Here is a 144,179-nt window from a genome sequence, read left to right on the forward strand (position 1 = left end):
AAATTTCTTCATTTGCTGCTGGGCTCGCAGCAGATGATATTTCAATTGTCGAATAGCTTCATCTCTATCAACCAAGTCAGCGGCTACAGCTTCCACACGTGTTTCGCCCTGTGTAAAACGCACTAAAGCAGGTGGTGTTCTCCCATACACAATTTCAAAAGGGGTCTTTCCTGTTGCTCCATGAAAAGTAGTATTATACCATAATTCTGCCCAAGGTACCCAATATGACCAGTTCTTGGGCTGTTCCGACACAAAACATCGTAAATAAGCTTCTAAACATCGATTTACCACTTCCGTTTGACCATCAGTCTCAGGATGATAAGAAGAACTCATTTTTAAAGTTGTTCCCTGTAATCGAAATAGTTCCTGCCAAAAAAGACTCATAAACACAGGGTCTCGATCACTAACAATCGATTGCGGAAGGCCGTGAAGTCGTACAATCTCCTTAGCAAATAATTCAGCAATCTTCCTGGCAGTATAAGGATGTTTCAATAAAATAAAGTGGCCATATTTAGACAATCGATCCACCACTACAAATATAGCTTGAAACCCCTTAGATTTTGGTAAGCCCGTAATGAAGTCTAGGGAAATATCTTCCCAAATCCTATCTGGAATAGGCAGGGGCTGTAGTAATCCAGCTGGAGACGTTGCTTCATATTTCTGTCGTTGGCATACATCACATGCTTTAACAAACTCTTGAATTATCTTCTTCATTCCCGTCCAGTACAGATTTGCTGCGATACGTTTGTAGGTTCTTAAAAAACCCGAGTGACCCCCTACTGGTGAAGAATGAAACTCATTTAAGATAGTAGGAATTAAATCTGACTTAGCTGACAATACCAAGCGTCCTTTGTAAAATAATACTCCTCTTTGCAAACTGAAATCTGCAACAGATGCATCTTCCTGTTGTAGCTTCTGCACCACTTGCTGTAAAAAAGGATCTACTTCCACTTCCTCTTGGATATGCTGTTCTTGCAACCATAATGGAAAAGACTGAATCTCCCTCAATTCACCCGCTTCGAACATTCTTGATAGTGAGTCAGCAGCTTTATTCTCTGGGCCCGGTTTGTAAATCACCTCAAACTGATATCCTAACAACTTTGCCAGCCAATTTTGTTGAGCTTCGGTGGTGATTTTTTGATGTAAGAGGTGTCTTAAACTCTTCTGATCTGAATACACCTTGAAACTCCTTCCAATCAAGTATGGTCTCCAATGTTGGACCGCCAACACTAATGCCATTAATTCTTTTTCATAGGCTGACTTGTTAACATTAGTCGGTGCCAAAGCTTTACTAAAATAAGCTATCGGTTGTCGGTCTTGCATCAATACTGCTCCTATCCCTGCCCCTGAAGCGTCACACTCAATTTCAAACGGTTTAGAAAAGTTAGGTAAAGCCAATAGGGGAGCTTGAGTCATTACCTTTTTTAATTCCTCAAAGGCCAATAATGCATTTGGACCCCAATGGAAACCATCCTTCTTCGTCAATTCCGTAAGGGGCCGAGCAATCTTGCCATAACCCGCAATAAATTTTCGATAATACCCCGTTAATCCCAAAAAACCCCTCACACCTTTGACATTATGAGGTATGGGCCAATTTATCACACTTTTAATTTTTTCTGGGTCTACTGCAACTCCTTGCTCAGAAATTAGATGACCCAAGTATTCTACTTGCCGACTCCCAAAAACACACTTTTTTCTATTGACCATGAAAGATTGTTCACACAGCAGCTCAAAGACTCTCATTAAGTGCTTCAAATGTTCATCCCATCCTTTACTGTAAACTAGTATATCATCAAAGAATACTAGTACAAATTTCCTCAAATAGGGCTTAAAAATCTGATTCATAGTAGACTGGAAAGTCGCAGGGGCATTTGTCAAACCAAAGGGCATCACTAAGAATTCATAGTGACCTTCATGTGTCCTGAAAGCTGTTTTATGGACATCTTCCTCTGCCATCCGTATTTGATGATACCCAGATTTCAAGTCTAGTTTAGAAAAATAAGTAGCACCATATAACTCATCCAATAACTCCTCTACCACTGGAATTGGGTATTTGTCGGGAATTGTGACTTTATTCAGCTCCCTATAATCCACGCACATGCGCCATGAACCGTCTTTCTTCTTAACAAGAATTACCGGGCTGGAAAAAGCGCTAGAACTGGGTCTGATAACTCCTTGTGTCAACATCTCTCCAACCTGTTTTTCAATCTCCTCTTTATGGTGATGTGGATACCGATATGGTCGCACACTCACGGCTTTTGCTTCTGGCTGCAATGTAATAACATGCACCACATTTCTATAAGGAGGCAGCCCCTGTGGCTCTTGGAATACAGTCGCATAACCCATTAAAATCTGTTGAATATCTTCAACTTGTGTCTTTGATAAGCTTTGCTTCGAAATGGACTTTTCTCCCAAACTATTCTCCTTCACCACACTCTGGAAAGATGTCATCAACGCTATATGCTGTCCGTGTTTTCTCAGTTTCTGACCTTGTAACTCCATATATTTGTCCTGCCAAAAAAAACTTAGCGTCATCTCTTCCCAATCAAAAGTAACCTTTCCAAACCTTCGCAACCAGGAAACTCCCAAAATCATGTCCACGTTCCCCAATTCCAACACATATGGCTCTACCGTAGTAGAGAATTCTCCTAATTGGATGTCCAACTTCTCACATTTCCCCGCTGTAGACACCCTATGTCCATCTCCCAAACGTACACCAATCTGTTTTCTTTTGTCCACTTTCAACTCCAGAGCAGCCACTACAAGGGGAGAAATGAAATTATGACTGGCCCCACTATCAATCAGCACTCCCAAGGTTAATCCATTGAGAAGACCCTCTATGCGCAAAGTTGTAGGGTTATTCCGACCACCCCATGGTACTTCAACTTCTGCGAACAGCCCCATAGACCCACACTCCAAGTTATGGTCATCTTCCTCCTCTTGCGTCTCACTCGTGATCACCTCCCCCGCTTCATTTACTGTTTCGTCATCCGCTAACACCACCATTCGCAGTTGCCGCTCTGTGCATCGATGCAAGGGGTGATACTTTTCACCGCATCGAAAACAAAGCCCTTGAGCTTTCCTGTTCATCAATTCCGCATACGGCAAATGTTTCGTACCGCGATTTCGGTCGGCGGTCGGAAAACGATCACCTGAAACGCGACTGCCTTGCGTCGTCGAACGTGACTCATGAAGGCTGGAGCCCGCTGCCGATAATGGTTTATTTGATATGCTCTGGGTTGGGCCTAACCCAACGCCTAATTTCCCTAAATGTGGGCCTTGACCCGACCCGGATCCAGACTTCTCTCCCTGACCCGTACCCCAATCACGATTGCTTTTCCACCCTCGTAATCCTCCTCCACGCTGAAATCCCTCTCCCTGCACTTCTGCTTCCACGTCTCGAGCTAGGCGCATGGCTTGGAGACGATTCATCGGGTTGAAGGTGCGAACCCTCCGCCGAATCTCCGGTCGCAACCCTCCAATAAAGTAACCCAGATATTGCTCCTCTGGTAAACGAGAAACTTGAGAGGAGATATATTCGAACTCCGCTAGATACTCATCTACGCTGCCCGTCTGCGACAAATCTTTCAACTCTTCGAAAGGATTACCGCTAGTACGACCACCATAACGACCGATCAACTCTCTTTTTAACTTTGCCCACGACAACCCCACTTCTGCTTCTTGTAGAAGATTAAACCAATGAATGGTTGCCCCTTCCATGCTTAGTTTTGCCAATCGGACCTTCACCTCTTCTGTAGAGCCGTGCACTTCAAAATATGTCTCTGCCCTGGTAATCCATCCCACAGGGTCAGTACCATCAAATGATGGCAATTCCACCTTCTTTGCTGCCATCCTGTACTCTGCCCCTGAATCCATATCTGAAAACGGAGATTCTCGACGCTCTCCCGCTTGCTCGTTACGCAGCTTAGTCAACTCTTCCAACATTAGTTGGCGAAATTCCCCCAACGTCTCACGTACAGACACTTCCATCGCTAACAATCTTTCCTCCAATGCGTCGACTCGGTCAGACATTTTGGGTGGCATGGACAACAATGCTAGCTCTTCTCGGGAATCCGGCAGGTCGGACCAATGATAGAAACCCAACAATAAACTGAATATCACAGGTATATTATTCAAGTATTATGCAGAATAAAAGTTATGGAGCTGAAAGCTCTACAATCACCAGTAAAACCCAGAGTGCTCTCACTCCTAACCAGAGGATGACTCTCCTCCTCCTAACCAACTCACCACCTGCCCTCCGTCCCCCTTCACACTCTCTATTCTCTCTCCTATAACAGAATTCCCCTCCCCTGGATTCCTGACACGTCATTCCCCTTTTCTAACTAACTTCCCTTTCTTTTCCTAACCCCATTTTCTTTCTTCTCACGTAAACCTTCCATATTTTGGGCCTTGCTCCCTCTATAATTGTTTCATGTTGATTAACAGGCCCATCCTTATTAGGAGTCCTATCAGGTTCAAGGTCACATACCGTGCATAAGTTACAAATAAGTCACGTGCCAAAGGTCGGGCCTGTATAGTGCCAAAGAACTCCAATGGCTGCCTCTGCATCATGCATAGAAGAATCAGGCATTGGAAATAAACTCATGTTACTTCATACTCATCATACAATAGACTACAAAATATTAAGAATTCATGAACCAAAACCTTTTGCCATATATGTAAAAGTACAAGATAAACAAGATCTGTATCCCCACATTCAGTCCCCTTCATCAAGGCTATATCTTCTTCACCAATGCTTAACAGGAGAGGAACCTGAACATAATAATTAATGAGTACAATAATAAAATAGCCTTGGATAAAACATGGTAGACAGGAGATACAAGCCAACAAAATGGGTTGAAAGATGCCTGGGAGGTGAGGTGTGAAGATTAATAAGCCAATAATTTCAACATGTATCTATAAATACAAGAGAATCAGAATAGCACCTGTTTTGATGATCGAGGCTCGTGTTCTACAAGTAAGGCAGCTAACTTTCGTCTGCCACTTTTGTCTGCATGAGCCGCAACAGCTGCATAGGATATGCCTTTGCACAGTTTTAACTGAGTAAAGAAAACAGAAATTTCAAGAATTAGTGCAAAAAAATAAATAGAATGATCAAACAGTGTTTGAAGTTGGGGGAGGATAACCTTATCGAGCAGAATCTCCAAAAGAGCTGCATCAGGAATTGCCAATGAAGCAGTTATCTTTGAGCATGCCCAGTGCATTATCACCACCTCCTACACAAAAGCAGTTGCCAAAATATCAAACTCACATGTATACTTAAAGAAGACTGCTAATGTGCTGATGATATTAATGGCAAGAGGGAGAGAGGAAGAGAATAAAGCAATCTATTTAGTTGCTGCAGTTGTTAGATCCACATATTATTTTCACACAAGTTCAGTTGTACTCCTATACTAAACACATGCTTGTAAAGTAGAGTAGTGACTATCATACCACTGAGAATGTTCCACCCAGCGCCCACCCATAACATGTGATTGAAAATGACAACATGGTTATTTTATATGCTTTGGACAAATATAAATATGGTTAACTTTTTCTCACAAAGGTTTAGGGGCAAAAAAAAGTGATTATATATAACTTTCAGATTTGTGCTTGTAGCAGCACTAACAGTTCCATGCCTCACAAGTGGTTAACTGCATCATGAGGTTATTTAAACTTTGAAATGTCCAATGGTAGTTAATTTTATGTGACAAGTGGTTAAGAGTGAATGTGATTGAGTACAATTATCAATACTTGTGGCAGTAATGCTAAAAAATATGCCTCACGAATGATTAATACTGTCATGGAGTTATTGAAATGTCTAATGGTAATTAATTTAGGTTAGTTCAGTGTTCAGGTTCATTAGTTAGTTCCAGGTTCAGTTATAGGGAAATCAGGGTCTGTGTCTTCATATGCACCCCTCCACCCAAGGTAGTGGACCTCATCCTCTATCCAATTGTGTATAATGTAGAAAGGAGGTTCCACATAGGTAGCATAGAGAACAATTTGGAGAGTGTAGTCGAAGAGGTTGTTATGAAAGAGAGGTGGCACTGACGGACTGGACATTTGGCAGCACAAAAGGGATAGTGAATATGAAGAGAATGGAGGGATGTAAGGAGCTATTGGATGGATCATAAGGAAAATCAGAATGGCTGCACAGCCAACAAACAAAATGCCAAACTCTACAGTCATTCATACAATACACACAAACTTACTTGATTCATTCCAAGATATTCTGATATTTTCAGTGCAAGCAGATGTTGGTGAGCATTAATCAGGCGACCAATCAGAACAGATGGTGTAAGCAACTGATGGCAATAAGCTAATTCAGTACAGTGTCAATACAGGCAATTTCAGCACTGAGATAGACATGTAAGCCTTAAAAACCTTGTATTGCTGAATACTAAGAGGAATCCCAATCTCAGGGCTGCGTACTGCATTCAAGACCCGCAGAATTTTACACATCTCTTGGATACGATCACGTTGAAAATTGCTGCCAAAGTCAACTGGTAAAGTCAACTGGATATCATTACCGAGAGCAAATATCAGAAAATGTGTGTCCCTCTTTAGTCTTGAGACATTCACTATCGACAACAAAACATTTTTCAATAAATATCACCAGTATATCCAGATCAAACTCACCTACAAAAGGCCTGCCCATAACTGGCTGCCCTTAAGAGAGTTCGCTGGCGTGAAATGTCAAATTCATGACCTGCGGCATCAACACAAGCTTCAACTGCCTCAGGAAGAGAGGATCTTATCAATCTCAAATTTTCATCAGCCTGGGGAATGACAATAAAATCAGAATCTCATTTATAAGAATGAAAAGTTTGATGATTGCATAATTAAAATCCAAATGAGCCTCACACATCAAATAAGATCCAAATATGGTAAGGTCTTTTTTATTGATTTTAATACCAAAAACAAGTCATAAATCATCCACAAAAATTCTTATTTATTTGATCCACCAGTTTCCTTTTTGTTGTATTAAATTATAAAAAACAAATAAATGAAGCAGATTCAGTGAGCCAAGTTTACCCACCATTTCCATTACGGGAAAAAGTAGGCATTCTTCTCTTCCTTCAAAATGAAGTAAAGTAAGTGCATATTTTGTTATCAATAAAAAGCAATGCTCGACATTTTCAACTCTAATGATTTAAAATATACTGGGTTAGTATAGAAAGCTGTAAAAGCCTAAAATATTAACAATAAGACATATTTGAGCATTCAATTTAGTTGTTTACTAAAAACACTAAAATAAAATCAAAATCAGTTAGCTATGTTACAGACTTTCCACAAATAGAACAGCATCAGAGTGCTCAACAGAGAAGAAACTAGTGAATCTATATATTTAAATAAAAGGCTACACCAAAACAGTTAACACAGATAGATTCTTGGTAAGAATTAGCCTACCAATCTATGGATCAAAGCAAATCTAGTAGCTCCTAACTACAACAGACAAGCAGAGCAATCCTATTAAAAGAAGAAAAACCAGTCAGATTCATTTCTAAAGATTCAAAATTAACTTCCTTTTCAAATTCTTCATAACAATTTTCAAACAAAAACCAAAAAAATTTAAACTAATTCTCATTAGCTGGCACTTAGCAGTGACTAAATATCTGAATTTAATAAATGGCAGTGATTGAATTCAGTTATTTAAGACACTATCAAATATGGCAATGGGTCAATCCTTGAAGATATAGGATACACTGAAGTTAAGATGCACGTTCAAAAAATTCAAATGAAGAGTGTATATTTGTGTGTGAATTGTATATTACATACTTTCAGAAAACATGTACCCAAACCATATCAGATATTTTAATATTTATTTTTTGAAATAAAAGGATAATGGATACAGATAGGAAACATATCTTTCATGTATCAGTATAGGAGGCAAAAACTTGTATATCGGTGCATCAGAGATTGACAATTTAACATATATTCTACGTAGAATAAAAAGCTATAGAAATCTAGAATGATGATCAGTCTAGAAAAACTAAAATAATTGCAGAAATAACCTCTCTACCTTGGCACTTCGCCTATCAAAATGATCCAGGGCATCATATAATAAAGCAGCAGGGGATGTACTTCCAATTGTGAATATTGAAACAGTGGAATCAGGCACCCGCTGTAGAAATTCCATACTAGTGTTGGACAATATCCTCACTCCATCACACTCGGGTATAAGAATTATTGGTTCATCATAAAGGTACTGAACTGGCTCTCCATCAGGACCCATCATTAAAAGCATATCATCCCAGTACAACAGCACAGCATCCATTCCACACCAAGCAATCTGTTCTGGAGGAAGGGCTGACTGCATGCACACAAGCAATTAGTGTTAAGGGTGCCATGGAAACTACCAATCCAAACGTAATGAGAATGACAGGATAAAATGGTTTATACATACACAAAACACACATAGCAAATGGAGTAGAAAATTCATGACAGAGAAATTATATACACATGGCTAAGTATTAGATACATCCCTTTTTGTTTTAAACAGGACATGCCAGTGGCAATAAAATATAATTTACAAAATAACATCGGTTTGCAATAAAATTTACAAAATAACGAATTAAAGTGATGACACAACACAAAATTCAAACTTCCACTACACACATACAAACAACAAATTCTTAAGCATTATGACTTTCTATATTCTACAAATTTGAACATACACAAATACAACAATTTTAATACATAAAAGCTCAACAATCTGCATATATACAAACACAAGAATTTGCATATATACAAACACAAGAATTTGCACATAGAGACACAAGTAGAATCTACAAATAGTGTGTCAATGTCTATATGTATATGCAGTCACCACTCACCAATGCAGTTTCATCACGATTGTCTAAGGAACGTACCATGTCCAAGATTTAAAATTATGGACACCACTCACCAATGCAGTTTCATCACGATTGTTGGCATAACGAGAAAGTTACAGACAACTGTGCTATGAAGTCATGGAGACAGAGACTAAAATATCCTTGACATTATGGCCAAACTCATGGTCATGGATTCTTTTCTAAAACCATCATCATGTTCCACAAACTACATGAACGCCTCCCAAACACATCAAACGTAGCATGCATGAACAAACACACTTGTTCTGACACTTCTTTCTTTTTGTTAAGCATTCTTAAACAGTACAAAAGTCATGAGCAAGAATATGGGTTACTAGCATTTCTCTAACACTCATTTCAACTTCAACACCACAAACAATCCTAGTCTCATACCAACCCATAACAACACACGCAATTATCCTAACAACAGACACGACGATTTCAATTTCAATTTATCCAAAGCATGAATCCAAAACCCACCTCGCACTCCCTCTCAATGATAACGCCAGTCAAGTCCGAAGTAGTCACCAAAAGCCTCCCGTCATGCGTAAATGACGCGAGCCACTTGCCGTCGCGTGAAACCACCATCTTCTGCAGCGGTCCACGCAGAACTCCCTCCCCGAGCCTCTGCACGCCATCCTCCTCCACAGCAAGTACCACAGCATCATCCACACCTAGCAAAACTTCAACATTCCCCGAAACCGTATACTGCGGCTCGATCACCGCCATACAATGAGGCATCTCATCGATCAGGGGATCCGCGAGCTTCACCGCCCTTGGGTTCTTGAAATCCGCGATGCAGAAAAGTTGGTTCGCCTCGGTGATGCAAACCAAGCCGTTCCCCCAAAACGCGCAATCCGCAACGTTGTCCTCGAAGCACTCTTTTCCTAGAGAGAGGTTAGGTTCGATCAAGTTCGCGTGGACGTCATAGCGGTAGACAGTGCCGTCCTGGACGACGCAGAGGAGCGTCTGGTCGTCGGTCCAGGACATTCCAATGAGGCGGCCGCCGGAGTGGCGCCAGACGGCGTCGGCGAGAGGGCGGCCGGAGGAAGAGAAGAGGCGAAGCTTGCGGAGGGCGGACTCGGCGTGTAGCTGGACGATCTTGGAGTCGTCGCGGATGACGGCGACCGGGCCGCCGAAGGGCGCAACGGCGACCTTGGTGCGGGCGAGGTCGACGTGCTTCCACGGCATAGGGTAGAGCTCGGGCTTGCGGTAGTAGCGGTTGTAGAGGAGCTGCCACTCCGCAGCGACGGAGACATTGGCCATTGAAGGAGTGGGAGAAAGAGGGCAATGCAATTGATAGGGTTAGAGTTTGGGATTGAATCAGAGATTGAACATCGATCGATCGCACTGTAGCAGCGGTTCAGGGGAATTGGGAAGAGGAAAGTCTATACTTTCTTCCTAATTTCTTAGTTAAGTGTTAAAAGTGTGTAATGAGACATTTCTTGAAAGGCACTGGCCAAAGCAACTGAAATAGAGAAAAAATAATCATTTAAATAAATAAAAGTACAAAAATATGTTACTCAAATCAGTATAATTAAAAGGGAGTACATTTTTTTCTTCATTTATTTTCTTAAAAGAAAAAAAAAGAAAAAGAATATAACTTTTTTACTTATTTAAAAATAAATGTAATGAAAAATTAAGGTTTAATACATCATTTGGTTTCTATTTTTGAAGATTTGGTTCAAAGTTATTCTACCTTTTAAAAAAGTTCATTAAAGCTCATATTTCATTAAAAAATGTTGAATACGGTCATTTTCGCTCACGCCGTTAAAAACAGAACGGAGCAAATGTCACCGTGGCCAAATTTGAGTGACATGTGCAGTTTGATGAATATGTGACAATGTGAAGTGAATTTAAAATGTTCAATGTGGTCCCCTTTTGAATTTAAAATTGTTTACTTTTGGTCCCAAATGGATATCAACACATGTAACATCTTTGCCATAATATACTAACACAAGTGTTTGTCATGACTACATAATTAAAGTGCACCTAAAAAGTACATAATAAAACTTGATCACATGACAACCAAAGTACATAAGTAAAATACTTCATCAAAATACAACTGCAGCAACATAGTACATAGTTCAGGAGTTTTGTATAAGTTCAAAATACATCCAAAGTGTTTATAATTGACATCTAAACTTTTCTTCTGATATCTAACTTCTTTCTTATGCTTGGTGGAGTTTAATGTGGAATGGACTCCTGAGTAGGTTGTGGTGGTTGTGGAGATTGGGGACATGTTTGCTGTGAGGCTAAGGGACATGTTGGTTGTGTGATGTTTGGACGTAAGGGTCAGTTCTTTCTGTTGTCTCCCAATTGACGGCAAATGGTACATTTCTTTCTATGGCCACCAACATGCATTTGGGTGACATCCTTTGTTAACTCCCACGCCTCCAACTTTCTTTTTTTCTTTGGCCTCCCAGGCAACTTTCGCATAATTGGTGGCAGGACATAGCTTGTTCTTTCCCATAGCAACTGCCCATTGATAGGATAAATCATAGAGGCATATGTCTTCATATGTGGATCTTGTGAGCCAAGATGGTATAAAATTTTGTGGGTCTTCATTTGAGTAGTTCATTGCTGCAATTGCATGACAACACGGGATGCCACTTATCATCCACTTTCTGCAGCTATAGTGTTGACTCTCAAGGTTCACTATGAACTTGTTTGCCATTACTACAGTGTGTCTAACCTCAAACAACTTTCGTCCATACTAGCTGACAAAAACAAAGCACATTCCAATAAATTAACAATGGACATCAACATAAATCAGATTGGATATAAATATAAATAACAATTTTACCTTGGGATCCAATATCTAGACAAATTTGATTCCTTCATAAGCCTGTTCTTTATCTTTGGGCAGATATTGAAATCCATATATATGTCCTTGCTTTTGTTGGTGGCCCAACGTTTCATTAGATAAAGTCGTATCTCCTCCAGCATTGTGATAATTGGTTTTCCTCTGGCAAGCACAATAACACTGTTGAAAGCTTCACAAATATTGTTGTCAAGGGAATCACATACAGCGGTGTTATGAATTGAGACCTTGACCAATACCTATTATGAACATAAATGTGGAAAATGAGCAACCATACAAAATTGTTTCAAATGTGCATGTTATTGACAAATTGTACCTAGGGGGAATGACTATCAAGTATTTATATGCTTCTACGTTGACCTTTTTTATATGTAGCATTTCTCTCTCCCATGCCTAGGGGTACGTGCTAGTGACAGCCCTCTACATCAGACTCCTCAAAATCTGATCAGGAAACCTCTTTCTAAAATTTGCGTAGAGGTGCCTCATGCAGAATCTTTGGTCTGCCTCAGGCAAAAGTTCCTAGACAACTGGCATCAACCCTTGTCCACATGAATAAATACATGAAGGTTTAATACATCATTTATAGTGAGTTAAATGTATATAATAATGTAAGGAATAAATGTATCTTCTTTTGGTCAGACATCCACATGCACCCAGCACACACTTCATTTCCTCCAAGGTCTTCTATCAATAATTGTAAAAATCAACCACATGTCTCTTTGTTCTCTACTTCAATTACCGCATATGCAAGGTGCAACATTTGGTGATTTGGGTCCCTTCCAATTACAATGAGCAGCTCTCCCTTATATTGCCCTTTCAAAAAACATCCATCTAAACAGATAATTGGCCTACAACTGACAAAGTCGTCCTTACAACCTTTCAAGAAAACATAAAATCTTTTAAAAACTGCTTCACCATCATCACTGTAAACCCTCATTTGGTCCTCATATTTGTTGGTCAATCTCAAGTGGGTCCTCATTTTTTTCGGTTTCAATTAGGTCCATAAACTTGTAAAATTGAGCCAATTAAGCCCTATCCGTTAAGTTTTCACTAACACCGTTTACAGTTGCTGACGTGGTGCACACTGATGTAAAAATATTTTATTATATGGAATCTTTTTAAAAATTAAGAGGTTTTGACGTGGAAAAATTTATTCCTAATTGAACCAAGGAATTTGTTCTCCAGAACCTCACCTCCCTCACTATCTCCGGCGTCCAAATCAAAGCCTCCAGCCCCTTCGTCATCCTTCACAGGGAGCAGGTTTAATTAGATCTTTACTGTAAGAAAAATCAATTTGTATCAATTGAGGTTGTTTGCTTGATGGTCCTTCGACCCTACGAGTGGTGTAGAGAGACTTCTGCTCGGGCCTTTCACTTTGTTCTTCTCTTTTTGGGAACAATGGCTTAAGTGGGTCTTCCTTCTCACAACTTGATGCCTGATAACGGTTGAAAATACCATTATTTGTGATATAATTTTGATACTAATTGCACCCTTTTCCGCTTAGAAACTTCCTTGGAATCATGTTTTTTGTTAAGTTTTGTGAATAAGAGAGTTGAGGTTGAATTCAATGATTTTATGACTAATTCTCCTTGTTTTGATAGAAAATGAGATAATATGGAAAGCGGGGATGAAGTGCCATGGAGATGAAGCTCAGAAAGGCTTGGAAAAGAACCATAAGGGAGGAGTGCTCGAAGCTTGGCGCCCTTTTTGGAGGCTGGAGCGCAAGAAACCACCGCTCACCACCTAGACGCCCCTTTTGGGGCGCTTGAGCGTAGGAAGCTCAAAGCTTGGGCGTCATCTGGAAGGCTTGAGCGTGGAAGACCATCACTTACCGCCGGGGCGCCCTAAGTGGGGCGCTTGAGCGCCAGTGACACAGGCTTGGGCTCTATTTCTGTTATGTCTTCGCTCTATTTAAAGAACCCAAGCGTCCTATGTTTTGTATCTCTAGCTGGAGCAGTACACCAACACATTATTCCACTCTCTAAAGGTGGATTTGGATGCGGGAGCTTCCATCATCTACTTTTAGGGTTTTGCTATCTCATGCTTTTCCATTATTCATCTATTTTCATCATGTCTATGGTGAACTAAACTCTATTTGTTGTCGGGGAATGATGTAACCTTGTGAACTCTCATGTATTTGAATTGATTCTTAATAACAAATGTTTTTTCATTAATTGTTAGAGTAGTTCATCTATGCTTATTACATGCTTTGTTTAACTTATTCATCGCATGATGTATGAATTGCATAAGTGCCGGGAGGTTCCTTACAATTCAGGTTCTTGTTGAATTCTTCCAAGAGTAATATTTCTCAGGGATGAGGGTATGAGTCTTGGTCATCTTAAAGCTCTTGATCTTCACATTTAATTGCTAAGAATGCTAGGAATTGCATGAACTGGTGATTAACAGGCTTCTTCATAGAGGGATCGAGTTTAAGTGATTTAGTGAGTGACGTTAACATTAATACATAAAGAAGAATTCTTACATACATGAGAGGGAACTTGGTGAAATCTAACCCCAACAGCATACTCATCTCATATTAAACAACATTCGTTCATCATTGTGATACTCTGCTATTGATCAAATTGCAATCATATTTAATTTTCTGTCTTTGCATCTAATACGAATGATCTCGTTTTCTTTAAGTCTTAATTAATTGAGTTATCACACGACTGTCTAGTACCGAGAGTCCTCTGGGATACGATACTTGGTCTTACCATTTTATATTACTTGTGCAATTCGGTACACTTACCGATTCATCCAACAAGTTTTTGGCGCCGTTGTCGGGGACTCATGGTTTAACTATTCTATTTGTGTGATTCTTGATTAACTTTGACTTTATTTTTGTTTTTAATTTTTGTTTAGTGTCGTTTATTTTTGTTTTTGTGCTAATAAAGTTTTCTAGGGTTTTATGTCTAGTTTATGCAGGATAGAATCAGGACTAGGAGCAACAAAAGTTCTGAACCTCTCCTTGAAGGACTTGATACTAATAAAAGGTCGAGAAGAAGTAGATTATCTAGAGAACATTCTCTAGAGAGAATTTCACAGGCCTTACAATCTGATCAGGGAAGCATGGACAATAATGGTGGTAAACGTACTTTGGCAGATTATGCAACAGTTGTTGGCCCTCACCATTTTAACAGCATTGCAAGGCCGAGAGTCAATGCCGCAAGTATGGAGATGAAGCCTGCATTGATCCATCTAGTAAAGAGCAACCAATTCAATGGACTGTCAAATGAAAGCCATATGAGCACTGACAACCTTTAATGAGATCTGTAATACTGTGAAGCTAAATGGAGTTCTAGATGATGCTATTAAACTGAGCTTGTTTCCTTTCTCATTGGCAGGCAATGCTAAACTGTGGTTGAACTTTTTTTCTGAAAATAGCTTGACTGAGTGGGAAGATGTGGTTGCAAAATTCTTAAACAAATACTTCCCATAGTCAAAGATCAACAAAGGGAATGGGAAATCTCTTCTTTCAGGCAAGGCATGGAGGAGACCTTGGGGCAAGCATGGGATAGATACAAGAGCTTGTTGAGAAAGACACCTACTCATGGTTTTCATGAAGCAACGGTAGTCATTATTTTCCTTCGAGGTCTTGGTTCGCAAACCAAATTGATGTTGGATGCCTCAGCTAGAGGCAATATCAAATGCAAGACTCTAGAGGAAGCACAGTGAAAGAGAAACTCCATCACAATCTAAGGGAGTTCTACAGTTACAGTCTTATGATGCCTTGCCTGCTCAAAATAAGATTATAACTCAACAACTAGAAGTCTTGACAAAGAAGCTTTCTCAGCCACCAAGGGACACTACAAAAATCTGTAATTTTTTCAGAGGTTTTTTTTAGCATTTCTGGGGTTTTAACCTCCGAAAAACACGTTTCCTGCGATTGCAGAAAACCACCGTCACAAAATTGCCGGCGATTTTCGGCAAAACCGCCCCTATTTCCAGGGGTTTCTGGAACCACCGGAACTAACCGGGATTTTATAAAAACCACCGGAAATAGCTGGAGTTTTATGTAAACCGCCAGAAATAGCCGGAGTTTCATAAAATTTCCCTTATTTGCAGGGGTTTCCTCCAAAACCGCCGGAAATGTATACCACTCGCTGACACTCAATCTTGCTTTTACATACCAACTTTTGTAAAACCTGATTTGATATTTTGTGAAATGCTTAACAACCTAAAAACTAATTGTGTTTAGTACTATTTTTAACAGTGTAGACTGTGCTCAATAGAGTTACTGTGATCATTTATCTTTGTTTCTTTACCGATATTTCATTTTTTCTAGTTATTATAGTAAACCATTTTTTATTTAATCTTTTTAGATAAATATTTTATTACTTTTTCTATACTTTTCGTTGTAGTTATAATTGTAATTTTCTTCTTTTAGAAAGAAATATTTGAATAGTTATTCATTTTATCTTACTATATACATATATACAATTCATAAAGCATTATTGTACATTATGAACTTAATTATACATTTAATATCGTATAAATTTCTCGTAAACAGGTGTATCACTAATAAAACAACATAAGCTAGTTTGAGGATTTCCCTGTTCTTTTGTCATAAGAAATACAAGAATCTTCAATGTTTTGCTACTAATATTATATATTTCTCCTTCTCTCAGTAACGTTAAATTAAAAAAATGCTAATGTATTAAGACCAATGTCAACATTACTATTTACACAAAACATAACCATGAATAAAGAAAATTATCTCTATTTCCATCACCTTATTGGAGAAACCTTGAGAGACAAAAGGTTATCCAGATCTGTCTCATAGTTATTACTTACAGGTGGCCCAAATACATTCCAAAAGCGAAGAGTTTCATCTTCTCAAGCTGACACAACTGTTAAACCATCTGGACTCTGCAAAACATATTAATAATCTAATTTTACTTTCAAGAAGTAACTACCAAATCAAAGATTAAATTCTTATTGTTGCATATTTAGTTAATTGCATGTCATTTTTTGTCTTTATTCGTGCAATTCCTGATTCTGTTCTTCCTTCTCAATCTTTGTTACCTATGAAAATCTTATAAGCTTGAAAAATTCACACGGCAAAAAGAAGCATTGATGTTGAATTTGGATTCTTTGCTAGATTTTTCTGTGTTGTTTCTCTACAATGTCTTCAAAATGCACTGATGAACTATGAATTTGATATTTTAAAATATATTAAAAATAATTTTAACATACCAACATCAATATATTTTTCATGCTTAGCAGAGGACTACACTAAAGAAACCCAACAGATAGTCTTGACTCATTGACGCAAGAGTTTTATATTATGACTTGCAGCATACCTGACATATATCAAGTACTCTAGAAGTGTGACGTTCCAAGGCACCCACTTTAGTCATAGATGGATATCTCCACAAACAAAGTTGATTGTGATGTGCACTTGTGCTGAATCCATGACCACTTAATACCTCCTTATGATGTCTATTCCATTCTAATCCACAAACCTGCATGAAAGTTTGATGCCCAAGTCCAGATAAGAAAATGGTGATTTATTCTTTTTGGCTAATGGCAATGCTTAATACTAAACAACTAATGCAACATGATAACAAGACACTTACCGTGTTTATATGTTTATTCATTGGTCTCTCAACTACACTCAAGTGGTTTTCAAGTTCTAACCACATTCCTCTGCTTTCTATAAATATGTCCTTTCTGATAGGATATGTAATATATTAGACAGTTTGTACCAACACTTGCACACGAACCTTCCTAGGTATGTCATTTTCAACTCTACTGTTTCAACAAAAAAAATTCATTGGTCTCTCAACTACACTCAAGTGGTTTTCAAGTTCCAACACTGTTTTCATTACGATGGTGGGCCAAATGTTCCTCATTTACAACAAGAATTGTGGACACCACATTGTGATGCACTCTCACATTGATGATAATACCAAATACATCTTTTTCCTCTCATATATCTTGTCTTGGAGTGATAGATGGAAGATTTCTGTAATGTCAATCTCCTCTCTCTTGAACATGAACATTACTAGCCATCAGAAAGCGTTGGGGAGGAATTTCTAACTAAATCTTTTTACCAAACAGATTAAATTTACAAATGTTTATACTCAAAGTTCTTTATGTACAGAATAATTTTTTACTTGAAAACTATGAGGCAAGGATACAGCAAGATTCTTCACAATATAAGAAATCAAGGATTTGAAATCACAGATACAATAAGCCTTTGAGTTGACACACCAATCAAGAAAATTAGCACACGTTCAATTTAAAGAAGCGCTTACTGGGAGACAACCAGTGTTTTACAAACTTTTATTTTGTTTAATGTTCTTTAGTTTGGATTTTGAATTTTTTTTCTGTTTGTTTTATGTTTTTTTGATTCCAGTGTGCTTAGTCTATAATAACTGAATGTTTGAGGGGTGAAGAGAGATTAATTGTTTGATTTGAGTGTTGTTGTGAGGGCTAGGGAAAAGAAACTGAAAAATTCTAAGTTGAATCTGAGACCGAAGACCAGTGATACCCAAAACAAGCAAAAAAAAAACCTAAGGTGGAAAGTGCCGCTCGACGCTTGAGCGCCCCCTGAGGGCCGCCCGGGCAGCGCGACTACAGAATGGGTTTTAAGTTTGGGGCTCAAGCGGGATTTCAACCCACTTCTTCTTTTCACACCCTAGGGTTTCGCCCAAGCCTTCTCTCTCAGATTTCCTCCACTCTAGCCTCCCTTAACACTTCACCTAAGTACTCTAATCACTTTCCCCCTCATACCTCCACCAAAAACCTTATTTCTCACCATTTTTGCACAACTCAATAATTCAAGTTTGGGGTTTTGGTGTGTGTGGTTGTTTGAAGTGTAGATTTCTACCGTTTGTTTGAGCTTTGTCCACCAATTTTTCTGTCTCCAACCAAGTAAGTCATGCTTTCTATTATTTTAAGCTTTTAAAAGTTTTATTTTTGAAGGAGGTTAATGGAAAAGTTTGATTTTTGATGATTGGTACTGTCTATGCATGATTTACCACTGTTTGGACAGATTAAATTGTGCTAATTGTAGTTTGGACTGAGTTGAAACTGATTTGGGAAGTGAAAAATATAGCAAGAACACGCTTGGCTGCACCGCACCGCTCACGCGCCCCCAGAGGGGTGCCTGAGCGGTGAGCGGCAGCGGCTGTTTTTCCTGGTCTATTCTATTCTGGCTGTTTGGTTCTGTGCAGGTAGTGCTGAGGGATCTCTGTTTGGCCCTCAACCTGAATAAGAAGAGTTATTGATTTTTTCTGACTAATGCGTGATGATTTCTGTGTTTGTTTTGTGAATCTGTATGGTGTAGGAATGACCTCCTTTTCAAGCAAAAGGATTAAAACCCTTGGTACCAAAGACAAGGGAACTAATAGAAAGAAGAAGGAGCAATTCTACTCAAACAAGTTCAGAACTCCTGCTCATGAGAGATATTTCCCAGCTGTGGAAGGAAGGAGATTGCTGATGGAAAGGAAGGTGGCTAACATACCTTCTTTGGCTCCTCAATTTGAAAGGGAGCTGAACAATAGAGACTGGGGCCACCTGACAACCTACCCCTCTCCCGCCAATGTAGACATCGTCAAAGAATTCTACACAAACGCAAAAGCATTGGGGGGAGGATGAGACGTACTTTAGCTACGTAAGGGGTAAGAGGGTTGCCTTTGATGCTAACACCATTGACACTTTTCTTGGTGTAGACTGGGAGGGAGTGCAGTGCCAGTTTGCCACGTCCATGCTGGAAGGAGTTGACTATGAGGACGTGGAGCGGACTTTATGTGTTCCTGGAGGGCACTTTCAGAGGAACAGATCTAGGGCACCCATTCACATCACTAGACCCTATCTGATGCCTTTGGCAAAATATTGGATGGCATTTTCTCATGCCAACATTCAGTCATGCTCCCATGTTTCGGACATTACTGTCCAGAGGTCCATCTTCCTCTACTGTGTTCTCAGGGGCCTAAACATTAATATTGGGCATGTTATAGCTGATGAGATCCAGAGCTGTGCCCGTGGTGCAACCAGCAAGGCACCCCTTGGACACCTATCCTTGATCACCCATCTTTGTGAGGCTGTAGGTATTGATGTCTAGGCCACCACTAGAGCGTCCAAGAAAGGAGTTGGACGCAACTTACTTGCAATGAATGAGCCAGACCACCCAGCATCACCACCACAACAGCCCAGGGTACACAGGAGAGCACCATCACCGGCCTAGGAGCCAGTTCATGATGCCGCTCCTTTTCAGATGCGGGACATGTACTATTCTTTCCTTGAATCCAGACTAGTTGCCTTATATAGGGGTGAGCAGGAGCTGCTTAGGACACTGACGTCCGCCTTCCATGAGAGACAGTTCATATCTCAGGATAACTTTGCAGCCCGAGTGGCATGACCCGCTGACCCAACATATGAGGGTGGTAGAGCTGAAGCAGTTGAAGCTTCAACAATGGATGATGATGCTGAGGATGAGGATGATGATGCTGAGGCTGAGGAGGAGGACTCTGATGATGAGTGATGAGTGTACTAGGGCATCTACTAATGGATGCCACTTTTGTTCTAGACAAGAGTCTTGTTATTTTTATGTTTTTATTGCTTTAATTGTTAGACTTTATTTTGTTTCTGTTGTTCTCTTTTTAATTATTTGTTTTGTTGATTGTACTTTGCTTGAATGAACTACATTGCTTTGGTTCAACTATGCTGTGTTTTGTGATAAGTACTGTTTTGTGATGCTTTAGTGTGTTGATTGATGTTGAGATGATGTATGATATGCTGATATACAGGTGATGGCTCATAGTGTATGAAACAGGTGCTTGAGGTAAAACTTGACTGAGATACTGAGCATGGTGTTTTTCTGAATTTTGGGACTTGAGAGTTTACCTGTGTGAGTTTTTGGGCTTCAGAGTTTTTGGGAATAATTGTTATTGCTTTGGAAACATGAATGATTTTTCTGAATTTTCTGTGATTGAACTACTTGCTTGCAGGTTCCATATGATCAAGGCCATCTTTTGTTATCCCTCATTCTTTTAGCCTTCAAATCATTTTTGTCCATTGAAAAGAAAACAATTTGCTTTAACCTTTGAACCTTGAGCCCTATGCATGTTTGAAAACCCTTTGTGAAAATCTTTACCTTGAGTTAAGTTGAGAACATTTGTGAAGTATTGATAAATGTTCAAGTTTGGGGTTGCTGAAAAGATCGAAAAAGGAAAAGAAGAAGCATTGAGCTAAGCAGTGAATACATGAAAAGCAAAAGAAAAAGAAAGAAAAAGATGAAAAGAAAAGAAAAGAAAAGCTCAATGCAAGGGAAAACTAGGAAAAAGAAAGAGAGTTTGTGACAGGCGAGGCCAAAAGGGGTAGGCTTTTTGCCTCGGTTGTGAACCAAGGCAAAAAAGGTGTAGACTTTTGCCTCGGTTCTTACTGAACTGAGGCAATATGTCAGACTTTACTGCCTCGGTTGGGACCTAAACCGAAGTAGTAGAGTGTTTTTTATTTTATTTTTCTTACGTTCGGTTTCGCCAGCTTTTCTGCCTCTCGCGAGACCGATCAGTTGTGACTTGCGTCCACCGTCTAGGTTGCTTCGAATGTGGAAACCACCACAGCCAGACCAAACCGCAAAAGAAAATACATGAGCAAGACCATGAGATCAAAAACCCAACTCGAAACGAAAACCCTAAATCCTTAAATCAAAAAATTAGATAATAAGAACAGAAATTTCCAAAACCAGAGAACAATTAAAACCCTAATTTCAAATCTCAAGATGCGCCTAAGTTGTCGAAGTCACCTCCTGCATAAACGAACCAACACCGAGAAGCGAAATAGACTTTTCCCTCCATGCAAAACACGAACCAGAGTTGGAGAAGAGGGAAAGGAGGTTCGCGCCTCCCTCACTGCGAGGCGAAACAAAACGAGAAGAAAAGAAAAAGATGAAAATGGGTGCTTCCCCCTTCTTGTGAAGCCGCGACAGAGGAGTGAAGAAGAGAACAAAACATTGCGGGAAGAGAACCCCAAGGGCGAGAGAGAGCAGCGGCGCAAAACCTAAACGAGGGCATTCTGTCTAAAAGTGTCTCTCTTTGCGAAATTTAAACCTAAACGCATGTTACTACCTCAGCCCGTGGGCAAACCGAAGCATAAAACGCGTACGACATCGGCTAAGAGGGAACCGAGGCAATAGAGGTTACCAAAACGGATTTTGAAACGTTCGATTTCAGAGGACGTGTGCTTGTGGTAGGACAAAATGAATTAGAACGTTCGGTTTAGAGGATGTCTAGTTTTGACAGAAGATACTGCCTCGGCTGTGAGCAGCAACCGAGGCAGTATACCCATTCGGCATCGGTTCTCAATAAACCGAAGCATATAATATCGTCAGAACTACAAAAATGTCACTACGTTATTATACGTTTCGATTTCTGCAAAACCAGAGCGTATATAACGCGTTACAAAGCTCGTTTTTTACCAATGAGATTTTCACAATTTTTAATTAATTTTGTCTCTGCCTAATCTTACATATGAAGTCAACAAAGAAGACATGTAACCCTCCTTTTCAAATCATTAAATATTATATTAACATGGTACAAGCTATACCAATAACAAATCAGTAGCATTCAATCTCCCTGTAAGCCTTTAATCACCCTGATAGACAATAAATACACATTAATCATGAAGTTAAACAATGTCAATGTAATTCCACTCATCTCCCTCTTTCATGACCAAACAAATTGTTGGTGAGAAATTTAAGTGTGGAGTCGGAATTTGACATTGGTTGAAGATAAAAAAGGTAGAGAAACACAAACTTATCACTTTAAAATAATAAATGCAGTTGTACCTCCCCATAACTACACATGCTTCTCTCTCTTTGTCTCTATGCCTCTCTATTTTATTTCTTCTTCTCTGATAATTATTTTCTGGTCAGTCTTACCATCAGTTTGATATGCGATCTTTGAACAGATTGATGTTACAGCAAACAAGTGACAAAAAGACTACACCAACTCCTGCTTTAAAATGGGACAGAGGATATGAGACAACATAATCCTGTTGATTATAGTTAGATTCTTCTGGTTTTTACCTAATGTATTTTGTGGTGATCAACTTCTCAAACTTATGTACTTAGCTCTTATTTTATTTCAACTTGGACCAAACTATAAATAGAATTTGAAAAGGTGGTAAAATGTATAGACGGCACTTTGTGATATAAAGTCTGCATTTTCATTTGCTTAAAATATTAAGTCATTACTTTAGGTCATTGTACCATTTTATTTTCTATAATATAGGGATCATTTTAAAGAAATACAGTATCAATAAAACATAAGTTTAATCTCTTAAAAAAATTGACACCTATTTCAATACAAAATCTTAAAACATTAATTCTATAGGTTTTTTTCTCAAGTGTTGTGAGATTAAAGTCAGGGATTTTCAGTATATACATACATACTAAATACTTGATTTAGAGTGAGATATGTGACGTTGTATAGAATTAGATAATGCAAATGCATAATGCATCAGAGCAGTAGTACTAGCTATATTGCTATAAAGTAGATAGACTTAGGATAAGTTATTAATATAAGAATTTATAGTTATTATATAAGTCCTACTAAAAGGAAAGCGTGATGGATGTAGCTTTCCTGCTAGGGAAGAGTTGCCATTCGTAGATGAATAGCAGAAGAAAAGTGAAAATAGTGAGAAGTGTTATTGAAGGATATGAAAAGAACAGAACATGGTTGGAGCTTTCCTGTTACAGTGTTTGTTCCCTTCAAAGTGGGTAATTCTTGCGAACAGAAACGAAAGAAACATTATGAAAACAGATAGCTGTGGCGCCTTGTCTGACGCATAGACTAGGACAAATAATAGGTCGACATAGTACTGTTGCATGTGCACAAAACATATATCATTCGTATTCTGTTTATCTAATTATCCTAACGGAGAAACCCTTCCTACTTGACATGATGATCTAAATGAGTTACGTTTTAAATCCATGTGATGAAAAGATATAGGTTTAATGTCTCAATAGGTCTCTATTTTTGTTCAGAATTTGAAATAGGTCCCTTCATTTTTTGGCGTCTCAATTGGGTTTTTATTTTTGTTAATTTGATGCAAATAAATCCTTTCCGTCAATTTCATCAAACGGCGTTAATGAATGTGTGACGTGGCCTGAGGACAGTATTGACACGTGTAAGGCCACGTCACACATTCATTAACGCCGTTTGATGAAATTGACAGAAATGATTTATTTGCATCAAATTAACAAAAATAAGGATACAATTGAGACGCCAAAAAATAAAGGGACCTATTTCAAATTCTGAACAAAAATAGGAACCTATTGAGACATTAAACCAAAGATATATATTACGTTCGGAATTCGGGTTTTTGATGTAGTTGCCAAATTAAGCAAACCAATGGCATGTCATAAAAATCCATTCCAAAATATGGATTGCTCTACATGTATGTTCCTATTTTACTGACCCTAAGTTTCATTTGCTTTGCTGCTGCTTCTTCTTGTTTTCTTAGCCATGATAATCCAAACCCGTTAGCACATGGACATTGGGATTTGTTGGGCTGATAAAATTAATGTCTTAGAAAGTTTATAAAATAAACTAGGTAGAGAATGAATGTAGGTGACTGTATAAAAAAAAATTAAGTATGTGATATTTCTTATCTTAGTTAAAAGACACTTTAAATCTATATTTCACTTTTCTTATACTCTTATAGGAAAATATTATAAGGTTTGGATTAAATTCTTATTTTGAAGGATTTTTATTTCGGAGAGTATCGGTTCTGAGATTTCCATATTATGTATTGTGTTCTTTGTTTTTATTTTATTTATATGTTAGAATGATGATTCTTGAAAGTAAAGATACTAATACTGTTTTTTCCAATAGTACTAAAAGTGTATAATTTAATAAATTTCTTTCTATACAAATAAAAACTGACTTTTGAATTGTATAATTTTACAAAAGATTAATATTGGGGTAAGCACACAGCTTATCCCACCCTTTGTTCTAAATCAACCAAACCGATTTCAGAAGATCCAAATATTAGTAGAGAAAGTTAAACTTATAATTTCTCTCGCATTTTCTTCTAATTTTACCATTAAGCCATCTTATAACTTGTTGAGTCTTTTGTAATCAAACTATCAAATACTATATATAATCAGAACAAAAGAAACATAAAAAGATATTGCTCCTTTTCTAATTTATACCATCCAATTTTTTTTTGTAAAGCACAAATTAAAAGTTAACCCGAATTTAATTTGGGGCCTTCTGGGCTCTGGCTAAGCTAAATTAGGGTAGTTGCTTCTTACGCACAAGTTTCTTCCTGCACTTTTATAGGAGAAAACTTTTGGAAATAAAAAATAACTTTAGACAAAAGCTTTTTGAATTGTGTGATTTAGAAGTAAAAAATTACTTTTAATTGTATTATTTGATTTTTTTTTCTTTAAAAGGATGATTGTTAAGTTACATAATTGGATGACTTTTAGATTTCGAAATCTAGAAATAAAAAATAACTTTCAAAATTTGAGGTACTTTTTTTTTCTCGAAAAGTAGCTTTTCGCATCATATAATTTGGAAGTTATTTTCCTTCTGAATTATACAATCAGAAATCATTTAACTTATGAATTACATAATCTAAAAGTTATTTGACTTTTAAATTGTAGAATTTGAAAATCATTTGTCTTTTGGTTTATATAATCTGAAAGTTTTTTAAGAAAAAAAAAATGATTTCCAAATTACATAATCTAAAAGTTAATTTTTTAACTTTTGGATTATCCAATCGAAAGTTCAAAATTAACTTCCAGAAATCCAGAAAGTGCAAAATGGGATTTTATTTTATGTGGGGTGCAGGAAGAAACTGTTAAATTAGACTTTGAAAGACATTTTAATTGAGAAGAAACTTGGGCTTTGGAGGATATGTCGTGATGCTTTAAAAAGTCAAAAAAGGAACCTGACCGAGTGAATAAATAAATAATGAAAATAGCAACAGCAAACAATAGCGGCAATTTTCCTTATATTATTCATGAAACAATGTTTTCTGTATGACGCCCTATCACTAGCTTTTCTTTTTTTCTCTTCACGTCAATTATCTTATCATATATTTTTTACGTGTTTCTCTTCACATCAGAAGGTAGTATAAGTACTTTTTAATCAGAAGCAGATGGCATGAAGATACAAAATTCGGTACAAGACTGAAAAGAAGAGTCAATAGGAATCTCCACAACACAGTAATGTTACTGTCATTTATACTTTACTTTGAAAGAGCTTTGTTCTTCTTTCCCGCATGCTGAAGTTCGGATTATATTTACCCAAACTTATATAATTACCCAAACCTCCATTAATAATAATAATTAATAACACCATATGTTGAAAGTATATTAAAAATAATATCTCAAGCTCCTTTTATTATTATTAATTCCCCTCACAAATACATCCCAAAGAATGAAGTAAGAAAAATGGAGCACTTTTTTGACTTGCGGATATGGTAAGTTCTATTGTGCGATCAATTATACTTTTGGAATAATGAATAAGAGTATCAAACACTGGAATACTAATTAAATGTATAATGCAGAAAGACATTAAAGACAATAATTACAAAGAATGAATAATGTTTAACAAACCTAATTTAATTTGATAAAACTGTTATTTATTAGTTAATATATACAAATTTACTACCACTTGAACGTAAGAGTGGTTTACCTTGTATCAACTAAAATTCCGAAAACAAGTATAGGACACTGCTGGGGTTAGGGTTTTGTAAACAGAGAGACATGATATACTTATAAAACTTAATCTAGTTTGGGTGGAAAATGGGAAGTAACAGATTTTTCAAGAATCTGACTTGTATATTATGTATATGTAATATATGAAATGAAACATCCTAAATACCTCGTTTATAAATATATAATATAGTTTTGCTGGTAAAAAAAAAAGTATGCGAACCTAACCTGAAAAAGATTTCATAACTTAGTCCTAATACTAATATTAACAATAACAATCATGAGGATGTAAAATGAGAGAGGCTAGAAATTAAAAACAATTACATTATTACCTGCTCATATTTTTAAATGATTGACTATGATGAATTTCATGAGGAACCTTAGCTGCGATGTAGCAGTATAAGACGCCCATCAGTTAAAAGAATTGAAGGTAAAATGTCGATAAACTACAGTGAATATCATTGACCTTCGTCCAAGAGATGATCAGAAGGAATTTGACCAAAAATGTCAGGACATGAGTTCCAATTTCCTTGTTCTCGAGCCTCCCAATACCCTCCCAAGTAGCGGTAGGAACCGCTCTCTTTATCCTTACCAAACCACCGTGGTTCCCAACCGCTCTCTTGCATTTTCCGAGCCTGAATCCCATTCAAACAAATATCAAATATCGAACATAACAAGTTGTCTCGGAAAATAAGGATAAAGCATAAGGGCTTCACTCCTGTTAAAGTTTTGGCAACATCATAATTTATTTTATACATGTGCTACATAACAATCACAGTTTCAACCGTCAGTTTTCATAATGATTGGTTATCTTCAAACTGTACTCGCTTACTTGGAAATTAAAATATATAACTGGAAATCCACTACATTTATTTTAACAGTCTCCTCTCCCACAAATTCAAGGGTTGAAAATTTTATAACCTTGTCTAAAACATAATGTGTAGTCAGTTTGGACAAACTTATCTATGAACTTTTAGGACAAAAATAAAATTAACTTTTTTTACAAGTTAAAATTAATTTATAAACAAGTTAAAATAAAAGTTTGAAGAAAATAATGAAAATGTTGTACGAGGTATAGATTATGCAAAAATAAATTTTAACTTAGATGAGGTGGTTAATTTCACTTTTTTCTGCATATTTCTTTCGTCTGAAAGCCATTTTGAAAAAAAAAAAAAAAATCATCGAAACATACGAAAGAGCTCATCCTTTACACATCTCGTTTAGTTATCGTGAAAACAGAGTGTTGATACCATAGCACTGAGAGAGGTTGCACGGTCAAAACAGGGAAAAGATCAACTTGCACAAAATGATACTAGGCCAGATAAGTGACCGCACATTCAGAGCAACTCGGTAAAAAATATTTCTATTAAAAAGTAAAACACTTAGTGCTACTTTATGAGCAATTGCTATCATTATTAAGTATGATTCTTGTCTTTCCACAAGTAATTGTATTTGATGACTAGTCGGATTTAAGGCATTCTAACAAGCAATTGAAGCACTAAGGGCATCTTTGGAAGAAATTCTTTGTAAGAGATTTATGGGAAAAAAATTGATATTAATTTTCCTATAAATAAAAATAATTTATGGATAAGCTAATTTGTAAAGTTATCTGTACTTTTCTAAATTCTTATTTTTAACGATGTATGAACTAATTTTAACTTAAGAAACCTTGTTTTTTTTCTTGTAAGTTCTTAATGCAGAAACTTGTTTAATCCCACCTTAAATAATCTACCCTCACCCTTGGTAGCATTTGACAGTTGACCAACCAACATCCGATTAAACCCGACAAAAATGTTCGGCTCTATTTTTACTTTATTTTCACCCTTATCACAACTAAGATCTACTTAACACATATATTAAGATTTGCTTGCAAAGGTTAAAAATTATAACTTTTAAAGAAGTTAATATGATATAAGTCCACTCATGTTTTAATCCCGTTTCAATTTAGTTACAAATCAAAACATATAGCAACACTCCTTTATCATGTTCCCACTCTAAAACATATCTATTCAATGTACTCCCTCTGAAACCAACAAAGGAAACACCACAGAGTAGAATGACATAATTACCTGACGTTGACGCTGTTCAAGTCGCAATTTTTCTGAATTTGCCATCTCATACTCTCCATTTTCCAAATGCCTTTGATCAGGTCTTAACCTGGAATCCGTTGGTGGCAGCTTATCCTATGTATGCACAAATAAGTGATAATAGATGAGTACAAGTACTCATAATATGCAAAACAATGATATGGATATTTCAGTCCTTAAATGTTAAATTTCAATTGTTTCATACTTTATAGCTCTTCCATGATACAGAAATGATCACAACATCTCCTTACTGAACGCAACACTCATAATGGAGTTAAAGAGGTGGAAATACAGACTAGTTTTCCACTATAAAGAAAAAGAATAGGAAGATAAACTGGCTATACAAGAGAAAGTGTGAATTAAGAAAGGGACCTTTAATCCAGGGGTAAGTTCATTTAATGTGATGGCAAACCGAGTGAAGTTGTATCTAGTGGGGAACTTGGGCGGCTTGCTCCGCTTCCATAGTAAATGGGCATCTGACATTGATTCATAACCTTTTCCCTTCCCACTATAGTCTCCATTTATATAATACATGCTGTCATCCCATTTTCCGAGCAAAGTAGACAATATTTTCCCATTTCTGTCCTGAACAATACCATGAACCTGAGAGAAGTTCACATGTCAAGTACTATATTACAACAAAGTTAATGCCAGTCATAACGTAAACACAATCAAGATGGACTCCGTGAAACAGATATTGAGCACCTGGTGAGGGTTTCGATCAATTATAGACTGTTCCTTGAATTTCAGTTTACATGAGTAGTCTTGATTTCCCTGTATCCTCATTGTACCATAATGATCACAATACAGCTTTCCCAATATGAGATTGTATATTGATGTAGTAACCTGAACGAAAGGTTCCATATCAGTTTAGAACCAAATCTACACACAGCATTTTCTGAGGCCATTGGACACATTGTAGTGGAAGTAGTTAAAAATACCTTACTCCAATGGAATACTTCACCATCATCAAATTCCAAAGTCAAAAAGCCAACAGGATCAAGCTGAATTGACCGACCCCAAAATTTGCTCTTTAAGTTGCTATCTCCACAAAATTTCCAACCTGTACCCTCACAGTGACATGCAACTATCATCGGGTGATGACTGACCTGAGAGAAAGAAGAAATATAATCTTTCAAAATGGAAACAGATATATAAAAATTTTATAATCATATCCTTTGTTTCAAATTGTACTGCCTTTCATCAAGTTATACATAACTTAAGCACCCAATCACATCAATTTTCATTCATCAAATTAAGAAATGGAGTAGTTTTAAGATTATACTTGAGTTTTTCCGTCAAACCGTGCTTTGGAAACTTTTTTCCTTTTAATCCAGAAGCAAGAAGTTCTAAGGACTTCAAATACGCATGATTAATGAATACTGATATGTAGGATTTAAACAAACAATAAGTTCAGAACAAAACAATCACATTTCAAACACACACCCCTTGTAATTCTCACAGGTGGCCTTTCAGTGATAGGTTTATAGGTAAGTCAAGCACTTGCTAACCTTTAATTCCCAACATTTTTATACCAAAATGCTAATTTGATGCTTTTCACCTTCTCTATGCAGCATTAAATGATAAAATACATACATATATATATATATATATATATATATATATATATATATATATATGATAAAATTATTAGAAAGTAAGTTTAAGCCTAACTCAACCCTACAAAATCGGCTTGTAAAGTGAGGTTTGCACCTCACTTATATATTATATTTTGGCCTTATCTCTAGTCGATGTGGGACTTCCAACACACTCCCTACACGCTAAGGTATAGACATCTCGTGCATGATAGTAGAAATTGAGTGGTCCGATAACGGCCCGATAGCGGGTGGAATAGAAGAATAGAATGCCCACATAGAACTCGCTAGGATAGGCTCTAACCATGGCTCTGATACCATATTAGAAAGTGGGTTTAAGCCTAACTCAACCCCACAAAACCGGCTTGTAAGGTGAGGTTTGCACCTCACTTATATATTATATTTTGGCCTTATCTCTAGTCGATGTGGGACTTCCAACAAAAATAATCAAGAAAAAGATCATCTATGCAATAATATCAATGTCAAGCATTAGCTTGGACCTTCTCTGAGAAAAATCGAAAGCCTTTATCCGGGAAGTCAGCCTCATATGTTTCCCCTAGTAATGGGTTAAATGGTTTACAGATTCTTCCTTCAGTCGAAGCATAGGCAGATACAGCAAAAGCAGCAACATTGAGAATTCTCATGAGGCTATTACCCTGCATAACATCATCAACGAGTTAAAATACTTAGAACATTGCATCGAGAAATGAACATTGAAGAACTAACAGCAAAGTAAAATACAGGGCAACATGACTTGGGATGCCATATTTAGACTTACCCTTCTTCCCCATTCATATGCTCGGTCTAGAAGATATGAGTATTCCATTTCTTCACAGCACTTTTGCAAAGAAGAGAGAGGCTCATTAAAATAAACAGGAAGGCAAACTTTTGTTAGATCCTTCCCAATATTGTCCTTAATCATTGACCAAAGACTGACACCTTTCTCCTTTTCAACAGGATCAGGTAATTTCTTTCGCCGCTTAACGTAAGGATAGTTGAATCCAACAGATCTAATGGAAGGATCTACATCCTCCTCTGATTCAACAGCATAGAGTCCTTCATCGTCTGAAGAGAAAGACGAGACCCTAATATCAGAAGCATTACTTTTAAAAGAATTCGAAGATGACAGAAAATCCCGAGTGTCAAAAAAGGCAGTGTCTTCATCATCTGTTTCTTCTTCAGCTGCATCATTTCTCTCATTATCATCCTCAGACTCAGTTCCACTTTCTTCTGGATGAAAAAGTTTAAATGCAAAAGAAAATGGAAATAATTCATAAGAAAACCTCTATTTTCAAGTGCTTCTATTTTCCAGAAAATGCACAACCAAACACCACACAGTGAAAAGATCCTAATCAAATGAAAGGGTCAACATTAAGTACTTACCACTAGATTTTTCCTGCCCTAATCTAGAGGAAACCTCTTGATCATTCAACTGTCTTTGGCTTTCGTCAACCACAGTATTCTCCAGATCAACCTTTTCTGTCTACAATAATGAAGTACAAAGAAATTCTTTTACTTCACGAGGAGAACAAAATGCTAACCTTAATCAATATATCAACAAGTAAGCAGAAGCAATTAAAAGTAAAGATCAAACGAGAACTCTCCACAGTGCGAAGAAAAATATTTTGTTTAAGCTATTGAAATATGATAATTCAATGGATGGACTCTAGTATTAGAGATCACAAACCTTGCCAAGAAATATTGAAACAATTTCTGTTTTAAAGTTAACCATGTCCCCTGACTCTCTCCTAATGAAAATAAAAATAGCAATTTGGAATTAAAAAGGGGGGATGAGTACAATCTCAGGAAGGCACATTTGTAAAAGTATCAATGCAGAAAACAAGGCCATCTATTAATATTTACCTTTGGAAATTTTTGCTATACATTAAGGTAAACAGGCTTACTGGATAAACAAAAATATAAGAACAGTAAAACTTAGGTATAGCATTTTATGATTACTCAATCTGCTGCGCCCTCGCATGCAGGGCTATTAACTGGTTAAAAACTTGTACAGCATGATATATAAATACAACCCAGAAATATATCTCGTTAGTGTCTCATTTCCACCTATACAATTTTTTTTGTAATAAAGAACATTCAGCTGTGCATGTATGATATAAGTTCAATCGTCCAAGGATTTATTTCTAACAGAACTCTGCTAGTAATATGATCAAAATTCATCCCAAGTCAAAGAATAAAAGAGCCTCAAGACCCACTAACCACAACCTCTTTCCTTTTTGGATTTAAGATTTATAGCTTAGACACTATACAAGCATACCAAACCCCTACTTCAGTCATCTAACTGGTTAAAGAAAGACTCAATACGAGATATGGAACTAATAGTCCATTACAAACCAATTCAATACGAAAAAGGAAAGAATTTGACAGAAGAACACTGAATATTATTAATTGCTGTAGCACCTATGACAAATGAACTCATGAACAAACTATTAGACTTGGCAGTAGATTTTGTACAACAGTAGAAGAAAAAGCATGGGAAAACTAGAGAAATTACACATCATATTTGACAGGATGATAATACACAATTCTCTATTTTCTTTTAAATGAGAAGGAGAAAGACATGGCCCCTCCTTTCTTTGTCCCTAATCTTAAGAGTACTAAGAATGACCAGCTTTCTGTGCAGTAGTTGAAATCCACCAAGAATAACCAGTTTGATTGGCTTCAAGTTTTCTACTTTTCATTAAAGGTACCTCTAATTGCCGCAAAGTGTCGATTAGAGCCACCTGTTTTTGTTTAAGCAGCAGAAGCTGGTTTTGGAGCGCAGCATACTCATTTCTCATTATCTGTTCACTGTCTCGAATGGTTTCCTCGCTCACTCCATCCTCCATAAGCCGAAGCCTGAGTTTCTCTGTCGAAACAGCCACATTGTCCACTGGAGCAATCAACTCACTGTTTGATATACGGGGAAACATATCTTTCACTGCCTGCAAGGCATCCATCCATGCCACCCGATCATCATGAGTCTCGGCCCTCAAATGGAGTCTCTTAGTCCCAGTGAAAACAGAGAATCGCTTGTCATCGGACCTGCTCTCACGAATAGTCGATACCTACACACAAACACAGAGATGAACATAAATAGAATTCGCCACTCACAACCCCAAAAAAACCAAAAAGAAAACCGCCAAGCCACCCACCACATTGAAGTTTCAATAAATTAACTGACATCCCATCCTATAAATTAATAATCTGTTTTCAAACCGGCCAAGGGTTTACAATCTCTATGACAGCATAGCAGCCACATATGTCCTCAATCCAAACCACAATTCAAAAATTTCTTCTGATACAAAACCACATGTATCCTCCAGAGGGAGCACTCCGAATATGATCACATTATAAACTACAAATCTGTGAGGAGTGCACTTTAAAACTTTGTTAATAACTAACTCCATTCGATCATCACTTAAAAATTCATCACATAAATAGGATATTCAGTAATTACAACTTCTGAATTTCCAATTTCGTAACTGGTACTCTCCCAGCGTGGTTTTCCCAAACCGAAACGAAATTAAAAGAGGAAAAAAACAAATGGAAGAGAATGAAAAATAGGAAACAAATGATGAAACGGACCTTGAGATGGATTTCGCCTACGGGCTTTCGGCGACGATCGACGTGATTCGAATTGCGGTTGCGAGAGATCAGTCTTCCGGATTCTTCGCCAATGACCTTCGATCCCTTCTCGGTTTCGGAGTTCACGATGATCTTGTCGGGTCCATGAATCTTGTAGTAGGAGAGGACACCGTCTTGAAGCACGAACCAGCGCGTTCTCCATCCTTTGCCATAGTTCACCCACTTGTGTAGAATCCCGGAGATTCCGTTCCCGACGAGGTCTTTGATCCTGACGTCCACCGCAGCCGGAAACGGCAAGGGGTGCCCGCGGCCGCCTTCGCCGTCGTTGGTGAGGGAGTGGAGGGCTTGTCCAGTTCGGTGAGCGGGGTCGGATCTGGGTGCGGCAGGGATAGGGGGCATGTCGAGGGTGACCGGAGAGGAGTGGTCGGAGACGACGGAGACACAGCAGAAAGGATGCATTAAGTGGGAATGAGGGTGGTGACGATTGAAGAAAGGGTCATGGTATGCGTGTGCTGTTTGTTTGTGATGATTGAGAATTGGGAGAAGGCAAAAATTGAAGAGTCAAGAGGAAGAGGGAGAAGGAGTGCAAGTTCCCTGGAAGGATCCGGAGATTAAAAAACGGTTACGTTCGAAGTGCTTTAACTAAAATAATTATATTTATTCTTTTTTTATTCATTTCCCTACATATATTTAATCCATAAACAATATCTGAAGGACACCATTAATGACTTTTATATTCTTGTTCAAATTCAAATACAAATTAATATATATATATTGACTTTTATATATATTATGAAAAGTTATTTATTTTTTTGTTACCATGACAAAAATACTAATTAAGCGCGAGAATTGGATTGAAATTGGAATTGGAGTTCTACTTTTATATATATATATATATATATATATATATATATATATATATATATATATATATATATATATATATATATATATTTGTTTAGTTTAATTATTTTAAAAATATTTATTTTAAATTTAAAGTGGCTAAATATGTAAATATATGCACATTATTGTAAACTTTTGCAAAGAATAAGAGGAAAGGAAAGTATAAAAACTTTCATGTTTTTGTAAATCCTTTTAGTTATTGTTTATAACTAATATTTTTAACCAATAAGATGTTTATCCTTGGCAAGTTTATTTGAAATATTTTATGTATAATAAAATCACATTTTAACTATACCATATAATTGTATGTTATAGGTAAATTAAAATTCAGAGAGTTATTGTGAAAGTATTTGTAACTTTTTTATTTTGAGTAACAAATAAAAATAATTAAAAATTTTACTTAATATTTTTCATTTTAAATAAAATTGGAAATTAGACTTACGTGAAAATATGATATATATATATATATATATATATATATATATATATATATATATATATATATATATATATATATATATATATATTTCTTAATAAGAAAATTATCTTTTTAAAGTTATACGTTTCTTTTTATCTTTTTTTTATAAGATATTTTTTTCTTTAAAATTATATTAAATCACAAGTAAAATTTAAAAATGAGATCCATTGCACATGAGTCAGTGTAACTCATTACAAAATTAAGTTGAGTTTGATTAGGAAACAAATTTGTTTTTTAAAATGTGGGTAAAGTTAAACTCGGTTCACTTAATTCAAGTTAAATGAGTTTGAATTGAGTTAAGCACGGATTGATTTACAATCTAACACCACTAACTCTATTAATTTTTTTTACCATTTTTTCATATTTTTTAAATTATAATCATTTACTACTTCTAATTGCGTAGATGATAATTTGAGCTTTTTAAATAAAATGATATTCAATAATATTTGAATAGTTTAAATGTTTAATTAAACACTTTAATTTTCAACTATTATTTTTATAATAATGTTTGGTAAAATAGATGAATACTCAGATTATCTTATAAAATAATGAGTCAAGTATAATAAATATATAAAATAATTTAGAAGAATAAAACATCTTTAAGTGAGTAAATCCATTTATCTATCAACTTGTGGTAGACTGAGTCGAGCTTATTCATTTTTAATTTAACTTGTAATGAGTTAATCCGTGAAATGAGTTATTCACTTTTACACTTTATAACAGTTACCTAAGTTTTAAATTAAATATTTGTCATTTTCATGGAATAAAATAAAATCTAGCTTTTAAATATATTTACCTTTTCAATGTTATTAAGAAATCACATCTACTTTTTCATAGTTTTACTAAAGAATATTTATTTATCTTATACTATATATTATTATTTAAAATTTATACTCATTAAAGTTTCTTTAACATTTATATTTTAAAACTTTATTTTTTATTTTTTATAATATTTTATTTAAAAGTATAAAATTATAAAATCAATAAATTGTAAAATTATAAGATATCACAATTAACACAAAAGTTAGTTGACCATGCCTTAATGCCTTTGGAACTATAGTGTCTACACTGCACTTAACTATGAAATTTCCTTCAAATAATAGGGGCACAATTTGTACCATGCATGCTGATCAAAAGATCGTACCACAACGTTATGTTGGTCTTAAAATGACACCATATGTCAATTTAAGGTGGCCACGACAGACCTAGATCCTAGAACCAACATGATTGACTGATTACAACCACAAAAGGAGACTAAAGAGTTGAAGCTAGGTAAACTCAATAGTCAAAACACAAAGTTAGGAATGGGTTGGATCAAGGGTAGGAGCTAGCTATGATGAAAGTGTTGAAGGGAAATCGAGACCTGTTTGCATGGACAACGACTCATATGTTGGAAATTCATCCAAGAGTAATGTCCCACAAGCTAGAAATTTTCAAAGAAGATTGACTATTTTCTAAGAAAAAAACGCCGACTTGGAGAGGAAAGACGACAAGTCGCGGTGGCGAAAGTCCAAAAGCTAGAAAAAGCCAGTTTTGTGAAAAAGGTAAAGTATACCATGTAGTTGATAAATGTGGTTATGTTTAAGACCATGCTCTGATACCAAAAATGTAAGACCTTATTTTAGTAGATAAATGCTATCAAATAAGTTATTATATATTTATACTTAAGCTAATAATCCATAACATATCAATTTTAAATCATGGACATTCCATATATAATAGTTTTCAAAATAAGGCATTTCAAAAGAAAGAAAGGACAAAAGTATTACAAAACATAAACTTTCATATCTATACTATAAATAAGACACCCTCTAGAGGATTAGTATATATTAACAACAAAAATAGAGTTGAAGTCAATGAAGTTTTGATGATGAAGCTAACTTTGTGTTTGAAAATTAGAAGATTTTTTTATTCAATTTGTTGATCAATTTAAAGCTTTTGTAATAAGTCATTTTGTAGTTGTATATTAAACTTAACATAGAAAGATGAACAACAGGTTAGAGAGACCATCAAAGAAAAAACATTATTTCATAAACGCACTAGAAATAATCGATTATCATTTGGGATAATCGATTATCCTAATAAAACTTATAATAGGAAAAAAGGCCTATTGATAATTGATTGTCACTTAGGATAATCGATTATAAAAGGAAAAAAGAAATTTTGAAAAAGGCTTGCTAATAATCGATTATCACTTATGATAATCAATTATTAGTGGCGGTTGCAAAATGGACTCTTCAGTTCCTGACCTAATTTTCAAAATATGACTCTATAAATATTTAACTTAAACCTAGTTTCAAAGAACTTTTCACTTTGAGGTTTAAGAGTTGTGTGCTAAAGAAAATCTCATGTGAAAAAGGAGCTTTGAAAAACCTAGTGTGGGTATAGCAAGAACTTTCACTAACTAAGTCTAAGTGATTGAGTGTTAATGTTGTTTCTAGGAAAGTTGTTAATCATTTGTGTGTCAAAGAAGGTGCTTTTTAACCCAAAATTTGTTCTTTGTGATTATAAGTTGTTGGTTATGTATATACAATTTCATGTTTTAAACTTGGTTAGACAACTTAACTGTATGAATTGATTTGCTTGATAATTGTTTGGTCTGGTGATATGAAAGTATTTGCAGGTGAATTGAATAGAGAGGAAAATGATAAAACAAAAAGAAAATTATAAAAGAATCTAACTTATTATGATGAATTTTGCATTAGCTATCATAACAACTTTAAACATACAATGATTGACCAAGTTATAATTGTCATAGTAGGTCCATTTACTATGACAGGTCTCAAATACTTGTCATAATAAGTTGAACTTACTATAATAGGTTTTCAAATATGTGTCATAGAAAGTTCACTTATTATGTCAGCACTATCCACTTGTATCATAGTAAGTTGGACTTACTATGATGCTTACTCGAAAACTTGTCATAGTAAGTCAAATTTATTATGACATGTTTTTACAGCGTTAGAGAAAAAACACATTTTCTATGACTTTCGCAACTATAATACCATAATACTACTTGTTCGTTTTACTTGTCATAAAATATCCCGTATACATTAGTGAATTTAGCATTAGACATATATAAGATGCATTTGCATTGTAAAATAACATGTCTAGTTCATTGATGCATTTTATCAAACACTAGTTCATAATTATGTTTTCATGGAGGAGTTAGTCAATTTCTATTTTCACAATTCTACACCAGAGTTCTTCACCATTTTAGCGAGTGTTTGAGTTTAGATTAGAATTATTAGCTATACATATATTTCATATGTTCATATACCATTTATTGTAAACACTAAAAGGAGTTTAGGCAAAGAAAGGAGGTAGGGGTGGGGAAAGGAAGCCATTGAATTAGTCTTTTTAAAAATTTTGTTCACTTCAAAATCAATGAATTTTTTTTTTCTAAAACCAGATTAACCACTAGATTTAAACATGTATCATTCTTGGATCATGGATTTTAACTTACTTAAATGAAAAATCAACAAATTAAAAATTTGGTAGTAAATCATAATATTTTTCATACAAAATTATATGTGATATTTAATTGATTATTAAAGATTAGCCCTTAATTTAATCATCACATAGATTTGTTGATTGATTATACAATTATACCAAAGAAGTTATATCCAATTAGGTAAGACAACTTTAGCTTGACTTTTTCACCATTTCAATGCATTACAATAACCTTTACAAAGATTTCTTTCAAAAAGAAACCACACCTAATACATTTTTTTATTGAATAACACAAGAAACAAATATAGCACAACAAAAACTTTTCTTATATACTTATACTCGTACCAAGAACACCAAACAACATAACTTACTCTTTAAAGAGATGAATAATGAGATTAGAATATTAAAGAGATGGTAAAGAAGGTTTAAAGAGAAAGTTTAAAAAAAATGAGATTTTTATATTTTAAAAAAATTAATTTTAGATAATTTTGTAATACTTATGCTACAAAGAGGATGTAACCCTAATTTTTAGCCTTTTTTTTAAGATTTAATTAATGATATTATATCTATGTCTATTATTTCTATTATTCTAGTTCGTTCCAATTTTTTCTAACTTAATTGAATTTTTATATTTTTAAATAGACTTAATTTGATCTCATTTACTATTTGAGTTGGGTTAACATCAAAGCGAAATATGGGACATAGTTGGTATTTTATTCTCCCTCCTCTTCTTCAAACACATTATCGCCACCGTCCCTCTATCTCCTTTCTCCGTCCCACTTGCCTTTTGGCGCCTCTTCTCTGCTTCGTTTTCCCCATTTTCTTACAATCATTCCCAACCACATCGTTTCCAAACATTCAATCCTTCTCCAGCTTCCAGAGCTTTCTGTGTTTTCGAATGGCCACCGCATCGGTGCAACCTCCGGTGAAGTCCCACTCTCTGCACAACTCCACCCTCTCCTTCTTGAAATAGGGAGCCAGTGGCAAGAACCACACCAGCACAGTGCACCACCACCGCTACTGCCACCACCATCGCCTGAGATACAGGAGCGCATGCAAGCAACTTACACATCATATCTCGTGGATTTGAAAAGCCATTTGGATGGAGCCAAGGTGAAGGAATGGATCTCGCAGATGTACTATTACTTGTGGCATACATAATGGAAAGGGTTTTAGGCACGTTTCCAATCACGTTGGGGGTGTTGGGGTTGGATTTGGAGTGAGGTTTTCTGATGGCGACAAGACTAATGGAGGTTGGCCGACGACAAGTGGAATGTGGGGGATGATGACAACTGGGACGAAGGAAGGAGATGGATGGATGAAGGTTGTCGTGCATTTTAAAAAAAAACTATTTAATTTTATTTAAAAAATATCAACTCAATTAAGTAAAAAATATAAAAATAAAAATAATTATAAACGTAAATATAATAACAAAATTACTAATTAAGTTTTTTTAATGTCTTTAAAAACATTTCCTTCCATTCCAAGATAAAAATCAGAGTAATGAATGGTAGCAAATAATGGACAAAGTCAAGAAAATTTTTATGTTATAGAAAAAGATTGTTTCCATTTGAAAATTAACAAAATAAAAACAATGAGAATAGAGTTAATGGATTTCAAATAAAAATCAAACTATTGTTACGATTATTGAACTAAAAGCATTAATTAATATAAAAATAAAAGGAAGCATAGAGTTGATACGAACTTAAAAAAAGAGGCTGAAGAGTAAAAAAAAAATCCCCAGTAGATTCTACCACAACCAATATAATATTTACTTTTACATTATTTAAATTTTAATAAAAAGAGAAATTTATTTTATTCTTTTAAAATTTATCAATGTATTAAATTTTACATTGATTTTCCACGATCAATATTATGTCAAATCATTTTTTTTCGTCATAATGTCTGTTTTCTTTCTATTTAAATGATCTGTTTTCCTTGCCCGCTGATGTACATGTTACAGGTGTAATTATTCTTTTCAAAATTTTAAACAAATCAAATGTAAATAATTGATTCAATATAATATAATAAATATTGACATATTTAATTCTTGATATAATAAAAAATTATAATTTCAAGATAATAATTTAATTAGATTAATTTTATTTTAATTTCAATAATTATTAATATATTAAATACAAGTTTAATATTTTAGTAATTGTTATTATGTTTCTTAAAAAAATTAACATCAATATATAATTATTAAAAATTCAGACTTTATAAAAAAAGAAACAAACAATGAAAGACTCTTTTCAAATTTAATTGTATATAAATGTAAATTTTATATTTAATAAATACATATAATAATGATTAAATATTAAATATGTATTTATTTTCATTATTAATAAAATATAAATAAAATTAACTGAATTAAAATTTGTATTAATATAATAATTTTGTTTATTATAAAAATTAATGAAAACACATCTGTATCCACTTTCTTTTATGATAATAAAAAGTAAATTATTATTATTGTTGTTATAATTATGAAATTAAAAATAAATAATTTTAATAATTTTATTGCAGAAAGTATTTATTTATTTTTAAGTATTTTTATAATTAAAAAATATTTAAGTTTAAAAAATTGTGAAATTGAAAAAACTAGTTAACTTTAAAGAAATGATTACTTAAAAAAGTAAAATTTATCAGATGATTATTTTAATTTAAAAAAATATATTTGAATGATAAAATTGAAAAAAAAAATGTGAATATAAAAAAATATCTCTTTATATATAGGTACAGATAACAAAAGATGTGAATATTTATTATATTAAATTAACATCTTTTTAGACTAAACACATTTATGAAATCAGAATGGTTGTAGCATCTTCTCATAAAAAGGGAGAAGAAAAAGTGGATCTCTCCTTTCCAATTCAAGTGAGTATGATGAAATGCTTATTTAACCTTAAATGTAACCTTCCTCCAACTTTGGTAATAATGTCCAAATGGAAAAGGATAATACGGAAGCGATTCAAAAGAAAGGTCAATATGTACACACACTTCTAAAATATGTTATCAATTATTAAAGCATTTAGTCACATTTGAATTACACACGCTTCTAAAATATAAATTATAAATTAATAGTAAGAGTTACTCCGTGAAGTTTTAATAAAATAAAAATTAAAAGTACTAACGGTGGTTCCATAATAAATTTATTTTGTGGAATAGTGTAGATAAATTTGTGAGAGAGAAATGATAAGGTAGTAACATGAGTTATATTAAACCTACAATATGTGAACACACCAATATACTAGTATATCTCTTATACATATACTAATATACTAGTAAGAGCTTATAGTATCTGAATAGTTCAAAAACAACTTTTATAGTGATGTAAATTTTATGGTTTTATTGCGATGTTATATTAGCTTTTGCTTTTATTTTATTAGTAAATTCATATTTTTTTAATTTTCTATTTAAAGTATAATTAATAATACAATAACAATATAAAATAAATCTATATCATTATATAAAGGAAAGAGATTCTCTTGACTTATTTTATCATGAATATTTTATTCTAGGTATATAGTTGAAAGTAATCTTGTTTCTTTAATTCTAGAACTTAGCTATGAGAAAAATTATTTTTGAGATAAGGAAAGCTAATAAAATTTATATTACTTATAATCAAATTTATGATGATGATGATAAAATGGTGATAAATAGATATAATATTCAACTCTATTTGTGGAGTAGTTATTTATTTTTGTGATTAAACTAATGTTAATCTAGAACTACATAATTTGGTTAAATAGATTTGTGATGTATAAGTGTGGTCAATTAGATTATTTGAGTGCGTTTTTTATTAAATTAGACATGTTTTGATAAAAAAAGAGTATAATGTCTTAGATAAAATCAATAAGCTAACATGATACACATATATCAGTTCCATTTAATGAGACGTCATAGTTGTTGGAAATGAGTGAAAATTTTGCATTCCAGAGAGCTCTTAAGGACTAAGCCACTGGGCATGCCAAACAAATTTGGCTCCAACAAACTAAGCAATTAGGAGAGAGGAAAAAGTCGTTGAGTGAAAGCAAATAAGTGCTAGGTGATAATGATTTCTTTAATATCCAAATAGTAATGTAATATGGGTTGTTTGGCGAACATGATTCTTGTTAGGAAAATGTTTACGGAATTTACTCCTAATACTCACTCATTAGGCGAGTCATTACCTTGCTTTGCAGAAACTTATCGAATTAAATCCAAAGAGTTCAATTTTGGAATGACATGTGTATTTCTCAGTGTAGAAAGACACTTGGCCACTACTCTCCACCAAAGGAGAGCCAATCACGCCCTTTCCTTGCTTCCTAATGTGGTCTAAGTGGACGTTGACCAAAGTCAACCACAAGAGGCGCCACCTTTGGGTCAACTTGGGAGTTGACTTATGTTGACCCATGTTGACAAAAATCTTACACAACTTGGCCTATGCTAGAAGGCCAAAAAAGAAAAACTTATACAACTTGGCCTATGATACAAGACCTAAATTATTCCTACTCTACTATATGTGTTTCATGATGGCTCAAGAGAATAAAAGTTTAGCTTCTCCTCGCATAGATGATTCTAACTCTTCTTGAAATTGCTTGGCCATGCTTCTTGTGATTGGATCCTTGGTTAGGGTTTTTTTATCACACCAACTACTATAAAATAAATGTATAACTCTACCCATGGGACTACATAAGTGCTTATTTAGTGGACTAGGTTACCAGAGTTTAAAGACACTTGGGAACCAATCAACACCATAATGAAACAATTTCCTTTTTTTCACCTTAAGGACAAGGTGAGTCTTTTTAGAGTGAGCATATTTGTAACACCCATTCTTAAGATATCATTGGTAAGTTATAAAATCTCCAATAACTTAAAAACACAACCGTTGATACCATTACTAAACAATGAAAAAAAAACTTTATGTAATAATTATAAACGAAGTTAAAATCATTTGTAAACAAAACTTTAACCTCGTACCAAAATTTAATTAAGATAATATTCGATAATTACAATTTTTAAAAAATAAACTATTGTTCTAAATACATTTTCAAAATTCCCCAAAAGATTTCCCAACTTGCATCCTCACTCTAGGCATCTCCAACTTCATCTGTAACAACATCTACTCTTGTATAACAAGAGTTATATGATCATTGCATAAATACAAACAAACAAGAGTGAGCTAATTAGAAAAATAATACAAGATTATATACAATAACTATACTCATCCATATTGCTCGAATCAACCAATTCCATCTCAAAAACAATAAAACCACATCCATGAAATTCACTAAGTTGTATTACCACTAAGTAATATCTAAATAACAAGTTTTTTACTCCTTGTAACCTACCATCACTCTGTTTGCTCATCAAAGCCTACCTGCTTCCATAAGTATTAAGGGTAACACTCTGCTTAAAACCAAACCCTTACGATCATAATCATTTTTCCTGCTTCCATAAGCTTTACGAATAAACTTCGCTTAAGTCCAAAGCCTTACGGTCAAGACCTGTTTACCTTGCTTCCATAAACCTTATGAGTAACAACTCTACTTAAGGCCACAACCTTATGGGTAAAACAACCTCCCTTTTGCTCGGCTGACCAAAGCCTCTCAAGCGAAAAGGAACCATACTCGGTTTTACAGTTACGAGAATAAAAGACATAACACACAACTCCATCTTCCAGCACTGATTGAATTGACGATTCATATCACATCAAACAATCTGGCCCTGCACTTACACAAATCGGTAACCACACAAACAACTCTGCCAAACAAACACATAACTTGACCACTATCACAAACAACTCGACCAAACACATACACAACTCGACCAAGGTAAAAAACCTCATGGTCGACCTCCAAAACACATAGGTTGAGTTCTAAAACCTCTAACCGAGGTCCAAAACAACTCAATCCAAACATCACAGATCAAACATAAGTAGTTCCCCAGACCAACCCAGCCTGGCACCGAAAAGCACAACTCAACACAAAACATACCCAACAAATTTAACCCGGCTAACTAACCCAACAATAGCATGACATCATGCCCAAACAACATAGTTCTCGTTTGCAACCCCAACATCTGTCCACTTTGGGTCAAGCCCTCACGAATTTGCTTTTGGTACCACTCCAAAAGGCCTCTTAAAGTCCTTCTACCTTCCCTCATCTCGACTGAGCCCGGTCACCAGACCTGAACCGTGGGCTCTGATACCATTTTTTAGGAGATTCAATACACACACATACACATAGATCTCTACACTAGTAAAGTATTGTCCACTTTGAGTCAAGCCCTCACGAATTTGTTTTTGGTACCACTCCAAAAGGCCTCTTACCAATGGAGGTATCTTATGTGTATATAAACCCTTGTCCATCTCCTATTTTATTCGATGTGGGACTTTGTTTATATCCAACAGTGACTCTTATGGAAACAACACATTAAATTTTAGACACATGTTTTAAACTTGAAACAACACGATTTAAATGAAACACAACTCGGTTTTAACTATACACCTGCTCTGCATCATATCTAACATCTCACGTCAGACAACATAACTCACATACTACTAATAATATTTTATAGGATCAAGAAGTATATTCCAGAATTTCCATAACAATCATACGTCATGTAGTAATTCATATACCTATAGAAAACTTTTCAAATATCTCCCCATTACACCTTTACTCCTCCTCCTTAAAGCTTTAGCTTTGAATCATTTTATATATCCTATCCTTCTATCTTGACCACATTACATGCTTAAATTAAAGTCCCAATTGATCTTAAGTTGTGATTGATGATTAGTGAATGCTAAAGGCTTTTGAAGCCTAAGTCGAGATTGGATTCATGATGTAATATGCCGAGATTGATACACTAACCTTATATACATTATCTTTATTTTTTATTTATTTATGTTGATTTTTTGGTGAAGTTAGTATGAACAACACACGAGTAAAAAATAAATAAATGACAAGATGGTGGATAAGAAAAATAAATAAATGACAAGACGGTGGGTAAGAAAAAGAAGAATAACATATACATGCATGATTATTTTATTGACTTTTATAATAATTATTCATAAAAATTTATTTATTGACAGAATCTTTTGTATTATCAATACAGATTATTCAACTCCATTGTTTATTCTTTTGAAAGAACTCTACTGTTTGTTAGTGAGTATAAATTTAAAAAGGTTGGAGTGATGTAATGATCTAACTTTTCATAGTTTGAGTGATCTAACTTTTCATAGTGCAATGTTTCCATACCTTCTAAAATATGATCAATATTAATTTGAATATACGGTAATTTATAATTTAATTATAATTTAAAATTTAAAGTTGGTATTTCAATGTCATTAATAAATTAATAAATAAATACACTTTGTATTGTTTAGTCTTATTATATATATAAAGAAAACTCAAAAATCTATAGATCTATCCTAACATAAAAAGAAATAATCTTATTTATTATATTATCATTGAAAAATCTCTTACTCATTAAATGACGTCCAAGTCTTTCTAATCAAAATTGAGTTTTAAAAAAGGTATATTCCAATTTTTGATACCTTACTTAAAGTGAAGTTTCTCCTTTAAGTAAGAAGAAGTTGATTTAAACATTTCAACAGATATATAATAGAAAAAGAATTGCAGAACGTTAGTGTGATTCATGTATGAAAAATGAGACATGTGCATGATGTTTAAGTTCTGAACAAAAGTGTGAAAAGGAAAAAAAGAAATGAAAATAACATATGATGCATGCAATACAATACAAGGTGTTTGAAGCATTGGCGTCTTCTTCTAGGTGTGTCCCACAAAGCTTTCAGCTCACGTGATTACACAAAGGATCTTTGACCAATCTTTTTCCCATTAATCATGTGTTATGATTCACACACTTCCATTCTTACTACTGTACACATCTTCTTTCTCTTTTCCTTCCTAACTTCAATCCTTTGTCTTCATCCCACTGCCATCAAAACCATTTTATTTTTCTTTCTCCCACTATCCAAAGGAAAAGAATTTTTTAACAACTATTTTTACAATTTATTTACGTAATAACTTCTTATTTGATATATAAACTAATAAAATAATAACACGTAATTTATTATAAAAAAAATTATTAAAAAAAATTATTAATGTATCATAATTCTTATCTAAATTCTTCGTCATATCTACTATTCACTTTATTATTGTATACTTTTCATTTGAATGTCCTATTTCAGTAATTTATTCCCTGTGAAATATGATTTGGATATTGTTTATCATTTAAATTTAATTTAATTTAATTTTACTAAATTATAAAATGATATATTTGTATTTATAAATTGAGTTTATATCTATTTATATTTAATTAATATAAGAGTTAAAACGTTTTCAAAATAATTTAAAACCTTTTTATAATGTTGTTTGTGAAGAATTTTATCTCATCACATTATGCATGAGATAATAATAATAAATAAATAAAAAGTGTATAAAGATAGAAAGAGAAATTATATACAATAGTATGCTAAAATTATTATAAAATAAAAACAATCATTTAATATCCTATTCTAATAATATAATAACATGCATTAATATTTTAAGTTAAAGAAATATATTAAATATAATTTATTTAATTATTTAGTGATTATATTTTAGGTGTCAAAATATTAGGTTCATGACAGCAACCTAATCAAATAGTAGTTTGTGAGGTGTAATTCTTCCATGCACGTACCTAACATATCACATACACTATAAATACATATACAAATCTTATTCTAAATTCGAAATATAAGTTAAAATTATTTAATACTTCTTCTTATTTTATTTCATTTCTATTTCAGTGTGTTCAAATAATTAATGTTAACATGGATGTTACAAGGCACAAGCACGCTTGACGTAACAGTTGAGTATCTGATCGTGACATGTAACAGCCAGTACTAAAATATCAAAATTTAATTGTTTACAAGAATAATAATAATATATACTATTTATTAAAATAAATTTTTATTAGGAATTTTTTTAAGTAATGTATTATTTGCATCAGTTTTCAACAAAAATATTAACTTTATTTAAGAGTAAATTAAAAATAAAATAATTCATTTTTATTATGATTGAAAAAATATGTTACTAAAAATAACTGAATGGCTGAAGACATGGAAAAAATTAATGAGTAATTGCCATAATTTACATCAAATAATGCAGCTCTGTCTATTTTGTGTGGTGGGAGTGCTCCAAACTGAAGGGAGAAATGAGTTTAGATGATTTCTTTTCTTAATTTGAAGGAATTCTACATAGGTAAGAAGTTTATAACAATTATTTGATTTTTTTTTGTGGGGCAATGTCTTTTTATATGTGTGTTTATTGGCTTATTTTAAAACTAAAAACTTCCAACTATAAATCTTAATTTTACACCTCTTTTAGAAAATAGAAAGAAGGATTAATTATTTATATTATTAAAACCAATAGTGCAAAACTTCTCTTAAAAATTAGTTTAAAATGTTTAAGTCTCTTATAAACTAAAGAATTATTAATCGTCCCATCAAATAAAGAGCTCGCTCGTTATGTACTATCAAAATCAAAATATCAAAAACCATTCATTAAAAAGAAAAACTCATTTTCAGAGTTTTCTCACGTGATTATTTTCAATAATGTAAAAATTTTCGTAGTTTTGGGAAAACAAAAATTGTCTAAAATATATCTTCATTATTTATTAGTTTGAAATATTATCAAAAAAATTAATTAAATTTTAAATGTTTTATAAATTTAAATAAAATTTTAAACGAGTTTTTATTAAAAAAATGTTTTAATAATGTTGGAAGTGTTTTTTATTTGTCATTAGCTAGATGCTATGATCATTACTATTTAATCTTTTAACTTATTAATCAACTTTCTTTTTTTACAGTTGAGAATTTGACCAGAAAGAAATGGTAAAAAAATATACTTATTAATGTTTTTATCGAAGTGATCGAATATCCAAAATTTTAAGGTAATTTGGTTATTTTTCTTCTTTTTTCTTGTTTATACGATATTATCTTTATTTTGTTCAGTAATTTGAGTTTTTCGTTTAACAAAAATAGTCTGAATAATGTCTACAAAATGTATTTTGATGCTTAAGTCAAAAAGGGTCTAAGTGCTCAGATATTAAATGCAGTAATTAATATAACTTATTACCTTACTTGGACCTCCCATTTATACAAATTGTAATGGGGTTTTACTTACCACCGACCTAATTACGGTCAAATCACCCTTTAATTAAAATTACCATGTTTATTTTCACTCATCTCTATAAGCATGCTTAACCATGATACTTGTGTACCTTATCGGTCATTTTATTGACCAATCATCCTTCATAAGGATTCGTCAAGGAGGCATCATAGGCTTTCTCCACTATCCTAAGTGTTCAAATAAATCGAGTCAGGCTTCCTATGCTGTAGTTGACCGACTGACTTATGTTACCCTGGTCGGATACCTAATATACATAGGTCCCCAAGCCCGAGTGGTAGGGACTGACTACGATGGGGTTAATGCTGCTTTGAAGTGATTATGTATTATCACTCGAGGTTGATGTCTGATTAGCTAAATTTGAAAAAAAAAATGACTATTAGAGCTCAAGGAGTTGTGATGCCTCTTACAATGTGTTGTCGATTCTAACATCGAAAGTGAAGCATCTTATCTCCTCAATCGTTGGATATGTATCAATCTAATGGTCTAGAATACGCAACTAATGTTCGTTTCCTATAAATAGGCTTGACTTTGGCCTATCATTCTCACCTTTCTTCTCACGAAGTTCTATACACACCAATCATCTTCCATTTTTAAGGTAATAATGCTTGCAATAAGCCTTTATTCTTCAGAGGAGTCTTCTGGTCAGGACGGTTAGGGGTACGACGATGATGTGTTGTAGTCGTCAATGCTCAAGTCGTCTTCAAGGAACTAAGGGTCAACCGAGTGAAGTGTGTTGTCGGTCAACACCAACACCATAGATGTATTGAATGGAGTATATTGATGAAAGCATGCCCCTTGATCTATTTTTTAGATCGCATATCACCTTTTCTGGATGACCTTTTAATCGCACCCTTGTCACTAGCGTATTATTCAAATTTCATCCATTTTCTGAAATCCCTCATTTCTTTCACTCGTATGAAATTAGTCGATTTATGTCTTAACTCGTTAAGGTTCTTGACAGGCTACATGCATAGGCTATCGATAAATAGTCAAGGTTGTAACGCCGTAATCATGTGGAGCATGGCTACATCAAGATTGAGCTTCTTGATCTACAAGGCTACCTTCCCAAAGCAGTCCACGAAGGTGTAGAGAGACATGTGCTTCTCTTGTCTAACATTGATTAGGGCGATCGAGGTCAATGATTGGCTTGCAGTAAATTAAGCTTCAAATTTTGATAGGACTATGAGAAGAAAACGATAGAGTTCGGTAAGAGTAACAAAATCAATCGTCATATACAACATCATTTGGTTCATCAACATCCTTATGTACTTATTAGGGTCGGTGGATCCATCATATTTCTTAAATATAGCTATCTCCCAATTGTTGGGCAGAAGGGTCTCTACAATTCTCATGGTGAACGGGAGCATCCCAATTATGTCTATTGTCGCAAAAAATGGGTTATGATCTTTTCTTGATCTAAAGCTACTCTCTTGAACCATGAGGTCTGATTCGTCACATGGTTGTTTAGTTGGTCCTGGTAGGTTCAGGGTGGAAGGCACATGACCCTTTGTGCCTCATCCTTGTTGAATGACTACGTTTTTAGCATGTAAGGTTCTCAACTCTTTCTTATATCTCTTATGCATCTCATCCATATGCTTATGTAAGTTCTTCATCATCTCCATAGGTTCTTCATATCTTCCTAGAAGCCTTCTCCAAAATGTCACTCGTATCTTCCTTGTGGTTACCATGTGAGTTTAAAATTTCTTGCTCAAGTCCATTGTGGGATCCAAAATGTTTTTGCTAGACCAATCGAGTATCCACAACTCCAAGGTAATTTGGTTCTGTGCTTCCTTTTGTCTTTCTTGTACACTATTATCTTTAGTCTGTTAAGTAATTTGAGTTTTTCGTTTGTTCAAAACAGCTCGGATGGTACCTAAAAAAGGTGTTATGATACTTAAGTCAAAAAGGATCTGAGCACTCAGGTATTAAATGCAATAATCAATGTAACACACTACGTTACTTGGACATTATTTATACAAATTGTAATGGACTTTTACTTACCATCGGCCTAATTACAACCTAATCACCCCTTAATTACAATTATTAAACTTATTTGCACTAATCTCTGCATGCATGCTTCACCATGGTAGTTGTGCACCTAATCAATCATTTTATCGATCGATTGACCTTCGTAGGGATTTTTCAGGGAGGTACCATGTAATTTCTTCATTGTCTTAAGTGTTTAGATAGATCGGGTCGAATTCCCAAAGCTATAGTTAACCCAACTGACTCGTGTCACCATAGTCAGGTATCTACTATATAATTAATAGATTGTTGGACACACAAAGATGGAAGTAATAATTATATTATCATGATAAAATCAAATGAATATATCTTGATAGAAAAACACATCATCATGAACTTAAAGGTCTTTACTCCCAATATTTACTTTACCAACAAAGAAATAAGATAAAAACATTCAACACAAGAATATAACGTAAAACTCTAAAATAGGGGAAAACCATGACCGTTGTCTAATAACAACCAAAGAGTAATACTATTTAAAATTTTTTATAGCATATAAACCACTCTCTCATGCCCTTTGACCCTAACTATTCTCACATTCTCCAAAGTAAGAATTTAACCCAAATCTCTGAACATTTTGCTACAAGAGTATGAAAAGTCAATACAAGTTTAAAGTGTCTTTGACTTGGGACATTTGAAATCATAAACTTAGACCCTATTATATAGTCATTATCACCCACTTTATTGCTTATTTTAGAGACTTTCCAAAATGTATTATCCTAGTGTAGGGATGTTTTTTTATGTTGGTTGAAAAACGCGTTCTATGTTGGTTCCAAAACCAACATAGATACATGTAATATAGAAAATCTACATTTTATGTCAATTATAAACTTAACATAGAAAATCCACTTGGGAAGAGAAAAACCAACACCACACTCATGTAGGGGCCTTCATCTTCCTCATTCAACTTTTCTTTCTTTTATCCTTCACGTGGGCAAAAGAAGAACCAATCCATCTTATTTGGCGTTCACCAAACCCTCACTAGAACCACCTATGGTCAAACTTGCTCACCATCGACGGATTGTAGGTCACCTTCATTGGAGCTTGCACCTACACGACTCTATTCAACCTTCCCGCACACCCCGTGAGTGTTCCTTGTACTCATCTTCCACCATCAAACCTTACACTCACCTTCCTTCATCAAACCCTCTTTATAAACACTTGCATTTTGATTAGATTTAATTTTTGCTTGTCCTATGATTAAGCATTTTTCAAATAAAAAAATGCAATGTAAGATATTAGGGTTCAAGGATCACCTTCTCAATGTTTCCCTAACACCCTAAAATAGAGAAGAAACAAAGCACGACAACATGAATGCGTAAATGGTCATAAGAACGATGCACAAAGCATAACATTATGCCATAATGGTGAAAGTAGAACCAAGACATGACAATGACAACAACATCAGGGCACAACAACGATGAAAGTTAGATTGTGTGAAAGCCAGACGAGTGGAGAGAACTTTGAAGTGTAGTGAGTGTTGCACAAAGGAGGGGAGAGAAAAATCTAAGATATTATGTCAATTATAGGGATTACCCGACATAGTATTTGGTTTTAAAATTAAAAATAGTATCATAAAATTGTACCTTATACAAAATTGATAATTTTTTATGTCGGTTTTATATATAACTAACATAGGAAGTCTTTAACTTTATTACGAAATTGTTACAACTCCAACTTTTTATGTTGATTATAATTGATTCGAGTATAAAAAATATTCTATTTTATTATGAAACAATCAACACACCAAGTTTTTATGTCAGTTCTAGTAATAAAATACATAATTTTTTTTATCTTTATTTAGAATCCTATCACAATGTCACTTATTATATCAAATTATAACCGACATAATAAGTCGTCATAAAATTATTTTTCACTAGCATCAACATATTTTTGAAAAAAAATATTTTATTAACTTTATTATGAAATTGTCATAGTTTCAACTTTTTATGTTGGTTATAGTTGATTATAGTATAGAAAGTCTTCTACTTTATTATGAAATTGTCAATGCACCAAATTTCTAGGTGGATTCTAATGATAATGGACATAAAAGTTTTATCTTATTTATAATTTTTTTACCAGTTATTATACCCAATATGGAATGGAATATAACCAGCATAATAATAAGTATCAACATATTTTTAGAGAAAAAAAATATTTTATTAAGAGATTGAATATGTTATATTTATAAAATATTTAAAGCTTAGTTAATGTTTTTGAAAATAATATTAGATTATATATGTTTAATAATTTTGTAAAGATGTGTTGAAGGGTTATGATAAGTGGTGGAGAAAGAGACAATGGTATACATGGTGATGTAGCATGGTTTTAGGGCATGGATCCACAGTTATCGGTTAATGATTTTGCTGAAACTAAGGTAGGCGTTCCATCACTTCATTGTCTGGTTGAAGATGATGTGATTATTTGTTGAACAGTAATTTGTATCAAATAAAGACACACATCGTGAAACAAAAAGGGCAACCATACCCAACCACACAACATGACAACAATTTTCCCCTTCCCCCGCCAAATCATTGTTCCCTCCTTATACCCCATCAAAAATCAAACTTCCATGCTTCACTAAATCCATTTATTATTTAAATTAAACACACTATCTTTCATTCAACATTCACTCAACATCGTCTTTCACTAATTTCATATATATGATTAACACATTAAGCATTGTAGGTGCAAATATGTAAATATAATATAAGTATCTTTGCATAAAAAAAACATTGAAATTTTCATGTGGATTAGAAATAAAACTTAATAATAATATATAAGTGGAGCATAATTTTTATCTTATATGTTATTTTTTGTGAGATTGAATTAAATATAGATTTATTTTTAAGATGATATAAAAATCATTTAAATTTAACTTAAACATATCTATTTTTTAAGATTGAATTAAATATAAATATTGAAAAATCTTATGTTTATTAAAGATAATATTAATTTATAGTGAAGATAATTTTTACTTTATAAATTGATTATATGAAAATAAATTTGACCTAAACTCACAGTATCATAATATATAGTAATAAAAATTTACATAAATATAAACAATCCTCATTTAATAGATTGATTATGTTATTTATCAATAACAAACTCACTTATTAAAAAAGTAGAAAGAAAAAGACATGGTATAAAATGAAAAGGATTTGGTGATGATGAGCACAATTCGATGAAAGTGAAGTGACCTCTTAATAACAGAATAACAATAATATGATAAGTTGGCGCAGTCAACACAATCTTATAAGTATCTAATTTGGATTTCATACACATTATTAAGAAGAAAGAGAAAAATCAGCACAACATTACTGAATGATTAAAAAAGATATTTCGAAATCATTTCATAGCTGTCGAACATTGAACAATGATAGAGCCTATTTTTGATTGAAGGAAGGAAATGATGAACTAGGGTCCTAGCTAGAGATGGAAAACCACTTATACTAATGCTAAGATTGCTTTGTTTACACTAAAAAACCCAATCACAATACTTAATAAACTCAATTATTTTTTTTATCATGCCAAGTTTGTTGGTGAACAGTTTAAGTTTGGTAGAAAATGCAATTAATGCATTTTTAAAGGAAATTCATACATGATGTTTTCTCTCCATGTTCAATATTTTCAAATTTTAAAAATCGAGGAGTGGATTTTCCACCCAAATAATACTTTAAAATTTATCTAAATAGCATACTCCAGCAAATATTAACACAAATAATATTTTTTGTTTCAAATTCTGAACTGTAATATTTTTTCCAAAAATCTCTTACTTTTTTTTAATGAAAAAGAAAATCAAAATCAAAATTTCATCTCAAAAGCCAAATTCTAACTTGCTTTTTAACCAATTTTCCCACTATTTCAGATTTATTCTAGAACCAAATTTTGATTTAAAAATATCATGTTATCTAATGGGTCGATTGAAAAAAAATTTCTGATAAGATTCAACAATCCAAAACTTTAAACTATGAATTTATGAATTTTATTTCTATTCAATTAGGATTTAAACTTACATTTAATTTTTAAACATTATCAATGTAAATATTTTGCATAATATACTATTGAAATAAGTTTTGAGTCCATACATGCTATGTGGGTGAAAAATAATTTTAATTTCCATTATGATTATGGTAATAACGAGATATAATGGTAGATGTTTGAAAGGGTGATGGATTAATGATAATTGGAGAATGACCTCTTCCAAATTCAAAAGCATAAAGTTTGAAGGACACCATGTTGCATTGTGTGAGCAGAGTTTTATGGTGCTTGAATATTAAATATATGGTCTGAAAAGAGACCGTTTCTTAGAGCCTCAAGTTGCACATATTATATAATCATATAGATATATAATGTCAGAAATATAATCATTGAGAATGGAAGAAATAGACAATCTTATTTATTCCGAGGTGGAGCTTCCAAGTTTGATTGTCATCACCGACAACTCAAAAATGTACTAAAACAATTAAATAATACATTTTTTTATAACACTTTCCACCAACGGGTACACAGAAAAATCAACACAAATACAATTAAAGGGGGTTGGAATGGAAATTGAAATACCCACTGAACAGGAAAGGATTAGAGCAGCAGATATCATTTTTTATTTTTCTTCCTCTTTCTTATTTCTTTTTTAATTTTTGTTTATGCTGAATGGGACCGGGGAACACTCCTGCTACCTCCGTCCGGAAATACTCCTCCTCTGATCGGTCTTCCTCTCCTATCCTTCTCTGCGCTCGGTATCGGTATGGATGGGTTGACCTGCAGCAAACACTCCGACGCTCAAGTTAGAATGGGCTCTCGCAAGTCTATAATTATCAAATTGAACAGAGAATTTACCTTTCCCTTTTACTTCTATTTATACAATTACAGGGAATATTATTCATTAATTTACCTTTTAATGACTTTCAATACTCACTTTAAATGCTTGACAAGGGCCGTTACCTCATTAACCACGTATTCATGAACATTTAACGGCTGTCTGCCCTCTCCTTTACTTGCGCTCACCCGATCGGTTATGAAACACCCGACCGGTCGCCTTCCTTCGGTAGCAACTCAATCTACAGTTTGTTGTCACTTACTCTTGGTAATATCACAAGCCACGGTCGGTTGCCTACCGACGGTAGTAACAATTTTAATGTGTAAAATCAGTTATTAAAGACTCTTGTTGACATTTGTAATACTATATATTTAATTCAGTCAAGCCAAACAATTATACTTAGCATATGCTTAAGAATCCCTTAGTTCGTAAGTTTATTTATACTTTTCTCTTTTGCTGTTCTTAATTTTATATTTAAAAATGTCTTTATCAATATCACAGACCAAACCTACTTGTGATCTATTCTATATATTGATCTCTGATTTGTCACCTAAATAATTCGGGGTGGGAGGGTGGATGGCTGTGAAGATATATTTTTATGATCAATTTTTATTTTATTTTTTGTGTTATAGTTTTTTAGAGTTTAATAGTTGTGAGTATTTAATCGAGGAGTTCATATTTTTATAATTTCAATAAAGTGTCTCGTCGATTTTAATTTAGATTAATATTGATGAAATACTCTACCAGGACATTATCTTGAAAATGCTCATTTGCTCTTTCATGATATACTGAAAAAACTTCAATCCAAGTTTACACAGTTTTCATATACAATTCGTCATCCTACATTTAAAAAAGATGAGTTATTTTTTCTTTTTCCCACACATTACATAGGTTCTAGTTTCCAACTCAATTACTCTAATGTATATTATCCTATGTTGCTACTTTTACCGTTTCTACTTTTGTTTATCTTCCTTCCCTTCTCATTGATATTTCCTATCCCTAAATAAGTTTATATTAAAATAAGATTTTGATGACAAAATTATATAACATGTGTAGTATACCTCTACCACTCTCAAGCACATAAAATGCAAATAAAGTAAACTAAACGCATAATGTACAGAAAATAATAAGTATTTTTTTACTGACCCTATGTTTATTAGGTGCAAGAAATTGGTAAAAAGCACACACTTTCCATAATTTCAACTTCACCTGAGAAATTTTTGTATTTTGAAATGTATAATTACGAAAAATATACTTTCAATTATACATTCTAAATTATAAAATAAAATATCTAATGAATTGTATATTTTGAAATATAAAATTTATATTCCGAATTGAAATACAAGAATTTATAAGGTGCAGAAAGAAATTTACGGTGGTGCATAAAGAAACTGCCTGAAATACATTTCTCAATTAAAAAACAACAAAGCCTAAGTACAACTCTTATATAAACGAGCTGAATCCAGTGAGAAAGTGGATCTGCAGATGGGCAATGGCCTGAAATAGTGTGAAGAAAAAGGGTTCAAGACAAGTTATTTCTTTCTGCACACTCGAAAGAAATTTATCATTTTGCACTTTATTGTGTATACGAGTCTTTGGTTTGAATTTCTTTTTCCTGATTATATAGTTTAGAATAGTATTCTTTAAGTTATGGATTATACTATGTAAAAGAAAACACTAAATTATATATTTTGTTATGGATTGCTCAATCCGAAAATAATTTCAAATTGAATACTTGTATAAACAGCAAAGGACAAAACGGAAAATTTAAAAAACATGAAAGTGTAAAAAGAAATTATGACAGTGTAGATTGACAAGTCAAGGTATTGAAACTTTATTGGTAATTATAGATTTACTTATGAGAGTTGAAACAATCAAACTATAGTGTCTAGAAAGGAGATTGAGAAGTCAAGATGTTGAACATAATTATTAGAAATGAATTAGTTACACATGAGTCATACGGTACATTTAAAATTTTACCTTTAATAAAAAATATATCTTAAATCAAATCATGGTTTTGAATGACTTCAGCTCTAATAATGAAGTAAACTCTCCCATATGTTGGTAGGTCTAGTCTTGGTACAACAAGATTAGAATGTGACTTTTATTGTCCACACTTGAAACAGACTGGTTCTTTAAAATTACAATTTTTAGTATAATGATCGTTTCTGCACTTAAGCATTTTATATGATTATTCACAGGTTTACTAGAATTTTTTTGTGAAAAAGAAGGGCTAGGTTGAGATCTCCATTAAGGGGGTTTATAAGGTTTTTCCTCATAGTGTCTATCTTTATTTATTTGAGGTCCAAAATATCTCAATTTGTTGTTTTGGTTGTTTTTAAAATCTTCCATAATATACACTTGTGAATAAGCATAGACAAATAAAAAAATTTATAATATTTGTACTACTTTCCTCAATTTAGACCTAAGTCCATTTTCAAACTTTATATACTTCATTATCTTTTATGCTATCACAGGGAAACACTAGAAATAGAGTTTGAATAGTGTTTCAAAACTTTTCACAAATTAATGTTTAATAATTATTACAAGGGTTATACAGTCTCCAATAATTGTTGGATGAGTGCTCTAAATAAATCATTTAGGAAAAACATTTTAAACAAGAAAAACAATAACACAAATATTTTATACCAGTTCAATCAATCCCAAGCTATGTTCAGTCTCTCTCAAGAACTCTTGAGAGGTTCCATTAATCTTATCCAAGATTACAAATGAGTACAAACCAGTCTTGGTATACACCGAGTATTTTGACCACTCTTGGTTCCCATAGTCAATCCTGACTAGTATGAGTTTAACCACTCCTGATATCCAACTATTTTGACCACTTCTAGTATCAATCCTAAACAACTGTCTAGAACATTTAACTATCTTGAGCTAAACAATACAAGTGTTTTAATTCTCTTTAGAATTTCCAAACACAATCAGTGTTGATTTACAAGTACAGATTATGATAACTCTCAATGAGAGGACAAAAACAATACAAAGAAATTTGAGAACTTGTGAAGTTCTTTCTTTTTGTTCTATAAACAGACTTAGACGATGTAAGCTTATTGAGAGAATAATAGTGTAACAATACAAGGATAGCAAAAGTTCTTTTATTCTCTTGTGAGAGTCCTTATTTATAGCTTTCTTCGAGAGAAGACCGTTACTCAAAGAGAGTTGACCTTCTTGAGAGTATGTGGCTTATCATATAAAGATACGTGCTTTTTTGTGCCTTGGGAAGAGTAACATTGCTTTCACAATTAAAGCGATTATGGCTATGGTAGGACATAAAGCATTAGCAAACATTCCATAAATGTCTTCCTATTTCACAACGTCTTTCTGATCCATATATAGTTCTTTCGAATAAATCTTGGTATTGTCAATATATGCACAAATAAAGAGAGAAAAAACAAAAGATACAAGATACAATATGTACATGCATTTAATGATCTATATGTTGATAAAGTGTTGAAGCATGTTTTGTAAAATAAGTCTGAACTTTTTCAAGTAGTGACAATTGATAAGATATATAGTGTTTATCTCTTCTTTCTCTAGACACGCTTTTGTAAAATGTTGTTTAATCTTTTATACTTGATACATCATGGTTTGTTTTATAAGCGTTTAATGAGAATGTCCTTTGTCCAGATGCTATACTTCTTTAAGCAATATTTCGTTAAATGTTGCTTGTTAAATTTTAAAATTTGAAATGTTAGACAATATATTCTCTTTAAACGATATTGTCTTAATACCCTATAGGTGATAAAAGAAAGAATAATATTCGTCAAACTTGGAAACATATTCTCCTATTGTCATACTTCCTTGTTTCAACTGCATAAAAACTCTATTCTTCTGATTTTCTTACATAATTTAGAAAATATTTCTCTAAAAACTTTGCTTTATCTGCTTCCCAAGTAATAATTATTCCTTCTCCTTCAAGTAATCTCATGATACTATCCTATCAGTATTAAATTCCTTCAATCACATAAACACAATATAATTCACTTTTTGGTTTTCAGTCTAGTTCATAACTAAAAATACTTTCTTCATTTTCTTAATCCACAACTTAGCTTTTTCTAGGTCATATTCTCCAGAAAATTATGTGATAGGTTTAGTGGCCAGGTTTATGTGAGAACAAATAGAGGAGGCAGATAATTATAACTTCCTAGTAGGTAGTTATAACCTCCTACAATTGTGTGTGTAATTACCTTTTATATTTTCTTTATGTTAGATGATAGTAAATAGTTTTTTTAGTGGGTTGTAAAAGGAAAACTAGGGAGAGACCAATCCTCTCGAAAGACCTGGAGCATTGTATGTTGAAGTTCTTTTGTTTTTATCACTTGGGTATAACAGTTGCGGTTTTCTAATTAAGTTCTTTTAAGTACTTTTTTTATTCATCTATTTAGTGAATTATGGATACATATCAAATTGGTATCAAGAGCCTCTTTCTTGGTATTGTAAGGGCGTGTGGGGAGTATGGTGAATACAAGAATGAAATCTAGATTATATGTTGTGGACAAGATGCTACAGGAATTAATCCAAGATAAGGACAAACAAGAAAGTCAGTCTCATGAGCGCTTCCAGCGTTTGGAGGACATGATTAGAGGCTTAACAACCGTTGTTGAATCACTGTCTTGTAGTGCTACAAAGGGTGAAATTGCTTCAGTGATGAATGTTGGTCAAGGGTCACGTTGGGAAGAAGAGACAAGTCATCATTTGTCTTCCTCAAAATGGAGGAAACTGGACATTCCAGTTTTTGCGAGGGAGGAGGCGTATGGTTGGACTAACCGTCTTGAACGTTATTTTCAATTCAAGGAAATCAATGAGGAGGAACGAATGCAGGCAGTCATAGTTGCTTTGGAAGGGAGGGCCTTAAATTTGTTTCAGTGGTGGGAAACTTGCAATCCAAATCCTACGTGGGAAGCATTCAAGGTGGCAGTTGTCCACCGTTTTCAACCAACGATGCTTCAGAATCCTTTTGAAATTCTGATTAGCTTGCGCCAATCGGGGTTGGTGCAGGAGTATATAGAGCAACTTGAACAATATGCTGGGTTTTTGAAGGGATTTCATCAAGATTATTTGGTTGGCATTTTTTTTAATGGGTTGAAAGAGGAAACCAAGGCTGAAGTTAAGTTGTATGAACCTAGCACTCTTCCAGAGTTAATGATGAAGGCTCAAATGGTGGAGGAAAAGGTTCGAATCATCTCAAAAGGTGGGCCTTCCCATGTTCAACGCAATAACAATGTCTCCAAACCTATTTCAATGACTCGTAGTTATTCAAAGGACGAGGGAAGCACTTCTGTAGGAACGTTTCGTAGTGTAACTCAATCAAATTGAGCGCCTTTTCGAAAATTGTCTCAAGAGGAAATACAAGATAATATTAAGAATTTGTGGAAGACAAGATCCTCGGAGGGCACATCTGCCTCCGCTAGTGAAAGAATTTTTGCCCTAATCAATTGATTGTTGACATCCATATGCAAAACAAAGAAACCACTTAACAAGAAGTTGAATCAGGAGGCTAGATAAGAGAATGGGAGATTACGAGATTGAAAAGTCTACACTTTTACCTGCTTGGCAGGTTCAATCTGAGAACCACCATGCCATGTGCATGGACGAAGGGGAGAGGTTGGAGAGATGCACGAAGCTGCAAACTAGGGTTCGGAGGAGTGAGGGTGGAGGGCGGAGGGGATGACACGCTTGAGGATTCATGGAAAGAGGGGGAGCAGAGGAAGCCGGTGACGATGGCGAGGAGGGTGAGGACGGCGGGAGAAGATTCATCGGAGGGTGTGGTGGGAAGGTGGTTGAGGTGGCCGAAGATGAGGTTGTGGATGGCGGAGGGGGAAGTAGAGAAGCGCTGGATGAGGGAGGAAACAAAATTACCTAGTGTCAGAAAGAAAAATTGACGTGCCACACCCCGTTAGCCAACTCAGCTTATTTTTAACGTCGTTAGTTTTTAAGAACCAAAAATTAAGGTTTCCTTAAGGGGAAGGACTAAAATGTACTTTAATTTGAAAGAGGGACTAAAAACAATTTCGCTTGATAGTCAAGGGACTAAAAACATATTTAACCTTTATCTTTTATATTTTCTTTATGTTAGATGATAGTAAGTAGTTTTTTTAGTGGGTTGTAAAAGGAAAATTAGGGAGAGACCGATCCTTTCGAAAGACTTGGAGCATTGTATGTTGAAGTTCTTCTGTTTTTATCACTTGGGTATAACAGTTGCGGTTTTCTAATTAAGTTCTTCTGAGTAATTTATTTATTCATCTATCTAGTGAATTATGGATACCTATGGAGGTTTGTTTCTCCTAAGTTAAGCTAAATCTTGTGACTCAAGGATTTTTTTTTTTCAAGTCTTTGATTCTTAATAGAGTAATATTTACTCTGATAACTTGTACTGCTTTAGTTAATTCATTGTTCCTGATATTGTTTTCCATCTAGAAATATATAAGTCTATACTTATAAAAAAGAATCTTATAATGAACGGATAGTCTCGTATAAAACATTAAGCTGATACATCTAATTTCACATATCTTCCAAAATATATGATAATCTATTTTTTAGTTATTATTTAAGAGATAACTATATTTAGAGCTGTCAAAACGGGTCATTCGGCCTGGCCTACCACGGGTTGGTCATTTACTGAGCCAACCCAACCCGACTCATTTATTAGCAAGTCAGAAAAATTTGAACCCGACCCGACCCACCACAGGTTGGTGGGTAAACGGGTTGACTCACTGGCTCATTTAATTACATTTTTTTAAAATACAAAAAATTACAAACTTTCTATAATTCAAATTTAAACAAATTTCACTTCCAACATGGATGTTTAATTAATTTTGAAAATAAGAAACTTAAATAATTTTTTCAAGCAAAAAAAATAATAAATATTTTTTTATAAAATTAAAATTAAATTTTAATAAAATAAAATTACGTATGTGGGTTGGTGGGCCAACCCGATCCACCACGGGTTCAACCCGCATGAACCAGGTTTAAATGAGTCAGGTTGAAATCTAACCCGCATAAAAAAATACAATTTTTTCAAATCCAACCTGACTCAAACCCGTGGTGGACCGGATTGACCCACAGTTTGTGACCCATTTTGACAGCTTTAACTATGAGTCTTGATAAAATAAAAATATAAAGTTCTATACATGTGTCCTTTATCCTTTTCTAACATAATTAATTTAATCATTATTTTAGCATGAAGCGTAAGTGTAATAGTAAAACCATAATTACATATATTTACAATGCTATACACTACAATCCTACACCAGATAATTTACAATAAATTTATATATTTTACATAATTTTACAATGCTACAACATTAAAAATAACATTTGCAATAAAGATATATGTTACACTTCTTTCTGAATAAATCTTGTCTTTTCAACATTTAACTTTATTACAATTAATTAATTATTTATTATTTAGTCTATTCATTTTATTGTTTGTTTATTTATCCATTCCCGCTTATAATTCTTCTACACAAATTTTATTCTATTATATATTTGAAACTAAAAGTTTATATAATTTATAATATAATATTAGTATATTGTTATTAGGTAATTAGTTATTATTATATATTGTTAATTAATTTAATAAATTATTTTAATTTCCTATATATTTATAATTGTTATATATATATATATATATATATATATATATATATATATATTACAAAAATAAAATATAACATTGTAATTACTTATATAATTCATAAATAATATAATTCCAATACACTGTATTTGAAAATTTGTATTTTAATTTTTTTATATTATAATACAACTATTATAAAGAAGAAATAAAAGAGTACAAAAGTTTTCTCAAACAAGTCATCCTTCACCACCAAGCTTAAACTCTTGTTTGTTGGTTTGTAAATTGTCATTTTTCGCTTGAGCAAGCATTTTATTTCATTGCTAAAGTTAACCCCTTTGTTTTAATTTGTATATTGCTTGACTGTTAAATGGTTACTCAAATGATATTTTTTTCTTAATTAAATACTTTTATTATCAAAAGTTGAATTAAAGTTTGAACACTCCTTTAGCTTCACATTGAACTTTATTGTGTTTTAAAACTAGCATCCCTTGCTTAAGCGTTGTTTGGACATTTGAGTGATCAAAGAACAATAAACAATTATTACTTGAACAACGTGAGAGCCCTAAATTGACATTTCTTTAACTATTTTTTTTCTTTAATTTTTTGCAAAAAATAAACATATTTAGAATAAAAAATATATTACCAATATATTATTATATTATTCAGGTTTCTCTAGGAAAATAAATCTATCTAATGTGGATAATACTTGCTTTATTTTGGTCGTATAATGCTTTATGTTTTTAAGGTTATCTAATGCATTTTAATTTTAGAACATATAGTCTTTGTTGTCGTTTAATAACTATGTTTTTCATTTGTCTAGTGCTTCATAATCATTTAGTCTTAGAGTCATCTAAAGCCTTATTTTCACGTCTGATGGTTATTTCATATTTTATATTTTCGAATAGTTTAGTACTCATTTTGCATGTCATCACATGCCTCATTTTAATGATTGTTTGTTAGGTCGTATAATGTTTTCTCTTTCTAGTCATCTAAGGATATACAACTTGCTAGTCATCTAACTTGTGATTGTTTTGCTTAATCATCAAATGTCTTTAGGAGTTGTCTAATACTTTCAGTTCAAGTTTCTAATGCTTTGTTGTTGTTTCTTTTATCTTCTTTTGTCTGAGGCTTGTTTCATTTAATACACTTTTTTTCTTAGTTTTATAACATGTTTAATTTCCAATTTTAATTGCTTTCTTTAATGTGATTCAACAACCTTACGAATTCAATACCACCACCTTGTTGGCTTATTCTCTAAATTGACCTGAGTTGATCTCTATATTGCATTAGTAAAGAGGGGGACTTAATTTTTATTTGATTGGCTTGTACGACAAAAGAACACTCATTTAGAGATGACGCATTTCATAGGATCAAGGCTTTCCAACTAGAGGGGTGGTTCATGTAACCAAAAATTTACCCACATCATGTGGACCTATGTCTTGCTTAGCCAAAATGTTTTTGGTTGAGCCAAACTATGAATAAACTTCTCTTATGTAACATTATGTTTTGATTATACCAATTCTCGTCACTCTTGGTCAGACCTATCAAGTTTAACAATCTAAACACTTTTTCCATAAGCTACAACACAAAACGAACATTATAATTATTCATGAACCTTGATTCACAAAATCACCATGACAAATGCAACATAACTAAAAAAAAAGAACACATAAGCCTAAAATACACCAATCAACATATTTACAATACTAGATCATGAAAGCAACAATCACAATGAACTTAACAAACAACAAGTAACATAAGAACTAAAAGAAATAATTATGCAACATGAATGAACTTAAAAACAAACACAAAACAAGGTTGGGCTTAAGTCTTTGTCGTCCACAATCCAAGTCTTTTGAGTATTTGGGTATCCAATCTCCATCACTCTATAGGACTTAACTCCCTTAATGACAAGTGGTCCTAACCACTTTGATTTGAGCTTTCCAGATAATAACTTCATCCTAGAATTAAACAATAACACTTGTTAGTCTAGTTTGAAATCTCTCTTTAACAACTTCTTCTCATGATAACTCTTGACCTTTTGTTTATACACCTTCGATGACTTATAAGCATTATGTCTCATTTCTTTTAGTTCTTGCAATTGAAGCTTTCTCTTTTCTCTTGCCACTCTTTGGTCAAAGTTAAAGAATTTGGTGGCCCATACTTGATGTTTAGCTTAGTGAGTGAAATAGTCTAGACAGTTGTTTAGGGTTGAACCAAAAGTGGTTAGAATACTTGTATACCAAGAGTGATTAAACTCGGACTAGTCGTGTTAACTATGTGAACTAAGCATGGTGAGAATACTCATTATAAACCTAAAGAGGTAAAACTCGTGTACACCATTTGGTCCTTTCAATGTGGTCCAAAAGATCAATGACAATGCATATAGATTAGAACTTCCCATTGCATATGGTGTCAATCCTACTTTTAACATTTGTGACTTAATTTCTTTCGTAGGAGTTGATGACCAGGAGGAAGATTTGAGGAAAAATCATTTTCTAGAGGGAGGGTATTATGGAGGACCATCTAAAGGACACATTGGATCTCTCACTAAAGCAATGGCAAAGACGATGGAATAGGAAGATAAACCTCAAAGAACTGTACTTTTGTGAAGGATTACTTATTAGTCTCTTTCTTTCTCTTAAAACCTTTGAAAAACTTGTACATATCTTTCTTTTAGGCCTTGTATTTGGGCCAAGAATTTTGTTTAGTGTTGATTACATTAGATTAGCACAAGATTAGGAGGATTAATGCTAGTTTTTGTGCTTTGAGTATCATTAGCACCACTTTGGGCTTGCTTTGGGCCTGGGAAGAGTCATTTGGACTTATAAGGGTGAAGGAGCATCCCCCTTGGCCAGTCAATTAAGGGAGAGGCTCCTATGCATCCTCCTTGGACGGTTGATGAAGGGAAAGACTCACATTCACTCCCCTTGGACAAAGGAAACTTCTAAGACATTTTGAAGTTCAAAGCACCTCTTGTACATGAACTCTTTTCTTTCTAGAAAGTTCTCCTTCTCTTATAAAAGGAGAGCTCCTCCTCTTGTAAATTCATCTTGGAATTAATGATAATGAAACTTTGCCAAATTGCATTCTCACTTTCTCTAAGATCAAGTAAGTTGTGTCTTCTTCTAAGACTCTTCCTAGCTCCTCTCTTGCAAGGTTAGTCAAACTTCCTTCAAGAAACTCTTACTAAACCACTCTTCATCAAGCACTTCCTTCATAATTCAAGTCTTCCGCAAGCTATTCTAGGACTCATCATCAAGCTCCTTGAAGAGGGTTCCATCAATAAGATAAGAGAAAACCTAATAGCATGTGACACAAGACCTAAATCTAGTTAGAATAAACTTTTAATGGTTTTTATATCATCTTAAAAAGTAAATTTTTAGTTTAATTCAATTTTATAAAATTGAGTTATAAGATATAGATTGCAACTCAGGTATATAACATATAACGTGATTTTATTCTTAGTTGATGTGATATATCTAAGAATTTTGCTTAGGTTCATTCTAGCCAGAATTTCGGCAATAGCACCTCCTACATGAGCTGCATCACCCATCCCCTCCTAGAAATTTGGACTATCCCCTAGCCAAGCCATGGTTTCAACAAATAGTTGCAAAGATACCCAAGGCAACAACGATGTGGGGTTTTCATGTTGATGAATTATAAGTCCGTAGAATGATTAATTCAAACAAGTATATGATTTTATTAGTCAGATACTTGTTGCAAGTGACAGAAATTTGTAGACACGTAACTTTGTAAACAAGATAAATCAGCATGAGTTGCGGTTGGGGCTCTATAGTGTCGCTCAGGTCTGGTTGTGAGTGCCTGTGTCTCATCCAACGCATTTGCGCAGTCAATTTCAATGTAATACTAATTAATTGCATGACCGATGCGTTTTATTTTGACTGGGAATTTGCATTCCATCGTGCTTGCAGAGTCATTGTTCAAACTTGGAAATCCAAGAGGTTCTACAGCATCATTAGAGGATGCTTTTGATGTGACAAAACATGAGGATCTCGCAAAACATTATCCCAGCCACATCGACGTTGTATTGGCTCAAGAGAGTATATATTAAATTGGCCTTATCTACCTTTACATAAAATTGTATTCCTCATAATGTAAATGTTTCCTTAACTTCAAATTTAAGACTATTGTCAAGATTATTTTAATTATTCAGTATAATCTGCATAAGCTTCCTCTCAATTACTATAAACATAAGTAGAAGGCATTTTATTTAAAAATTATAGAAAATACACACAAGCTCTTCAGCAGAACCAAATGGTAGGAGGAGAATTATAAACAAAAATTGGAAGAGATTCACCTCCTCTGAATTTCACCACATTTCATTATTTTCAAGACTAATCTCTCAAAATACTAAAATTAGTCTCTTCCAACATATGTTTTTCCATACTACAAACCTAAAGATCAAACTCCTATTGACAAAGGACTATTTGTCAACCTTGCCTTTTAAAATTTGATTCACATATTTATAGATGACCTGTAATCAATCATTCAATTGTACACAAATCAAAACACCTGAAAAATGAGGAACACGGTTTTTAGGTACTATAAACATGAAAAATGTCAAGACAACAACTCTATACGTTCCTTTTTAGTTACAAGTACATTGAAGAATAACCACTGGAAATTGGAATGAACCAATAAGAAATCACTACATTACTTCACCTCTTCAGACAGCTTTGGACAAAAAATCATAAATTCCCAAAAAAAACTTACACGAAACAAGCATCTATTCTTCATCCGAATTTGGAAAGCGTTTCTGTAGTTGAATACAAAGTTCTGATATTCGGGACAGTAATTTATGCTGTTGGTCTAGGGAGTTTAATGAATGAGTACTAGTTAATTTTATGGGATTATCAAGCACCTGTTGAAGTTGAAAACAGAGCTGCGATGCTTCTGGGTCATTTTTGCAAGTTTCAGCTATAAGTTGCAGCAATTTAAAGGTTTGATCTTGGAACAAAGATTGATGACATGGAACTGGGGGAACTAAAAAAGGATGCTGGAGCAACTGAGGAATTCTCCACCTTTCATTGCGATCCCATGCTAGACACTTTTTCATAAGATCAAGAAGCCAAGGATTTGAAACTGGTTCGTACATAATTTCGTGATTGGGATCAGTTATAACTTTGAATTTGGCCCAAAATGTCTTGTATTCTGAAAAGGGTGTTCTCCCATATACCATTTGATAAAGAATGCAGCCAAGGGACCAGATATCTGATGGCCGACCACACTTCATGATGCTTCCACTCGCATCACTCTCATTGCACATAAAGGCTTCTGGTGACATGTAACTTAGAGTACCAACCTATAGTAGAAAGAAAATTAAATAAAAATTTAACATTTTCTGATATATTTGATCTTGTAAAGCTTAGAAATATATGGGCCAACTATTCACATGACAGGTATATCTTCTTGCACCAATAAAATTTGTTGGGTCATCTCTCATTCACTCCAGAATGGGCTTTTAGCAATCAATTTTTTAATATTCCAGAAAAACCATCATGGAATAAATGGGAGTGGCCCAATAATTTGATTGGGCAGGCGAAGATAAGCCCTCACATGACTTTAGAGATGTCATAGAGGTTGAAGACTACCATTTCACTCCGGAATGGGCTTTTAGCAATCAATTTTTTAATATTCCAGAAAAACCATCATGGAATAAATGGGAGTGGCCCAATAATTTCATTGGGCAGACGAATATAAGCCCTCACATGACTTTTAAGATGTCATAGAGGTTGAAGACTACCATGCCCCCATTTTTCAGTATCCAAACCATGGGCCTTGAGTTGGAAAACATATATAGCATGACAAATACGAAGGGGCAGAATGGGAACTACATAGAACTAGTTATTGGAGAACAAATATCGTGCAATGCCTTTGTGAGATAAAAAAGTTAGCTTTTTCTTCTGTTCGGTGTGGAAAAAGGTGTGAATCTTTGCAGGAGCACTATTCTTGTCCACAAATAATATATATCATATCTTTCTCCATCTTAGCCTGTGATAGAATAGTTTATATTATTTTCTGAAGAAAGGCTGTTTGTATCTATATGTAACCTATTATCATAGGCGTTCTTTTTATCCCTTTCCTTATTGTAAGCAACAAATCTTTATAAGTATATAAATATGAATAAACAATGAGATATAACTTAAAGACCTCTTAGAGAGTTTATATGGTCTCTTTAAGTTGATATCAGAGAGTTTATCCCGGTCAGCCTGTCTTGTCTCTGACAAGAAATCACTTTTGGGGTAAGGAAACACATCTCTCCCTCTACTCTGTGGCATCCCTTTAGGAAAGTCCCGTCCCTAGATTTAAGCCATTAAGCAAAACAAGATGTGTAGTAACCTTAATCTTGGTATGAGATCCTTCATTGATATAAACAGGATGCTTAAGGTGCTCAACAATTGACACATCATCAGTAACCTCAAGACCTTCTCTGTTTACAACCTCAACACCTTTCTTCAGCATCTCAAACTTAATATCTTGTCGGGTATGTATATCCCATAGAGTTTTCCTGTATAGTGTTTTAACTACAAGTCATTCATTGTTTGCCTCCTTGATTGTAGCATTCATAGGGACACCAAGAACCGCAGCTCCATTCAATAATCCATCTGGAAGGACCTGTTGTAATTAGAGAAGATATCTTTAGAATCTTCCTAATTAGAGAAAATAGATATATAATCTTCTATTTTATTTTGTTTACCTAGTTTCCCTATTTCTCTTTTTAGAAGAATTAGATTGTTACAAATAGAGGATATGAGAATGTATTTTTTAAGATTCTGAATAATAAAATTAGTCCTATTTTCAACTTGGTGTCAGAGCTCCCGATCTTGGGGCTCCGTTCCGCTGCACAGTCGCGCCGCATCCGCTGTCCGACCACTGCTGCCGTCGCCGGTTGGGGTCGTTGATAGGGCAGAAAGGTGCGCCCAACGCCGACGACCACAACGCCGGAAGTCGCTCCGTGAGAGAAGCCGCCACGTGTCACCGCCGTTGCCGGAGCTTCCTGAGTCTGTTCCTAGGGTGGTGACGACCCGTTTGGCCTATATTTGAGTATATCTGAGCTTTTAAGTTCTCCTCCTTTTCTCTCGGTGTGACCCACACACCGTCGTCGTCTCGGAACAGGTCACTGGAGACTCCTGGTTGCGTTCTACGGGATGTCTAAAGTAAAATTTATTCCTTTGTGCCTTCATTAAAAAAGGATCTCGAGCACTTGAAAGCAATGGTTGAATCAATGAGTAAGCCCTCTGGATCATGTACTTTGTCCATAAAAGGAAAGATTTGTCTCAATACTGTTGGTCATATGTCTGAAGGTATTTGGATCCTTGATTCGGGTGCAACTGATCATATGACACCTTGTAGTGTGTCCTTCAACTCATATGGTAAAAGAAATAAAGAACAACCTATTACAGTTGCGAATGGTCAAGGTATACCTATATGTGGCTCTAGGAATATAATTTTGGACTCATCTATTGTATTGAAGGATGTTTTACATGTTTCTCAATTAGCTAATAGTCTTATCTCTGTGCAAAAACTCAAAGGATTTAAATTGTTCAGTAACATTTTTTTCCAACCTATTGTGTTTTTCAGGACCTTGCCACGGGGAAGACAATTTTAACTGCTAAGGAACAAAGTGGGTTGTATTTTTTAGAGTTTGATGACCAAAGCAACCCGAAAATCATTAATCAACAAGCAACATCTGAGACGTGGGCAAAATCCCAAATATGGTTACATCATCAAAGGCTTGGGCATCCTATCAAGTCCTTATTTCCCCACTTGTTTACAAAGAGTTTGTTGAGTCTTTTAATTGTGATATTTGTCAATTTTCAAAACACCATCGTGCATCTTATCCTATTAGTCATAAAAAGAGTATTTCTCCATTTGCTTTAATTCACTCTAATGTTTGGGGTCCTGTCATAGATTCTATTTCTGGAGCCAAATGGTTCATTACCTTTATTAACGATTGTACACGTGTCACGTGGACATACCTTATTAAAAATAAATCTAAAGTTTTTCAAATTTTTGTTAATTTTTTCCATCTTGTCCAAAATCAATTTGGAAAAAATATCAAAAGAATTAGGTCTGGTAATGGTACTGAATATGTGAATCATGAACTTCTCAATTTTTTGTCTCATAATGGTATTGTTCATGAACTAACATGTGTTAACACCCCTCAACAAAATGGGGTTGCAGAAAGAAAGAATCGTCATCTTCTTGAAGTAACTAAAGCTCTTCTTTTTCAAATGTTTGTTCCAAAAAATTACTGGGGAGAAGTTGTGTTAACTGCCACATATCTCATCAACAGGTTACTCACTCGTATCTTAAATGGCATTAGTCCTATAGAGTCTCTATTGTCTTTTGTTCCTTCTTCTTCCCTACTAACGAGTCTACCTAGTCGAGTCTTTGGATGTGTTGTTTTTGTTCACTCTCATCATCTTAACCATGGTAAATTAGATCCCAGAGCTCTTAAATGTGTCTTTATTGGGTATCCTTCTAACAAAAAGGGTACAAATGTTATCATCCTCAGATTCGTTGCGTCTTTATCACCATGGATGTCACTTTCATGAAACACAGTCCTTTTATGTCAGTCCACCACTTCAGGGGGAGAAAGCATTTGAAGTGGATGAACTCTCCTTGTCATTACCATGTTTGTCTTTGTACAATGCCCAAGACCTGAGCAATGAAGCTACCATAGTCCACAGTGAGGAAGAAGAGGAAGAAGACAAATTTTTTGGCAAAAAATATGAAAGAAGAAAACAACCCACTTCGACTCTTGAGCAAGAAGAATTGTCTAATCCGGAGGTGAGGATCCCTGAAGATATCAATGAGGAGGAAGTAAGTATTACTGAGGATTTACCCATTGCATTGAGAAAGTAAAGAAGATCATGTGCTAAATATCTTATTTTTGAGTATGTTTGCACTAACAATCTCTCTAAAGAAGGTATGCCTCCTGAAGAAAGCATTGTATGGGCTAAAACAATCCCTTAAAGCATGGTTTGGAAGATTTACAAAAGCAATGGTTTCCTTGGGATACAGACAAAGCCAAGGAGATCACACTCTATTCATAAAGCACTCTTCTACAGGTAAATTCACTTGATTGCTTGTTTATGTGGATGATATGATAATTGCAGGAGATGATGAAACAGAAAAATTGGCATTGAAAGATAAATTGGCAGCTAAATTTGAAATGAAAGACCTAGGAAAACTCAAATATTATTTTGGAATAGAGGTTGCCTACTCCAAGAACGAAATTTTCATCTCCCAAAGGAAATATGTATTTGATCTCCTCAAAGAAACAAGAAAGCTGGGATGTAGAACCTCAACAAATCATATAGAACAAAATCACAAAATTGGAACTGAAGAAAGTGCTCCTGTAGAGAAGGCCCAATATCAGAGATTGGTAGGAAAATTGATTTATCTATCACACAAGACCATACATTGCTTATGCAGTTAGTGTTGTGAGCCAATTTATGCATGATCAAAGAGAGAGACACATGCAAGTAGTTGACAAAATTCTCCAATACTTGAAGTCAAGTCCAAGAAAGGGGCTATTATTCAAAAGGGAAGACACACTGACTATGAAGATATATATTGATGCTGACTATGCAGGTTCTATTACTGACAAAGAATCTACTTCTGGGTATTGTGTGTTCATGGAGATAGTGTGGTAACATGGAGAAGCAAAACGCAAGATAGAGTATCTCGTTCTAGTGCAGAAGCTGAATTTCGAGCTCTTGCTCAAGGAATGTGTGAAGGACTCTGGATGAAAATCATTTTGGATGATCTTAAAGTCAAAGTGGAGAACCCGGTGCAACTACACTGTGACAATAAGTCTGCCATGAGCATAGCCCATAATCCAGTACAGAATGACAGAACCAAACAGATTAAGATTGACAGACATTTCATCAAAGATAATCTTGACAGAGGCTTTGTGATTACAACTCATGTTCCTACAGAACTTCAAATAGCAGATATTTGTACAAAAGGGCTTCCTCTGGGTAGATTTCAAGATCTTGTAGGCAAGTTGGGAATGATTGATATTCATTTACCAACTTGAGGGGGAGTGTTGTAATTAGAGAAGATATCTTTAGAATCTTCCTAATTAGAGAAAATAGATATATAATCTTCTATTTTATTTTGTTCACCTAGTTTCCCTATTTCCCTTTTTAGGAGAATTAGATTAATAGAGGATATGAGAATGTATTTTTTAAGATTCTGAATAATAAAATTAGTCCTATTTTCAACTGGACCTTTCTCACATCTCTTGATAACACCAACGGTTTTGCAGAATCATGAATGCAAACAAGCTCAAAGCTCATATCAACATCCTGAAGGCTATTGTATAAAGAAACATGTCTTTCTTTTCCAGGCAGTGCAAATTTGAATTTCACTTTTTAATTTCCCTTTGCATCTTCAGAAACGTCTTTGTATAAAGGATCACAAACCAGTGACTTTTTCCCCTTGAACCATGTTTAAAAAAAATGTGGAAGCTGAACAAAGCAATGGGTTGACCGAAAAGAGGAAGATACTCCTTTGATATGATAGCTTCCACCCTTTTGCCTTGCCCTCTTGTCAACAAGATAACTGACTCGCTTCTTTCTCTCAACATTACCATCAGACACCACGTTTGCAGAGGTTGAGTCTACGCAGCACAGGAAGTGAGGTTTGATTTTGCTTTTCTCTTTAGACAAATTTGAGTCGTAGAAGCAACTGCGTTTGGGAGTCTTTGAATGAGCAGCGGAAAGGGTTGATTTCTTACTTTTCTTGATTTCTTATAACAGTTCTTTCCTTCTTCAAACAATTTCTTACTTTTCTTGACTTAAGATTGAAAAGAAATAATTCTTGAGGGCTTTATTGATCCCTCTCACAATCTTCTATTTATAAGAATAAATTGATACACAAATACATGATAAATAGGGTAACCCTAGACACAATATAATCATGATAAATAGGGTAATCCTAGACACAATATAATCATGATAAATAGGGTAACCCTTGACACACTATAATGATGATAAAATAGGATAAATATCCTAACACTCCCCCTCAAGCTGGAGCATACAAATTGTATGTACCAAGCTTGGAACAAATAAACTCAATCCGAGGACCCCTTAATGACTTAGTCAATACATCTGCGAGTTGATCGTTTGACCCAATAAACTCAGTACATATTTCTTTGGTCAACAACTTTTCACGAACAAAATGACAATCAATTTCTATATGTTTAGTCCTCTCGTGAAACACTGGATTTGATGCAATGTGGAGAGCAGCTTGATTGTCACAATACATCTTCATAGTATGGATGTCACAAAATTTAAGCTATTGAAGGAATTGTTTCACCCATATAAGTTCACATGTTAATGATGCCATTGCCCTATACTCAGCTTCCGCGGTTGATCGAGCTACTACATTCTGTTTCTTACTTTTCCATGAAATAATGTTTCCTCCCAGAAAAACACAATATCCTGTTGTAGACCGTCTATCAATAGGTGAACCTGCCCAATCTGCATCACAATTCCCAGAGACATGAATGCTTCCTTTATCTTCATATAACAATCCTTGCCCGGGAGCCTTCTTTACATACCTTAGAATGCGAATGAGAGCATTCCAATGGTCAACACATGGAGCCTGCATGAACTGACTAACCACTCCAACTGCAAAGGATAGATCTGGCCTTGTAATAGTGAGATAAATCAGTTTGCCAACCAGCCTCCTATACCTCTCTGGATCGGAGAATAATTCACCTTCTTCTGTCCTTAATTTCTGGTTTGGGTCCATGGGACTGTCTACCGGTCTACAATCAATCATGCCTGTTTCTTGTAATATATCAAGAGCATATTTCCTTTGGGAGATTACAACTCCATCTTTTGATTGCGCTACTTCAATGCCTAAAAAGTATTTGAGACTTCCAAGATCCTTGGTTTGAAAATGTCTACACAAGTACTCTTTTAGTTGAGATATTCCAACAACATCATTTCCTGTAATGACAATATCATCAACATATACTATTAAGTAAACACATTTCCCGAGAGAAGAATGACAATAAAAAACTGAATGGTCTGCTTCACTGCGTTTTAGCCCAAATTTTTGAACAATGGAGCTAAACTTTCCAAACCAAGCACGTGGGGATTGCTTAAGGCCATATAGAGATCGATGCAATTTGCATACCATACCAGACTCCCCCTGAGCAACAAACCCAGGAGGTTGCTCCATATAAACTTCTTCCTCAAGATCACCATGTAGGAAGGCATTCTTGATATCCAATTGATGAAGTGGCCAGTGACGAATGGCTGCCATGGCAAAGAAGAGAGGAATAGTAGTCATCTTGGCTACAGGAGAGAAAGTGTCACAATAATCAAGACCATAAACCTGAGTGTAACCTTTGGCAACAAGCCGAGCTTTGAGCCGATCAATTTCACCATCAGGGCCAACTTTAACTGCATATACCCATCGACAACCAACCGCCTTTTTTCCTGGGGGAAGGGGCACCAGCTCCCAAGTATTACTGTGGTCAAGAGCCTGCATTTCTGCAATCATAGCTTGTCGCCATCCAGGATGATCAAGTGCTTCTTTCACATTCTTGGGTATAACAACAGAGGACACTGAGGATAAAAGAGAAAAATAGGAGGGCGACAATCGATGATAGCTTAGAAAATTATAAATGGGATGAGGGTTCCGAGTGGAACGAGTACCTTTTCTGAGGGCAATAGGCCATGCTGAATCATTTGCACCAGGAGGCGTGGGAGGAGGTGACGAGGGAGAAGAATCTGAAGTAGGAGATTCACCATTGTCTTGGGGAGGTGGACTATCCATTGAGGCCCTGTGTGGGATGATCTCAGTATGTGGAGAAACAGGTGTAGAAGGATTGTGATCAAGACTTGGAATGACAGAGACAGTGGAGCTATTTGACTCAACTATTGGAATAGGAAGGACTTGCTGGAGGATAGAAACATCCTGAACAGATGGAGAGAAGTAAGGAGTCTGTTCAAAGAATGTGACATTGGCAGACATGTAATACTTCTTAGTTTCAGGAGAGTAACACCGATATCCTTTTTGAAGTCGAGAATAGCCTAAGAAGACACATTTGAGAGCGCGAGCGGAGAGTTTGTCTAGACCTGGAGACATGTCATGAACAAAACATACACAGCCAAACACTCGGGGAGATGTATGAAAGAGAGGATCATTAGGAAACAAAATGGAGAAAGGGACTTTATTACCAAGAGAGGAGGAGGGCATCCTATTAATAAGATAACATGAAGTTAAGATGGCATCCCCCCAGTGATGGACAGGAATATGGGCACCAAGCAAAAGGGTACGAGCAGTTTCAACCAAGTGTCTATTTTTTCGTTCTGCTATACCATTTTGTTGTGGTGTATGAGGACAAGTAGACTGATGTAAGATACCATGGGAACTCAAGATGGCAGAAAAGGAGGATGAGAAATACTCTTTTGCATTATCAGTTCTTAATATTTTGATTACTTGACCAAATTGATTCTTGATTTCATTCAAAAAGGATGTAAAGATAGCTAACAATTCAGAACGATTTTTCATAAGATACACCCAAGTACATCTTGAATATTCATCAATAAAGGTAACAAAATATCTAAAACCAAAGGAGGAGATACGACTAGGTCCCCATATATCAGAATGGATGATGGAAAAACTAGAATTACATATTGATTGAGACCTTTTAGGAAAGGAAGATCTAACATGTTTTCCTAATTGACATGACTCACATTCTAAAGTTTGGAGACCACTAAGTTCAGGACACATCTTTTTTAATTTGGACAAATGAGGATGGCCAAGTCGATCATGTAGCACTTTAGGATTAGGAGCAGCAACACAAGACACCCTTGGACGAGATCCAAAATGGTATAATCCGCCAGCTTCATATCCTTCTCCAATCTGTCTCCCCGAACCACGCTCCTGTATAACAAAAGATTTATGATCAAAGGTTATTGAACAATTTAACATTTTAGTCAACTGGCTTAAGGAAATTAAATTAAAAGGACAATTAGGGACAAAAAGGACTGAGTTGAGACTGAGGGAGGGAGACAAAGAAACATGACCGACTCCTTTGGAAGAAGTTTTAGATCCATTTGCAAGGGTTATGAAATGAGGTTTTTCTCGAAAGGAAATAGATGAGAACAAAGAGGTATTACCAGAAATGTGATCAGAAGCACCTGAGTCAATTACCCATGAATTTTGACATTCCATAGATTGAGAAACGCAGGCTGTTGATGTATTGGGAGATTGAGATGGTTGTGCCAAGCGGTTAGACTTTAACCTTAAATACTCTTGATATTCATCCTCAGAAAACATAGAAGTGGAGGTTTCGGTTTTCGAAGTGGAAGTTTCAGTCTTCGAAATATTGGCGGTTTTGGAAGGGAAACCATGTAAGGAGTAGCAATTCTCTTGAGTATGACCCATCCTTTTACAATATGTGCATTGAGTACGTCCCCGACCTCCTCGTCCTCCTCCTCTAGTGCCACGTCCTCCTCTTCCTCGTGTGGCAACCATGACAGATGGTTCCACTAGTTCATGCGCTTCTTGAGTTTGAGATACCGGGACACGCAGAAGGCGAGTGGTCAATGTTTCCATAGAGGGAACCTCATGACTAGTTAGAAGTTGATCTCTGAGATGATCAAAATCGGGATGTAGGGCACGAAGGATCAACACCATGTAAAATTTGTCTAGTTTCTTTTTGATATCCTCTAATGGATCTACTTCCAAAAACATCCTAAGTTCTTCGACAGCAGATTGGGCTTCAGCCATGAAGGACACCATATCATGGTCTGCCATTTTAAGAGATGCAAGCTTGTTCGTAGTGTCATAGAGACGTTGAATATCGTTGGCATAAATGCTTTGGGCTTTCTTCCAAAAGGAGTGACAAGTTTTGAAAGCCCTCAAAGATACAAGAAGTTTGGGTTCCACTGATTGCCATAACAGGGTACACAACTGGACATCTGCTTGTTTCCACTGATCAGCTTTTTCAGTAGGCACATGGCTTCCATCTCGCTCAAGGTGGTCATAATGCCCTTGGCCAAGAAACCACATTTCAACAGCAGCAGACCATGATAGATAATTTTTTCCATTGATCAGCTTTTTCAGTAGGCACATGGCTTCCATCTCGCTCAAGGTGGTCATAATGCCCTTGGCCAAGAAACCACATTTCAACAGCAGCAGACCATGATAGATAATTTTTTCCATTTAGCTTCTCGGAGGTAATTGATGGACTTCCAGAGAAGGAAAGAGTACTGCCAGACGCCATCTCTGAAGAAGACAAATAGTACTAGCGAGGAACAAGAAAACCCTAAGGGTTTAGACGAAGGAAACTGTTACAGTGATGGACGACGGTGGCCAGCAACGGCGGGCGGTGAACGGCGGCCGGCGACGGACGACGGTGGCCGGCGGCGACGGTGGCCGGACGGTGGTCGGCGGCGGCGAAGGTGACCGGCGGTTGACGGTGGCCGGCGGCGGCGACGGTGGCCGGCGGTTGACGGTGGCCGGCGGCGGGCAGCGGCGGGCGACGAAGAACTATGGCGCCGGACAGATATATATTACGAGACAGAAACCAGAGCGGGATCGACCCGCTCTGATACCATATTAGAAAGTGGGTTTTAAGCCTAACTCAACCCTACAAAACCGGCTTGTAGGGTGAGGTTTGCACCTCACTTATATATTATAATTTGGCCTTATCTCTAGTCGATGTGGGACTTCCAACACACCCCCTTCACGCCGAGGTATAGACATCTCGTGCGTGATAGTAGAAATTGGGTGGTCCAATGGCGGCCCGATTGTGGGTGGAATAGAAGAATAGAATGCCCACTTAGAACTTGCTAGGATAGGCTCTAACCATGGCTCTGATACCAACTTAAGATTGAAAAGAAATAATTCTTGAGGGCTTTATTGATCCCTCTCACAATCTTTTATTTATAAGAATAAATTGATACACAAATACATGATAAATAGGGTAACCCTAGACACAATATAATCATGATAAATAGGGTAATCCTAGACACAATATAATCATGATAAATAGGGTAACCCTTGACACACTATAATGATGATAAAATAGGATAAATATCCTAACATCTTGATTTCTTATATCAGTTCTTTAATTTCTTTCATGTGTGGCAAACTTTCTTTGATAATAGCCATATCAGCTATCATCTCTACATTTTGACATAATCCTTAAGAGAGCCTGGATTCAATGAGGCACTGCTGTACTTTTCTAAATTTGGATAATAAATTCAGTGAGTAACTTTGACACATAGAGCAACAAAGACAGTGAGGGAGGCATGAGTTTCAATTATAGCATTTTGCACAAATTATAGAAACATAGTAATCAGTAGCACACCATAATGCCTTTTTACATGCTATTGCTGCAACATTGTGATCTAGGTTACAAAATGTCTCTTTCTTGACTTGAACAATATTCATTAGGTTTTGGGGTAAAATTGTGATTTCTCACCCATTTTATTATGCATTTTTGTTTCTAAAACACAATAGAATTTGGAGCATTTATTCCTTGACCATTACACAAAAGGATGGCTCAGTTTTTGACATTTCTTCCTTCATGCTTTACCAGACTGTTTTTTTCCTGTCTACCATTCTTTCTTTAGAGAAACTTTCTAATAAGAGGAATCTGATTTCTAAACTAAAGAATCAACGCAAGAGGCAAAGCCTTTTCCAAGTCACTGTATACTCTAGACTCCCACTACAGCATTAGACCTCTCTCTGTAACTAAATCTCTACATAGGCCCTGGATATTCGGGCCTGCAGGTGTATAAAACTTATGAGGCTTCCTTATGGAGGTCAGGAACCTATCACTCTTCCCATGAACTTCATCATTCACATTCAGCTGATTTTTTTCTAATTCTTTTTGTTCTTTCTATTAATTCACACCATTATCTTTCATTTCTTTACCTCAATACAATAACCTTATTGTTCCTAGATTGATGGGTGTAGTACAAATTACTTGTGCTACTATATTTAAAACTGCAGTCATCCTGGTTCCTCCTACAAGCTGCAAACTGAGATTGATAACCATGGTACAAGAATGAAATACCTGTGAATCACGTTGGATGTTTGTTGTATCACTCATTATTGCTTTGGCTATACCGAAATCAATCAGTTTTAATGAACCTTTGACAAGGAGGAAGTTAGCTGGCTTCAAGTCAGAATGCACAATACGTTCTTCATGAATTGTGTTGACAGCCTGAAGAATTTGCTGAAGAATTCAACAAAACAGTTTCAGATGTATTCTGTATTCTATCCAATAAATAAAGAACATGAAGAGAGAATAACATAATACAGCCATCATGATCATTTAAATAACTAGCAAAGCGCAAGGAAAAAATATTTGATTCTTTTGAAGATCATTATCAACAAAAATAAGTTTTTGGCTTGACACAGCATAAAAGAAGTTGCTTCATATAGAATTTGAAACATGAAAACCAGACCAGACTAGACACCAGAGCACGTAGAAGTTCAAAAGAAATTGCTTCTTATACTTCTGGATACTCAAACATAACATCCTGCAACCACTGAACTGAAAAGTAATTATGCAAAATGCAGGTTCATTCAGAGAAATAATGAAATATCTTCAAGGTTAAATTGCAAACTTAAACCTGCCAATAAAACCGAAGCCAATTCGCATCTATAGTCTGGTTGTTCCCATCTAGTTCCTTCCACTTTTGAGACAACATATGAGCCAAATCAATTTCCCCATATTCAAGCACCATGTATATGTATCCATCATCCTTGACTCTACCATCTTTACTACTGGAGGAGCCATTCATGACTCCCTCAAACAAAGCCTTGTCAGTCACCTAATTTACAAAGAATACGTAAAAATGAATAACATTATAATATAGATAAAGGAATCAAACCCATCACAGATACAACACTGAGAAAATAATCAAAAGTAAAATGTTACATACAAATTGTTAAGAAATAGATTTTAAGTTTAACTCAATCTCACAAAATCAGCGGCTTATAAGGTGAGGTTTTCAGCCATTTATATACTGTAAATTGGTCTTATCTCTAGTCGACATGAGACTTCCAACACACCCAACTCAACTTCCAAAACCAGTTTGTAAGGTGAAGGTTGTACCCACTTATATGTTGTGGCTTTATCTCTAGTCAACGTTGGACTTTCAACACACTCCCTTCATACCGAAGCATACATCTCGAATGTGAGACTGAACATTAATGGATGGTTCGACAATGACCCGATAGCAGGTGAAACAATATTTCCAACAATCAACAAATTTCACTAGGATAGGCTCTTACTTAGGGCTTTGATACCATATTAAGTAGTGGACTTTATGTCTAACTCAACTTCACAAAACTGACTTATAAGGTAAGGTTTGTACTCATTTATATGTTGTAAATTGGTCTTATCTCTAATCAATGTAGGACTTCCACTACAAATCAACCCAAAATATGCATCATTATTGTTTCAGAATGCACACGACCTCTCAAAGATAATTGAATAATGTTTATTTTTTTTAAAACACACAGAAGTCAAACCCCTACAAAGGAGTTGATGAACAGAAACCAATAACATTTCACAAGAAAGAATATAACCCCAGAGAGAGATTGATACAGCAGTGGAAGCCCACTAGAAGACTTGTGTGCATGGTCAACTAAAAAAATTGTATGTAAGAGTGAGTGAAAGTAATAGATAACATACCCACCAAATGATCCTAACTGAAAAAATATTTTAACCAACATTGGGTCACCCATAGGAAGTATATATGAAGAACATTGTAAAACCCATGTCAACAACATGGAACTAAGATAACATTTACCATTTGACAATAACACATGACTTTGATACCTTATTTAGAAAGAGAGACATGGAGGGGGGGAGGTGGATAAGCCAGAGCATCCATTTTCATTATCCAAAATTATTGCCATGAATTTGGTAGTAGCCTTAGGGCAATGTAGATAAGAAAAAGAAGGAAAATGCATGCAGACAATACTTTCTGACCTGTCCTTGACTGTCTAATTAATTCAACATATACAGAGGAATAACTGAAAAAGAATAGAACCTCCAGCCCCACACAATTGGAGTGTAGAAGAGAAGAGGAGAGCCCAAACTAGAAGACAAAGGAGGGATGTGGGACATAAAATAAAACAGACAGAATTCCCTACATGATCGGGGAAAGAAAATATAAAACAGCAATACTTAAAAAGAACGGCCATGTATCTTATTCCTAACAGAAATAGGTTGAGAGTACCTCATAATCTATAAGCTGGATAATATTATTCTTTCCTTTCAGCCTATTTAGATACTCGATCTCCTGACAAAAGCTGTATGCTGTGGCATAATCACGACCCTTTAGTTTTATTCTTTTAAGTGCATAGATAGTACAGTCTGATGAAATCACTTTGTGCACCTCACTGCTTCCACCACTTCCTATCTTGCCAAGCCTTTGATAAAGCTTGCCATTGACTTTAAAAAACAACTCAGGGTCATAGGTCCTCTTTCGAGCGACTGAAGGTCCTTTACAACTTGCATTTTTTTCTTGCTTTTCTAACCTAGAAGATTCCAGCTTTGTATCTGAAGATGAAGTCAGACCCTGAGGCAGTATGTTGGTAACAGCTGCAGGCTTGTCCGTGTTACTTAACATGTCATTACAACAAGAAGTATATTTACTAGTTTCCTTTAGCAAACATCCTTGTTGCTCCTTAGATGGGTCACTGTGCTTAAATGTCATCTCTGCCTCATTTAGTGAATTATATTCTTGAACTGCACTTGCCACTTGATCAATTGACATTCTATTGGTGTCTTTCAGAGAATCATATGGTGATTTAACAGCCCTTTGTGTTATAGGATGAGGATTGACATTCAGGTTATCATAAGGTTCTGCAGCCACATGCGAGTCACTATCCATATAGGAATTGGCACAATGAGTTATAGAATTCGGCATTGGAGCTGAAGTTAAATGGACTGATGTAGTTGTAGGGCATGGCAATCCCACTACGGAAGATAGTGTAGCTGGTTGACTCAAAAAGTTTTTGAATTGCTGGAGATGATCCTCAGTAACTATTCTTCTCCTTGGAAGCAGAGAACTCTTGCCTCCCTCAGATAACAAACTAGTCTCAGACTCTGCCTGCTGCATATTGTGGTGTTTCACATGTTGATTGAATCCAATTGATGCCCTATCTGTCAAAGCAAGTGAACCCATATGAGATGATATGTACTCCATTTCAGTAGCTTTTGCAACATTGACCCCTGCGTGTTAAGCGAGGAAAAAGAATATATGTGGCAAGGTATAGTGACTGCTTTGGGACATATATCACAACATTAGCAGTTATTTCCAATGCAACATCCTAACAAAAAGGTTTAGACTAGACTTAAAATCCTGGTTGGTGATATCATGACTGCAAAAGAACTATTGGCAAATAGGTGCATGGGAATACTGTTACATGGATGGGACATGTGGATGATAACAATGAAATCAAGATGACCCACAAAAGTGAGAGAAAAAGAAAAAGAGTAACTAACTCTGATTTCAATGATTACGCTTAGGAAATAAAGTTAATATAAACGGAAAAAAGGGGAAATGGAGGGTGTGTGGAAGAGTGTGACTCGTTCTCCTTCTTCCCGGGTCCTTTCCGAGATTTCTCTGTTCTGTTCTTTTGTTGTTTCTACCATTTATGTTATTTCGTATCATTGTATCTGCTATCACTAACCTAGCCTTTTTCATTGTAAGAAACCCATATTTGATGCATAATACAATACAAGATCTCTTGGTTCATCAATTGAACTTGAAGGTTTTCTTGAGTGACTTACAGGTGATTATTCTTAATTTGAAGTTAAAGAAATAGAATTGTAATTAATATATATATATATATATATATATATATATATATATATATATATATATATATATATATATATATATAGATATATAAATGGAGCGGTGGTACTTGTTCTATCCACATAAAACTACCTCGCTAACTGTCTCGGACGTCCCAAGCCTAGGTAAAGAAAGAGGGTTGTATTAGGCCAACTAATCTAAAATTTGTCAAAACCCCAAATAAGGATCGCTCACGATGGACAATGTGAGCTAATATATGGCTGTGTAAGTAACCGACTGAGATAAAGCTTCTGCTATTTGATGTAGAATGAAATGAGTAACTATCCTCATTTTTGAGTCAGATGTAGGTAAAGAAGGAAGCTAATCAAGGAGCACCTGATTAACTTTGGCACTTGGGATATGGCTATTATTGTAGTTCTTATCACACATAAAACTAAATAAGAAAGATTTATCTTGACAAGGAAGGAGTGTTAGTGGATAGATTGTTAGCAACCAATCATGTCCGATGAAGTTGTACTGGTACGGATTTGAACCTTGGTTTATTATAGGGGCACAAAAGAGGCAGCAACAGTAAATGCAACTAAATTATACGGCATACCAAAGCAAGTAAAAGGTAACAAAAAAATTACCCTGCGGCTGTGAAGTGGCATTGTTGCTCTCGGTTGAAAAACGAACCTTCTTGTGCGCACCAACACTATGAGATTCCACGGGCAGAGAGGGTTCGTTCTTACAACCTTCACCGGTGAACGTGTCCGAAATGGACGGAGGTTCCCCTTCGGACCTGTTTGCGACGTTTCGGTGCGCCACCATGGAGCGCTTTGGCCTCAGGGTATGGGATTGGGTTGAAGCTGAAGAGGCATTAACGGCGAGAGGGCGATGGCGCTTGAGAGCAGCTTGGACTTGTTTGAAGAATTCCGGAGAGGAAAGGGAAGAATCGTGAGTGAGAGAGAGGTTAGGGTTCTCTTCCATGGAATGCCGCATTTCTAACCCCGCATGAGACTTTCGTCGTGCGGGTGGCGATGTTTTTCCATGGGATGCTTCTCAGTTCAAAATGGAAGACACTGTTTCTTTCTTTCTTATTTGCTCCTTCCTATATTGTTTAATTCTTGGCTTTTTCTTCCACCATCTCAATATTAGTAACTGCACTCCATATTAATAAAAATAATATAAAATATTTTTAGGAAGAAGAAGCAGGAGAGAAAGTTCACTTTGTAAAAAGTTTCATTCTAGAAAGTTCTGAAACATATTTTATGTATTTAGAAAATTTATTTTAAAAGGTCACGTATATTTTGAAAATTTTGTTAAAAAAAAATATTTTAGAATACAACCTTGAGTCTCCTTAGTTGTTTCACCTCTCTTTCCTATAAATGAAGTTGAGCATTCTTAAGTCTCTTCGGAAATTTTTTTTGAAAGAAAAAGTTTCTTAATCTTAAATTCAAAATTTGGATGCATAAACATGTTTAAGAATCCTTCTTATCAAATTGGTAGTCACTCTAATAGAAAAGCTCCACAAAGTTACAAAAATACTTAAGAACTAAAGTCACTAAAAATTTAGAGAAATTAAGAGGTCATACAAAAAGAAAAGGAAAAAAATTAAAAGAGATGTCCAACTTGCTATCTTGGAAGAGCAACTTAGAATTTTAAAACAAAAAGATGAGAAGATATAAGAGAAGATTAAGAGAAGAAAGAAGAAAAAAAGGAGGAAAAGGAGGAAGTAAGAAGAAAGAAAAAATAAAGAGAGAAAGAAGAGCAAGAAAGAAAAGAGAAAGAAGAGGAGGAAAGAAGAGAAATGAAGAGGAAAAGAAAAAAGAAAGGAAGGACAAAGAGAATAGAAAAAGAGGAAAAGGAAATCTCATTCAAGGAGGAAGTGCTACTAGAACAACCTCACATCCCCTCAATAGTAATTGAAATCAAGATGATAAAGGGAGTTTTTAATACTTTGAAATGTTTTCAATTTATCATTAATTCATCTTTCTTACATCCAACTTATATTTATGAGAATTTTTCAAATTCACCTCCTTCTTCCATTTTTCTAAACTCCTCATTAGATTTTTCAAAATCACACTTTGAATTAATGTTATCTTCTAAGTTACAATTAGCTCAAAGTAAACACACACATTTTTGTGATGTGGGCTTTGAAAGTTCTCAAACAAATTCTTTCAAAATTAACATAAGGCTTTCTTAAAATTTTTCATTCAGATATTTTTTTTTGTGGCATAGAGATTTATTGAATTTTTGTTTGATGACTACTACAAATTGATCTTTGATTTAGCAGGATTGTATCACAAGTCAACCGATAATAAGAAAATGATCTTATCATGAAGAAACATGAAGATTTGAGGACAAATGTTTTTCAAGAGGGAGAGGATGATGGCATACACCCTAGCCATGGCCATGCATAGTAAAAAAGAGTTGAAGTCATTTTTAGAAGGTGGATCAAAGCTTTTATTATCAAGGGCCATCAATGAGTTCTTAGTAGATTGGGTTTATTTTAGGCCTTGTATAATGAGCCAAGTAGTGTAAGGTTTCGTTTTAGGCCTTGTGTAATAAGTCAAGTAGTGTAGGGTTTTAGCCTAAGAGAGACCCAATGTGGACAAAGGTTAACACCCAATGTTGACCCAAGAGAGACCCATATTCTAGAGTTGACCACATTGGTCAATGTTTTGTCCTTGCCTTGGTGAGCAAGAGAGAAGGGTGCCCCACCTTTGGGATGGAATGACCATGTATCATGCTCCCAATGGACAAGTTTTTCCATAGGTAATGATCATGTGTCATTCTAGGAATGGAGAGGATTATCCTATGTTAGAGGTCACATGTCCTCCTTCTAATGGAGAGGATTTTTACCTTGGTCTTCAAGCTAAAGGTTTTTAGGGTTTTTCTTCTACAATTTAGAGACACATTAAGCCTATAAATAAAGGTGTCTCATACTACTCAACTTAGGTCACCAAGAGTAGAACACCCCTTCTAGGTTTCCTCTAACCATCTTTCCTCTTGAGTTGGCCTAACCTCACATGAGAGCACACCAAACACCACCATTGCCTCTCCCCTTGCTTGAGTCATATAACTTGGAGGAGGAGCCACCATCTCACCACACCACACCAAACCCACCATATGTGTACAATAGTCCCACCACCATCAAACTTTCGCAACTACCAACCCATTTGGAAGTCTCTACCTTGAGTCATATACCTTGGAGGAGCTTATTCCATCGCACTACATCGGCCTAGTTATAGTTAAGATCATGTTGGCCTTATTACCTTTCAATTTTGATAAGATTAAGAGCTAAACCATTTTGCCAACATCATTAGGCAAATTAATCTCGGTAATTATCTTTACAGATCATATCCAATCAGGTAAGGGCCCGTAAACCTAGTATTTAGTATAAATAACATTATTCTTTAGGTAATTAGTACATTTGTCATTATTACTATACATTTATTGCATTCATTGTGTCTTGTCTGACTTGAGTGCTAAAGTGTCCTTATAGACATAACCCCCATTAGGTTTCGGTGGAGAATATACGCCGACCATATCCAAGTTAAGTACGAGAGGATGAGAGGTTTTAGAAGTGAAGATAGGAAGTTAGTAGTAGTCTTTGTTAGAGCGGTGCTGCGAAATGCTTAACGTGAATAACAAACCAAGGGAAGGTTAATTAGTTTCTTATTGCAAATTGTACCTTTAATAATTTTCTCTTGTAATTCAAATTCCTTAATGATAAATTAAAACAAATAAGAGAGTAAAGAAGAGAGAAAATACACAAATGATTTTATATTGGTTTAGATGACTATGATCCTATGTCTAGTTTTTAATCTCAAATGAGAATTAGCGATCCACTATCACAAAACCAAAACCAACAAGCTATTATAATCACAAAGAAATAAACAAGTTTAAGGTTTAGAGCACTTCTCTTGTTACCCCAAAAGATGAAACTCACTTCCCCTGAAAACCACAAGGGATGAACACCTCCTTTGAATGTTTCATGAAGGATGAACACCTCCTTTGAATCTTCACAAAGGATGACAAGACTCTACTCAACAACAACAACAACACTCAATCATAACTCTCGTGAAAGTTCTCGCTCTATGCCAACACCAAGTTCTTAAAACCAAAACATAAGGGTTACACAAACCCTAAAACACACTTATTACAGTACACAACAAAACAGATAAGATTTCATATGTCTTGTATATTAAAATGAGAATCTCAATCCAATATATAGAGATCTCACCAAAGGATACTTCTAAAAGTCTGTTGTTAGCTATTTAACGCGTGATTATTGATTATCTAAATGAGGTAATCGATTGTGCATTCAATGTATGCACAATGGTAAAAAACATGCTTGAAAACTCTCATTATTGCACTTGATAATCGATTATGGTAAGTCATAATCGATTATGATTATCATAAATGGGTAATTAGTTATTCTAGAGGCAAATGAGTTTTTAGAAAACTTTTAAAATCTCTCTGTGATAATCTATTATCTTAAGTGTTAATCGATTATTGCAGAGTTTTTCTGATTCCAAAACGAATTTTAAAGCATACATTACATGAAATCAAGGATAAATAACACCCTATACATAAAACTACTAAATTACAAAAGCTTTAACATAAAACAAGTCTTCATGAAGGTCTTCTTGCAACATGAACACTTGAGATTTAATTTTGAAACATCATCAAAACTTCTAAACTTCATATTTTTTTTCTAATAGTCTTTGCATACTGAATTTGATCTTGTAAGAACATATTAAAATCTTTTATGAACAAAAACAACTAACAGATTGGAAGCACTATGAATGTTTCAACATTGAATAAAATAGAATTCAACCAAAGTTATTAATCGTAAATGACCAAATTTAGTCATCTAACCTTATTAAATTGAAAAGAAAGACAAAATTTCGAAAATCATTTTGAATGATATTTTATTTTATTTTAATTATTATATGTTTGTAAAATATGTTGACGAAGGATTGGATTTTAGAAAGATATTTTATTCTCGTAATCTAATATATATATATATATATATATATATATATATATATATATATATATATATATTAAATTGGAGGAAGATATAATCTCTCTGTAACAAATTTTATCGTTAATTTGCTGTTGTATTCCTCATTAATTGAAGTGAGAAAATTTTATATTCTCTAACCAATATGCAGTCACTTATTTGGAAATTTGTTCTAACAAATTCGTGGTGTAGCTAATTTATCATAATGTTTTTTATTATGAATATGAAGTCAATCCCTTGCAACTCTGTTCTCATATTTAATCTCTCATAAATATTATTTTGTTAATTGGAATGACTCCACAGTTATTCACTCTCTAATCTAGGATATCTAATCTAGGATATGTCATGTCCATAAACATGTACCTATAGTAAGGAGGGAAAAAAAGAAAATGAATGATTCATAGATGTGTCTAAACAACTTCAATATTTGCAGTACATATTCCAAAAGGAAACTAGATAATCAATCCTACAATAATCACATGTTAAGTATTTCTAAGGATTATAATAAGCACTACAAAACAACACAGAATTTTCCGGTAGTATATAATGGTTTTATTAGACAAAAACATTAGAATGTATTAACACAATTAAAATAGAAACAAAGTTTTTTATTCTTTAAGGCATATCTTCATTCTTGTTTCTTTAAAGTAGACAATAAATATCCTTTAAAAGATTACATTTCCTCTTGTCTTGCATATGTTGTTGAATAACTGTTTGCATTTTTGTTTGTGTCTTCATTTGTGTTTGCATTTATGTTTGCATATTAGTTTATGTCTGTATTTTCACTTATAGTGATTTCTTGGTAAGGAATCTTCAAGTGGTAAAAATATGAGGACAAGTTCTCTTCAACAAGGAGAGTATGATAGAGGACTATCTTTTGAACATATATGAGAAAAACTTGAGAAAGAACATTTACCATTCAAAAGATTTATGACATGGTCAAAGTTCAAAACATGTCTCCTTGAATCTTATAAGGTTCCAAGGAGGAGAGAACTTAAAGAACAAGAAAATCATGAGCACAATTGATGAATAATTTGAAAAATTAATAAATTGTAATTTTATTTAATTTTACATAATGTTAAATTCGTTCGATGAGCCAGTTTATGTTTGCTAGGTGAGCGGTTTCGCTAGGTAAAAGTTTGCATCTGTAATTTTTATTTTCTATTATTTTTATCTATTTTATGCTTTAAGCTTTATTTTAAGGTTTCTATGTTTTCTTAAACTTATGTGCCTATATATAAAGATACCAAAAGTTGATGTAAACATTTTTTAGTCATATCATATGCATTTGCATTCTTTGAGAGGAGATTCTCTTGGTTATTGGATTATAACTCTGATTCTTATCAAATATTAACATCTTTGTAGAGAATCTTCACTTGACTTGTCATTCTACTAGATTGTGGTGTTTTCCATCCTTGTCTTATTCTAAAAACTTGAGAAAGAACATTTACCATTCAAAAGATTTATGACATGGTCAAAGTTCAAAACATGTCTCCTTGAATCTTATAAGGTTCCAAGGAGGAGAGAACTTAAAGAACAAGAAAATCATGAGCACAATTGATGAATAATTTGAAAAATTAATAAATTGTAATTTTATTTAATTTTACATAATGTTAAATTCGTTCGATGAGCCAGTTTATGTTTGCTAGGTGAGCGGTTTCGCTAGGTAAAAGTTTGCATCTGTAATTTTTATTTTCTATTATTTTTATCTATTTTATGCTTTAAGCTTTATTTTAAGGTTTCTATGTTTTCTTAAACTTATGTGCCTATATATAAAGATACCAAAAGTTGATGTAAACATTTTTTAGTCATATCATATGCATTTGCATTCTTTGAGAGGAGATTCTCTTGGTTATTGGATTATAACTCTGATTCTTATCAAATATTAACATCTTTGTAGAGAATCTTCACTTGACTTGTCATTCTACTAGATTGTGGTGTTTTCCATCCTTGTCTTATTCTAAATACTTTATTAATTTATTTTTGTTGTGTCTCTTGAGGATTTAAATTCATAAGCGATCATACTCTTTTTTGTACAAAATTGTATCATTTTGGGAAGAGGAACCATTAACTCTTGAAGATAAAACATGTGGAATAATGACAAGATCCAAACTGTGTCTTGTTAAATAAATATCAAATATGGGTAGAAAGTAGTTGTGTTGGGAACTAATAGTTGTTGTAGATATAAGTTGTACCTAGTTATGTACCTATGTTTGTAGTTTAGCCTTTTAATCTTTCATCTTATTATTGTATCAAATTTCTATCATTATTAAAATGAGAAAAGACAAAGGTGTTTAAGCCTTCCAAAAATATATTCTCTTTCTTATTAATCTTAAGTTCGTATTAGAGCGGACCGATCTCACTTTATTGGTTTGAGTTTCTTTTGGTGCAATTTTTCACCGTTATTTGTTTCCATTTCCACCATCATCTAAAGAAGAAAAAACTATGAAATTAACATAATTAGGTATCTTATCATATAAGATTTCAAAAGGAGACATATGATTTAAAATTAAACTAGAGTTTTATTCATAAGAAACACAAGTGTATTAACACTCAAAATTTCAAAGAAACACTATAATCAAACATTACGGCCCTAGAAATATGAAGAATATGCAAATATTTCATATCATCCATACTATTTTGTTGTGGTCATTCAACATAGGAATATTGATGAATGATGCCTTTTATTGAATGACCACTTTTACAGATAACAAATTAATTAAGACATGTTCATGATCAAATTTGAAAGTTTTAACACTTTTATTGAATGATGAAAGCATAAACAAACTTATTTTCAATAAGAAGATACAGGTAAATTTGTTTTTATGATCATCCAGAGTTAAAAAGAAAATTAAAGTCATCATAAATATGTTTCCTAAAAACACCCGAAATGTTAGTATAAAACAAATCAAACAAGTTTGTATTAAAGTGGTTCGATTACTAAAAGATCATTTATTTATTTTAGATAATTGACGAGAGTTGCAATGAAAATTAGAAGTTACAAAAGACATGATAATTTTATTTGCAATCAAATTGTAAACATTTGGAGCAACATGACCTAATCATTTATGTGAGGTAACATATGGAACAAGATTACAAGAATTAGAAGTCAAATTAGACTTGGGAAATTCAAGAAAAAGTAACCCTTCATCCTTTTTAGTTGTCATTCTTCTTCATTTTCGTGAGATCTTACAACAAAAAGTTAATTGTCTACGCCTTCAAATGAAAATTATTTTCATTGATTATTTTAAGAAGTGAAAGTATATTAAAATGAAATACTTGTATGAATAAAACATTGTGTAAATGAATGTCATAATTTAGTTTAACAGTACATATTCCTTCTATTTTAACCTTAGTTGATTTAGGAAATAGAACATATGAATTATTTAAATACGTATATAAATGATACAATTTTTTATTGAAACATATGTGAAAAAGTACCACCAGAATCAATAACCTATTTCTAAGCATAATAAAAATTATTGATAAGCAAAATAGTATTCCTACAAATACCTATCACATCGGTCGGCATAACCTCTGGTTATTTTAAGAAGTGAAAGTATATTAAAATGAAATAATTGTATGAATAAAACATTGTGTAAATGAATGTCATAATTTAGTTTAACAGTACATATTCCTTCTATTTTAACCTTAGGTTGATTTAGGAAATAGAACATATGAATTATTTAAATACGTATATAAATGATACAATTTTTTATTGAAACATATGTGAAAAAGTACCACCAGAATCAATAACCTGTTTCTAAGCATAATAAAAATTATTGATAAGCAAAATAGTATTCCTACAAATACCTATCACATCGGTCGTCATAACCTCAACATGATTTTGAGACCACATTTGAGTGGTAGAAAAATTGATAATTTCGTTATAATGAACGGAAGATAAATTTGTAGAACTATACTAATTAGAAGAGTCATGATTATCAAGAACTTGATTTACAACAATGTTTTTCTTTTTGTTTAAACTATAATTAGGAGAATATCTTACAAATTGATAACATTCGTCCTTTGTGTGACCTAAGATTCCATAATGCACACACTTTGATCTTTTCTTACTATTGTATTTATTAGAATCAATAACAAAAAGTTTGCTTGTGGAATTAACTAAAATAGTCATACTATGAAAAAAAAAAAGGAAGTACAATAAGGAGCTACCGAAATTCTGAATTTTTTTTTACATTTCTTGAAGAACCAAGGAAAAGATATTATGAAGAGTCAATGATCTCTGATGAGAGTATCGAGGACCTTCCTAAGAGGATTATTATGAGCATGATAAGAATGCAAGCCTTTAATCCATTATTTCTTTCTTTATTTAGTATTTCTTTATGTGGACATTCTTTTGTTGACTTATGTTGAGTTGGCATTGTTTACTTAATATTGTTGACTTATTGACTCTTTTGTTTGGTTGTTTGTTTTGTAGGATAAGTTAAAATCATCTTGGAGGAGGATAACACTCTAAGGAAAGGCTTAGGCTTAGGCCTGCACATCATGGAACGCCTTTTAGAGAAAGCATAAAGGGGCTTGGAGTTGACCTTCCTTCTAGAAGGACAAGGCGTATATGGATAACCAAGCTAGGTTCCGTGCTATGCAAGGAGTCTCTTGAAGTACCTGAAAAACACTAGAAGAGGGCTGAATAGTGTTATAGGAAAACTTTTTACAAAGAAGATAGTTTAACAGTTTTATCAAGGATTAAAAGATTAATATAAGTTGTTAAACGCTTGACTTGAAAGTGTTGTAATAATGTTAGATTATTGCAAAAGAAAACGTTGGATTGCAATGGTCAAAACTTTAATTGCCAATAACGTTTAAATTGATTTTATTAAGTGCTCCAACGGTAAAATATTTAATGACTTTTATTGTGTTTTATTGATTTTATTCTTTCCTAGCTCTATAAATAGAGAACTTTTCCCCCATTCCAAAACACACCAAAAAAGCACTCTTCTCTCCTTCCCCTTTCTTCTTTTCCTCTTCTAAAATTATTCTGGGTTTATTTTATACTCTTTTTAGAGATCCTTGCTAGTTCTGAGATCCTCAGAGATATTCTGAGAAGTTCCTGTTGTATCCTGGGGGACTTGCGCAATACACCGCGGATAAGTCCTTAAGGACAGTGAATCCACACGCCTCAGGAAATTTTGTTCGTGATTATGTCAGCTTTTCCAACAATCTTAAGGACTTAAGGCTGACATTAACAACTCAATCTTGGAGGATCAAAACTTTGTTTCTAAACTGAAAGGTATTTGCAAAACCACTTACATACATATATGCTACTATCAAAAGTAAAAAGGTACGGGAAACTTACTGTTATCTTATTCTTTAATAATGTGAATATATTCTTAAAATTTCTTATAAGTATGGAAAATTCACCTTCTTTAATTGTTGATGGTTATAGTTATTAATTTAATTTTGAATGCCTTAAACGACGATTAAATGCTGATGTTTTATTTGAATTATTCTTGAATTTTGGTAGTCTTTGTGATCATGGAATTCTAAAGACCATTTGAATAATGGTTGTGCGTTATCTGCATGGAATTAATGGTGAGATTATAATAAGTGGTTTAAATAAAATGGAAAGCACAAAAATCTAAGACTTTAATATCATTAACGTTTTGTGTTTAATTCTGGAAGGAATTTATTTTCCTTGAGAGAGAAATAATGGTACATAGAAGATTTTTTTTAACTCTTGATCATTTTAATTAAACCCTAATTTCGAAAGTTCCCCAAATTGATTTGGGATTTTCTTCTTCTTCACGCATAGACCCCTGAGTTGGGTTTTATGTCGCGTCAGTAGTGGGGGTTTCTCTCCTTCCCTTCTAGGGAGTTCACGGGAAGAAAAATGATTTCTTTTCGTTCTGGCTTGGACCTGTAGGGAACCTCTTCTTCCCCAAATCGTTTGGCTTTGTTTCGTTTGCAACAGGAGGCGCCGTTTTCCCATTCTTTTCTTTAGTTCTAGCGCAATTCTCTTCTTCTTTTACTGGTTCTGATTTGTCCACATCAGGGAGACTTTCCTCTTTTCTTTGGGTCTGGTTGGGTTTCGCGGGAACGAGAGGCAAGCTCCGGTGACCCAGGCGCGACACTCTCCGTAGCAGTGTGCGCCGCAATGGCGGCCCACAGCGGATTTGAGGACGCTCTTGTAGCGGTGGGAATCGCGAAAGCCCTTTGGTCCAGAACTGACGACGGGATGAGTGTGGACAGTGTGACGGCAACAGAGTGAATCTCTGTTTCTGGGAATCTCGTGTTCTTGATCGTTTTGGGGTTTCTTTATTTTGTGCGTTTTGATTCGCGATTGGGGTAAATTCTTTCCTGTTGATTCCTAGCGTGTTTTGGGGTCTGCGTTGATTAGCAGAGGGTCTTCCTTTCCTTACGGCGGTGAGAGTCCATGATGGCCACTGGCAACGTGAGGACTTTGGGTTGCTATAGGTTACACCTATCGGACTTAAAGGTCCAGTATCGAATTGGAACTACAAATTAATTTGGTTTAAAAGGGAAGGAATAAGAGTTTAAAGGAAAGTAATGAGATGATTAATTAAAATAATAAATGATTTATTATTTTGAATTAATATTGAATTATATTTATTTATATTTTCTCATTATTGTTTGAGTATAATCTATTCATGATGTTATATTTTTGAATGAGATAACGGTGAATGAATAATGTTAGATAGAGAATGAGAATGATTCTTGTTAGAACTAAATAAACTTTGAAATGAAAGACATGGGTGAAGCCAATGTGTTTTTAGGTATTAGAATCATAAGGAATGAAGATAGTATATTACTATCCCAAGAATAATATATTGAGAAACTTCTTAAGAAGTTTAGGTTTTATGACCTCACCAGTGAGTACCCCTTATGATGCTAATGCTAAGTTAATGAAAAAAAATAGAGGAGAATAATTATCTCAGCCTCAGTATGCCCAGATAATTTGGAGCTTACTGCACTTGATGAACTTTTCTAGACTTGATATTTCTTATGCAGTAGGTAGACTGAGTAGGTACACTCAATGTCGAAATCAGAACATTGAGATGCACTTTCTAGGCTTATGAGATACTTAAGAGGTTCAATGAATTATGTCATTGAATATAGTGGATTTCCCGCTGTACTAGAAGGGTACAGTGATGCTAACTGGATCTCTGATTCAGATGAGACAAAATCCACTAGTGGTTATGTATTCACACTTGGGGGTGGTACGATTACATGGAGATCGGCCAGACAAACAATTATTGCAAGATTAACAATGGAATCTGAGTTTGTCATTCTTGAGATGGCTGGTAGTGAGGCTGAGTGGTTGAAAAACTTCTTAGCAAACATTTCACTAGGAATGAAACCAACCCCATCTATGTCAATACACTGTGATTGCCAATCGGCAATAGCTATAGCTAAAAACAAAAATTACAATGGAAAGAATAGACATATTCAATATAGACACAATTTGGTGAAGCAGCTGCTAAAGAGTGGAACTATTTCCATTGACTATGTGAAGTCAGAACGGGATCTAGCAGATCCTCTGACAAAACCCCTGGGAAGACAAATGATATTAGAAACATCGAGGGGAATGGGACTTAAGCCACTAGCAAACAAACAAGTGATGGTAACCCAACCTTTGTGATTGGAGATCCCATGAATAAGGTTCATATGGGTAAAAACAAGTCACTTGTTAGTTCTGATAGCACTAAATTGATTTTAATCAATTATGTCCATTTCTATGGTGTGTGTGAAAGTGCTAGAGACTGCATTATTGAGAGGTTAAACTTTGTCATTAAAATTCTATACGGTGATAGAATTTTGTCTTAAACAAAGTTTTAATGATTTTCATATCCCTTATGGGTGGTGTATGATTTGCAGCATACACTTGATGAAATCACCTATATGAGTGTCGAGTGGGGCCGCTTGCATGAGATCTTGGCATGATCTCTAAAGCACTCATGAATATCGGGCACGCGCATGGCCTAGTAAGCGCAACACAGCGATAACAGCAAGGATTGTGGGGGTGTATTGTGATTGGTAAACCTCTAACACACGTCAAGTGTCTTTGGTTCATATAGCTTGCTATACCAACTACACTGTGTGTTAAGTATTTCAATCTAAGACTGGTTCATATAGCTTGCTATACCAGGTCTGATGCATTACATCCTATGAGACCCAGAATAAAAGTTTCTTGTTTTTTTTTCTTTCTTTTGCAATAAGTGGGGGATTGTTGTAATAATGTTAGATTATTGCAAAAGAAAACGTTGGATTGCAACGGTCAAAACTTTAATTGCCAATAACGTTTAAATTGATTTTATTAAGTGCTCCAACGGTAAAATATTTAATGACTTTTATTGTGTTTTATTGATTTTATTCTTTCCTAGCTCTATAAATAAAGAACTTTTCCCCCATTCCAAAACACACCAAAAAAGCACTCTTCTCTCCTTCCCCTTTCTTCTTTTCCTCTTCTAAAATTATTCTGGGTTTATTTTATACTCTTTTTAGAGATCCTTGCTAGTTCTGAGATCCTCAGAGATATTCTGAGAAGTTCCTGTTGTATCCTAGGGGACTTGCGCAATACACCGCGGATAAGTCCTTAAGGACAGTGAATCCACACGCCTCAGGAAATTTTGTTCGTGATTATGTCAACTTTTCCAACAGAAAGTTCTGTTCAAACTACAAGTTCTCAAACAAATATTTTTCAACCGTCTAAGATAATACACAACTACAGGGTTTGTAAGAAAAACATTTAAAAAGATTGAAGTAATAAACACACAGTTATTTTTATACTGGTTTACTCCACTGAGATATGTTCAGTTGTTCTTTAAGACCTCTTAGAGGGTTCCACTCTAATCTTCAACAAGATTACAACTGAGTATTCTCACCACTTCTGGTATCACCTTGTCATTCCAAGTAACCATGTTACTCTTATTAGAATCAAGTTTCACCCATTCCTGGTTGTGCAATATTCTTCACCACTTATGGTATCCCTAGACACTCCCGGTATCTTCCCGATACATTGTCTAGTTGAGTTTCACCCACTTCTGATTTCTACTAGACAAACCCGCTTAGCTACCATTTAACCCTGGTGAGTTAAGCATTAAGTGTTTGAATTCTCTTCAGAATTTACAATCAAACAAACCGCTTACAAGTCTTTAGAAGATTACTCTCACAAAGAGGAGGTGTATACAATACAATTCAATCTAACAGACTCTTATATTTTTCTCTATTCTTATAATAGTGAACTTATGATTCTATGAAGCTTGAGAATGTTTTCTTTTCTTTTGAGCTTGCTTTTCTTCTCAGATATTTTCTTTCGTGTTCGTGTGCTTATTCTCTTGCTCTCTTTTTTACATTCTTTAATATATAGGCTTCAAGAAAATGTCCGTTAGGTAGTACTTTGCTTTGATCTTCGGATCTTCTTAGCCTTGTCGTAGGTAGAAACTGTTGATTAAAGTCAACTTGTCACAACAGACATGCTTTTTCAGTACTTTTATCAAAAATAGGTTGTACGAACTTTCTGGCATGACTTTTGATAGAGAGAACATTTCGTGAATGTTTTCTTTGTCTCTAACGTCCACTTCTGATTTGTATATGATGGAGTAGGTTGACACCTGACATAGGTAATCTGCACAGAGTAAAGTAGATATGCATTCGGGAAGATATGCCCTTTTTCTTATCACTTTTGTTGTTTTGAGACATTGTGCATTTAATGGCCTTTAATGCGCGTTTAGAACAACTATAAGCATATCAAATTTTCATTGCTCAAGCAACATTTGATCATTTAAGCATTCTAGAGAACATACCAAGCAATTCATGAGAGTTTCATCGGTGGATGAAAATTTCGTTTAACACGTATTATTGTTTAGCCTATGAAAGACTCTTCCTAACAATGCCTTGCTAAAAAGTATTCATTTGATTCAAGAGCGCGTTTAGGGAGATATTTTTTTAACATGTTTTTGGGACAATGTTTGTACCTTTCATCACGTTTACCAAACATATCATTTTATAAATTATAGTGAGAGCTCGTCTAGTTTTGTTTAAAAAAGTATAGTACGAGTGCGTTTAGCAAGACTCTCATTGACACATTTAATAGGGAAAACATTTAGTAGTGTGTTTATTCATGTATTAGCGTGTTTACTAAAACTTTTCTCAATGTATTTAGATTTCACAAAGCTTTTTTATAAACCACTTCTCTTTTAACTATATTACTTTTTCAATTATAACACTATGTCATATGCTCATTTTGTTTATTGTTGTTTGTTAAGTTTCAAAGTATATGAGGACATTTAGATAATTCAGTTTTATAGATGATATATCTTAACATCTCTTTTTTTAGATGACCGAGTTTCTTGAAGTATTTTTCATGTATTTGCTTTAGTGTCTTTAGCTTTGTGTTTTTGCAAAGAGATCCCTTCTATCACTTATAAATGGAGGTCTCTTAAACTTGTTAAAGTGTTGAATATTGAGTTTATACACTATATTTGACCATCCTTTGAGAGCTCTCTTGTGAGTGTTTTCTTCCCCTAGTCTTATTTAAGTCTAGAGCTCAAGTGACAATTTTAATCCACTTATCTTGAGTTTGGTGAGCGTTGTGATCCCTTAAGTGGTGTGCCACACCATAATCTCCTTCCCTTTCTAGTATTTCATTATTTCATTCCATCTTTACTTCTATTTTGGTTCTTATGAAGCATTACTTGTTCGATTTTAATGCTTCCATTTTCATTCTTGTTTTTATTTCAGTTAATTAAATCCTCTTCTCGTAAATCCTTGAAAGTGATCTTTTACATCTAGATTGGTTATCTTAATATCTAGTAAGGATCCTTGGGTTTTCTTCACTATTAACACCATGTCTAAAACTAAGATGGGTCTTCATCACATTATCAATTGGAAGTAAAGAATCTAATAATAGATTATGATCGTGAATATGAGAAAAAGAATTGTTCAATCCCATCAAGAAGAACATAATATACTTATATTCTTTGTAATCTTAAAGATGTAAACCACCGTATGTTCTAGGAAAGGAAGGTTAATCCCATCAAGAAGAACACAACATACTCATATTCTTTGTAATCTTGAAGATGTAAATCACCACACGTTCAAGGAAAGGAAGGTTTGTATCTCGATAACTCTCCCAAATAGATTTCAACTTGGTATAATATGTGCACTCATCATCGGTCCCTTGTTATAAAGACGTGAATTGTCTTCAAAGCTTGAAAACCAAGGATTGTTCTTCATAGAAAATCTAGTTTTCAAATCTCCACATATTTCTGCCGTCATGTTTGCGAAGAGAAAATCGGTGATAATATCTTTTGAAATGGAGTTATAAAGCCAAGAGATTGTCACATTGTTAGCACGGACTCAAGTAGCATAAATGGAACCATCCGCAAGAGATTTTGTAAGCGAGTTGTCTACGAATGCAATCTTGTTCTTGACAAATAAAACCACCAATATAGAGTGACTGCAAGTAGTATAATTTTTGTTATCAAGAGGCTGAAAAATGAGAACAAGATCGAGACCATCAGAATGATGAAGAAACAGAGGATGGGTGGGAACTAAGGTGGAATCTCTCGATGTATCAACCATTGAGAAAGAAAAAGGAAAATAAACAAATAAAGAAGAGAACGTAGAAAAGCAAAGAAGAAACCATAAGCAAGAAAAAAAATCAAGACTTGAAAGGTGATTCTTCTTAGCACCATATTGACCCTAGAGACTCTATCTGATCAAGAAAGAAGAAAAGAAAACAAGGATGTATTGAAAATCAAGAAAACAAAGTGTTATATTTACAAAGAAGGACTGCCTAGAATATATAAGGCAGTAAAGGTGAGAGAACAAGCTAACACAAAACTAACTAAAACTAAACTAACAGATAATAAAAAACCAGCAATAGTAGTTAACACAATAACTACTAAAGAGATGTTCAAAAAATCAACTACCGTTTGGGAGTTCACTAATCTTTCTTATACGCAACTACATCCTTTCATATAATTTTAACTATGGTTTCCTTACACACTGGTAAAGATCCAGTTATTGTCATGGCAATCCAAACTCCTTTCATATCATCTTCATATACTTGTTATTCCAAGGACGAGTAGAGCTCAGATTATGTTAAATGATATAAACGAAAAGAATATTAAGAAGACAATAAATTACATTTGGAAAATGTGGAAGGGAGGAAAACAAAGCCACTTGTCGACGGGACTACAAGGATCTCTCCCTCTAACTATGGAACAAAATAAAAATATCCTCACTTACTCGACAGATTATAATCTTTCTTCAAGCCTAACAATTTTACACAAGAAACAAAAAATGAAGATGTCAGCACAAAAGACATTGATTAGGGGAAAAAACTCTCTATTAGTTATGCTATATCTATTAGTAGAACACGTTGGTACACTGTTTTCCGACCTTTAAATTGGAGCTCTGAACTGTCCCATGTGTAAAATAAGTAACATGCAAACAAAATCTTCAGGGTCGCAGAAGCCAATCATAAATTAGAAATCGCTGCTGTTATAAACAGGAATAGCCACACCTTGTCTTCAAAAGGCTGCAGAATTGGAAGTTGAAGCACCAATGCCTTGGAAAGGTAATGATTTAGATCAGATTGCCACGCAGAGATGACGGAACAAATGATACATGTCTTTCATTTAAGCTTTTGTTCTGTTGTAATTATACAGAGCGTCAAGATTGTGGTCAATTTGATTGGCAAGAGACTGCTGTAGGCACCTGCATTCTGGTAAGGGGTACGTGTAGACAGAAGTCTTTCTGTTTATTTTTCTAACTCTAGGTACCATGATTCCTTTGCGGTCACTTTCACTGAGCATGTCTTCCATCTGATCCTTGAAAGCTCTCCAACTGCAAAACCGATGCACAAATATTTCCCGTCATCGAGTGTTTTCCAGTGATGCCATAGCCTAAGCCCTCAAACTAAATCCAGATGACAACTACATGTAACATTCAAACAACGATGGACAACTACAGTAAATTGGCAGTTTGATTCAAACCAAACAAAATTAAACAGTTAAACATAATGTAATTAAACAAAAACAAGGTCAAAAAATAAACTGCAAAACATGATGCAAGAGAACAGTTCTTACAAATCAGAATTTACCAGTAAAAGAAAACTACAGAAAATTGCATAATATACAAGACCATAACACATCCTGGTAGTCCTGAAGTTAAAAAGCACCAATTTCTATGATTAATAAGCACGAGTCCATCATCCCCTCCATGAACAGCTATGACTTCAGCTAAGGAAAATTACTAAGGACCAAAGCATTGACAGTTTGATTCAAGCCACACAAAATCTATAAATTATTAAGTATAACGTAATCATACAAAAACAGAGTTGAAAAATAAACTGAAAAACATGGCCCAAGCGAGCAGTTGTAACAAAACAGAACTTACTAGAAATTAAAAAAAGAAAAAAAGAAAAAAAATAACTGCTGAATGTTGCATTGTATAGAAGATCACTACACAACAAGGTAGCCTTGAAGCTAAAAGGCACCATTTTTACGGGTTAATAGACGAAGTATATAATCCCCTCCATAAAAAGCTACATATTCAGCTTGGAAAAAATTTCGAAGGACCAACTGATCTTTTTCACTATCTTGTATTTTATTTTGCTGTGGCATTACAGGATTATATAGATTAGTCTCTGGTTATAATTAGTTCTCTAACAATAAAATGTCATACAAAAATCAATACTCGTACACCAAAGTTCAAGTGTTGCAAATATCACTTTCTAACCATAGGTGGGTGTTTGGGAATGGATTATTTCTGGAAACTAGTATTTTCTATATAAAAAAACTCTTATAAAATGCTGAAAACATAAGCAACTATTTCTCAAAAATAGGTTCAAACCAAACATCAACGTGTCCACTCTTTTGGTTAAAAGAAGATATATATAAAATTAAGATTTAGTAACATACTGTCAGCCTTTCAGTTTTATTCAATATAAATCACAAGATTCACATTTAAATATAGGGGAAACTCGAATCAGTTAATATATTATGCATAGAACAGATCCGTGCCTACTATGTGAATCCTACAAACGTAACTATTATCTTATCACTAGTTTTTTTTTTTTCATCAAGACAACGTATGATATACATGGAACCAAATCAAATATTCCCCACAATAATTTGAAAGGATATATAGTAGCTATAAATGGAGGATGAGGGGAGAGAGAGAGAGAGATTAATATACCTAATACTCAAGTTATCCAAAAGAACAACAAGCTTGCGCTTATCTGGGATAATCGTCTTAGCATGGCCATCATAGAGGAATCTTCTATGGCCCATCAAAAAATGAGGGAAGTTACCACCCTGAGTTGTTACGAAAACCTCACTAGACAAGCATACTGTGTAGTCCAGTGCAGCTAATTGGGAGGAATAGCCCTAGAAAAATATAAAAATAAGCATTATAGCAGATTGGAAACTCCCCATAACCATACACCCAGAAAAAGGTATAATCAAATTAAACTTGTATATAAGATTTTATTTTATTTTATTTTATTTGTATTTTTTAGCACAGAAAAGTTGCAATAAAAACGTACTTACATGTTACAAGTTATAACCAACCATCAAGACACAACACAAACTAATAGAATGAGTGGATAAAGAATCATAATAGAAAGCCATTGACATCCTTTATGCTTTTCGGAATTAAAACCTAGTTACATCCTTTATCATCACGTCCATGCTTGAGGTCTAAACTGCTGATCTCTTTTTCAAATTGATGAGATTCAGTTTGCAGGTCCAACCCATATCCATGACCTTACATTTGAAAATTTTAGTGAATGGTTGTAACAGCTTAGAAATTTGTAAGCTCAATGTAAAATTTTATTGCACACGACCAACTAAACTATGGTACGGAACATTGAGCTGTTTTAAATACACGAGAAAAAAAATGGGAGAAGAAAGAGACAATGCATTAAGAAGAATATAGATTTTCTTACATGGTCATATAGATTGTTAGAAGTGGACTTTAAGCCTAACTCAACCCCATAAAATCAGCTTGTAGGGTGAGGTTTGCACCCACTTATAAACTATGAATTGGCCTTATCTCTAGTCGATGTGGGACTTCCAACATAGATGATACAACTATATATCAGATGCAAATTATGTTTTTTTCAATTAGCTTCTTAAATGTGTGTTATAAATATTTATATATTTAATCACTTGAAGGACAAAAAAATTTAAATATTTGTTGCATAAGAAAATAATGTTTTGCTTCAGCAGAGTCATAAACAAGTACACTATAATCAACTTGATATGCTCCAGTCTACAGGCTACTATGAGAAAGAAAACAAAATAAAACAGAAATCGAAGCACTTTTAAGCCATCCAGTTTCATAGAATGAATCATGAAATTTGTTATTGTTTTAATTTTCCAGCAAGCAAGGATCTTTACCATAAAAGGAGCAAGCTCATCTGATGTTGCAAGAGATTCCTTTGTATACAGATAGGGAAACATCTTCATCAAAGGAGCCAAATATCTCTCTGCACGATATATTTTCCCAGAAGCTAAATATATTGAAGTATTGTTATCAAATCCCATGCCACGCAGCATCATACCAACCTACGTAATTAAGGAAAACAATATGCAACTAACATCAGTCTCTTCCATATAATATCAGCTTTTCACACAATTTAACATTGCAACATTAGTTTGATTTTCATTTCATCATACCATTCTTTCACTAAATTAATTAAAGTGAAAGCATGTACCGATAGTGAAACTAAAATCTTGTACGAGGAAAAGGTACAACAAAAATAATATTGATGGCATCACATTCTAAAGTCAATAAAATGAGCACTTGAGATGGATCAGATTTATTCTAAGAAAACTAAATACAGAATTTAAGATCTGATCAGCATTAAAAAGTAAAGCGGACCTCTAGTGGGGTTAGTGGGCATTTTCCTTCAACCCGATTAAGGTCAGGCAAAATTATCCGGTCCTTTCTTTTAAATTTGCCCCTCCACCCTTTTTCTCGAACTGAATCCATTTCCAACTTTTCTGCCTCTCCTCCATCATATACACAACAAGAGAATGCCACCATATCCTGCATATTGAGAAGATTTAGTCAATAATAAAGCTGATGCAATCCTTCACCATTTCCCTACAGAATAGGCACAAACTTCCAGTTCCATACAAATTGAATGAGGACCGTTCGGTAAAGTACCTCTTCAAAACGAAGATGCACAGCAATGTATTTTCCATCTGTCCTTGAGCTCTTCTTGATCATTCGGTAAACTAATTTGTTTGCTAGTGCAGATATTGAAGAAGAAAACCTCAATGCTTTATAATTAGTAAGACATCTTAGAAATTGAATGTGTGGTGGAACACTCATCGCCAAACGATTGGCAAATGGAGCTATTCGAATTACCCTGCATTTGAAAATAATTTTTTACATCAACTTATTTGAATGAAAAAACAATTTTGTGTCAAATGCCTAATTTGAACTCATTTCAGAGTTCATTTTCATCTAAAACTCATTTTATGTAAGGTAAAAACCCACATTTTTCATTTTATAAAATATCAAAAGAATGAATGAAAAAGATGAGGAGAAAGCTTTTAAATACCGACCCTTCCGTTTGCAAGATAGGAGAAACAACTCCAAGGTAATAACTGACAGGAGACCAAGCTTGAACTTTGATGTTAGTGATATTACTCATATTGTAATTATGCCGCTCCATTAGTGCCTCGGGCAGTTCTTTGACCACCTTCACATAACCATCAAGTGTGGATATAAAATGATCTTCATCATATATATCGCCAAATTCACTGTAAGAGAAATAATATTATTTTAAACAGAAATAAAGTAACTATAGAATTAAATACGAGAACTCCAAGAAGAGTCATAATAATGTTCATTGCATTCCATATTTAATAACTAATTTTTGTATAGACTGTTCTCTAAGGGCTACAAGTAGAATTTCATCATTGCTAATGGTTATGAAATCTAATCAAGTATCGCTTGACTAATCACATCACAAAGCTAAGATATACCTCAAAATTTTGTGTACTAATTAATGTCGATCAACAAATAACACATCAGGTGGATATGCTTCTTATTCTAGGTTTTCTGGTGCGTGAAATAGATTCAGTACTTGGAGCATACACAGTGATGTTAATATGGCCCTATTTATGGGAGCATTATTAAATTCAGGGACTTATACAAACATGTTTAACTAAATAATCTCTAGAAAAACAGGTATGAAGGTTTAAACAATGGTAACTAACATAAGAGTCAGAAAGTTTCTTTAGATGATTAGAATTTATATTTACGGAATGACAGTAGGTTTATCATTGTCAACCGAACGAGTTGTCTCAAACAAATGGCAACAGCTTAAAATTTCTCTTTTATATTTTGAAATATTGTAAACAGAAATTCAATATAAGACACAATTTACCTCAGAAATGCATCAGAAAAGGTTTTTGTTTTCGTTTGTGAAAGTAGGAATGTAAAGAAAAAATGTGATAAATATACTCCTTTTTCCCATCAGTCACGTATTATTGGGTTGTGAAATTCAGTCAAACATTGACAATTACTAAGCCAAACAATGAAATCAAATCAACCTACAATGTCTGTCCAAAATTTCTCAGGCATGAATATTAGTGGGATTTGAAACCACAGACCACATTCAGTGATGCAGCAGCAACATCATGGTTGCATGGTTACAGCAGCCACCACAACAGCTAGTCAGCGTGTGATTGCAACTACAACTGGAATTCTAAGGTTCAAAATTAAAACATAAGGAATAAATTGGTCACCTTGGATCTTTCCACACATTGTGAAACTCAAATTGAGGTATAACTAATATTGCATTCAGGAGTCCAGCCACAGCCACAGCATTACAAATCTATAATTCAAGAAACACAATTGTCAAAAACTAGACCATTTTTCAAATCTAAACAAAACCATTTCAAATCAGGGAAAGGGAAGCCTTTTCCTCACCGCAGAGCGTTGTTGGTTAAGACCCCCGTTGGCTTCCACAATCAAAAAACCATTCAGTCCAGGCGACACTGAAATTAAGAGAAACCACCGAATTAAAAATCCACATAAACTTTACTTCTACGCTAAACTCCGAATCAGCAAATTATTATAGGTTATATCGATTACCAAAATGTTCGCGATGCAAAGCTGTCAAATTCGGACAAGGCTTTTGCTCTCTCAACTTCCTTTTGTACTTCCACACAGAAGCCAACTGCAAAAAGACAAAAACATAAAAATAAACTAAAATAAGAAAAAATCTGTTTGATTTCTTTGAGCTAATTTATTTTCAGCTATTGTGACAATATTGAGAAGGAAAATTAGATGAAATTAACAATAAACCGATTAAAATCAAGGTGATTTTATATCTGTCAGCTATCTTCCATACAACAAAATGCTCTTCAAACATTGTCAAGTTATCCTCATTTAGAGACAACTTTGTGAGCAAAAGAGCAGAAAGTAAATCATAGAGGAATTAGTGTGGCACTAATGGTAGACAATTTTTCATCAAAAACGTGGATATTAGATCTTGATGGAGATATACACGCTAGATATAGACATTTTTAGAACTCAGATATACACATTGTGACACACTACTCACTTTATTTAGACTCAACTAAGGTCGATTTTCTCTTTAATTAATTAATTAATTAAATAAGTGAATAAAAAAAAGGAAAAATAAAACATTTAATGAGCACATGGTTTATGATTATGAGGTGTTAAGCTCGTTCGTTCAGTTACGCACCTCGATGACAGAGGAATTATCGGTTTCGATATGGTGCAAGAGGTTGTTGAAGATCTCGTGACTGCGGTACCGAGAACCAGGAAGAGGTGTGTGGCCAATGAGGACGGAGAAGGGCCCCACACACATCAACAACCCGGAGATGTACACCAACGGCAGCAGGAAGAAGTACCGGAGGCTCCGCCGCGCCATTATGACAGCGACCAGCCGCCGACTCTCCGACGATTCCTTCGCCGGTCTCAGCCTCCTCCGGCACCGCGTAACACCGGATTGCCGCCTCGGCGACGGCGGCGGGCTAGGAGAGCTGCTGCTTCCACCTCCACCGCCGTTGGCCTCACTGGTGAGGCCATTTCCTCCGGCTTTGGATTTCATAGCGAAATTCTCTCTCCAGAAAATAGAGAGAGAAAGAGAGAATGACTTGATGGCAGTGGAAAGTGAAGAATGAAAATGATAACGGTGTGTGTTATGTGACGTGAGTGCGCGTGTGTGAACTGAGAAGGTTTTGTTGAGGTGTTTGGAATCAGATTTTTTTTGTCCTGTTTAAGAGAGAGAGAGTAAAAAGAGTGAGAGAAGTGAGTGAGTTGTTATGTTGCAGAAAGACGAGGAGCAGTGTTAGAGAAGAAGGGAAAAATAAACGAGACTGGTACAATTATAGAGTAAAATTTCATTTGCTACTGCTTATATCTAGAAATCAAATCTATTTACCTATTTTTAGAATATCAATAGATATAATAAGTTTATGTAAATTTTCTTTCTAAATTTTGAAAAAGAAAATTCTCAGACACCCTACCTTTTCGAAAATATTTTTGGAAAATATTTTCTTAATAGTTTTTGTTTGACATGTAGAACGTGGTTCTTTTCAAATATACGGATTAATATTAACACATAATTTATTGTAAAAAGTTGTAAAAAAAAATTGTTAACCTATTATAATTTATAATTTCTTTTTGTTTTCTAACGGATTTTGATTTTAGCCTTGTTTTAGTTTTACGTTTTAATTCATGTATTTCTGTCCTTTATAATTTTATTTGGGTTGAACGGGAAAGATTAAAAATACAAGTTATACTATTTATATGAATATAATAAATTTTACTAAAATATTAAAAAGATGTTACATTATAATTATTTAATAAGTTTATGGATAGTTAAAAAATTATCTTCACAGTTAAATTTGTTATAACTTTTTTATTTCTTTACGAAAAAATAAACCGCCTTGCCCGGTTGGTGTATTTTCTTATCTATAAAAACTGAACACTTCACGACTCGTCTTAAAAATATTGGAATAAAAATAAAAAATAACAGTTATTGTAATTTGTAATATTATTATAAAAAGTTGAACGTAAAATATATTATTGTTATAAAATGATAAATTCGTAAAAGAAAACCAACCGGGGGTGAATATGAAAAGAAAAATTAGAAGCACTACATATTCCTTTTATGAAAACGTTATTGTTAGTGGAGTTGAATAAACGTAAGGGAACTTAACTTGCAGAAAAAGAAATTAAACAAAGGGGTTGCAGTATTCCTTACTGAAGAATAGGAATGCAGTAAGGAAGGAATAAATAACAGAATGGAAATAGTTTTGCCACGTTAGGGTGAGATAGCAATGAAACGTGATTTTGTTTGGTATGCATGTGTGGAATAGCATAAAAAGCAACATGGGAACTGTAAAGTTGGTGGGAGTGTTCCAAAATCCAAACATTGACTTAAAGATTAATGTCTTCATAAGGAAATTGTTGAGGTAAATAATATATGTTATCAGACACACATTAATTAACAAAAGAATATATTGAATGAAGACCGTCTACATATAAAAGTGAATAAATAAGATGAAAAAAGTGTCAACATATTAAGTATATTAATAAATAAGTTATAAAGCTCAATAATTTAGATTTACTAAATAAAGAAAACATTAAATATGAAGTTATTAATTGAGAGTTGTATGTCTGATTGAATTTGTTCTTGTAAAGGATTGAGACGTTCTTACCATCATTGTTTTTATTTTTACTTCTTGTCTAAGAGAATAGCTTCTCAAGAATTCTATGTTTCCTTAGTGTAGAAATGAAGAGGTGGGGTGCTTAAAAAAATATACTTTGTTCACGTTAATAATAACTTGTGAGTAATAGTAAATATAACAATATATAAATAAACAATTCTACTGTAATGAGGTAACATCTTAGCCAAACAAGAAATAAAGGTAAGAGAAATTAAATGGTATTGAATATCATTCTTATTTCAACAAATATCTTTGTTGTAGTAAGTAAAGTATGCAAAATAAAGAAAATGGCACAAGATAGTATAATAAAAAACAAGAAGATTCTAAGAGAGAAATGAATCATCCCTAAATCTTCATCTTACTCTCTCTTTTTTCTAATGGCCCCTTTTAATATTATTCCTTTAGCCAATGATAATTCTTCAATTTGGTGTTAGTTATTTTGGACCTAGAGTCCCTCGTGGCCTTTAATCTCGTTTCTCCATGTGGTTCTCTCACTCTCTCTCTTAGCTAATGACTCTTTTGCCTTATTATGCCTTGATTCAATGTCTCTCTCTTTAAGATTAATCTTGTCCTCAAGGTTAAAGTTAGGGAAAGCTTCTTGTAATGTTGTAGTGTCTTCCCAACTTGCTAATTCTCAAATCCTTACTATTGAACCAATTTTTGTTGAACTTGTTGTTGGCCTTTAACCACAACCCTCTCTTGTAAGAACTTAGTTGGTTGAATTATTGGTTGTACTTCAACATTGGTAAAGGGAAATGGAATATAAGGTTTAGTATGTTCTCCTGTGCATGGTTTGAGTTGAGAATTATGAAACCTTGGTTGTATTTTGGTTGTAGATGGTAGTAAGAGTTTATACGCAACCAAACCAATACTTTAAATGACTGGAAAATAGTCTAAAGTACCTTAAAGTGAGTTTTTGATTCTTTCTCAAAGCAATTGAGTGTTGTTTATAAGGTTTTAACTTTACTAGAACCAAACCATCAATATGAAATTCCAAATGTCTCTTTTTCTGATTTGCATATTTCTTCATATGGACTTGAGCTTTGTGTAGATTTTATTTCAGTTTATCAATTGTAAGGTCTCTAGTTAAAAGTTGTTCATGGAGTGACACATGATCAGCTTGGTCAACTATATACTTAATAAACTTTCGTGGATCTCTCATATATATTACCTTAAAAGGTGTCACGCCACTACTATTGTGATAGGCAATGTTGTACCAAAATTCTGCCCAAGGTAATAATTGAGCCCAATACTTAGGATAATCATGAGTGAAGCATCTAAGGTACATTTCAAGGCATTTGTTAAGGTTAATTGTAGTTCCACTGAGCTTAAACAATTGCTGCCAAAATTGACTTATGAACTCTTTATCTCTATCAGACACAATAGTCTTTGGAAACCCATGCAACTTTACTACATTATTAATAAATATCTCGGTCACTTGTTTTCTAGTATAATCAATTTTCATAGTGAAGAAATAATTATAATTTAATAGTTTATCAATCACCACCAATATCATTATGCAACCATTAGAGGTTGGGAGTCCTATGATAAAATTCATTGCTAAGTCTTCCCAAATTTGAATAGGAATAGGAAGAGGTTGTAAAAGGCATGCTGGTAATGTAGTGTCACTTTTAGCTTGCTAAAAAACTAGGCATTGTTGCACAAATATCTTTCTACATACCCGACAAATAAAATTGAGCAAAAATTCTAGCCAAGGTTCTGGTCACACTATCATATCCGCTCAACAAGGACATATTAAATTCATATAAAATCTGCTTCACCAAGTTATGACTATTAGGAATCACTAACATGTCATTCCAATACAACAATTGATCATGGACTAAGTAATAAGGTTCTGGTGCCTTGTTCTACAAACACAATTCCTTGATAGACTATAATTGAGGATCTACTTGTATTGTCTCCTTCAACACATGAACAATTTTCAATTTGGGTTTTGAGCAAGCCATGAATAATATCTTGAAAGAGAATCTATAGCCAAATTTTCCTTGCTAGGTTTATATTCAATAAAAAAAATTGTATCCCAACAACTTATGCATTCATTTATGTTGTTACGGTGTTTGAATAACCTAATTAGTGAGTGAATTTAGGCTTCTTTGGTCAATTTTAATCACAAAACTATGTCCCAATAGGTAATGTCTGAACTTAGAAACTGCCTTTGTAATGGCATAAAATTCCCTTATATAAGCTTATTATCTTTGCATTTGAGGAGTACGTTTCTTATAGAATAAGCCTATTGGATGTTGTTCTTGACTCAAAACAACATTAATTCCTATACCAGAGGTATTAGTCTCAAGAGTAAACAATTTGGAGAAATCAGGTAGTGTCAACATAGGTGCTTTGGTAATTGCTGCTTTTGGAAAAGATGTAGTAGTGTGTTCAGTCCAATGGAAGCTTTATTTCTTTAGCAGATTAGATAAAAAGGGTTGTAATGGAAGCATAACCTTTGATAAATTTCCTATAATACCCCGTGAGTCCCAAGAATCTTATTAACTGCTTCAGATTAGTAGGACAAGGCCAATTTAAGACAACTTAGACTTTCTCTTAATTTATTATTATTTCACTTCCTAACACAATATGACCTAAGTAATCCACATGTTGTAATCCAAATGAACATTTGAAGAGTTTGACATATAATTTGTGCTGATGCAAAACTTTAAGAACCATCTTCAACTATTGCAAATGGGCTGACCATGTGGGACTATATATGAGTATATCATCAAAGAAGATCAAGACAAACTTCATTAAGTAACACTGAAACATCTCATTCATCAAGCACTGAAACGTAGTCAGAGCATTTGTGATCCCAAATGGCATGACAAGCCATTCATAGTGACCTTGGTGTGTCCTGAAGGCTTTTTTATGCCTATCCTCCTCCTTTACAAGAATGTGATGATATCCAAATCTTAAGTCCAACTTAGAAAAATAGGTAGCTCCGTATAACTTATCAATTAACTCATCAATAGTTGTTATAGAAAAACTATCCTTGATTGTGATGGCATTTAATGCTCTATAATTTGTGCAAAACCTCTAAGTACCATCTTTCTTTTTTTACAAGAATGATTGGAGAGAAAAAAGGACTCATGCTTGGGACAGCGATCCCTTTGGTGAGCATATTAGTTATCATAACTTTTATTTGATCCATTCTGATATGTGGGTATCGATAAGGACATACCTTTTTTGGACCAACTTCTTTGACTAAGGGAATGAAGTGGTTTTGAGATATGCTCAAAGGTAATCTAGATGGAACATAAAAAACTATTCTATAAGTATATTGAAGCATAACAAGTTTTGGTTCCATGTCAGTTGGCAAATCTAATAATTGATCATTTGGACCAGTAATATGGAAAATTGTAAGGTGAATAAATTGGTTTTTCTCGATATAAAGCAATAAACTAGACCGGTTGTGGGAAGGATGGTTTTTCTCGATATAAAGTAATAAATTGGTTTTCCAAGTAAAATTTCAATGTCAAGGTACTATAATTAGAGAGATGTGGTCTAATTGTTGCTAACCATGAGACGCCTAACCAAATCAGCACTCAAAACTGGTAACAAATACACTGACAACTTTAATGTATGACCCTAGATTCTTACCTCTAAGTCCTGAATCAGTCCTTCAACTACTAATGAATTTCCATTACCAACCAAAACTTGTAAGTTAGGAATTAGTTCCACTAGTAACTTTAGACATTGGGTTATTGTTGGTTGTAGAAAGTTATATGAACTTCCACTATCTAATAATATTTGGACTGTAACCCATTAATTGACCCTTGGAATTTCATTGTCCCTATACCTGGAAAGTCATTTAATGCATTATAGGACAAATGATGGTCTTGAGAACCTGTACCCAAAACTGATTCACTTAAATTAGGTGGCTCAGGTTGCAATTTAGGTTCTTTACTTTCTTCCCATTGTAGAACAAAATATTGTTTGTTAGGACATATATGGTTAGGAGAAAATTTGTCATCATAAGTCAAACAAATATCCTTATCCCTTCTTAGTTGCATTTCAAAAGAGATTAACTTTGTTACATTAGTTGGCTAATAATCTGGCGTAAAAGTATGGGTAAGTTGGTGGATTTTAGGGATTGAGGGGTGGCTTGGTTTGTGTTTGTGTTTTTATTTTTTTGAAAAAAAAAATTGGAAGAGAATGATTTAGGTTTGATGGTATATTTTTCTTTGTATAGTTTGGTCAATGAAACAGTTATGAGGATTGAAGTTGGTGATTAAAGAATGACATCCCTTCAAATGTCAGATTTCAAACCTCAAACAAAGAAATCCAAGAGTGTCTCCTAAATAATTCTCTACACCCCGATTGACAAGTGTTGTAATACGTAATAAAAAAAACAAAAGTTGTATAACTATAACAAAAAAAAAAGTAGATTTCTTTGAAATATTAATAAACATGAAATTCTTCAATATAAATATTCTATAAGCTTTAATTTACATTTAAACATTAAAATTAAAAAATAGTTAATATTAATACTCTAAATAAAAAAAGAATTTACAAAAAATATTTTTTATAAATTATAAAATGATTAAAAACGTCAAACACATATAATATACAATATAAGTTAGTTAAGAATTTATTGAGAATGATGTTATAAAATTGTCACGCAATCATTCTTAATATTCCTTAAAATTGTTTAAATTTTACAGTAATTATCATAAAAGCATATTTAGAATTATCTATTATCTATGACACTATATTACATTTCAAAATTATAGTTCATATTAATACTTTATATATTAAAATTAAGCTCTTTTTATATATATTACTATATGTACTACTGAAAATATAACTTGCGTGATTCATATTTCAATTACCCAAAAAAAAAAAATTAGTTATCATAATATTAAAGTAAAATAGTATAATAGTTTACTTCCTTGTATTTGAGATATTTAGAGTTACATTTGTAAAAACAAAATACGTACTAAAATATTTATTTGTTATTTAAATTATTTGAATATATATGTATATAAAAAAATATAAGAGATATTGGTTGTAAGGAAAAAATGGTATATAACAAAGAATAGTTACTGAATAACTAACCTTGTGTTATTTTACATTTTGGTTATTTTTTGGGATTCAAAAACTTAGGAATAGATTTAAAATTATCACATTTTTTGTTATTTAAAATTATAAAATTGTAAAATTATCACAAAATTATATGTCATTTCCATTTTATGAAATTGATTTAATTACTGCCCAAAAAATGACGAAATTGCATCTCTATTGTGAGGATTTTATTTAACAGTAAAGTCACACTGTAACATCTCAAAAATACAGTGTAGAACCATATAATAGAATGATCACATATAATAATATTACAGTTCATTTATTACAAAAGATAGGACGTACGGTTATGGCTGAACGACCTTACGAAAATAGTAGGGAGTTAAAACTGCACAAGTGGCTACAAATATAGGACGAACGACTTATAACCCTTCCTATGTTGAACGGTCAAATCAAAAGATAAAGTAAACACATGACTGAACGCTCCTACAAAAGAGTAGGCCAACAACTGACCGAGCGTCCTAAGGTTCGACCTTCACGTCCGTTTCTTCCAATGCTTCTTCCAGCAACTCTTCTCCTTCTACTCCCACCCACAGGGTGATCATCCCAATGACAAGGACGAACGAACGGGAATACATGACATGACAGGAAATAGGGTAAGCTTATGTAATTTAATTCAAGTCTCAACATATATTTCACACAATCAACTAAACAAGATAAATCATTAACTCTTTCATGCAAAGCCTAATACTAGACTCTGACTGTCCGGACCGTATGAATTATGTGTAGCTACGACGTTCGTGCACCCGGGTGATGTAGTAACTGGGATACCCTCAACAGCTGCAACCCGATGTTAGTCCTATCTGTCCAAATTAACCATAAGGACTAGAACCTCCTACCATTCCCACACATGACTTACCCTTCTCTACGTGAGAAACGAGTAATCACGGAATATCAGGATGAATCGCCAGCTTAGCTTTATCCAAATTCATACTTTACCAATTTCCAATATCCATTCATGAGATATTCCTCCCCGGCATACTCTTTCATAATCAAAGTCATTTCATCCATATCATATTCCATCATCTTTCATCATTAAAACTTCAACTTAACCAATTTGAATAAAGATCCCGTAGAATACCAAATACCAAACGTTAGTTTTTAACCCATAACGAGACTGAAAACTTGGAGTGAGACCGAGATGTCTCCAACTCAAAACTAATCAAATCGATAGAGTTACTCACTTGTTGTGAAAGAGACCGAATACAATAATACTTCTCAGAGACCAATAGAATTGAACGTTATTTTCCAAGTGAGCCAATTTAATGAACTGATTCTTGAGATTTCAAACCGAATACCGTAAATCCTAGGCCGAGTACTAAGACTCTAGGCCAAAACCAATTAAGACAGATACTGTAGGACATCAAATAATAGCACCTGACGGAATCATATGAAGAAACCGAACGCCAATAAATACTTAGCTTCTTAATGAGTTAAACATCAAGGAAACCGAATGTCAGTCGAAGATCGGACACTGTAGAGAGCGAACACTATTAAGTTTGGACGAACGCTCTTATTATAAAGATAGATTACGGAAATGAGAACTAACGCCTGGTGTAAAACCGAGCACTTACTTAGTACGAGCGCTTTGTGTAAGACCGAACACTACTTAGTACGAGCGCTTGGTGTAAGACCGAGCACTACTTAATTTACAGAATAAAGGCTTGATAAATATAAGATATCATTTAACTAATGTTCAATACTGACTCTCGACAACATCCCTACCCATTTCATGGCTTTCATTAATCATCAATACTTTTAAACGACATACCATATTTCATCATCAACCAAATCATCAAACACAATATCATTCCAGTTCCTCATACAGTCAACAATGCAGTAACAACCATTTTTCATATTCATTCAAAAATCAACGAACATGCATCCATACAAAGCAAGAATCTAAATCAAATTATATAAGCTTCCCTTACCTCTAAGCGTGACCGAACGTTCACAGTGGCAGAATACGGGTTCACCACTATGGTTTCTTCTACCCTTAAAGCTCACCGATTTCAAAACTATACCAGAGTAAAGGACCAACACACTATCATAATTAAATATGGAAAGGTGATCAACTCAAGCAGCCAAAAACTAGGCTTGCATGCACAGAAAAACCACTCGGCTGAGAGAGATGAACTTACCCGTCCAGAATCCGAAACTGATCGGTTCAAACGGACGCCCTCGACGTCGGGAAAGTAGAAATGATGTCTGAGTGGTGATCGGAGGAAGGAAAGATGACGATTTCTTAGAGAGAAGTAAGGGCTTTTTAGAGAGAAGGAGGAGAAAATGGTTTCAGAGATTTGGAGAAGAAGGTAAGCATACAGAAGTGGCGTGAACTTTTGAAAACTCAGAATTTTACTCCTACCGTCATTAGCGAACGGTCAGCCTCCTACTGCTACTTGTTTTTCACTTTCTGATTTCCAGCTCTCTTCCTTGACATTTAGCTTCCACTATGCAGGATTTTTAGTGGTTTTAAATGGGTTCTGATACGCACTTGATGATTGGGATTTTTAGGAATTAAAATAGAAAATTTTATGTATAAAGCCAAAACATAAAAATAATGAATGTGTAAAAGTGAAATGAATTGGTCATGCTTTATTTTTGTTTATGATTTTTTTTTTTTGGTGCTTGTCTTTTCTGTGGGTCGAAGATACTACTCAAATGTCTAATCACTAACAACGGTCAATAAGTGGTCAATAAAGTGCGTTACCTCGTTTCTGTTGCTCTAATAATCAGACACCATTAGTACTATTATTACTTTTTCTGTCTTATGGTATAGTTCATGTTTTGTTTTTTTTTTATCAAAACATTTGTTATTTTAAAATTAAAATATTAATGATGTTTAATAATATTCTATTTAGGGATATATTAAATATTTAAATAATTAGAATTACATTTTATTTTTTAATTGAGATATTATTTTTAAAGAAAGACAATAGTTAACACTTTTATAAATGTACGATATTAGTTAGAGATGTTTATTAGATTAAATTATTTGATAATTTAATTTCATTCAATCTGATGCAATTAAAAATGTTGGTGATTTAAAACGATTCAAACCTTTGGTTACAGGAGTTTAATATGAATGAGATTTATTTTTATTATTATATTTATGTTATAGATAAATTGTGTTACTTTTTCTTATATTTTGAATTAATTTAAATAAAAACTTGATATAAATTACTTAAAGTCTTCGATTAACTTTTATAAAAATCATATTTTTAATTGGGTTAATATTTTTATAATTACAACTTTTGAGTTTTTTTTTTTAATTTTAACTCAATTAACTCTATTCAATATTTAAAACTAAATTAAGTTAGACAATAAAAGAGATTAATGTTGGAAATCTAAATGTGAGTCTAAGTCTCACATTTGATAGAAAGGAAAAAGTAAAACAATATATAAAGGTGAAGGATCCATTAATTCATTGTCTTAGTTTTTGGTAGAAAGTGGTGTTAATTCCTTATGTGATTGGACTTATATGTCATTAATGTTTGTTTCTCTCTCGTGAACTTTTTTTTTAATAGATTCAACAATTAAAAATTCAACCTAAACAAATTTAATTCAGTATTTCTTTAAGTAAATTACATAATAAAGTTTTTAAAATTTTATTCGATCGGATAAATAAAAGTTTTTTTTAGTATGAAGTAATTTTATTATCAAATTACAAAAATATTTCAAGTTTTAAAAAAATTGAGGTTTTGCAAGTTGTATTAGATTGACACTATTTTTATAACGAATAAGTTGTATTATGTTGGAATGATTTTTTTGGTTTTAAAATAAAATCTTATTAATTATAAACTCCTTGTAATTTGAGACATTTTGATTAAAATAAATTATTAAACTAAAAACAAAACTGTGTGTTGATTCAAAATTAACACGATTTTATTTCAGTTTAAAAAAATCACTTTAACATGATACCACTTTTTTATTATAAAGTTATGCCAATTTAAAAATTTGACATGACATATTTAAAAATAACACGAGTTACGTTGAACTCTTGGTGGTATTTATTGCATTACTATATTTATTATAAAAATATAAATTTGTATGATGCAACTTTATGTCTTTCCCTCCGCATTCTATGCCGCGAGTGCTTCCGCGGAAATAGAGTTATAGTTTTTAAGATTTAATGTATTATGTTTCTATTTTCGTCGTTCAAATATGTCTTTTTCTTTTCCGGTGTTTTTCGGCATAAGGGTTTTTATTTTTGTAAAATTGAATTAAATAGGGATTTTTTGTCAAATTGAGAAGATACAGTTAAGAAGAGTGTTACATAACATACTGACAGTGTCTTTTTAAATAATGTAGCACTAAAAACGTGTTTCAATTGTATTTATTTTATTTTTGAATTAAAAAATAAAGTTTACAGAGTGAAAATATAATATAAGTAAGAGCAAAGTTGGGAAATCAAATTAAATTAAGTATCAATGGGGGCTTGTCACGTGGAAGCCCCTTTCTCACCCAAATTTGGGTTTCAGAATTGGGATTTGAACGACTTGCTTTTGCCTCCTCTGCCTGCGCCACGAAGTGTGTTGCTGCAAATTGCCATGGAGATCTTTGTGCGCGAGAGAAAATTTTCTCCTGTGGTTGCGTTTTGATTTTTGCAGGTGCTTCACGATTCTAATTATCTCTCGCGATGATGGTGGAAAACGAAGGGAATCACGCTCCTGAGTTTCGCCTCCTGAGTCTCGATCGTGCTTGCGCGACTACGATTCGCTGATTTGGGGATTTTTTATGCGTTTTAGGGTTCCTCTGTTGTTTCTGGTTTTTCTGCGTTTCAGGTTGCTAAGACAGTGGAGATCGAATCACAATTAGTGGCGGCCTAACAAGTAGCTTGTGAAGAGGCGCTGGTGTGTTTGGGTGGTCTCTGCGGCGGCATTGACGAGGTGGTCAGGTGAAGATGCTTCACAGTGGTGGTTGATTTGGCAATTTTTGCAGATTCAACTTTTTTTTTGTCAATTTTGCATCAATTCACATACATCTTTTTTTTTGGTTTTTGATTTGGGAATTTTCAAAAGTTCTGATTTTGTCTCGCAGTGGTGAAAATGTTGGGCGAAGTCGCGATTGGGTTCCTGCAATTTGCAGTTCTGTCTACAGTGGCTGCCATGGAAGCGTGATTTGGTTACCGGAGAAGATGAAGGATGGCATTTCAAGAACAATGTTTGGTGTTGGCAGTGCTTTTGGACCTTTTCATGTGTTCTATGAAATGAGATGACCATTTTTTAATTCAAAAATTAAAAAAATACACTTCACACACGTTTTTAATGCCATATCATTTAAAAAGACATTGTCAGCATGTCACGTAACACCCTCCTTAACATCGTCTTCTCAATTGGACGGAAAACCCCTAATTGCTTCAATTTTACAAAAACAATGACCCAATTAAGACGCCGAAAAAGAAAGGGACCTATTTTAAATTTCGAACAAAAATAGGGACCTACCGAAACATTAAACCGTTCCTAATTGGTACAGTGAGAATTGGAAATTAAAATAAGAGAGTGAGTTACATGAGAGTTGAAAATAAAGGTGATGGAAATTAAAATAGAATGGATATAGAATGAAATTTATCAGTAACTTTTATTTACTATATATGTTTAACGAAATATTATTTTCCATTTTTTTTTCTCACATACGCTTTTACTTTGTTTTTCACTAAACATATCTTGAAGTTGGAGGAGAATGGAGGTAAGAGTGATGTATTTAATTGAATTTGTGTTGTATGATAGGATTGGTAATTTAGAAATTTAGAGGTAACGTTGTCCAAACGAGTTCAAACTCGTGAATTAACTTGGTTTATTAAGGGTTTGAGTTTAGTTAGGTTTAAAAAATATTGAAATTTTAATCTAGATCAATTTTGAGTATGACTCATTAAAAATCCAGTTTACTCGGATTTAATTCGTGATGAGTCGGGTTGGCTCACCAACCCACCAAAATTTTTAAAGTTATATTACAAAAATGAAAACCCTAAACCTAAAATGCTTTCACTTCTCTAAGTTCATTTGAAGCGATGCAGACCAATGCAGATCGTGCCCCGCAAAAGTAAATCGTGCTCTGTAGTATGCAGGTCGAGCTCCATAGTGTGCAGATCGTGCTCCGTAGTGTGTAAATTGTGCTCCCTAGCGTGTAAATTGAGCTCTATAACAAAGCGTGCAAACCAAGCTTCACAAACGCATAATGTGCTTGTTCCAAGATGACGCGTTGGTCGATTCCCTTTACAGCCGTGTTGCTTCGAGGACAATTCATTATTTGTCACGTTCTGTCACAATTAGTTTTTTCACATTAGTCTATTATTTTATTTTAAAGTTGAATGAATGAATTATGAAACATTATACAATTATTACAGAATAACAAGAGTTTTGAAAATGTAGATGATCAATGTGTTCATGATAATTTGAATGATTCTTTGCCACCAACCATATAAGAGATTGAGAATGAGGGTAAGGATTTTGATAGAGAAAGTAAGAGACCTATGGTAACTACTTCTACAGTTTGGGATGATTTTACGAAAACTTACATTAAATATGGTAAAGGAAAGGAAAAATGCAATGCATGTGGTGTAGAACATGTTGTTGGTGGTACAAAAATAAGGACCTCAACAATGTTGCGTCATTTGTTAAAGTGTTCGATCCTAAAGAAATTAAAAGAGAATGACATGGAGAAAATGGTAATTGATCATGCTATAAAATTAAGATCTAGGGAAATTGATCAAATACTTGTAGATGTGACCTTATTTCAATGGCTATTATTCAACATGGGTTTCCATATAATGTTTTTAAATATAGCTGGATTAAAGAATTACTCATATATCTAAATCTAGAAGTAAGAGTTCCATGTAGGAATATAGTTATGTCTACGTAGCAAAATTTATTGTTTGTTGGGTCTATCGTTGCCTCATACTCGACATATATATACCTCGAGTGAGGGGTGTGTATTGAAAGTCTCACATCAACTACAGATAAGGACAATTTAGAGTATATAAGTGAGTGCAAACCTCACTATACAAGTCGATTTTGTAAGGTTGGATTAGACCTAAAGTCCATTTCTTAACAAGTTCCAATGATGTCTAATAGTGTTGATGATTGTGAGTGTACGTTTGATTCTAGATACTCATTCCATATTACACTAAATTATCTATATCTAACAATTTTCCATACTTGAAAGGGATACAATTCTCCTTGGTGATAATTAGTCATATAAAATTATTGGATATGAAACCATTAAGTTTCATTTGTAAGATAGAAATATAAGCTTTGTTGATGAAGTTAGTTTAATACAACTTGAAATGAAACCTTATTGATAAGTACATTCAGAATATTTAATCTTAAATTTCCTTAACTATAATTGAGATCAAATCTATTATTTTAACCAGAATTTGTCCAATTAGGATTATTTAAGCTTCAAACTTAAAATTATTGATTAAAATCAATTTTTGAAGTCTTGGTATATATTAGACAGACAATGTTCATTTTACTGTCTAGAGATATGAGTCTAATTAGATGGTATAGTTTTTATGAACTGTGCTAAATGATCTGATGAACCATTCATAAGTTATGGTTATAAGTGATGGTAAGTTCATCCTCCAAACTATATGACTCAAGCAAGGTGGATGAACCCAAAGGATGAGTGGTGTGCAGAATTTATGAGAAATGGAGGTATATGGCTCAACTTTAGTGACATAATGGTGATGAAATAGTGGTGTTTGGGTGTTCTCAAGAGAGGTTGAGCCAAATCTTAAGGAAGGATGGATAGAGGAAATCTGGAATGGGTGTTCTAGCCTTTCGAATACCTAAATGAATAGTATGGAACAAAATTGACAACATAACTTATTCAAATCAAAGATAAATTGGCATGGGGGAGACACCCTCTATTTATAAGCCTAAAAAATCCTAGAGGTGTCTTTCAAAATGGAGAGCAAAATCCTAATTCTATAAACTTGGAGACCAAGGTAATATCCTCTCTAGTTTGAGAAGGACACGTGACCATTAATCCTCTCAATTAGAAGCACGACACATGGCCATTAATCCTCTCTAGTAAGAGAAGCACACATGGCTAGAGCATGAGTTTTACAAAACATAGCAACTTGCAACCCACTCTAGCCAAGGGCCTATCAGCTTCTAGAATCTCTCCCCTCATGTGTGCACAAGGTGGCACTTCTTCTCGAAGTTTTGCACCACAAGCTAGTAAAGTACACAGGAAAACACTAGACGGGGTGAATAATATTTGTTGATAGGGGGAGCTTAGCTTCTTTACATCTTTGTTTTTTATGATGAATAGATTAATTGTTTAAATGGTTTCTTGCACAACAAAATGGCATAACAAATGTGTATATCTTTAACATGTTAGTGCTAGATGTTTGAATCCATTAATGATGAGTGAGTCAAGCCTAAAACAAATTAGAAATCTAGTTTCTAGTATAAATAATAGATTACATAAGTGTAATAATCTGTTAGATTTAGCTAGAACACTTAGAAAGCTAAACAGGGGAAAATCACTTTGTTATAATCGATTATATAACTTACATAACCGATTAAAACAGAGAGAAAGCCATAATCTATTATATAAGTAACATAATTTGTTAAGGATGACAAATGGATGACTAATATGGCTAAATGTTAATATAATCGATTACATATGTTTGATAATCAATTAAAACAGAAAGAATAGTCTATTACATTACACAAATAGCCTAATCGGTTAAGACTGTTAAAAGAAGCAGTAATAGACTTAAGAGTTTAAATATTCGATTACATGCATGAGATAATTTGTTACAACAAAAAGAAAAACATAATAGATTATGCAATTAACATAATCGATTATTCTGCAACAGGATTTGAAAATCCTATATATATGTGACTTGAGACCTGTTTCTATAACGTTACAATTTTCAAATACTAACAATTTTGTTGAGCTTTGATTACAGGTGATCTCAAGAAATGTTCTTGGAGAGTTTAAGATTCATTTAGTGATTACACATCAAGAACTCATTCAAGACTTTGGACTTCATTAGTTCTGATTCAATCTGAACTTTGGAGAGTGTGTTAAAGATCAGGTTCATCAACAATTTGTGCATTGTATACTTCTGTGAGGATAACCGAGTTTGAGAGCTGGGATTGCTCTTGTGTTTGTAAGAGATTGAGAGTGTTCATCTCTTGTATTTCTATTTTGATTTTGAGTGGTGAGAGGAGTGCAATTGAAAGTTGTCGTTGTATTCTTTTAAACTCAATCATTATAGTGGATTTCCTTCAACAAAGGACTGGATGTAGGCTTGTGATAGCCAAGAGTTCAGTCTAATAAATATCTTTTCAAAGAGTCTTTAAATAGAAAATCACTCAAAGGAATAATCAAGAGGATAACACAATAGAAAATCTTACAACGAAAATATCCATCTTATGAAAAGCGTTCAAAAGGGAAGCACAAAAAAACTCAAGAAAAAGAAAGTATATGAGCAAGAGAAAAATAAGAATAGTCAAGCAACACTCTCGAGCTACATTGTAATTTTTTCTTACTGTTGTAAGAAGAGAGAAAAAGAGAAAAGAGAGAAACACTCACTGAGTCACTAGACTGTATTATATTGTACACATATCCTCTAAGCGAGAGTAATAGTCTAAACGACTTGTAAGCAATCATTGATTGCAATTCTAAAGAGAATTAAAACACTTGATGTCGAAACTCTAAGGAGTTGAGGAAATCTAGGCAGTGTATCAGAGGATACCAAGATTGTCTACTACTAGGAGTGGTGCGAATACTCAACTTATCTAGGTTAATAGAAGGCTATTCACTAATAAGGGAAACCAGGAGTGGTGCGAATACTCAACTGATTTAGGGTAACTAAAGGTTGTTCGCCGATCAGGATACCAGGAGTGGTGTTAATACTCAACTGGTCTAGGGTAACAAAAGGTTATTCGTTGACCAGGGATACCAAGAGTGGTGCGAATACTCAACTGGTCTAGGATAGCGAAAGGTTATTCGCTAACTAGGGATACCAGGAGTGGTGAGAATACTCAGTTGTAATCTTCTTGAAGATTATATTGAAACCCTCTGTGGATAGAGGAGACTAGACGTAACTCAGTTTGAGTGAATCAGTATAAAAATAATTGTGCATTTATGATTTACCCCTGCCTAAACGCTTCTCTTTATAAAACCTGCAGTTGCCATTTTAGTTTTATAAAACAAGAATCTTCCTATACTGAACAATTAATCTTTAACTAAGGAAGTTCTTACAAACTCTGCAGTATATACAATATATATTTTGAATAACACGAGAAAATAATTTATTGTTTACAATCACTTACAAGTCGAGCGTTTAACAAATATTTGATTAATATCATACTCGACGAACGTGTTATATCTGAAGGGTTGTGAAAATATTTTTTCATTAATACTATTCAACCCCCCTTCTAGTGTTTTTCAAGTACTTCAGGATGAGCCCAAAGGATGAATGATGTGTGGAAGCTATTAGAAGTAGAGGTATACAACTTAATTTTGGTGATATAATGGTGATGAGATGGTGGTGTTTGGATGTTCTTAAGAGAGCTTAGGTCAACTCTCAAGGAAGTATGTCTAGAGAAAACCTAGAATGGGTGCTCTAGCTTTTTGGTGACCTATGTGAATAGTACAACACAAAATTGACAACATAACTTACTCAAATCAAAGGTGAATTTACATGGTGGGAGACACCTCTATTTATAAATCTAAAAACCCTAGAGTTGTCTCTCAAAATGTAGAGCAAAACACTTATGAAGAATTCAAATGTGAATAAACTAGATCATTAATATGATTTTTATAATTATTTTCATTTTGTTTGCAACATAATCCCTGTTTTTGCAATTATTTCATAATTTTATGCTCTCTATAGACGTTTTAAGTGTTGGTTCAATGAAGTTCTTTTTGAATTTCTTAAAAGATCATTTTTGGTTGGCTAACTCTATTTTACTTACCCTTTTTATGTAATAGACAATCCTTAATTACACATTTGATATTCTAATATTTCATTAGACAACTTACTCCAAAAGTAAAATGTCTAATTTTGGATGCAATTTTACAACAAAAAGAATTGCAATTCTTGTGACTCTGCAAATAATTCACAAATACAAGAGCAATCCAAGAGAAAAACAAATCTTTTGATGATTAAAAAGATATATCATTCCATATTGTACAATTTATATTACATTATCACATTATACTTATTATCATATTTAGAAAAGAAAAAAAGAGCCAACAAAAATATATGTCCAAAGTTCATTTCAGTCTTCTAACACTAATTTTAAGGTAATTTTCTAGAAAATTGTTACAACAATCACTTACCCAAAAATATTACCAAAGATATAATTTTTAATATAATCAAATGATTATGATTATTTTTTAGTATAATAGAGATATTATTTGTACACAATAAGATACTTTCTTTTTACTATGACATTTAAATATTTGTACATTTTAAGTGCAAATAAAAAATAATCATTTTATTTCATGACATTTTTTGTTCTTTTATATGATTTAAAAAATTTAAGTGATCCCCTTGTTTATATTTCATTTTTTTATGACAAAGAAAAAATCAATACAAACAAATTTATTATAACTACTAGAAAGACAATTTACTTAAATTGTGGACATTGTTTCGCTAAATCTTACCTCATACATATGCTTATGTATATAGAACATATACTTGAGATGCTTTAATTTCATTCAACATTTTTGAATTTTTTTATAGTATCGTGCAATTGAAATGGTTTATTATGGAAATGGGCAAGTTTTAAAACGGATTTGGGAAAGACGTGCCAATATGGCATGACTTCATGAAGAAGTCTTACAAGATGAGAACAATTTTTGTTAATCAGGATATAGTCGTTCAAAGAGAAGACAACTTTTGTGTATTATAGTATAATCGATTGTTTATTATTATTATTTTATTTTACAAAAGGAAAAGTTATGGGAGATGTATACAACTTCTCTTTGGTACTTTAGGCTTGTATTTTGATTGAGGCTTTCATCCATAGTTGTAAAGCAAAGAGACATATTTTAATGATGAAATTTCATCAATGATTTTTTTTTTATATGTTGAATAAGTGTAGATTGTTATTTATTTTATTTTCATTTTAAAATATGTTGTATAAAATGTCGATTTAAAGATTAAAAGTTAGTAAACTTTCAAATATTTAAACATATATTAGCATAAAACGTACTTTTGTTAATGATGGATTATGATATGTATGGAAAGCTAAGATAAGATTCGATAAGAAAAAGAAAAAGAGTGTAAAAGTGATTGAGAAGAAGAATAGATGTTAAAACCTATGTTTCCCTTTGGCAAAAACCCTTCCACTTGAACATATGGTAGTATCCTAGTGGTGGCTTCCATGTGACTTTTAGTAGCCTTGTCCCTAGCTTTCTATTTCTTTGTAGCCTTATCTCCTCCTTGTAGCTCCCTCACCCGGTCCTCATTATTATTTCCTTTGACGACTTCTATTTTGAATATAGTTCAAAACCCCTACTCCCAAAATCTACCATTTGATTTAAAACGGCACAAAGGTAGAGACCAGCCTCATCCCTTGTTTTCCACCAACCATCCATTCTTAGTTGTGATAAATTAACAAAGAAGTCATATGGGTCTACCACGACTTCAAGCCAAATACTGCAACATAGAAATCATATCACCATTTCACGACTTCATTTTTCCTAAAATAAAAAAATAAACACTATTGTACATACGAGACATTTTATGACAGTTAAAATGGGCTTTCTATGATTGGTATTCTAGAATCATAATTACAGGAGTCATAGAAAATGCGTTCTTTCTTTGACGTTGCAAAAATCTTTCATAATAAGTCTAACTTACTATTACATATAAGTCAAACTTACTATGACAGAATTTGGAAAACTTGTCATGGTAAGTTTGCTTGTTGATTACCTCTACCACCTTTCTCTAAGCCTTTACCTCCCCTCTAACAAGGTTGATTTAAACCAGCACCACTACCAATGATGTAAACAATGCTAAGGCATTAGATATGAAGAAGGCCTTGAATGATGCAGTATGTACTATCACTACCATCTTATTAAAGTAGTCTCCAACAAGAACTGTGAAAAGTGCTACAAATGCCTACAACAAATAGCGCAACAACCACCGTTATTGAGTTGTCGGCATTGTTGAATCTGCCCTGTGCAACTTGCATAGCTCATTTTCAATCTCATTCACATTCTTATTTGTTTTTTAAGTCTTATCCAACTGAAAATAGACATCTTTCTTAATTTGTGCCATGGTTTTCCTCAACTCATCCCTTCGTTGATTGAGATCAATGGCTTTAACTACATCATAATGAATCAGACACTTTTTGATCTCTAGAATTTCTTCAATTATTGGAAGACTCTCCGCAAGGCCTAGAGCTATCTTCTAGTCTTTTGTCAAGGTATTTACATTGGTGTTAGGAAGAAGTAATCGCTCTTGCACTATCTACACCAATGTTTGTAAGTCATTAGTTTAAAAACACTTTTTTATATAAAAACTAATTTGCTTGAGAAATATGAACTTCAAGTGTGTAGTAAAAAAAACGTGTTGCTTGCATTCTTCATAAAAGTGTACATAGGAGATAACACAACTCATGGTTTTACTACTTATGAAACAAGACAAAAATTAGGGATTTATATATATTATGACCGATATTGAACTAACAATCATGATAAAGTCTTATTATAACCTGTCTTCCTAAACCTATCATAATAAGTTTTGAATATAATTTTAATTTTACAATCGCGCTCCACTTACTATGACACCTATCATAATATATTTTGAGCATAATTTAAGTTTTGACATCGCGCCTCACTTGTTCACTATACCTTATGCCTGTTATAATAAGTTTTTCCTTTTAATTTAGTGTAACAAATCTCTTTTTAGCAATCATAATAACTAATAAATGTTACTTTTATAATAAATATGTCACAATCAACTTGTTTCAACAAGTTTCTTTTTACCAATAACAGTAACTGTTACTTTTATTACAAAAATACTACTAATCAACTTATTAAAACAAATGAAGTACACTTGAAAGTGATAATAAATTACACTATTTCTTACTAGTAATAAATAATCAGTTATATCATAATACACCAAAATTATTTATGATACTACTACACTTTAATTAAAAGAAGTCATTCTCAACTTGTAGGACTTTTTTCTTAATAATTCGGTAGTGTCGTATTGATCTACTTCAAATTCGTAACTTTTTAAAATTTATCCATTTGTTTAATAAGTCATTGAATTGGACTGTAAAACGCAAACAATTTTTTTATGTTGGCAAACAACATTCTCATATTGTACATTTATCAAAATGTTGACACGCACATACGAGTCCAAAACAAACGAAAAAGGACAAAATATAATAATCTAAAGTAGTGAATCTAAGAAACATGACTGAAATAATTGAATAATGTAACAAAACAAGATTCAACGATCTTTATCTTTACGAGGGATCTATGAAACGAAAGCTTCAATTTTAAATTAACAGTGCCTATCGATCACTGTGAAAGAACAAAATATAAAATATATAATCTTAAAAGAAGAGAAAATCGATTCAACAGATATCTAATCAGAGTAACAAATTTAACCATCATGGGTTTTATTGTTCATACTCAACCAGAACAATAACAAAATAAAACTACATTAAAGAATGATTAAAATTAGAAAAAAGAATTGATTTCTTAAACCTAATAAATGTGTCAGGTAAAAAATAAAAATCTACTATTTTATTTAAATTTGACATTTAAAAAATTTAATTCACTTTAAATCAATTAATATAGGTTACTTTGTATTTCATACATTTTTTTCTATTTTGAAGAAACTAATGCTAGTCAGAAAGAAAAGAAGAAATCAACCCTAAAAATATAAATATCTACATAAAAATGAATATTAGTTTTCACTTTTTTTACCTGGTTGTGTCATACATGGAGAGTAACTACCAATTTGACTTATAATTTTCATTAGAGAATTTGGATGATCATTTTGAATATAATATTTTCCTCTAATCGCTTTTTTTCTTCATCAATCCACAAAACTGAAGCCTGAAATTTTACTTAACATGAACCAGTTTGATAGAATTGGATCAGTAATGATCTATTACCCTTTGCATTCACTCAATATTAGAAAGTTTTTTATGTTTATTAATTCATATTTTTATTTTCATAAAGAGTGGTAATATAACAAAAAAATGAAAGTATCTTCTTTATTTATAGAAAAGAAGATAATTACGTGTTAGAATTATTAGCAGAAGTGTATAAAAGAATTACTACACAAACAAGTTACTAATCAATGTTAATTAGTTTTACCTAATAGATGGACTTATGAAGAAAAAGAAAAAGTTAAATATGTATTTATCAAAAAAGTTAAACCCACGTTAAAAAAATTTAACATAATTGAGTTAAAAAAATATATTTATTTATTTTTAAATTTTAGAGATTAAAATTATCAAAATTTTGAACAAGAACAAATTCAAATTTATTTCAAAATTTAAAAATTAAAAATATATTTGACCCTAAAAAAGTAGTATAAATATTTTCTTAATTTTACCTGATATTCTTTAAATACTTTTCAAATTTTTCATTAATTTTGAAAAAAATTGCTTGAAAATGATTTTAAAATATTAATCAAGAAAATAAATATAAAATATTATTATATAAAAAATGTGACAAGTTAAAATTATCACACAATAAGACGTAAAATATTATTAAAATAATGTTATTAAAATATAATTATCCTAAATATATATATTCTGCAAATCCATAACGAGCCATCAATGAGAGCTTTAATGTCAGTTTGACATATACTTTACCTGTCTCCGTCTAGCAGTACAAGGTTACCCGTTATGATTCTTTGCAGACTAATAATTGAAGCGCATTTTAATTTTTAAACTTTTTCCCCCTTCTAGACTGAAAACTCAGGCTCTAAATTATTATTTAAATTACATCAATTCCAAACTTGATGCATCTTTGTTTTTCCGTAAAAATTATTATCCATAAAATATTATTTCATTATACACTTTATATAATAGAAATTCATATAAAAAAATGTTATATGTATTATATTAATTAAATTTATATTAAAATATATTTTGAAGATAAGATATACTATATATATAAATCATATACACCTTCACATTACTTTGGAGATGCGATTAAGGTTGATTATTTAGATTGAGTTGTGTTATTCGAAATTTAAACGTTATTTAATTATTGAATTTTACTATGTTAAAATAAGTTGAATGATATTTATAAAAGGTATTTTAATATTAAAGATAACTTATTTGCAAATAGTAATTAATTTAATTAAGTTACCTTTTTATCTCAAATTTTATTTATAAGTTTTGTGCTGAAATTTTATTAAAATTTGTTTAATTATGGTTCAATTGTGAGTAATTATACTTTAATATTAAGTTGATCACTTTTAAGGTTAATTTATTTTGATAATCTCGATTGGTGTTGTTCAAGATCAAACAGTTTATTTGGTGATCATTTAGGTTCGATGACCTGATATCCAAGCCAATATTTGACTCATCCGAACTAGTATATGGTCGACCGACTTGTTTAGTGACTGATTAGTTTCGGTGACTTATTATCCAGGCTGGATGACTATTCTAAATGATATGTGATCACCATCTTTTTTCCTATTCGGACTAACTGATATGCTCTTTTGAACTATGGATTAACTATCCATACTGGTTCATAACTGGCTAACTCGTATGATGACTGACCAGATTCGCTGGTTGACCACTCAAACTATAGTTGGCCGTCCATATATTTTTTAATCTGCTGAGGTTAATTTATCTTTTGTTTTCTATTTTTTCACGGCAAATCTATACTTCTTGTATAAGAGATTTAAAAAAAATCAAATTAGCAAAAATTATATATACACACCTTTAATTTAATATATATTTTTTATTTTACATTCTTACTATATTATATACTCTATAAATTTATGATTTTTTAAGTTTTAAATAAATATTTTGAGCGTTTCTACAACATTTTCCTTAAATTAAATATTTAATTACATCCTACAAAATATATTTGTTATACACTTACTTTTGATGAGAATTATGTTCTTCTTTTAAAGAAAACATGTTTTTAAAGAATTTTTCAAACACTAATCTAATTGTCTCAACTTCTAACATTATCTTTTCAGAAACATTTTACAGAAGGAAAACAACTATATTAATGATAAATAAAGTTAACTTTCTTAAGCCAACAAGATTAGATTCGTAATAACCCAGTTCTTTATAAATATATTGAGAAATATTTGATTTTCTGAAGGACTGCTTTCAAGAGGGTTCATAATAAGGTCATTGCAAATGTCTCAAACATTGATCAATGTACCTCAGGTCTATGTTTTGAACCGTTTAAGAAACCTTTCCGAACATTGCAAAGTGTTTAAGCCACACATGTTATAAAATATTAATGTTGATTGCAAAAGAAAATATTGGATTGCAATCTTCAAAACTTTAGTTATCCGTTTAAATTCATTTTCTTCAGTGGTCCAACGAATATCTAATGATTTTTATTTTTTCTATTGATTTTATTTTTTCTTAACTCTATAAATAGAAAGTTATTTTTTCCATTCCAAAATACACAAAAAAAAAACACAATCTTCTCTCATTCTCTTTTCTTCTTTTCCTTTTCTAAAATTATTCTAGATTATTTTATACTCCTTTTAGAGATCTTTTCTAGTTCTGAGATTCTCAGAAATATTCTGGAAAATTCATGTTGTATTCCGAGGAGCTTGCACAAATAAGTCCTCAAGGACAGTGACTCTACAGATCTCAGGAAATACTGTTTTGTTAACTTTTTACAACAACACATATATTTAAACTTGATTGAAAACCTTGATTGTAGAGATTAAGAGAAGGAAAGAATTAAAAGTTGACATAAGTGTGGTGTGGAAGTGGGTAGGTTTAGCATCATCATTCTTGTACATTATTAGAACATAGAAGAAGAAAAAATGGAGCTGGCTATGGACAATGTGCATAAATGTAATGGGACCAAAGCAGTAAGAGACACACTGTGCAATTAATGATACGATCAATTTATGTTGGATTCTCAACCTTAATGCATTTGTCTTCACTTCTCCTAACTTTCCGGTTCTGCTGTCCATCACAAAAAGGTATATGTATAACATTATATGAATATATATAACTTTTTTTAATGGTTTTTGTTTAGTGGTTATTTGGGTATTGCTTAATCGTCTTACTTTAAGGGTCAATTTTAAAGATAATTTAGTTAAGATTTTTTTGAGTAAAAAATTCTGGATTTAATTTTTTCAAATAAATGTGCACAGTAGTACTTTTGTGCTTACGAGCCAAAGTTTTTATACAAGAAAACCGAAGTATATATTTTATTTGATAGAAACTCTTTTTTTTTGCAGATCCATTGTAATAATGAGAAAAATTTCTTTATATACATAAAAACTGGTAAAATAATATAAAATCATATAAATTCATCCAAATCGACTTTCAAATAAGATGATTCATTACGTTACAAAATTTTATTTTAAACAATGATATCAATTTATATTTTAAAAAAATATAAAAGAATAAGTTAAATATGTTTTTAGTTTTTCAACTACGTAAAATTGAAATTCATTTCCTATTTCAAATTTTGATAAATTTTGATTTTTAAACTTTAAAAACAATAGATATAATTTTTTTAATTCAATTATATTAATTTTTTTGGAACTTGTTAATCAAAATTCTAAGATAACATTTGAGTTAAAATGTATCAAATGAGATACTGTTCAAAAGTCACGTTAAGACTCTTTAATAAAAAAAATCTGACAAAGTTAGATTAGAAAAGATGGTATATATTCATTTATAAATTTCAAGATGAATTTGATAAAAATTTTAAAATTGACAAATTTTAGTTTTATATATAAATTTAAAGACCAAAAACATATTTAAAATTAAAAGATTATAAATTTTATAGCAAACAAAAGAGAAGTGATCGATTATAATAGGGTTAAATATGTTTTTAGTCCCTAAACTATTGGCCGTTTCTGGTTTTCGTCCCTCTTTCAAAGTAAGGTACAATTTGGTCCTCATTCTTTTTCGAAACGTTCGTTTTAGTCCTCGGAATTTTGGTTTTAGTCCTCATTTGTTGCTAAATGAGGACCAAATTTTTAAACAGTGTTTAGTTTTCGAGGACTAAAACGAACGTTTCCAAAAGAATGAGGACCAAATTGTACCTTACTTTGAAAGAGGGACGAAAACCAGAAACGGCCAATAGTTTAGGGACTAAAAACATATTTAACCCATTATAATATTGTTATTTTAAAAATTAATTTTATGATTCCAACTTAAGAATAAGGTGTGATTTCAACTAAAATAATTATTTAATTTGATTTTTTTCTTATAAATATGTTTTTTAATATTTTTAAAAAATATAATATTTTATTAAAATTAGGTTAAACCCATTGGAGGTCCCAATTTTCGTGGTTTTATGCCAGTTACATTCCTGTCTTTTAAGTTTTGTCAATTAAGTCCTTAATATTGAAAAATTGAAAAAATTGGGTCCTGCTAAATCAACTTTAAGTTTTTACTTACCTGTGAGGGTGACGTGGATAATTTTGGAGACGTGGCGTGCATAGACCCTTATACCTAGGTTTAGGGATGACAACGGGTCGGGTCGGGCATGGATAGTGCCTACCCGCAACTTGACCCGACAAAAAAAAATTCACCCGCTACCCGCACGGATATCCGCTTAAAAAATGCTCGCAGATATCCGTGATGCCCGCAAATATTTAAAAAAATATATTTATATAAAATATTATAATAAAACTTAAATAAAATTATAAAAAATATATAAAATATAATATATATTAAATTAAATATAAATTAAAATTTAATTTTAATTCTATTTAACCTTAAAAAATATAAATTAATGTTAATTTTAATTAAATTTAACTTAATAAAAAATAAATTAAATTTTTATTTTTTGCGGGTAGCGGATATCCGCGGGTATGGATAGTATAATACCTCCACTCGACCTGTTTATAAGTGAGTATTAAAAAATTCGCTATCCGCAACCTGTGGGTAGTACATATCCGTGGGTACCAACTATCCATCGCGGATTTTATACACGGATATCCGCGAGCGCGAATTTTTTTGCCATCCCTACTTGGGTTTTTATTTGTACGTGGCATCATTATCTTAAACAAACATTTGTAAAATTGGAGTTTTTGTGAAAGAATTTAAAATTAAGGTTAATTGAAAATTGAATTGGGATTAAAATTGGGAAGAGAAAATCTAAAGTTGAGTGTTTCGCAAGCACAGGTGAAGTCCTTAGTATAGAGGGAATTTGCTAAATTAGGGCATTGGAGCTTCGTGATTGGAGTAAGGGTTGCTATCTGGAGGTTGATGTGGAAGGTGAACAACAACAACTTTAGGTTTGCGGCTACTCAATCTCGATAGGTTGGAATCTGATGTTAAGAAGGAAGGAGCAAAACAAGTTAAAGCTCATGAAGTTGGGATATCGGGAATAAGTGAAGAACGCCCTGTACCTGATTCCACATCCCCAGAAGTCACGCACCAGAAAAAGGATTCTATGAGGAAAAAAAAGAAAACCCTTAAGTCTCAAGGGGCTGAAGCTGAATCAGAACCAGAACCAAAGGAGTCCAATATCCAGAGAACCCTCAACAGTGAACCCTAGACCTGAAACTTGTTCTAACCATGCACCTGCAGTTTGAGGAATAATTGAAGAATGCCCTGGACCTGAAGGGGCAGAATCCAGTGACGGCAAGCCACCTGAAACGCCAGTCCAGGGATTTTTATATCCTGCAGTAGCACTATCAATAGACCCTAAAATCCCAGACTAAGCTTCCCGAAAAGACACAGCAACCCCATTAGACCAAGATCAGAAGGTGAGTAAGAAAAATAGGAAGAGTAATCATGTATACATCTATGCGTCTTGCTTTCCCACTTCCCTCTTTCCAACCTTCAATTACTTTCCAATCTTCAACAACAACGAACCCTAAATCCCTAAATTTATAAAATCAGTGATGGGAGCTTTTAAAAGGGGTCAAAAACCCCAATTTTTAAATTCATTGTTTAAGAAAATGCTACATACAAGGGTATACATAATAAAACCCACTTATAAGGTTCTGTGCATGCCATGTCACGAAATTTATCCACCTCACCCTCACAGGTAAACAAAAAGTTAACACAGTCAACTTGATTTAACGACAGGGGTCCAATTCTTTCAATTTTTCAATATTAAGGACCTAATTGGCAAAACTTAAAAAACGGAAATGTAACTGGGACAAAACCAAGAAAATAAGGATCTCTGAATGGATTTAACCTTAAAAAAATTATTGATAAATGTAAACTTTAACTTAAGGTTACTATTATTAAATAATCAATATTTTTGGTCTTGTGACCCATTGAGTGGGTTACACATAGGAACGTGCGATAATGCGTTTGAGAAAGCAACCACAATTGCCGTCCAATGTATTCCTGTTCGTAGAACTTGGATCTCACATATTCACACACTATGCACAATATTCAACCATTTTTTTTCTTGTTATTCCATCACTACTGGCTAAACAATCATACCACATTATGCCTTTAGTTGCTATAAAATAAGCCAGTTTTTCTACTTTTATCTTTGTTTGAGATAAATTGCGGATTCTAAAAGTAATGACAAATAATTTTATTTTTAAAATATTTCTGAAATTATATAAATTTCTTATTTCCTATACAATATTATTACACTTATGTCTATATATAAGAACTATTTGATCATTTGTTAGTAATATATTACATATTGATATTCAAGTCTTTTTTAGTTTTTTATACATATCTGCATTTAAAAAGTAACAAAATCTATTTCTTTCAACATAACCTTTTATAATATGTTGTTAAGATTAATTTAATAATTTTCAAAATAGACTTGTGAGGAGTTATCTGAATTCCCTTGTAGACATGTTTTGTAGATGTGACCTTTTCTTTTTAAATATAAGGTTTGGGTGAATAAACATAAAAACTTACGAAAAAAAAAAGAAAAAAAATGAATTAATTTTTTAAATTAATGTATGCACAAGCTATTTTGTAAATGGTCTCCTATATATGAACTCTTCAAACTTTTATTTTCAACTTAAATATAAATTAATTTTTTTCATTTTTTTCATATAAGTAATTTTCATGAATATTATTGTTCATCCAAATTGATAATTTATTTTTTCTATTACACTAAATAAATTATATCTACAAATAAAGAGCTCTTATATATACAACTTTTAATTTTAGGGTTAAATATGCTTTTAGTCCCTTAACTATTAAGCGATTTTAGATTTAGTCCCTCTTTCAAACTTTGGTATACTTTGATCCTTATCCTTAAGGAAACTATAAATTTTCGTCCTCCAAAACCAACACTGTTAAAATTAGGCTGAGTTGGCTAATGTTTGACCAATGATATGTTTCATTTGTAAAATTTGCCACATTGGTTGGTGTTTTTCAATGCAAACGTTAGTGTCTCTTTCTTCGATCTGGTGCGCTGCAGCTTCAATCCCAGAATGACGTTAGTTGTCTTTCTTCTTCCTTGGGCAAAATCGGGGTCATCCGCTCTTCTTTCTCCATGAGAACAACAGCACTCACCGAGCCAGCACCCATCGAGCCAGCACCCCTTTCAGTTAGCCAAAGGCGCTGCCGACAACATTGCTCGTCGACACACAGTGACGCTGGCGATTGCGAAAGCCCTCCTTTTACGTATTCTCTTCGTGCGCGAAAGAGAAACACACTCACTCAATGGGACGCGTTCTCCCGGCCACCGACGAGGCCAGCTGCCGCTAGTGCCTCTAATAGAAGAACCTGCGCCCTTCACGGCAGACCGACCTCTCCCAGTCGCGAACCCTAAAGCCTAGGCACCCCAACCACCGCTAGCCAAAGACACCGCCGATGACACTAAAGACGCATGACCTTTACTCTCCCAACTAAGCAGGCTACCACGACGATCCTTCTGCTTAGCCCAAGGGGTCACCAGCGACACCGATCGTCACCGCTGACAAAGGTTCCGTCAACACCTTCGTCTTGTGTTTTAGGGTGTTGGGATGAGTTGGTGTGATGGTGATTGATGGTGTTTGTTTTCATCTTGTGCTGATAGATTTGTTTGTTAATTTATTTTTTCAAACCTCTAGAATTGGTTCTAAAGTAAAGTTGGAGTCATGATGAATATACGTGTGCCTCTTTTTTCACTTTCCTTTTTTGCTTTTTGATTTTTGATATTTGAGATTTTGTGATTTGATTCGGTTTGGTTGTTGGATTTAGTGACGAAATGCAAGTAGGTTGAGGTTGCATTGTCGCTTTTTGGAGAGAACAAAAATGGGTTTGACATTGTTTTGAGCGATGTGCATATGCCAGACATGGATGGATTCAAGCTTCTAGAGCATATTGGGTTGGAGATGGACCTTTCGGTTATTAGTAAGCATCGTTTTGATTGGTTTATGACTATTGAGAGACATTGCATTGATATGTAGTAACAAACTTTGTGTGAATGATTTTTACAGTGATGTTTGCTGATGATGGAAAAAGTGTTGTGTTGAAAGGGGTGACACACGGTGCCTATGATTATCTGATTAAACCTGTGAGAATTGAGGCTTTGAAGAACATATGGCAACATGTGATTCGAAAGAGAGAGAATGGGTTGAAAGATGCAGAACAATCGGGTAGTGTGGAAGAAGGAGATCGACTTCAAAAAGGGTATGACAATGGAGATTATAGGGATGATTCCTCCACGTTGAAGAAGCCACGAGTTGTTTGGTCAGTTGAGCTTCATTAGCAGTTTCCGACGACACCGTACGTCGCCAGGATCATCGCTGGCCACCGTGAGACCTCTCCTTTCCTGGCTTCTCTTTGCACGCGAGAGGGAGACACACTTCTCCTCCGTCTCAAGGTTTTAATGGTCTGATGGTGATTAAGATAATAGAGGTTTGAGCTGATGAATACCAACATGGCACAATTACCACAAAATATGTCATCAAACGTTAGCCAGCTCAGCCTAATTTCAACAACGTTAGTTTTGGAGGACAAAATATTACAGTTTCTTTAAAAACAAGGATCAAAGTGTACCAAAGTTTGAAAGAGGGACTAAATCTAAAATCGCTTGATAGTTGGGAGACTAAAAACATATTTAACACTTAATTTTAACATAATAAAATAATTTTTTATATACAAAATATTGTTTAAAACATGTTACCGCTAACTTTTTTTTTCTTCCTCTCCATTAAAAAATCTAATAATGCAAGAATACCTCTAAACTACACCCTCAGCCATTGTATTCCGTGTGTATGAATGTTGAACATTACACATGTGGGTCATATACATGTGCACTTAGTCAATTAAATTTGTACCAAATTTGTGGTTCAATGTTTAATGTGGAATTCAAATTAGTTCTTGATGTTCATAATGTGAGTACTAGCTTGACCCATAAACATAAATTTAGTCTACAAACTTGTCATTGTACATGTATTTCGTAAATTAATTTAGTTCATTATATAAAAGGTAATTTGATATTAAAAAAATTCATAATACATATTCAAATTAATTTCTGCTAATGTTGTTATTTATGAAGAACTATTTTTTTTCTATTTAATCTTCTATCATTCGCGTGTTTAGATTTACCTATATTAAATTAAATCAAATGTAAATTAAATATTTATATTCAAGCTCAAACTATATATATAAATATTCAAGGAGTGTGTACATCACTTAAAGAAACTTGAAAAAGGAAAAAAAACTTAGAAGCCATACCTACCTAGATATGTTTCTAAACTGGAGCACGTCATTATGGTAAAACGTTAAAGCATACACACTCTAACCACTAGAGTCAACCCTAGAATTTAAAGATTTTAATGCATAAGGATAATTGTCTTCCCCAAAATAATTGTAATGGTGTATTAAAAAAGTAATTAAAACAGAAGATAATAAATCCTGCTTAATTTTTTAGGTAATTCTAACTACTTTTAGGTAACTCAAAGGCTGCGTATTTAATAACTAATAGTACTTATTGAATAATTGTTTTCCTAAGTTTGGAATTTCATTGTAGCAGACAAAGTGTTTCCAAATTACTCAAATTTTAATTTACGAAAATTGAGTGTAATAGTGCTGGGCCAGCTTGATACCTTTTTTATTGTTTTTTGGGCCAATTACGCAACAACCACAGCTTTAGTTGACCTTTTCTTTCTGCACACTCAGAATTTCTTACTGCACCTCCATAATTTTTAAAATATCCATTGTGAAAGTGACGTTCGGTTTGTTTGTTCCATAAATCTTCTATAATACATATAATGCAATTTGAAACAAGTTTTTTATTTTGTCAAGTTCTCTCTTTTTTTCTCTTTCTCTACAGTGCCAAATTGGGGTGAACAGTTAGTGTGCGGGTGCATTTAGTAATAATGTGATACGGGAAGAAAAGACCCATTAACGTAATACGTTGGCCCAAACAATGTTCCAATGTTCTACCAAAAAGAAAAGAAATGCTATATTTTTACGAGCATGAAAATGTGTTCACAGAAAAGAATAACCTCAAGTGCACATCATCGTTTTCCTTTCCTTGAATCAAAGGAAAGGGATATGAGTGAAATAAAATTATTAAAATTATTAAAATAACACCTTCCCGTATACAATAGAATAAACACGTACACGGGGTATACGTAATTAACATCCTCAAAGAGAAAAAAAAATAATTAAAAAACTGGTTTCATTTACACAGACTCATCAAATGCATTAAACTTAATGGAGCTCTTAGTGGGATTAATCAACTTTGATAATGGTTAGGACTAGAATCCATTCCATAAACTAAGAACCGAAAACAGAGTTATCATTACGATGCACCACCTTCCGATCAACGATTTCAACCCTTGTGATCCACTGCAGTGAAGCTTGTTGCTATGGTACGTGCATACCTGTCGTTTCCTGAACTCCAAAAACAAACTTACTAATTAAATAAAAATGTAAAAAATAATTTTATATTTATTAAAAGAGAATGAATTGGTCTTATTATCGATAAAAAATAATTTAAATTGATATTTAGATTGACAGCTTTATAAAATTTGAATTGATAAAGAGAAAAAAAGATTTGAATGAAGAAACCTGGAGGAGCAGAAGGCTATGACATAATCAGTTCCTGAACAAGTGAAGATGCTGGTTGGATCATCGTAGGCATAACTGTAAGAAGTGGGACAAGCTTCCTTAAACTTCTTCGAATAAAATGTGGGTTTGCAAGTCGAGGGGTTCCCAAAATTCCCTCTGCAGCAATACTCGTCCGTGTTAAACACGTCACACGCGCTACGGCACCCAACCGTCTTCCCGTTAGCCTTAACGGACAGTTCGTTAGGGCAAGTAGCTCTGAGGTCGGAGTCGCACCCCGCGGAAGAGCAGTTTCCCTTTCCGTTAATGGGCCTAATGGAGATGGGGACGTTGAAGCCGTCCACGAGGCTAACGTCGTAGAAGTCGGGTTGCGCGAGTGTGAATTCCGCGAGTGAAGCGGGAGTTTTTCCCGAGGCCGAACATTTCAGCGTGGTGCCGCATGAACCGGTTTGGCACTGGCCGTTTCCGTTCTGGTCGAATCTGCAACCGGTTCGAGCCCAAATGCGCCCGCTCCAACTGACCGGGGCGGTGAATACCTCGGATTGGCCCGGTTTGAGGACGAAACCGCCGCCGTTGAATTTTTCTCCCGGCATCACCGCCGGCCACAGTGTCTCCTTGCAGTAGTTGACGATGGTGAAAACTCTGGCGCTCTCGCATGGTTTTTGCCCTGGTGATCCAAGGAACACGAGTTTCAAGGTTTCATATATATATATATATATATATATATATATATATATATAAGAAAAAAATTGTTTCAAAAACAAAATGTTTGTGTTTTTCCATGAAAAATATACATACAAAAACTAGTAAATATTAACTTGATTGCACCAAACTAAAAATTTACAACATATTGCAGAGTTTAAATTTTTGTGTAAGATTTTACATCATTAATTAATTAGAAGTAGAATATATATATATATAACTTTTATTTTTGTAAATGTAATTATATTTATTATAATGATATTTATTGTAAACGTTGATGGTGGTAAAGAATCCTTATGGACTTTCATCAATCAAAATAAAGTATTATTCTTGTATCCTCTTTTTCCCATTTTGGAGGAGAACAAAGTTGAAGAAACATAAGAAGAAAAGAGATAAAAAAGATGAAAAAAATTTGCAAAACTATTCTATGGGCAATAGCAAGAGGGCCAGTGAAGATTTTTGGCATGACCAATATATGAAAAAAATGAGTGTGGTAGCCATTGTTACCTGATAAAAGTATTGCAAGAAGGAAAGTGATTGGAAAGATGGTTTGAGGATGAAACGCCATGTTAGTAATTTGTGTGTGAAGGGGTTAAGCAAGGTGATGATGATATGTGATTAGGAGATGTGAATATAAAAGAATGGTGGAAAAAGAATACGTGCGGAAAGAAGGAATGTGAATCAAATTAAGCAACAAAAGGCATGCATATTGTGAAAACAATGCATTATTCTTTTCCAAATACATAGCTGCAAGTTTTTGCCTAATTGCATGGCGGCAAGTTTATCAAGGTTCTATACAACATCCTTCCAACACTTCCACACATCACAACACATAACCCCTGCTCTTACACGTGCCAATAACCCTCTCCCTCTAAAATGAATCAAGCTATTCTAAAATTTCTACTTTTTTATCTTCTATAAATCTAGTAAGTTCTTATAAAGATTACATTAGAAAGAGTGAAGTAACTTTACTTTTGAAATAACTTCTTATAAATGAAGAAGGGAATTATGACATAACAAATTTTAACTTTATATTTGATTTTTAGATACAATTACGCTTTTAATATTGTAAATGTGTCACTTTCCTCTCAACTTTTTGTTTGTGTTATTTAAAATATTTTGAACCTTAACACTATTACAATGTTTGAATTTTTCTACAAATAACCAACCTTTCATTAAAACTTGTCAATTTGGTTTCATTACATAGTTTGGTTCTGACCCATATAGGTTGGGGTCAGAAAACTTTAGAGGACAAAAAAGTTTATGGAGTGAAAATATCTACAAAAGTAATGTGAGTTAGGGTTAGTCTATGAGTTTTCCTTTTAGAAAAAGAATATTCATTTTGAATATAAAAAATGTAATTAACTCTTGTCATAAATTTAAGTACTTTTAATATGTCAAAAAACTATATCCAAACATTTTAATCAAGACTAACATAGATTTTGTAAGAAATTTCAATAAACTTGCTTACTTATATAAAAAAATTATGCATCAACATAGGATGTTAAAATTTTTGACTGACTAAATATATTTAATTCTCCTTTGATTGACTAAACATATTTTTAAAGTATATAAAAAAATAATTTAATTTTATTGTGCGAAAAATTCATCTAGATCTCACTCAAAACTAAATACCAAATTTCAATTTGAAAGTTTAAAATAATAAATTTATAGATAATAAGTTTATGATTTTTATTTATTATATGTTGTTTATTTATTTTTCCTTTTTTTAATATATGACTTAGATATTTATATATATATTTAGTAATTATTAAAAAAATTTAGTGTGAATTTTATTAAAATTAATCAAATATTATCACATTTTGGCTAGACTCCATGTTCTTATGTCATGTTTGAAACTTTATCACAATAAATTATGAAATAAGTTTTCTTTTTTAAAAAATTGATAAAATTAATAAATAGATTATAGTAAATAACTATATTAAATTATATATTATATATTTTATTTAATAACATGATAATAAGTATTATATAAAAATATTGATTTAAATATGATTAAATTACAACATATTAGACTATTTTATAAAGTATATAATTTTATATGTTTACATAAATAATATTATTTTTAAGATTTAATTAAAGTCTTGTAGTATGACCAAATCCACCTTAACCCTAACCCTAACTCATTTGAGAGGAGACTTTTGGAGTTGAGGTTTTTTTTTGTCCTCACTTGAGGAGACTTCCTAAAAGAAAGTTTTTTTAAGAATGAGTTAAGAGTGACACATGGATCATGAGCCAAGTTGACACCACTACTCTTAGTTCATATTCTCATTTAACTAACTTGGAAAGAATGAGAACCATAAATCAAATAATGCCTATAGGATTTCAGTCCTTAGGATTATAATTATAAAAATATAACAATTGATACCCATTATTTAAGTATTTTAACTAGCAAATAGATTATAAATTCACTGATTGACATATCTTAGAGATCCAAATGACACAATTATAATCCATTAATATTTTGGGATACCATATGCAAAAATCACTTTTTAGAATAATTTATTATGGTGGTTATAATCCACCCATCATAATATGTGATTCAATGGTAGAATCGTAAATACAATGAGACTTTTTATATTGTTTGGACAT

The 144,179-nt window shown here is 33.5% G+C and overlaps 7 protein-coding genes and 2 pseudogenes across 11 annotated transcripts in view; 3 read left to right on the plus strand and 6 right to left on the minus strand.

Moving 5' to 3' along the window:
• Window positions 1–10,297, minus strand: part of VCL1 (vacuoleless1 (VCL1)) — a 17,932-nt gene extending 7,635 nt beyond the window's left edge. The window contains exons 1-9 of the mRNA XM_047295486.2: window positions 9,336–10,297; window positions 8,027–8,317; window positions 6,643–6,782; window positions 6,388–6,493; window positions 6,216–6,308; window positions 5,148–5,237; window positions 4,947–5,060; window positions 4,666–4,773; window positions 4,490–4,563 (exon numbers count right to left, since the gene is read on the minus strand). Coding sequence (XP_047151442.2) covers window positions 4,490–4,563; window positions 4,666–4,773; window positions 4,947–5,060; window positions 5,148–5,237; window positions 6,216–6,308; window positions 6,388–6,493; window positions 6,643–6,782; window positions 8,027–8,317; window positions 9,336–10,121 — 1,802 coding nt within the window. The 5' untranslated portion in view covers window positions 10,122–10,297. The remainder of the gene's footprint in view (window positions 1–4,489; window positions 4,564–4,665; window positions 4,774–4,946; window positions 5,061–5,147; window positions 5,238–6,215; window positions 6,309–6,387; window positions 6,494–6,642; window positions 6,783–8,026; window positions 8,318–9,335) is intronic.
• Window positions 10,298–18,975: 8,678 nt separating this feature from the next.
• Window positions 18,976–19,750, plus strand: LOC148205014 (uncharacterized; annotated as a pseudogene).
• Window positions 19,751–26,660: 6,910 nt separating this feature from the next.
• LOC124834628 (oxysterol-binding protein-related protein 1C-like) lies at window positions 26,661–34,249 on the minus strand. Of its 2 annotated transcripts, none has more exons than XM_047309360.2 (10): window positions 33,627–34,249; window positions 32,750–33,106; window positions 31,422–31,521; window positions 30,817–31,265; window positions 30,539–30,694; window positions 29,385–29,552; window positions 29,149–29,289; window positions 28,816–29,046; window positions 28,426–28,539; window positions 26,661–26,991 (listed from the first exon to the last, which is right to left on the minus strand). In XM_047309360.2, exons 1-10 carry the CDS (start codon window positions 34,083–34,085, stop codon window positions 26,815–26,817), a joined length of 2,352 nt encoding a protein of 783 aa, XP_047165316.2. In that variant the 5' UTR covers window positions 34,086–34,249; the 3' UTR covers window positions 26,661–26,814. The 2 variants fall into 2 exon arrangements, with proteins under 2 accessions (XP_047165316.2, XP_047165315.2); XM_047309359.2 differs by having other exon boundaries at window positions 30,817–31,268.
• Window positions 34,250–67,620: 33,371 nt separating this feature from the next.
• On the minus strand, window positions 67,621–85,931 carry LOC124828901 (serine/threonine-protein kinase MPS1-like). Of its 3 annotated transcripts, none has more exons than XM_088101976.1 (5): window positions 84,558–85,931; window positions 82,342–83,339; window positions 80,725–80,925; window positions 80,163–80,312; window positions 67,621–68,402 (listed from the first exon to the last, which is right to left on the minus strand). In XM_088101976.1, the coding sequence occupies exons 1-5, from the start codon at window positions 84,907–84,909 to the stop codon at window positions 67,827–67,829; spliced, it is 2,277 nt and encodes a 758-aa protein (XP_087958102.1). In that variant the 5' UTR covers window positions 84,910–85,931; the 3' UTR covers window positions 67,621–67,826. The 3 variants fall into 3 exon arrangements, with proteins under 3 accessions (XP_087958102.1, XP_087958097.1, XP_087958105.1); XM_088101971.1 differs by having other exon boundaries at window positions 80,163–80,324; window positions 84,558–85,925; XM_088101979.1 differs by having other exon boundaries at window positions 80,163–80,324; window positions 82,342–83,270; window positions 84,558–85,099.
• LOC148205015 (uncharacterized) lies at window positions 68,413–73,349 on the plus strand. The gene is made up of 3 exons (XM_088101988.1): window positions 68,413–69,584; window positions 69,661–70,586; window positions 70,682–73,349. The coding sequence occupies exons 2-3, from the start codon at window positions 70,314–70,316 to the stop codon at window positions 70,979–70,981; spliced, it is 573 nt and encodes a 190-aa protein (XP_087958114.1). The 5' UTR covers window positions 68,413–69,584; window positions 69,661–70,313; the 3' UTR covers window positions 70,982–73,349.
• On the minus strand, window positions 73,267–79,264 carry LOC148205016 (2-C-methyl-D-erythritol 4-phosphate cytidylyltransferase, chloroplastic-like; annotated as a pseudogene).
• Window positions 85,932–101,037: 15,106 nt separating the features above from the next.
• Window positions 101,038–108,288, minus strand: LOC124828902 (O-fucosyltransferase 10-like). Of its 2 annotated transcripts, none has more exons than XM_047302298.2 (10): window positions 107,667–108,285; window positions 107,051–107,135; window positions 106,886–106,953; window positions 106,702–106,790; window positions 105,514–105,711; window positions 105,110–105,314; window positions 104,822–104,989; window positions 104,338–104,505; window positions 103,133–103,323; window positions 101,038–101,779 (listed from the first exon to the last, which is right to left on the minus strand). In XM_047302298.2, the coding sequence occupies exons 1-10, from the start codon at window positions 108,033–108,035 to the stop codon at window positions 101,572–101,574; spliced, it is 1,749 nt and encodes a 582-aa protein (XP_047158254.2). In that variant the 5' UTR covers window positions 108,036–108,285; the 3' UTR covers window positions 101,038–101,571. The 2 variants fall into 2 exon arrangements, with proteins under 2 accessions (XP_047158254.2, XP_087958121.1); XM_088101995.1 differs by having other exon boundaries at window positions 101,730–101,868; window positions 107,667–108,288.
• Window positions 108,289–138,139: 29,851 nt separating this feature from the next.
• LOC148205017 (two-component response regulator ARR2-like) lies at window positions 138,140–138,555 on the plus strand. Its single transcript, XM_088099010.1, has 2 exons — window positions 138,140–138,197; window positions 138,284–138,555. The coding sequence occupies exons 1-2, from the start codon at window positions 138,140–138,142 to the stop codon at window positions 138,553–138,555; spliced, it is 330 nt and encodes a 109-aa protein (XP_087955136.1).
• Window positions 138,556–140,378: 1,823 nt separating this feature from the next.
• On the minus strand, window positions 140,379–142,206 carry LOC124828904 (Pathogenesis-related thaumatin superfamily protein). The gene is made up of 3 exons (XM_047302300.2): window positions 142,074–142,206; window positions 140,868–141,531; window positions 140,379–140,690 (listed from the first exon to the last, which is right to left on the minus strand). Exons 1-3 carry the CDS (start codon window positions 142,132–142,134, stop codon window positions 140,555–140,557), a joined length of 861 nt encoding a protein of 286 aa, XP_047158256.1. The 5' UTR covers window positions 142,135–142,206; the 3' UTR covers window positions 140,379–140,554.
• Between the last annotated feature and the right edge of the window lie 1,973 nt (window positions 142,207–144,179).

Source organism: Vigna umbellata, chromosome 1, assembly GCF_029865625.1.
Source record: "Vigna umbellata cultivar VRB3 chromosome 1, Vumbellata_1.0, whole genome shotgun sequence".
In the NCBI taxonomy this organism is placed as follows: Eukaryota; Viridiplantae; Streptophyta; class Magnoliopsida; order Fabales; family Fabaceae; genus Vigna; species Vigna umbellata.

Coding starts and splice junctions, on each gene's coding strand:
- LOC124828901 (XM_088101971.1), bottom strand. CDS start 84,909: ATGCGGCATTCCATGGAAGAGAACCCTAACCTCTCTCTCACTCACGAT. Junction 80,325..80,724: donor GGCTTCGGTTTTATTGGCAG/GTTTAAGTTTGC, acceptor TGAATTCTTCAG/CAAATTCTTCAGGCTGTCAA. Junction 68,403..80,162: donor ACATCCAACGTGATTCACAG/GTATTTCATTCT, acceptor TTTCTACTATAG/GTTGGTACTCTAAGTTACAT.
- LOC124828902 (XM_047302298.2), bottom strand. CDS start 108,035: ATGAAATCCAAAGCCGGAGGAAATGGCCTCACCAGTGAGGCCAACGGC. Junction 106,954..107,050: donor TTTGCATCGCGAACATTTTG/GTAATCGATATA, acceptor TCTTAATTTCAG/TGTCGCCTGGACTGAATGGT. Junction 101,780..103,132: donor TTGGATAACTTGAGTATTAG/GTATATTAATCT, acceptor TCGGTTTTGCAG/TTGGAGAGCTTTCAAGGATC.
- LOC124834628 (XM_047309359.2), bottom strand. CDS start 34,085: ATGCATCCTTTCTGCTGTGTCTCCGTCGTCTCCGACCACTCCTCTCCG. Junction 33,107..33,626: donor TAGGCGAAATCCATCTCAAG/GTCCGTTTCATC, acceptor GTTTGTGTGTAG/GTATCGACTATTCGTGAGAG. Junction 29,047..29,148: donor TTGATCGAAACCCTCACCAG/GTGCTCAATATC, acceptor AACTTCTCTCAG/GTTCATGGTATTGTTCAGGA.
- LOC148205015 (XM_088101988.1), top strand. CDS start 70,314: ATGGTTGAATCAATGAGTAAGCCCTCTGGATCATGTACTTTGTCCATA. Junction 70,587..70,681: donor TATTGAAGGATGTTTTACAT/GTTTCTCAATTA, acceptor TGTGTTTTTCAG/GACCTTGCCACGGGGAAGAC.
- LOC148205017 (XM_088099010.1), top strand. CDS start 138,140: ATGGATGGATTCAAGCTTCTAGAGCATATTGGGTTGGAGATGGACCTT. Junction 138,198..138,283: donor GATGGACCTTTCGGTTATTA/GTAAGCATCGTT, acceptor TGATTTTTACAG/TGATGTTTGCTGATGATGGA.
- LOC124828904 (XM_047302300.2), bottom strand. CDS start 142,134: ATGGCGTTTCATCCTCAAACCATCTTTCCAATCACTTTCCTTCTTGCA. Junction 141,532..142,073: donor TCTTGCAATACTTTTATCAG/GTAACAATGGCT, acceptor TTGGATCACCAG/GGCAAAAACCATGCGAGAGC. Junction 140,691..140,867: donor ATAGCCTTCTGCTCCTCCAG/GTTTCTTCATTC, acceptor TTTGGAGTTCAG/GAAACGACAGGTATGCACGT.